Genomic DNA, 144,179 nt, shown 5'->3' on the forward strand with positions numbered 1-144,179 from the left:
ATTTACTAGGGAAACCAATAGGCACCATTCAGAGGTATTTTGAAAGAACCATTTGCAAGCATGCAATTTTGCATCCATCAAAAACCTGCTGTGTTAAATGAGAAAATTGTCTTTCTTGGTTCATGCAAAATTGGCCTTTTCTATAAATAAAGGCCATTTGCTGTGGCTAAACTGATACATTTTGATTTTTTTCCAGTGTTCTGCAATTTAAAAGCTGGTGACTGTGGAAAAGCATTTCTCTTTGCTGTTGTGTTTCACGCTGATTAATAAAGTTATTTAGATTACAGAATTAAAACACTACAGTTACAGCTTAGGTAGCTGTGTGTACTATATGGGTTGGCACAGAACAGACATGTTAGGAACATAATATGAGGCTATAATTGTTTACCTTTAAAAGAGTAGTTTTGAGCAGCTAAAAGTTAGTTACACATCTAACAATATTAATATAAGCATTCTCTTATTCCATACTGTATTTCTGCAAGTTTTATTAGCAAGGCCAGGAGTCAGCATTAGTGATTTACAGCCTGTAAAAAGGATGATGTCATTGAAATGTGAAGAAGGTCAGAATCCCCAAAGAGAAATTATCTTAACAACAGAGTGAGATCATTCCATACACTTATCTGCTCCAAGGGGCAATAATCAAACAGACCTACATGTAAAGTCTAAGCTGAGCATTAGATAAAAGCTACAGAGGCATTACTTTCCCAACATAATACAGCAGAGTGCTGTAGATTTTGCTCTGAGCTTCACTCATGAAAAAGCTTACTCTGCAAGGGTCCCAATCCCATTTTTTTTTGCTAAAACATTACATAGAAAATGTTATAAGCACATATGAATAGAAGATCTGGTTCTGTTTCAAATAGCAGTACTGATACATATGTGGAACTAAATAATGGGGCTCATTAAAAGAGGAGAGTTTGCCTTTGACCTTTCACATAAGGTTTAATATACAGCTCCTTCCCTGCACTAAAATTCTACAGGCTGGTTAAGATCCCAATCTGCACCAAGAATAAAATCCCCCATAGGCCCTCAACCAGAATAAATCAGTTTAACTTCACTGATCTAAAAGAGCCACAACAATAGCTAACTAATATTAGCTACCAAGACAAGAAAATTACACAAGTTTATATCATCTGAGAAAACATCTACATTTTCGCTGTTCTATCTTCTGAAACATTTTCCTGTGGATATGGGGGGTGAAGGTTGCAGTGTTATGGTAAAAAGAAAATCTGCTTCTACAGAACAGGGAGTGGTACTAATCATCTGCAATAAGAATGAGTAATTCAACAAAAATTAAGTAAGTTTTTAAAAATTATGAATTCGTAACCTAGGTCTCTTCTTATTTAGAAGTGGTAAGTGTTGAGTTGTTAGTTTGCCTCTTTCATCTCAAATAAATATAAATTGCCAAAGTTCAGTGTTTCTGAAGTGAAAAAGATGTCCCATCTAGTAAGTTTAATGAAGAATTGCAACCGTGCTCCCACATGAGCTCACCAGCTTCCTGGATGTGGGTGTTTCATTTAAACTTCTAAGAGGACATCAACACACATTTACATGAATATAGATCACTGCTTCCTGCTGGGTGGTTTAAATGCATCTTACAGCTGTGGAAAAGGATTTTTTTCAGTTTCAAAACATCCTTCTTAAATAAAGGAAATATTAACTTATTCCTTTTTACACAGATCAATAAAAACCAGACCCACCTCTGAACCTCCATATTCTGTTAGCAGTAACACTCATCCTCCTTCTTCGCCCTGTACCAGAGCTCTAATACTTCTGCCAGACAAACACTTCATGGCACATTCTGAGTTTACAGTGAATATTCAGTGACTTCACACCTATGCCCACCTGATGCCATCACATATCAGCACAGACTACTGAGTTTGTAAAATCAGGTCTTTTCATTACTGATTAATACAAGTGTGCTGGAAGAATGACCATCATGAGGAAAAGGACTCTTCTAAGACACCTGCTGACTCTGGGTGTTCCTTCTAGAAGGATAATTTTTATTTTTTTTTTCAAAACAAGCCAACAAAACCCAAGGCTGTTTCTTTAGCAGGAATGTGAGCTTGGAAACTCAGTTTCAGACTTCTTTCCTGGGGTAGTTAAATGTTCACTCACTTTGCAGATCATCTGTGTGAGTGAAGGGCAATGATGCAGCCCTATCAGCTGATCTCAGGAATGTGATCCATTAAAGAACCATCCTGCCCTGAGGGACCCAGCAGAGTGTATGTATGGAAGGCTGTCTGATTTAATGCTGCATAAACCGGTAATGACTTCTGATTAGATAATATAATACATCCCTGAGCAATCAGCATAGAAAAAACACCCCAGACCTTGCCACCAGTTCCTCCACAGCTACACAATCCACAAATCATTCATTTCACTTCCCGCAAGCGTGTATTTCGGTTTTTAAACAACACTGCACAGCAAAATATGTAGTGTTCAAAAACACATTTGCCAGGGCACAATGAAAAGATAAAATAAATTTTCTGATAACTTGATGAGCTCTTGGAATGTTCCCCCCAAGCTTTGCAACTCAAAAGAAAAGCAGGGTGCTCCTCAGGAGTGTCATTATAAGTCAGTGATGAATATTATCACCAAGAAGTTTGATATAGCAGCATCAGAAAAGGAAATACAGCATAACAGGGGAAGACTCCATCTTTGTCTTGATTTATACCTATAATTCCTAGTATTTGTTTACATCCACAGAGTAAAAGTGACAGAAAATAAACAAACTCCCCTTGCTCTGCTATAATTCCAAAAAGCAGCTTTTTAGAGTATAACAACATAAAACCAACATAGCTCAAAGTCATGGAAAATATCTTTTGATTTCGAAATTATCAACTGTTGCAAAATTTTCATGTCTAAGTATCAGGAAATAATTATTTCTGCTAACCTCCTCTGTAACAACTCCATCAAACATTCCAAAATAATATTTGTTGTAGCAAAAAGGCCTTTGACCCTACCAAATTCTTATTTTCTCTTCTATAATCTTACCTCTTGTTGCACAACTCTCCAAAGTGAAGTTAGCCCATTTATCCAGTAATCATCTTTCTCTCTTCAGCCCTGATAACTTCTTCATCTACAGCAGCATTTATTGTCAACAAAAGCATTATGAAAAGCTTACTCTGGCTTTTTTTGCCCTTTCGTTACTTATTCAGGATGATTAAAGCTGATCTGGAATAATTTCAAATTGATTTTTACATCTGAAATATCAATCACAACAAATTACCATTTCTCTCCCTTTTACTGGAGCGCTGGATAATTATGTTGTGCAAGACTTGAAACATTTAATCTCTCTCTCTGAGAAAGGAATGGTCAATTCATGGGAAGCAGTGAGAGAAGCTCCAGTTCAGTTTGCAGTCCCACCTGGTATCCCTTGCCCAGACCCACAAAGATTTATCCTAAACACTTTGATTCGTGGAAGTGATGATTTGAGAATTCTCTAGTAAAAGCACAGCACAACACACTGGTTTGCTCTGAGACAAGCTGGGGCTACGAGCTGGGGGCTGAAGGAGGGCTGTACCTTGAGGGAATCTTTATAAAGTGAAATCCAAGGTCTAAATATCAAAACAGAACGAACTATTCCTTAAACATTTACCCTGATAAAAAGCAGGGGTAACTCAGCATGCATTGAGCAAGGAGGGAAGAATCAAGACTAGCATTTTCCCCCACAGCAGCCCGATATTTTGTCAGATTTATTGTCAGCCTCCAGCCCTTCTGCTTTGGATCACGCAGACTCAAATCAAGAATTAGATCTAGAGAAAAAGGCATCTGTTCAGGGACTATTAACAGCTCTTTGTTTTATAAAGTGACCAATGTTTCCAGAGGATGCAACATCTTTTCTTTTTCAATAAGGATTTTGCAAGAAGCTTATCTGCAATGAAAAAAACACCACCACTTCATAAAAAGTATTACAAAAGTCATTTTTACAGTTACAGTAAAAGACCACAACACAGACATTAAGAGTCTGTCCCTCAAAACCACAGGTCTTTCATTTAGTTGGTGGTTTGGGATTTTTTGTTTGTTGTTTTTAAAGTAAAATACTATATTTAGGGGTTCTTGTATGCATTTGGTTTTTTCTGCCATCATGGTGAAGTTGCAAACATTTTCATGTTTTTCTCTAATTTGATGCCAACATCAAGCTGGAAACTTTTTTTTAAAAAATGAAAACCAAGATTCTGATGAAATACAAGACCTGAGGTTTTTAGGAAAAACAAAGTATCACAAGATTTGTCATAAAAACACACAGTTGGCAACAGTAACAGTCTTATGTACCGTAGCTTGCTATTTATAGGTGTGCTCACAAGTCTGCAGACATATTTCTGCTCTCCAGTAATAAACCTATGAAGAAAAAAGGCTCAGCAACAATTATCAGAGATACCTGTCACTTTGTAAGTCAAGAACAAAATCAAAGTGGCAAAAAACCCAGATCCTCATCTGGCAGAAATCAAATAGAACTCAACTGAAGTCACATAAACAACAAATGACACAAAATGAGATTCTGGTCCTGAAGCTCTGTATGTCCTAGAAATGGAGGCTCAGGCTGTGTTATACCACACCTGCATGGAATGAACTGCAAAGGAAATGCACATCCCCAAGGGAGGCTGGACAAGGGAGCCCATTTCCAAACCAATTCCAGTCCCATGGCTGCACCGAGAGGTGTCCCTGGCAAAGCATGTAAGATTTTCATACTGTTCAGTGGTTCTTTCAACTGCTCAGTAACTTTCTTCACTGAACAATTCCTTCCAAGCTGATGTTTGAGTTGATATCCAGCTTTAACTCTTTTGGCCTCTGTCTTCCTGTCACAGGACACATTCTCTGGGTTAGCACGGCCAATACCAAGGATTGGGGAATGTGGCTCTTTTTTTGATTGTCTAAGAGTGAATCACACATAATATGACATTGCTCAAGTCCAAACTGCTAATATCAATACTAAATCTGTTTGTACACAGAAGCAAGGGAACCTTAGTTACCTCACCTTTCAGACATATTTAGAAGATGCAGCTGTTAGCTATTTTTTTAGTTACCAATGAAGAAATACAGAGTTTCATTCTTTCTGACCAGAGAAATATGTTCCCTGCAAGCTCCCTGCAAGCAAAAGCAGAGGCTCAGCTTGTCAGCCACCAACTCTTCTTTACACAGTTAGGTAACAGTGACACTGTGATGTTAATCACAGTTTTAGTATTTTCTCTTTGGGTTGGAAAATTACACTGATAAGCTCAAGCACAAGTGACAGCTATCAGAAAGCAGGATGGTTACTGTACTTCCCTTTTCTTTTACAAGCCCTTCCAGCTCAGGATAGCAGAGGTTTCTTCAGAATAATTACAGAATTTTCCTACAGCATTCTCTTACTTGAGGAAGAGTAAGCTCTCTAATTTCATGATGCTGGGCCTGCCACCTTCATGAAGCCTGTTGGTCTCAGAACAACATCCCTGCAAAACATACTTCCATTCACTTCCTCAGGCTCCACCTGTCACAGCAGAAGGATGCAACAGAAGCCATAATTCACTGGTAGGTCCTGGCAGAAAGAGATTAAAAAGGTTACTCAGAGCTGCTTTCTGTACAGTCAATGAACTGGTACCCAGGGAATGGCTGCTGCTGGGAATGCACAGCTCCCTTCCACCTGGCTCTGAAATGATGAGTCTGCCACAGTCAAGGGGTTTTTACTGAAACCTACAGGACAGGGACAGAGAGGCTTGTTCCTTCACCCTGTCCTTTGCAGAGGCAAAGCTACACAGAAGGGATGTTCTGTGTAATTACACTCTGCCTGTCAAGGCAGCACATCTTTCATGCAGCACACTTGCACACTATTTATTATTGAACACTTCCAGAGCACAAAGCAATCTCATTATGCAATGAAAGCAGTTCCTATAAAGGCATCTATGCAAGTGTGATGATGTTGGTTTTTTCCACAACATTTTTACATTTCTCTTTCCAGCCTTCCCCTTTCACACCAGCTGCAGTCAAACTGCTCGCTGGCCTTGATGCTTATTATGTTGGATGTGATAGGAACAGACTAGACATTGTTTTAACACAGGAAGGTTAATTTAAAATAACCTTCCTAAGCTGTTCACACTGCAAGACAGCAACATTACAAGGAGAAGACATGGATTCATAAATAGGATCAGCTTTCAGTGCTCAGACCAGTGGCAGCAGCACTTGTCATGAACATTCTGTGCCGAGTCTCCAGGGGAAGAGCAGCTTCAGCTGCCGCTTACACAGCTCCTTCTGTCACTCACTCCATGAAGCAATGCCAGCTTTTTCTACTAAAGAGCCTTTCTCTTGATCTCCTAAAGGTAAATGCTGCCATGACAAGAGATGAAAGACAGAAAATGCTCCATAGCATGCCTGCTACTATATTTCAGCGCCAGCGTGCTCTGGATATATCTTTATCACTGAATAAATAAATCAGACTTTGAAACTAGGTTGATTGCTATAAAATCATCATTTAAAGGAGTTTTAGAAAGTCCTTACAGTCCTTTTTAATTAGTCCTATATATTAGAGGCAATCAGAAACCACTGCTTAATGGTTGTATCACTCCTGCCATGAAAATTTTTGAGGGATTTTTGTTGTCTCAGTCCTTCCTCCTACATGACTGACCTTGACTTTGCATCCTCCCCTTTGAACCAAGCAGGAGTAATATCTCAGAGTATTCAGGCAGTAAGTCTAGCCAAAAAGTTACACTGCCTTCAGATGCAGCAAAGGATTAGGATTCCTGAAGCTGTAATGGACTTTGCCAAGGGCTCCTTAAGCATGATTAAATCTGTCTCTTCATCAAGATCAACCTTCTTACAGGAAGGACAGCATTTAGGCTTGCCTTGCATGGTGGCCATTCCGAACTATTTTTTTGAACCCTATAATGAAAAGACTGCTCAGTGTTCCCTTTTTCAAATGCCATAAAAATATTACACTGAGTCAGAAGGCCAGGGATCATTTTGTACTAACCCCTCTGAAAATCTCATTGCTTACTCCACAGCCAACCTTTAAGATTTAACACTGTGGGCTTTTTCTTCCATTTTAGGCAATTTAAAATCCAGAATTACTGTTTTCATGAGAATATGGCAGAGGGGACAATAAAACACATAACTGTCATGGAGTCATCACTAAAGCCCAAAAGTTTCTTAAGGCTTGTCTCTAACTCTGAGGCCTCTGCTACAGCAAAACAAATGACAAAATACGACAGGGTAGCAGTTTACACTGGCATAAATCATTCAGAAAGCAATTTAATGAGTGATTTATTCATTACCTGGCAATTTATTACAGTATAAAAGAACCATATGAAAAAATTCTGGAAAGAGGTCTCCACAGATGGGGAAAAAAGACAGTACTGAATTGGTGATGATGATCAATCTGCCTCCCATTTGTAATTCCACCTGACAAGACGCAGGTTTTAGCTGTGCTCTGTGGCCACTTCACAAAAAAGGTATTGTAACAGTACTGAATTCCACTCCTTCTCAAGGGGTAGCAAACGTGTGTGAGCATGTTAGAAATGCAGAGCTTAAAAAGACTACAGCTTCTTCTGACAAAAATTTTATTTTTGCTGTCTGGGTAAATTATTATTTATTGTTACCCTTTTATACTAATAGCTTTTCTGGGGGAAAAAATGCATCTAGATATCTCACTGGAGGACACTGAGACATGTCACTTTGTAAAGGTGAAGGACAAGGCTTTTACACAGCTATGAAAAATGGTAACAGGAAAATACTACTAAATTTTGCCTTTTTTTTTTTTTTTTGTTTAAATTCCAGAATCAGCAAGTCTTTACAAAGATAAGCAGTTTCAGTAAAAAGAAGTAAGACGATAATAAAAATATTCCTCTGAAGAATCAGTGGGGTGTTATGGAGTTGCATCCTTGGTAAAATAGGAAATGAAGGAGGAGGGATGAGTAGAGGAGATCAAAGGATAAATTAACAATAAATAAATAAATAAATAAATCTTCTGTAGGAAAACAGCATCTGTTGAAACAGAAAAGTCTCTGCCAAGCAGCCCAAACCACACTACTTCATGGTATCTATTTTTTCCTCCTGTTAGTCATGGTTTGCAGGAGTTTTATAATCATGGAATGATACAGCTGTAAAAAACAATGCCCCCCCAAGCTTTTCAGTTTATTAATGAATATTACAAAAATAAATATTAATTTTTATCTTATCTAATTTTGAGTAGATCCAAACTAGCACAAAACAAGTCAAAAAGCACACACTCACAACAGAGGATATGACTAAGCCACATCAAGTAGATAAGAGACCAAAATTCAGACATACTGCTAAATCAAATTAGTATTTACATGTAAATATTTTATCTAGCATGTAAACTATTAGTCTCAACACTAGTAAGATCAGCTGGGACTACACAGGCAACTCATGTTAACACTGTATTTTCCTCCTCAGGGCTGTACTGAAGCAGCACATCAGAGATACTGCAAATTTAAGGATTAAAACTGCAAACTGGCGAAGAACAGCACAATAAGAAAAGTAAACACTTTTTATCATTTTACTGACATATCTATGCAGGGTTTAAAATAAGAGATTCTCTTCAAGGAACAACTTCAGAACATTTTACGAATACCAAAGGGCTACATGCCAACATTATAACAGGTACTAAAAGACCTTATCCCTATAAGGGGACATGTGTAGGGTATCCTCTACTTGATGCAATGAAGAAAATTATACTCCCTTGCCTAGCTTCAACTCTTAGGTTTTCACAGGCAGTCTGGTATGAACAAGAATCAAAATGAATCATAAGCTATGTGAGAATTCAAACTATGTATTAAAAAAAATGGTGCTGACAAAATAATCCAGCTCATTCACATCCTCTCCTCCACATGCTCTTCTATTTCTGCTTCCAAAGGAAACTAGGAAGAAGCACAGAAAAGTTCACACAGCATTCTGAACCAAACTGGAGTTAGAAAAGAGAAACCCTAAGAGAAGAAGCAAAACCTTCACATACCTTGTCTAAAGAATTTAGGTTGATATGATCTGGGCCAGGAGAAAACTCACCTGAGTTTCCAATTCGAGTTCTGCTGCCAAGTCACGGTGTGGGAGGTTTTAAGCTTCTAGTCCCATCTGTAAATGGTACTTGTCTGGCACTAGGTTTATTTAAATGAAAAAACGTTTCAGACAGATATATTTGAGGAAGCCCTCTCTAATCAAGAGTGCTGTTTTGCTCCCAGAATTTTCAAGTAAAGCGTATTTACTTCCTGTGTGAATTATGACAAGAAAATTGACATCCAGTTTCTCATTTATACTGGAGACACTCCCCTGCCCCAGTATGTAGAAACAAAGAACAAGCAAACACTTAGCAAAGCTGAGGTTCTTTCATCCTTTTGGATCTCAGTTAGTTGCACAACCAGGTGACTCCTTGCACACACAAAACAGTTTTTCTCAGGCTTGACAGTAAATCAGGCCAGGTCTGGCTGTACCAAACTCATTAGTTTACGGTTCCCTTTTAATAAGGCTGCCTGAAAGATCAACCAAAGATCCCTTAAGCAGGACTACAGAATTTTCCCGCCCACAGCTTTTAGTGAGAGGAATCCTGTTGCTTAGCTGCCATCTACTGAAAAGCCTGTCTTGACTCACCTCTTCCTCTTATGCTTTTGGAAGGACTGCTCAGAAGTTGCCTGGTACTTGAACTGTGCTGCTCACAACCTTCCTACAGACTTATTATTACAGCTTTCTGCACAGATTTATAGCCAAACATCACACACAGAAAAGCAGAGGGTTCAACCACGCACTCTGAGGAATGCAAAGGACAGTTATAATTGTGATTGCTTAACCAACTCCAAATTGTTAAAGACAAGTTTCAACTCAAAACAATGCCCATGTGGAGGTGAAGAATTTTGCCAGGACCCCTCTGGTATCAAAGCAAGTATTCAATCTAATTAAGCATTCCAGAATCACAGACAAAGCTACTCTTCCATGCTCTACGTTTATCAGAAGAACAGTGCACAGTTCCAAGGTTGCATGTTTCTCTGGTTTTGTTAGCGTGGCAGGTGACTTTATGAGCAAGTGACACATTTTATTTCCCACAGAATAAGCTTCCAAATGGGTGTCTCAAACAAGAAGAGTTAGTTCTTAAGGTTAGTAGGGAGTCAAGAGATTGTATTCAGACCTAACATGTTTTAGCCCATTTAGTACATGTTTAGTATATTTGTTTGCTTGAGTATTTCATAAATATAATCTTAAAAGGAAACATTTCCACAAGGAAAGCAAACAAGCTGGAAAAGAAAAGCCTATTATTTAAAATAAAAGTTAACCATTCAAAATCATTCTGCTTGTGAAACAAGTAACACTTTTCTTTCCCATAAGAAGCAAAACCGATGTGAGTAAATTCTCCCTGCTGCATTAACTGACACACAGAGAATAATTATTCAGGAAGACCAGGCAGGTGCTAAAGGAGTACAAGGCAATCACAAATTAAAGGAATGGTTATATTCTGGAAAGAAAAGAACAACCTATTTGCATGGTTATCTGAAACAGAACTTTTTGCAATTAGCAAAGACAAGAGGTAGCATAAAAGACAAGAGTTGGCACAAAATTTAAGGACTTATTTCCAATTCATTTAGCTAATATCTGAACCTCTTGAAGGACACCTATCTATTCAGCCTTAACTTGCTAGAAATCTTGTTCTTTCCTTTTACAAATCTAAGCAGCCAAATGAGAAGATAATCCATGCATCATATTTATCTATCAGGAGTTGGACTTCGATGACCCTTGTGGGTCCTTCCAACTCAGGATATTCCATGATTCTGTGATCTCCTATCCAAGGTTTCCACTTTTCTTAACTAAAACTTACCCCCTGTGGGGACTTTTTTTCCTGTTAGTCTTGGTCTGAATCATTTTGGAGCCTTCTGCATCTTAGACACCTGCTAACAGCAAGATATTTTATACATTTTTGCAAGTGTCCCTTTTCACTGAATTCAAAACAACAGAGTGAATGGGCAGAATTTCTCAAAGAGTCTAAACACACACACAGGACTGGCAGAAGTAGCTGCGTGTCTAGTTCAGAGACAGCAGCTCCCACTTTAGGATAATCCTATGAAATTTTAATAAGATGAGTTTGAAGGAAGGAAAAAAGAAAAATCTTGCTTGGTTTTTTACAGGGCTTAAGTCTTCCACATGTGCTATTTTTGACCTTTGAATTAAAGAAGGTATGTTACTGCTTTAGGTTAACTGCTTACATGAGGAACAGAGTAAAACAAACAGTTTAGAAACTCCTAATAGGCTTAGAACTATTTGCATACAGGTAGCTATGGGAAGTATTGGTGAGAGACAAATACATTACAGAAATCAATTTAAAAAAGAGTCAAAACCATTAAATTCAGTGCATAGTTTATTTGCAACAAGCTAACTAACCAGCTCTAACTATAACTACACATGATAAATCAGAAAGAAACAAATTAAATTTGGAGTTCCTAATCCTTGTGACAAGAGGTTCAATTGGGCAGCAAATTTTAAAAATTTATACCAACTGCCTATATTTTATTTTAATAAATAAACTATTTTCTCTGTATAAAAGTTGGAAAGGCTTAAGTTTATTAAAACATAAGCCACAGATATAGCATGTAAGAAAAATGGTGTCAAAGAACGAAGTCCAGATGAAATTTTGAATCTGCTGCATAGAAAATAATCCAGCTGAGTCAGGAGAGAAAGGAGGCAGACACAGCTACTTATTTCTGCTGAGAGTTCTTTGCTTTTCAGCATGCTCCACAATTTTTTCTTCTACATACAGTCCCTTTCTCTTTCTTACTGCATTCATGTACTTGCGGGCCTGGTTCTCCGAGTCTGCCTTTTCCCCAAAGTGCAAATATTCTTCCTCGGTCGTTGGTACCCAGAATGGGTCACTTGAAATGATCTATAAAAAGAAACAAACAAAAAAAATAAAACAGTACAAAAGTTTATTAGTATAATGTCAGGTAATCAATTGCTAAAGTAGAGAAATATGAAAGTAGAGCAGATAAAGTTTTCTGGAAAGTCTGCAATCAGCTATTTAAGCAGAAAAGAGTTAAGACACACTATGTAGCACTTGTCCTAAGAAGCCCACGATAACTTTTCAAATTCAGTCACAATTACCTGCATAGAATTTTTTTCTAAAAGCAATTTTAATTGTCAGTCAGCAAACAGCGCCAAATAACATTCAGAAAAGCCTCAATTTTCATTAAGGAACTTCGAATATTATCTCATGATGGTTTTATTAGAATTTAGGAGAACTGAAGGTTTCTGCTCATTTCTGTGCCCTATGTTCTTCAATCCCAATCCTGAGCTGGACAGATGGTTTAAAAATCACTGTTTCTGGTTCTAACATATTTAGCAGAGTTGTTCTTACAGCTTATTAGCCCTCATCTAGAAGAGATTTTAGATCTAATATGATCACAGAATGATTGCACACAATAATTGGATCATTACCCCAGTTCATCTTATATATCCCACACTTCTCCGACTACCACAGAGAGTATTTGCAAAGATCTAATTATCTTACAAGTCTTTAAAGTTTTTTCTCATTTCATTCTACATAACAAGGCTACAAAATTTTTAATTCCCCAAGTCAGAAGAGATATTTACCCTCTACCTTTGGACTATGTAAATTTCACAAAATTTCTAGGCTTATGGTAACTAGCTAACCAAAGGTAACAATTTAATCTCTTACTGTTAGTGACTCTCATATTACTTTCAGAAGTTTTAGTTTTACAAGCAAGTATTTTAAGACCTAAAGAAGTAAGGGCTCTCCCTCCCACCCCAAATCTAAGCTCCTAAGAATCCACCTCAGTTCTACCCATATGTATAATTGCTGCAGGCACCAGAAATTATTCCTAAGTCATTAAGAGTGATCATCAAGTCTTAAGCACATAGAACATGCACGTATAATCAAATCTGGAAAATGCTCCCTAGAAACTGATGTCTGGGTGTCCAACCAAAATTACACAGCCTTACAGTCCTGAGATTTAACTTTTCTTCCCATCAGAGGACAAATAACAACAGAGCAGAGTAAAAAATCACTGTAGTTAATGAGCACTAAGGAAATCAGAGAGAAATAACAAGATCACTTTCCAAGAACCCTAAAAATGAACACCAGGGAGGGATGGAATTAACCATATTTTGTTATACAGGTTCTACTGTAAATTTCAAAAATACTTATTTTACTTCACTGTAAATTTCCTCAAAAGATACAGTTACAAGTAACACATTTTTACTACAAAAAATAAAGATAATACTCTATCCATTTCTTAAACAAAATCCTCATGGAAAAAAGAGTGCAGACAAGTATTAGTTACTGCAAGAATTATGATAGTTACAACAATAATTCAGTATATTACTCTATAATAATTTCCAAAAATTAGCACTAGCACTAATAACTAGAGAACAAATAACAAGTAGAGAACAAATTTCCCTAAACTACCAATTTTAGCTGAATGTTATATATCTTTTCTACTACTACAACCTTTCTCTTCTGACAAATCCTTTCCATTGCCATATGATATTTCAACCCAAGCAAAATTTCCTAAAGCTTAACTTACACAAACTAACAAGAAGAGAAATTAAAAACTGATGACTTAAGATGGCCATTTTTCCCAAGAAACATCAACAATTTTGAGTCCTAATTTAACACCTCATCTTAAATAACACCTAACACAACCAAACCAATTACATTTTCAGGGGAGTTAAGAGAATGACTATGGCAGATGTCTAGTTTGTATTAGGTAACACTGAAGGTTCAATCCTGCAAAAATAGTATGTAAAGCTAAACCAAAAAAAAAACAGTTCTAGTTTGTCACAGCTAAGCACATACATAGTCCTGTTAAATTAAGTGGGTATTACTTGTGCTGAAAGTGACAGCCAATCTCAATTATTTATGTGGGAAATAACTATGCACTGGGTTGTCTGGCTGAAAACCAAAAGCAAGTAGAGCTCAGAAATAAACAGTACGAAACTTAGCTTTCCAAATTTTTCTATGTTTATTTTTAACATAAACGTAGAGACTGTCTAACCACAGAAGAATCTGCCTGAGTCATACCCATTCTGGAATCTTGCACAGGGCCTTATAACCAATGCTTAGAAACTTAAAGGTGATTCTTTGACAGCTTACACCAATAAAAAAAGAATGCTCCCCACTTTCTGAGACTTTGAAAGTTTTACCATTATTTTATGCCTTAGAAACAGAGAAAAAGGGCAGTGAGGATTGCCTGTTGACTGAATGAAGTTGTGGTGATGCTCATCCTGAACATCTTAATAATGTAAAGCTACCAGGGACTTCACTGTTCATGATCTGCTTAAACAGCTGAACAAACAAAAATTTCAAAGTCCGAGAACACATGAAAAAGAAAAGATAACTCATGCTCAATGGATTTTTTCCAGACTGTACTACTGAGAGCGGTCATACAGCTAAAACTATGATAACTTAAAGGGTTGTTACTATCCCCTTTGATGAATTTTTTTTTACATTAGCAAGAAATGTAACACCCAGAAATCATGCCCAGAGAGAAACAGTGAAACAGCAGTTCTTGAAGAATGAATACAACAGAGGAGTCCAAAAGTATACAAAATTCAACTTACAGATCTCATCTACCTGTAAATATTTAGATACTGCAGTGATGGATGCTTAAGAAAATCCCCAGGTTTGACAGACTGGCTCTTTCAATAATTGATGAAAGACTTGCTCTACTGAAGTTTTGCCCTGAATACTTCTTTCACTGATAATAATTCTTTATCCTTCAACAGGCCTCAGGAAAGTCAGCATAACAGGAGGCTCAAATTTATGTACTGGCTACTAATAAGTAGCCAGCAAGGGTAAACCTGCAAACTTACTGCAGCACAGGGCTACGGAATCCTGAGTGAACCCTGTACTGCTACATGATGCACAGCTGCTCTGGGAAGAGGTTAATTAGGTTCCAAAAACTACCTCAGGAGCTAGTTTTGCTTCTCAACCTGTTTAAATAATTCAGCCACTACACACTGCTCCTAGAGCAACATCTGGTGGCATCAGAAATTTCTGTTAGAGGACCATGGCTACCTAAATGGTGCAGACACACTGCAAAAGGTGAGTTATTCAGCACATGTGTTACCACACCCTGGTAAGTAATGAGAAAGAGGAAGCCAGATCAGCTGAGTCAGCTGGAATCTGGGGCACCAGCTGTGCATCTCCTTTAAGAAGTCACTGTAACCCTAAATTGAGTACACAGAGGTGCTACTGCCACAGAGACACAAAAATAAGTAGGAAGTTTTCTTTTTTAAAAGTTCTGATTCTCTAAGTGAAGGTGAGGACACAAACTAGACTGTTCCCCTTTATTCACATCATATTAATGTATCAAAGCAAATGCTCATAGCAGGTGGCATCCATCAGTCCCCATGCTCTGTTAATACAGTGCAAGCAAGCAAAAGGAAGAAAACGTTTCCCTATAACGCTCCCAAAGCATTGCCATCAACTTCCTTACAACAGGGACTGTCACAATGGTGGATCTGGGCTTCCTGGAATCAGAGCTGAGAACCTTTTTAGGCCCTGAGCTATTGTTTGTATTCATGGGAACCACACAGGGATGGCTCTGGAATTTGTGACAGAAATTGAGTTTTTGCCTGGATAAAGTCCTAAATGATTAATTAGATTCTAAATGGATCAATCCTTCTGGAATATGATGTAGTTATTTCACAGACAGCATTTACTCTGGATCCCAAAAGATCCACAGGATCAAAGCAGAAAAGATGTTCAGAAACACTATGTTGTATGTCACTTTAAATTTATTTAGATTTTTCCATACACTAATTTTTCAGATACAATTTGTTCAAACTGTGACTTAAAATCAAAAAAACCCAGTCAAATGCATTCTGAAGTGTGTCCCATCACTTAGTCAGAACTATGAGCCCATTCTAGGTATAAATGAAACAGTTTATAATGTAGTCAGCTGGGATTAGGTATTCCAACAGAAGTGAATGCATTACTTAAAACACTGTAAGTGAAGGGTATTCTTGAGAAAAAGAAATCATTCTAAAGCAAGATGTTTCATTAAATATCACTATTCAAACCAACACACCCAAACAATGAAGTCTCATAAGACTTGTTCAGTAACAGCATGCAGAGCAGCTCAGGCAAAACAGATGTCACTTTTTTTCAGCCTAACAGCTACACATTAATTATTCAAGCAATAAATGCTTGTATCTTTGTCAGAGACATAATCTGAATACCTGTAATAACCAATCAATAAAAATAGAAATACTACGAGCATACTATGTTAATACTGAAAGATGACAGTGTGTACTAATCCTGCAAATGATTATGTAAGCTAATCAAGCTTGTCAATAAGACATGAGTTAGAGCAGATCACTTGCACTTCAAGAGGACTTGGAATTTTAAGCCTTAACTTGAGGATGATTTATTATTTGCATTTCAGTGTCACCCAGATGGCTCCAATACTGATCCTGGTCCCATTGTCTAGTGCATTTCACAAAATGATGGTATGAAACAGTCTCTGCCTAAGGCAGCCTAATTATGCAAAACAAGGTTGAGAGAAGCATCAAAAGCAAACAGAAGGGATCTGCCTAGTTCATCCAAAAGGTCAGGCAGATCTGGGAACACGGCCATGTTCCTAGTAGCATTTCCCCTACTGGTCCTTACTGCCTGATGAAGACAGAAAATTTCTTCGGAGCCAAATATCATCAATGTGCAAAATGCTTTAGTTGGACGATGAATAGAAAGAGCAGAGCAACACTGTCTGATGGAGATTTTAAGATCAGCAAGCAACATTATGGCCTTTGTGAACTACTTAATAAGAAATCCCAAGAAACACTAGAGTCAGTACCACCAGCAGCCCTCAGCACACCAGGATAAACCTTATGCCAGAAATTCCTTTAAAAAAAATAATTCAAAACTATTATGCACAATTTCAAAGATGATACAGGTGTCAGTGTATCAGAATCCCTTCCACCTTTGAAAACTTGATGTAAGAATGATACTTCAAGAGCATTTGCAGCTCCAGTGGTGTCCATCACCTACTAACGACACAGACTCTGCAACTTTAAAAGGTACAGATGATATAAATGTATGGAATGCCTGAAGCAGCCCGGAAAACAAAAATGTTCATGTAAACTTACTTTCAGGTAGAATAGCAGAGGTTTATGTGAATAGCAGAACTTTGCAGAGGTTTATGTGAATAGTTACCTGCTGTTTTTCCAAAACAGCATATGTAATGTGCTGGGTAATGCTGTACAAGTGCTTCTGCACTGAGCACAGACAAATGCAAGGCCATTTGGATACAGGCAGTGTGCTTCCAGAACAGAGAATACCCTCCATGTATGTGTTAGGAGTGTAGATTCCCTACAGGGAAAATGAGCCTCTGAAAGTATCACATAATTTGGAGCTACCATTCACAATATATAAGGGGGACTGCCAAGGCCTTAAAATGCCCTGCCAGACACAAGAACTTCTCTTACAAGAAATAATATAATAATGAACACTTACACAGTTATAAAATAAACTCATACAAGTTTATTTTGGCTCAAGAGCATCATCCTTGTTTGTGTCTCAATGAGCTAAGTTTTAGCCTTGACTTCAGTCAGTAGCTGCAAACAGGAATTTGGTAACTGGAAATAAAAAAAGGAGACGTGGCTCTACTGCTGCATTTTTTCCTATTACTTAAGAAACATGTATTGAGAAAGAGAATTAAAGCCACACCGCTAGCACTTTTATTTACTGCTTCAATTAGCTTCAAATGTCCTTGCCAATACAATGAGCTTCTCATATTTGAAAGGTTCCAGGTTACTCCTAGAATTCATTTATGTGCCTGAACTGTCACTGGCACAATAATGCATGCAAAGTTACAGTTCAAAGCTAGAGTAGACTCACAGATTCTTCGAGTCTCTCTCATTACTTTAGCCTGCTTCCTGTTCAATTCAAGCCTAACAATCTCATCCAGCAACTTCTATATTAAGCCTCATCTTCCAAGTTGTAAAATGACGTATAATTTGAAAAGAAAGAATTCAAATTCAGAATATAAGACTTCCAGATTCAGAATGCCTCCTCACATTCTTAGCAATTACTACATGCAGTCCTTCTCTTTCTGTTTCTCCAGACTCCTGATAGACACTATTCTTCTTAGAAGGGATAACGAAAAAGAATTCTGATTAAACACGTTTGCACGAAGCTCACTCATGCCCCCCCAAGAATAAAAGTGTGTCTAACAGCTAATCATTATGTAATTTAAGAGATATGAATTAACAGAAATACTGTACATTTCACAACCTTACAACTAGTAGAAAATTCAATCAGCATCTGTATAGAGCCACATGCACTATATTTTTACTTATAACACAGATTTCCCAAATGGGATTAGAGTTCCATTATTCTAAGCATTGTGCAACCATAAATATCTTCTTGTTTAGAGAACCTTATGATTAAGGTAAAATGACATGACTAAAAGATTGAACTGCAAAGAACAGAGACAACAAAGGAAACAGGCTCAAACAAAAACATATACTAACTGAAGGTGTATTACTAATTCAAGGATTACAAAAAAAAAAAAGTAGTTCATAATTATCCTGAAGTTAAACATTTTAAACTAACAATTCAGAAGAAAGCTGATATTGAAATCTATGAAAATACTGCCAAGTAAACCCAACACACCTAACATTTGCCTAGGCTTATTATAGAGGAAAATGCCTAACTTTAAAAATTAATTTGTGTAAGCTGGGACCAAACTGAAAGCTCCCACTAATGGTTACTTGGTGCTGTCCTCTACTAGCAGGAATAAATTATATAAGCATGCCAGAAGAAACTAATAAAGAAGGAGTATGTGACAAGATAGACCTCGATACATGTATTGCTCTGTCCCCTGGGGCTGGAGCCATCTGAACTATACAAAATACGTTCATTAACTGAAGGGAAAAAAAAGGTAATATCATTTCCACAGAGACCAAAATGGCTTCATTTAAATGTAGGCTCTGTCATTGACCTTCCTGTGTTTAGAGTCTACAAATCATGTTAATGAAATATAATAAAAGAGTCAATTTAAGCCTTAATTCTTTAAATGTACTCTATGTATGGGATGTCCATGAGATTAAGTGTTTAAAAGTTCAAAAATCCAAAAAAGCATCTACTTCACTAAGTGTAAAATGGGGTTAAACAACATGTTAGAAGGAATCTGTGTAGACAAATGCATGTCCCAGGTACTCAGCTAATGAGGTGAGCACACTGAGAAAACACCACTAACACAGAATTAATTCCAAATGTCATGGAAAGGTTTGGATATCATGCAATTAAAGCAGCAGCTATACCCTGGCAGAACACAATGCAGAACAAAACCAAGCAGCTACTGCATTTTCTTCCCATTTTTAACACTAAGGAAAAAATACTTTAAGATTACACAGTTCACATCATATCTCACACAGTGATAAATTAAGTAACAGGGATTCAAATAAAATGCTGGTGTTTATCATTTATATACATATACCATTATAATTCATCACTAAGGTGGCAATGTCAAAGTCATGCCTAACATCTGATGACACTTGACAGAGTTTTTTATTTGAGGGTTTTCTTTTGTGCAGAATAGAGAGAGAAAAATAAACAGGATCTGAGACACAAACCATTTCTCATGGCTTCCCTGTCATGCCACCACTAGAGATTCTGAAAATTGTATTTATTTAGCAATTCTGCTGATCATGGGAGAGTAACATCCACTCCTTCTGCCACCACTGCACAGAGCCAACATTACTAGCAGCTTAGTAAAAGGCTTATTTTGTCACAAAAATATGTTAGCATGGCCTTCAGTGAGACAAAAAATCCCAACACTCCTGACTGGTAGATTTGCCAGGTGGAGAGGTGACTGGCTTACACAATAATTTTTCCTACTACATTTTAACATACGAGCTGCAATTATAATCTCTCCTCAGGGTCAATTCTAGAAAATGTTGCTAGTTGTTCAAATCTCCCTTTCCCATGCATATCTATAATTACATGTGAACATTCTCTTATGTGAAGTTCATAACATCTGAGAGTGAACACACAGGGTTTGTGGTGGAAGGGAAGGCCAAGAGACACGGGGTTTGCATTTTACCTTAGTGTTGGAGCACAGCAGCTACAACCCTAAAGAAGCTGGCACAGAACAGTGGTTAGCTGGAATTATCATCCTTCTGACTGATATTTCTTTAGGGCACTGATGTCAGGGGCCACTCAGACAAAAGACCAGTTAAGCCACAAAACCTCACCAGTTGCACTTCAGATGAGAACATCCAAACTGACAAGACTGCCGTATGCAATACTGCCAACACTCACTGGTTAAGGTATCTGACCTGTAACTGCCTTACACCGAGATCCCTATATTCAAAAGCTGTAGTTTGGCAATTTTTTATGTGTATACCATCTATGGAGGGTTGTCCTTTTTTTTTCCTTTTTGCATTCTGTGTAGCTGGTTTTCTCCTCTGTGGTTCTCTGTGAAGTCAAACTTAATTACAAATGAAATTAATCAGCACTGAGGGAGGAGAGGCAAGTCCCTGGTCCCTGCATCTTTTAACACCAGGAAGGTACCACTGCTAAAGAAGATACTTTTCCAAGTGTACTGTTTCAAGGATTCCCAAATCTTTTGTTAGCCCATGGCTGGTTTGCAGAGGTCCTCCTTTTTCACTGGTATCCACATAAAATTCCTGAGGGAGTTACAACAATTACTAACAAAGAAGTACTGTTAGTGGAGCATTTAATTGATACTACCTACCAAGACAATTTAGCTACAGAAACTGAGGAAGAACCCACACCATGTGAAAAACCAGCACATATTTCAGAAAGAAACAGTGGTGAGCAGTCCATAGCTGGCAACTTCATGAAGTATTACTGACCTTAAAAATCTGTGGTTGGTTGTACTCAGAGACTTGACATTTGAGGTAACAAAATAAATCAGAAGATGAAACAAACAAAGAGAAAGACTTCTTATCCATTTACAAAAGTTCCTACTGGCTTCTAACATCAAATAAAGGAACACCTGACTAAAACAAACAAACGAAAAAACCCCCAGGCAAACCCAGGAAAATCTAGACTTAATAGTTAATTTAAAAAATTTAATGTGAAAAGTTTATACTGACTCTTGCCCTTGAACCCATTTTTAGCTCCTTCAGTGGAGTCTTTTGAGGAGCCCTACAATGCATGTGGTTTGTCTTAAAGAAGGAACTCAGACTTACAGCTTCTTCTATTTCTCCTTGAAGACCTACTGTCCACATCATAGGAACAAACTACAGTGCACTTTCAGCTGTTGACACTCCTCATCTGCTTTCCCACTTGCATGTTAAAATCCTTTAAACCTTCACATTTACCTCTTCATTTAAGTTACAAAGATGACCAAAGGGAATGATTCTGAGGACACTTCCACTTACTATCGGCACACTTAATTTTAAGAGAATGAAATCTATCCCCTTTGCCTTTAAGTATGAAAATATATGTTGATTTGGAATATATAAGGACAAAAAAAATATCTAAGTGCCTGCTAACCCCTAAAAGGTTAACTTTCATGTGCATTATATTTATTGATACATTTTCTGTTAGTGGTAGGTTGGGGTTGTTTTGTGGCTTTGGGATTTTTCCCACTCCCAAAGAAGTTCACCAGAGAACTCATGAAAAAAGGCACATAAAATTCAGTAAAACACACTTATGAAGAATCAGTTTCAATTATGAAGGACTTACTTTCAACTGAAATAAAAAAAGCATTCCGTCTAAACAAAATGTAAATACAGTTGTGAACAGTATATCCTTAAAAAGAAGGAAGACTAACATAAGGATACATTTTTCCTCTTCATTTCAAAAAAGAATTAATCAAATGCCTTGACCAAAACTTAACCTTTTCCGCTTATTATTCCAGTCTGCCACATCTACAGGAAATAGATCACCAAAACAGATGGAGTGAATAGATATTTTTACCTCCCAGTGGCTGAACACCAGCTGTGGACTCGCCAGGCCACTGGTTCTCTTCCTGATTTCATCAGCAAAACCAAAGCTTTCTGCTACTGGCAGGACAGCCTTAATAATAAACACATCCGTCCCCTCTTTCATCTCCTCTTGTAACACTCTGCCTTCTCTCTTGGACAGGACAGCATACACACGACCTGCAAAGACAGAATTCTGATGAGCTTACCAGCGCATTTATATTCTGCATCGTGAAGTACATAAATACTTGTTCAGGAAGCTTCAGCATTAAGTAAAATTAAGCACAACTTCTTTGGCTAAAATTCTTCCTTGTAAGTGGATCAATTAAGCAGATCCATTAAATTCAAACAACTGACATAATCTGCCAGAACAATGTAAAGAACCATATGAGTAACGTTTAATACATTATGATTAATGTATAAATCCACAGAGGTACATTTTACACAATCATATGACTGATTTTAAAAGGCACTTTGTCAGATTACGTGCCTAACTTGCTTTATTTCTCACAACCAAAATATTTGAGAGTCATTACGACGAAATATTACTCTCTTTCAGGAATTGTATCTTAGCTACCTTTAGAAATTTGTTTGGATTACCATATCACTGAAAACTACCTTATCTGAAATACTATATATTTATTATGTTTAATGTGTTCAATTAGTTTTTTAATTAATGCAGTCTTAAGTTAGTAATGGATAATTTCAATCCTCTTTCCCAAATTAATACTCAATCCATTGAAATACAGTGTATATATCATGAAAGTAGTTGTGAAAATGTCCATGCTTGACAAAAAAGTAGGCAATAAATTTTTAAATCAGTTATGCTAACTTATGATTAAGTATTCTACAGACAAAAACTAACAAATACATTTGTGTTGATCAAGATAAAAAGATCAAGGTAAAAAGATCAAGAAAACCTACACACTGAAAAAATGGTTTAGGAATGCCCACATTTATGGACGTGAACAGTTAATAAGTATTAGATCTACAAATTAACTTTAAGAGTACCTTGCTGTGAAGAACAAGTTAATAACAATTTCTAAGAGGTTCAAATATATTATATTGCACTGAAAAAACATGAATACATACTGCTACCTTTTGAATAGTTGGGCAAAACTGACTCTTACTGGAAATAATTAGAAATATACATTACTTTGTAATAACTGCCACCTATTCTGATTTGACAGAAAGGTATCATTAAATACTACAGCCACATGCACTGATTTGCATATATATTGAGGAAATGTTGGAGTGGGTTTATTGCCCTTATTTTTAAAATACAGAATCTGGTCCTTTTTCAGGAAATTCAGCACAGGCACACAGTACAATTAAATCTTTCTGTCAGATGCAAGGAATGAAGCATCAATTCAGCAGCAAACATTTCAGAGTTTTCAGTTCTCTAATAAAATGTGGATTGAAGTGCTCTTCCTATTATCACTGATAATTTTATCTGCTCATGCCCTTACCAGGACCTCCTCACTGTCCCTCTGACTGAACTTCACCTTTACTGTGCACAATTGTCTTCTTAATGTTCATGAGAAAATTGAGGAAATACTTAAGAGTCTACATTTAAAATCACAAAAAGATTAATGCATTCTGAAGATAAGGCACTGACCTTGCCAGGCATGGTACAGCCTTGGTTAACATAATTAAGCAATTTCAAGTCTATGGAAATTTCAGAGAGTCCAAAATATTCTCAGATATGAAAGGGTCAGTTCTCAGCACAGCTCACAATTCAGTAACTGCTTTAAAATGCAAGTTTAAACGATTCAAAAGAGTATCATATCACGGTCACTGTACATATACTGTGTATGTAACACACAGTATATATTAAAGGCAATTTGCTAAAGCAAGTAAGTTCAAAACCAGTTTATAGGTTATTTTACTGTTTTTAGTAGGACGTAGCAAACTTTCCACACATATTTAATAAGCAAAGCACACATTCTGGCCATAATTCACTGAAGATTATTCCTTGATGCCAGAAGACAATTTATAGCTTTAGTAAATGTTTTTCAGCTATATGTATTTGATCCCAGTGGTCTGGAGTGTTGGCTCAATCAATGGTGTCACAAAGAACCTATATAAGGGCTTCAGTTTTACCACTACGGGCAGACTGCATTATACTGAAGAAATATTGGTTCTACTCCAATTAGTTTAATGGATTTAGAAGCATCAGTCACCAAGGAATACTGTAAGGTCTTATTCAAAACAGTTCAAACAGTTTTTTTGAAACCACAACAGTGCTTCAAAAACAGCTTCATGGTCCTGCAACATACAGAAGTCTGTGCATAATGGACTCACTTCCATTATGTGTTAAGTCCAGCTCCTTGAAATATCCAGTTCCTGTTCACTGCTTTACTGAAGGATACTTTAAGTAAGTGAAAAAAATAAAGCTTCCTACTGGACAGAAAGACTTGGAAGGAAACAGTATCACTATGTGCAAGAGCCAGGGGTCACCATAAACTTTGCAAACAGGGAAGAAGGAGCTGCTCTTCTGTTTTGGATCTGCATGTCTTCATTCACACAACTCAGTCAGAGATAATACTATGAATTGATCTAAAATTTTAATAACTTAATTTAAAAAAAAAATCACATTAAGGAATACTATCAAAATCCAAAAACTAAAGCTGCAACAGAGACCGGTCAAGTCCTGTCCCAACTATGTTTCACTGACACTTTTAAAATGAAAAGGCTGTCTACCTTTCAGTATCCAGAACACAAGAAAGAAAGAAGAGTTCAAAAGGTAGGAATATCAGCAGGCAAAAGCTAATAACAATAATTAAATGTGATACCAGTTCAGAACATTCTTCAGCTTTTGAGACTTTACACAGAACTTCCGTAAAGCAGGACTGTGCATAAAAATGGATTTTTCTAGTGAAATAACTGTAGGAATGAGATGTTCAAAGTATATCAAACAGCAGGTGTATGCAGGGCCCAAATCTAAACCCAAGGTCCATTATACTGGACATGTATAAGCTTTTAACACATCCCTGTGTTCCGCTCTCCTTGTTCCTCTCCTCAGTTCCAGTTCAGAAAAGTCTGATGGAAAAAGCTTTATATACTGAAAACTCTCCCAGAAGCATCTTAGAAACAAGCAGATCAATATGAAGACATATTAAACTTCACTGGGTATCAGTGTATGGAATGCCAAGGGGAAGAATAAAGTTACAAAAGCCAGTGGTTTCTCACATGTCAACTGCCAAGCCTGACTGGACAGCAGGCATGCTTTTCACTTCCCCTAATGAGGATGCAATTTATTAGCTTAAATTTCCATAATAATAATTAAACTCATGAATTTGTAATGAACCAAGTGCATGTCCATGGCTATTACCCCACAACTCACATTCATTAGATTGGACTAATTTGCTTGCATGTCTGAGTCCTAAATTACACTCATTAAAAATATATATATATGCATTATAAAGCCATGCTTCCATTTGGGTTTATGGCACAATTGATGAGCCAATGCATCTTAACTCCCTGACTGCAAATAATCATGCTTTTTGGGCAGTGTGTATTTTGGAAAACAGCAATTTATATATACAGGGTTTTTGTGGTTTCAAAATCGATATCTTCCTTATAGCCTGATGTAGAGATAACATGTAACACTACAAAGTCTAGTTTTGACAGGCATTCTTACATGCTAGAAAAGATAGTTTAAAATGCCAAAGTTCTATGTCACAGTAAGTTGCGTTTAAGGGAATGTGTTAATAAGCTCACCACAGGATGAGCATCACCACAGGATGGCCAGTACTGCCAGAAAAGAACAGGATCATGTATCTGTACAAAACAATTGCTCACTCAAAGGCATTTGTTTTCATTACGTACAATTTTAAATTTTGCTCTCTGGACTGCTATCATTATGCTTGAGTTATGCTAAGATTTTTTACAACAAGTAATCAAATATTTTATTATTGTATATGGGATATGCTATAATTTCTGTCATGATTAGTACCATCAAAGTAAATTTGCCAATAGCTTAAATGCAATGGAGGTTAGTTTTTAAAAAAATCTTTGTGCATTGGATTGGATTCAGCGTGCAAGCAACTCCCATGGAACACTCCAAGAACAACTGTTAGGGTAAGTTAAGTGGTGTTGTAAGTAGGTCATAAAAACAAGTTTAAGTAGGTGTAAGTGGTAAGGTAATATAAGTGACACAATTTGGTATGCACTGGGTTTGCGAAGTGATCTACTTGCATACCAGAAGGATACAGATGCTACTTAAGAAAAACCAAAATTACCAACTGGACTGTAACAATAATTTAATGTCCCTTTTCCTGATTTTATATTATTTATTATATTAACTCAACACATGTTGACATGGCATAAGATTCTGCACTCACTTTACAAACAGGACAGATTTCCCATCTCTTCATGGAGTTAATGATTAAACATATGGGCAATATTTATATTCATGGTTACTGAAGTTGATATTATGAAAACTCCATAAAAAGGCAACATTTGTATCTTACACTTCCAAAAAGGTATAGCATTGCTATTCATGCATATGTTTCAGACAAGCAAGAATGCTAAATTTTCATTCAGAACAGTATAAATACTACAGGCTTTAGAAAGTCACTGAAGAACTGTAAAAAACTTTTGACAAAGCTTTTAATCAAGTTATACTTTCTGATTTGGTCTCATTGATAAAACCTCAGCTTGGAACTCAGAAAGCAAATCCTTGACAAAGGTTTAATTTCTCGGTCTTACCCAACACTTCTGCAGTAGCCATGATTTCACACGTGTACATTGCTGCCATAAGTCTCTGGGGTTTCGCCTGCAACGCGTAACGACAGGCTTCCTTCATGGTGGCAATCAGCTGTCCAGAGAAGGGACCATAACAATCTGCAAGTGACAACTCTCCCTTGGGTTTACTAATTTTCTCAGGTGATTCTGTACCACTTTGATTCCTGTCCTGGTGTTCATTTGCACCATGACCTTCATCAGTGCTTCCTAGAGTATTATCTTCATTTTGTTGATGTTCTGTGGCATCATTTTCCCCTGAATCCTGCCTACTAGTTGACAGCATATCTCCAACTTTATTTATTTCCCATTTTTCCACTATAAAACAAACACCCATGAGGGGTTCTTCACACATGGGACCTGAAAGTGTAGCCAGCTGAAATCCACTTACTATGCTGTTGTCAAAGTCTCTGTATTTACTTACTTCTTTCACAGTGTTCCCAAGGCACTGCCACACAGACCTTTTATAGCCCTCAAAATTATATAACAAAATATTAGGCCCACACTTCCGTGGTCCAAATGACCAGATCTGATCAACAGCATTTCTCCACTTTCTTCCCTGCAGATTTTTCTCCAACTTTTGTTTAAATTCTGTGATTCTATCGAGAGTCTTCTGACTTATCTCATGGGTTTTTTTATCTTCATTCAGAGATGTGTTGAGTTGCTCCATAGTTCGAATTAAGTCACTGTTTTCTTCAAGAAGTCGAGTTACCTCCTCAGGAAGTGGCATTGCTCTTACACTGAGAGTAGCTTGTTTATTTGGAGTAGATATCGTAACAAGCCCATCTGAATCAACCTGAACTCCTTCAGGAATTTTATTTTGGTCCTCTTTTGTTTGGTGTATGACAGCAACTTTCTGCTGTTTTCCTATCTCCTCATTCACCATGTCGACTTTTGGAGGTCTTGTGATTGTCTCTCGGAACGGTATAATAGGTGCTGATACACTGATCTGTACCTTTGCAAACCTGTAAAACAAAGTTTAAAAATTAGTTTTCAAATTCTGAAAATATTTGTAAACCTGCGGGAGGTAGGGCAATGGCCTTAACATGGAACAGATGTTCATGAATAAATGTGATTGCAACACAGACTACCAGATAATGCATTTCAAACTCAAATTTTATGTACTTCAAAAAAGAAGCATTGCCTCTTACGTCTTCAAAAATATTTGGAAAGGAACTGAAGAAAATAAAAGCAAAAGCATTGCTCTGCCTCTTCGTAAATCACAGCTTCACCCACGTCTTGGAAACTATGTGCTGCTGTTCTCTGCCCTCAAAAGAAATACAACAGAACTAGAAAAACATTGAGAATAAAGATAATCAAAGGGACACGAGCACCAGCAGCCTTCAGATGCTTAAAGAGTACAACAGAGGGTGCAAAATTACCAGGGGCACAGGGAAGGCTCATTAGGATTAACTGACAGCCAAAATACGAAAGACCCTCAACTGCAATCGACAGAGGCCCAGGAAAGCATCACAGTTACTCTGATTTTACTCCTCCCAAACTGTGGTGGGCCACACTGCTGCAGACATGCTACTGAGCAACATGGACACTTGATTTCAACCAGTACATCTCCTCATGCAGTTGAGATGCCCCAAGAAGATGAAGGACTGGGTAAGCTGAACAGAGGTAACCCAGATCTGTCAACCCAGTAAAAGTACTCTATCTTCAGCCAGGAGCACTTGGAGAGCTGATACTCCCATTTTTTCAGTACTCCTGGCACAGCAACAAGCACAAAGTTAACAGAAATATTTTTGTCTTTTTGGTCTGATAACCACTGTTACAAAAGTTTCATGATAAAAAGTGATGCTTTAAAGTGAGGTGAAACATTTTAGGCATGTCAAATGTTATGAGTGATGGCAAGAAGAAAAGGAAGAATTATTTATTACATTTATCTGACAGACTCAAAGTTCAGAGTTGTGTATCCTTCTAAACCACTCAATTTCTGAGCAGATTCATTAAATGACAACAAAAGGACTAAGAAAAATTTTTTATGTCCTGGTAAATCTTGACAGAGCGATAAAAAAAGTTGCAGAGAAAAAGCAAATACAATTGTAAGGTTTATTTCCATGGGAATCAAAACCAGGAGAACTGTCCTTTTTGCAGTTCTTCCAGGCACTTGCATTATACCAAAAACACAAACAGAAGACCCTCACATGCAACCACTACCTTAATTCTCTCTGTTTCTCATTCTGAACAGAGTAATTTAATCCCCTTGTGCTTAGTATTTGCAGTGCTCTCTAAAAATTTCTATTGTAAAAAGTAAAAAATAAATGTTCAAAGTTACAAGGTCTAATTTCTTACTAATTGGGAAGACGAGCTAATTGGGAAGAAAAAAGAAAAACAAATTTAGCAAAATTAAGCAGAACACACATATTTAATCATTTAGATAAACACAGATGACTGATCTTTTAGTTGTTTCCATGTCTCTCCACATCTTTGACAATAAGTATCACTTGAACATAATTTTTTAAATACACACTGGGAAAGCTAAAATTAAGTATGTACTTTTGAACAAGTCTGATTAAAATCTTGACAAAGACAATACAATGTAGTTTGAATTCAGCAGAACCCTCAGCTGTAATTAGTCGAAAAACATCAACTCTGCAAAACCCAGTTGATGCAATTATGGTAGATGATAACATCAGAATTCTGCACCACTACTTCAGGTGTGACTTAAACTATTTTGAATAACCTTCCCCGATATTTTGGGCAAAAAACTTGTGGATCACATTTTAAGGTCATCTTATGCTGCCTCAATCCCTAGTTCACAATTTGCTATTCCAAATTATGCAAGCTTAGAAGAATTTAAACATAAGTACAGACACACAGAGAGCTAATACAGTTCACACTTCAGAGCACAATTTTTCCTCTTCGTGCTTTAATAGTTAACTAGTACAAGTTTACCACTGTCAGAATTTACATGGAATCCATGAGGAATGGAGCAAGACAGGGATCCCATTGTGGGCTTTTCCTTTTAGAAAATGGGGAGAGAAGGAAGGGACAACTCTCGTCCCACAAGCCAGTACGTGAGGGATGGCAGCTGAGAGATGCCAAATCCTCAGGGATGACTTGATAGAGCATGAGCCAGTAAACACACTTGTTCCCAGCTCCTTTTGGGAGATGGTGCCCAAGTGAGAAAAACAGGCATCAGTGTCAGGCAGGACAATGGTGGGAGCTCTGCTGGTTTGTGTTTGCAGGTGTTTCTTGGTTTTGCTGACAATCCCTCAAGCACAGAGTGTTTTTAGGCTTCGATAGTTTAGAACACTGACAACATTTTCTTGAGGAATACAGCTAAAGGACACAAAGTGGTCACTTCTGACAGTTTATCATTCTCTTAAAAGCCAAATTAGATGACAACTCATAAAAACCCCAAAGTTATGCACATAAAACCAAAGGTTAGGAATGTAAATATAGGGACTGCTACTAGCTCCTCACTACAGTCCTATTTCCCTGTCATGTAGCTACTATTTTAGGATTTTTTTCCAAATTTAGACCGTTGCCAAGAAGAAAGGCATTTATACAGTCTTGCTATGCAAACTGCAGCTTAAGACAGGCACAATCAGTTTTGCTTTAACACATTACGTTTAAGTAGGGTGTATTAATAAATAATACTATGTTTTTAGAAGTGGTAAAAATGTGTTGCACTAAGTTGTAATGAGGATAAACATTAACACATACTTCCAATTTTACAACTTCCATAGGAAATTACTATTCTCTGATATTAACCTGAAATGAGTATGAGTACAGTAACATCAACACTCAACAATACATCATCAGGTTTGCTTCTTGGTTTAGAACGAAAATGACAGTGGCAGAAACACCAGGAATGTTTTATGAAATGAACTTATAGGAAAAGATTGTTTCAGACAACTGTTCTTCTATCATTTGAAGAAACAGAGTATACTAAATATATGCACATATGCTTGCAAAAAATATTGCTCATGAATGAGAACAGATTAACATTTGAAAAAAATAATAAATGAGAAGAGAAAACGAATGGGATAGAATGTGCACATAAAATTTTAATCTTGGTGATTTCTAATTTTTGAGAGGTCATTTACAAGACATGATGCCTCTCAGTTTTTATTTTGTACAAACACCACATTACATTCTTAACTGGACTCCTAAAACTACTGCAATTTATAATTCTAGAAAGTGCCCAAAAGATAAGATGTATAGAAGTGATAAGCTGGTGGCTTCTACCTCACTGTAGATAATTTTACAGCTACACAAAGGTACATTTATGACCCAATGGTAAAAACTGCTGGTGGTAAAGCTCTATTTTGCCAGAATATAAATCAAGATATTCATCTGACAGAGAAATACAACAGCCATCTACTGAACCAAAAATATTTCTTCCTACTTGCCCCTCTAACCTTTCTCTCAGGTCATCCAAGCAACGCTGAAGATGAACTTCTCCTGCTGTCACCAGCACATGTTCTCCTGTCTCCTGGATTAAAACCTGCACACAAGGATCAGCTTGGTTTAAAAGCTTCATCCCTCTGACCAGCTGAGGCATCTCACCTGGCAAAATAAGATACTATTAACAAAGTAATACTGGATAAGGAATACTTGAAATAGGATAGACTTACAACGAGAAATAGTAAAACTCATTTCTGTGGAAGTCTAAACACACACACTTATTTTAGGAATATTCAAAAACCTTCAGAGAGGCAAATTTCTGCTTATGAGTCACAGAGTGGTAGGGTTTAAGAGCAGTAACTGAAAACATAAGCTGTACTCAGAATTTGTCACCAACAATTTAGATACTGATGATGCAATCCACACTTAAATGGGTTGCACATTTTTTGTTTGTGCAGCTTTACAACACGTTCAGTATAACAAGCCAGCTATTGACTGTAACTGTGCTATGTTGCTTCCTATATACAATTAATTTCAGATACAGCTCATAAACAGTTCACAACCAATAAAGCCCCCTGAATTTTATTGATATGAAGTGATTAAAAAATTCAAGACTTCACTCATCATTTTCACAAATTATCAAATTATAACCTTTCTTATTTATTACAGCTGTTTAATGTCATCTTTCAGTAAATTATTGTATTTCCTTACAATCTTTCACGACCAAGTGTAGCAACCTCTAAATTGCTAATGCTGAAAATGCTTCAAATACATAAATAATGGCATATTAACTTTACTAAAATAAAACTGAAAAGCATTCCATATGGATTACTTATAAGGCATAAGAGCAAATGAAGCACAGGAAGGATTTTAAATTAGCTGGAAGCCACTGAAAAGCCTTAAAGCAATTAAAACCTGAAAAGGGGAAAAATCAGGAATGTGAGAGCTTTTCAGTGAAACAAATCACAGCTGTCCCTAAAATGAAGGTGTTTAAAAAGAGTTGCTTTAAAGTTAATGGAGAATGAACAGCCACAGCTGAGTCAAATTTGGCTAGATTACATCAAAGCTATGCATAAACACCTCAAGTCAGCAGCCTTTCATAATGAATACAATTTAAAAAAATTAATTATGAATCCTTTTTTTATTTTACATGCATGTTAAAGAATACCCAAAGGCTTTCTAGGAATGCATATTCATATTCAGAAGGAAAAGTGACATTAAACTTGTCATTCACTTGGAGACTATTAAAAGAAAATGATATTGGATATTTACTGCTAAGCTAAGGGTGTAATAAAAAAGTATCCTTGAAAAACAAACATAAGAATAAACAAAAAGGGGAAAAAACCCCAGTGTTAGTTCACATGGTCAACAGAGCTGAACAAAGACTTCAAACTTTGCCTTCTGCATTTAAGCTCACAGAGTGATGAACACTTTCTATTTTTTTCTTTTAGAGTTTATGGTAACCATACAGAGAGATTTTGACATGAATGTGAAGATATGCAGTAATTTTGTAAAACGTACCCAGGGAAATAATTTATATTTATTTGAGTCATTCTTCCAAAAAGCAGACGCAGTTTTAAAGCAAGTTTGATGTGGCAATCCAATGCACCCACATGTGACAATGTGCTAGGGCCACCTCAAGATTATATACAGCTCACTGGGCAATTGATTGCTTTCAAGCTGAGCCTGCAATCCAAATTTTGTCTTCCTGTTGTTGCTGCAAGCAGCAGTGCATTTTCAGGAAACTTTCCTAAGTATAGCTACCCTTCAGACTTCTGTCCCCCTAAGAAATTTCATTCAAATCACAGAGTCAGAAGTTACCAAGGAGGGGAAACTAAGTAACGGTGTAAAAATTCTGTAACTTATTTTTAAGGAAAAAAAATACCCCCAAACTGGTCGTAAGTTCTAGAATTAATTTCCTTTAACATTTAACCTAACATTTTAACATTTACCTTAATATTGCACTCAGCGGAACCAGTAATTTCCAATACTTTCAAAACTGCTTTAACAAATGCAGGATGTACAATATATCATTATCTGTTACTCAAACACATGAAACAAATAACTGCTAAACTGTCCAATCATTTTCTAAAAAAACATATAATCTTAGTGTTAGAGTATTTTGCAACCGAACATAAAGCCAGTTATTTTGGTTCTACTAACACCACAACAACAAATGGAAATTGGGTTGAAATTCAAAAAAAGCCAGAGATATACCACTCCCTGGTTTGGAGGAAGGGATCAGTGGGAGGCAGTACTGCAGATCTGTACCACGAGCTTAATGATGTAGCATATAAGAATGTCAGCAGAAAGGGAAAACCCACAGATCTACTTACCTTCACAGTAAAGGAATACTGAACTTTTAGCACCATGTGGTGTCTTACTTGTGGAACAGCTAAGTCTGACCACAAAAGGGCACAACAAGGTCTCCTGTTTCTCCTCACCTACTGAGACATGAGCGAGCCAGCTGGAACAACTCACACACAGCCCTCTAGACAACATATATATTCAATTTATATTGGGCTAGTCTCTGATTCAGTGGCTAAATCATAAACTAGACAAATCACTAAGGGTGGGTAGCTGCATTACTACCACACTGAATTTGTGTTACTATCCCTGTTCTCTGTTAAACCTACTTGGATGCTTTGGTTCCACAGCCACCCTCACAATCGGTGTCGCTTCAAAGTTGAGAGGAGTAAATGGTGGACAAGCAGGTGATGTTGACAGTGTTGCAGACTTTAGCACAAAATCTTGCAGGCCTCCTATTCCTAATGGTAAGTGGAAAAAAAAAAAGGCAAAACAACAACAAAAAATTAACCACGTTCATTAAATGAGACTAAATCCACAATCATCGTGTTAAAAAAAAAGCTAAAATTATTCTAACTACAAAAATAAGATTCAAAAACTTCTCACCATTCATATAAAGTATCTGTTAAAATATTTGTGCATAAACTGGGTTCTCAAGTCTCTGGTGTGACATTTGATATTTAGTCTCTCAGTTCCCACTGCAGTCCCTCAGTATTTTAAAAAGGCGTGTTTATAGCTCTGAAGAACAGAAAGGACATGAGGACTTTTTTCCCTTCTAGTATGTCCAAGCCTTTGTACAGGACTTTTTCCCTTTCTAGTATGTCCAAGTCTTTGTACAGCTCAGAGATAATTTTGGTGTTTTAAGTTTAGAAAAATTTACACTGCAAGAGCCCTGCAATGGTCATCTAGTCCAACTTCCAGTCCAAAGAAGAGCTAACTTCACAGTTGCTCAGACACTTATCAAAAGTTCTAAAAACTTTTAATGATGGAGACTGAACAGTCTCTGTTGCCAAGCTCTTTCAGTGCTTAATTATTACTATTGTGAAGAATGGGGTTTTTTTCCCTTCCCACCCCCTCATGCCCATTTGGGATTCCCTTTTTTTCCAACATGATTCTTGTAAAATTTAATTTATCACATATTAAGCTATTAATTCTCATCCTAATATATTTTTATAATGCTGGCAAGTGGAAGAAAAGTGAGCTAAAATTGTAGTGATAAGAAAAAAATATAGAAAAATATTAGCTATAAATCTGCAAAATAGCTGCTGTAAATGCATATTTAGTCTTGGCTGGCTGGCACATTTAAGAGAATTTGAAATTATTGCCTTCAAATTCCTAACCAATAGGATATCATTCATTATTTAGTCAAAGCTATAAAAACACAACTAGAAGTGTTTGAGTAATAAAGACAACAAATAAAGACAAAGCTGATAGTGATATATACAGTCACTATTCCTGATGCTCCTTCAATCACAATCAGAGTTATAGTACTTCCAAAAGAGTATAAATTAAATGTAACTTACAATATTATGAGAAAATTGAAACCTTTAGCTCATCATCTATACCTGCTTAAAACTTAAATTCACATTGTAGACTGCAGTACATTTGTGTTCCTTCCTTCTCATTCTCTCCCACAAGCCTAAGGAGAAGTTCTTAACCCCAGCTCCCCATTATCACCCTAATACTCTTCCACGTTCTTCTTTTTGGCTTAGCTTTCTTTATTTCATGCCAGAAACAAAGAGGGTCAGCTTCCACCCTATGAGATCATGAGGGAGTTTGAGCTGTGAAGAGCCAGTTGCTGCAGAGTTCTCATCTGTGGGATCAGGCTGTTTCTCCAGCTCTGGAGGCTGGATGCCTGGCCAGCAGGGAATGCCAAAACCCAAAATGTCATTATATAAGAAAACCTGCCTCAAAATAACTGGATGCAGAACAACATCCAGCAGCTTTAAATGCAGGATTGCAGATGCTACAAAGAAAATAAATCTGTATAAACTCTGAGTTGCACCTGACCTATGACCAGCATGTATTTCCTCTTTTTCACTTATTCAACATGTGGTTTGAATGAAAAACAAATGCTGGATCATCATCACCACCAGGGACTGAGAAAAGGGATGGGTCCATTTTATTCTGATCTTCTCCAGCTGGTAAAAGGAAAATGATTTAGAATGGGAGGTGAACAGCTTCTTTTCAGTGTAATGGGAACCAGAGAAATAAAGTTACCAAATCTTACTTCAGATAGACTCCCTTTTTCCTTAACACATTACTGCACTTTTACTGCCATAAAGAAAACTTGAAGTTATTTGCTCTTTTGTTTCACATTTGAAGGTACAAATACATGAAATACACTGGTGTCTGGCACCAATACTACACTAAAAATAAAAAAAAATTGTCAGTTTTCATGAAAACCTGTTAGGCTTACAACTTCAGTGTTTTAATTGCTGAACAATGTGAGCTAGCACAGAGTAGTGTCCATCCCTGATGAATCTACTTAATTTACAAATTCTTAGTAACAAATGTTGGAAAAAATCCATAAAGATTCTTGGACACTTTGTTGCATAATATGATTACTAAGTAACTGCTAATGTGTTTTCTGAATAATATTAGAGGAAGGTGTAACGAAACTAATTCTGAAGTACCACATGACATATCAGTGGAAGAATTCTACTAATTATGCTGATACATAAATTTTAAACTTACTTATTGTCCAGCCCACTGAAATTTACACATAACTACTCAAGATCACAGATCTCAAATGTGTATTAATATGTTACCTGAAAGGTCTTAGAAAAGTCACACCAAAATAATTCTTATAAATATGTCTCCCCTTTTAAGACTGTTTTTGTCCTGTTCAGCCACTGAAGAAAGCATCACTATAATACACACATTTGACTTCACATTTATTTTTGTAGTGCAATAATTTTCAAAAATAAAGGAACCAAAGGTAAAAAAAAAAACTGCTTAAGTAAGGAAGGTGAGACAAACTAATGCTTTTATTTTAGGTTAGCTTAAAGAATGAAATACTAAAAACCATTGCAAGTATTTTTGAATAGTCATTTCTCTAAGAAGAACCAAGTCTACAAAGTATGCAGTCTGTCACACAAATAAACATGCAGGCTGGTAGGCAGCAGTTTGCTGTACACTGCTTTTATTTATTTATTTTTAAGAAAAGCTGGAGTTAGAACTGTCAGTAGGAATTTTTAAATGTAAGTATGAACTTGATCAGCAAATTGCTTCTTTTTATTAACTCTACCTGTGGTGTGTCTCCTCATTTCTGTACAAAAGAAAATGTTGAATTCTGGGAAAGCGTGTAGGTTTCAAAGACAGAATAGTTCACTAAAACCCCCTTATTAGAAATATCACATGCTTTGCTGTATACTGTGTAACACCAATCCTAACACTGCTCTTGGTAGCAAAGACTTTTCTTTCCCATCAAGAGTCAAATCACCTCTGCCGATTTTATAATATAAGGCAAAGAGCCATAACTACTAAAGAGTTACTACTATATTTTTTCTTGTGCACAGTCCTGTTGCAATTAAGGAGATTATAGCATAGAAAACCACAAACCAAGCTACTCATGCTGAAAAGTCAAGCCTACCAAGGGGATACCATATGAGGTTTGATAGTAAGTATGAGACTAGATTACTTTTTCTTAAATTCGTCATCTAAATGCTTTGCTCCAACTGCAGAATAACATTTTTGTTTTAAAAAGCATTCCCACATACTGCTGGTCAGAGAAACACAGGGCCTGAACTCAACTGGACTTGAATAATAACAGGCACTGAAAAATCCCACACTCAAGGGTTCTGACTGTGCCCAGGCCTTCGCTGAAATAAAGGTAATTTTACAAAGCTTAACTGGCAAGACTTCAAATGGGGAGATATAATTTTAAAAAGATTACAAATTAACTCTTTTGTCCTAAAGAAGCTAACCCTACACATAACTGCTCATCAAACTGATTTTTGCTAGCATAAATTAAGAGTGCTGTCCACATTTACATAAATGTAACCAGTTGCTCACATTTTATATATACTGTATTAACATTTTACATAGACTATATTCAAATAACTCTGAAAAAATCATGCATAGTGACTTGCAATAAACATATTTCAAAGTATTAAAGTTATTATTTCAACAGGAATTGTTGATCTGTAGGTTGAAAAATAAGATTTCCTCTTAACAGACTAGGAACTTACTAAAAGCCTCTGAAACAATGTTATGTAAGACCTTCTGAGTTTGGTGGTTTGTACTTTAAAAGCAGACCAAAATAATGGTTCAGGGAGAATTATTACACAGGTGGTAAAATATGAGATTTACAAAGGTCCTTCTTTTGTTGAGTCCCTTCTCTTACTTGCCCTAGAAGATAAGAATACTAAATCAAGTATATACCTATTTGTATCACCAGATACTAAACGACAGAAACTAAATGGTAAAAGAGATAAGAACATCAGGACTGAAATTTTCAAAAGGAGTAGGAGTATTAAAACAAGTCTCAATTTACTTTTCACTTCTATGTCTTGCTACTAACCACTACACCTTAGACAATAATTTTGCTGCCTTTAAAGGTAAATATGCTTTTCCAGCTGAATGCAGTTACAAAGATCTGAACACATAACAGATCGATTTCAAGGTATGTGTAATTAGTTTCCCTTGATGTAGAAAGATTCAGCATTTAATGTTCTTTCAAGTTGCAAAAAAAATGAAGCAGACACCACCACCATGCTTAAGTTTTTCAATCAGATAAGGGAATAATTTAGTTTGCAGTGTGAAAAATCAAACAAAGAAGAATGAAAGCTGTTTAAATTTTAACTTCTGCCACATTGTTACTAGCCTCAGCACATTAGTTCAGTCGATCTTTATCTTCTCTCACTGATGATATCACCACTTAAGAATCCTTAGCTGCTTTGGAATGGAGACATGTCAAGCTTTGGACTAACACAGCAAGGAACTAAGTAAAGCAAAAAGCCAACGTTAATCTTCCCAGTAAGGCTCTGTCTCCACTGAAATCTATCATTTCTTATCAATGATATCTGTTTAGAAAGATTAAGACCTTACAGTACCTAAAGCCTCCTGGTTTAAATGCTCCATGCACTTCACTGTGTATCAGTGAAGACAGACCGTGCAAGCTCCTCCACAATTCATGGAAAAGGAGGTGTGATACAAACTTTTGTAAATCTACACAATCTGAAATCTCAAAGCAAGCATGAGCCTTTTGTTTCAAAGGGACTGTACAAACAGACTAAGATCTCTATAATTTTCTTTGAGCAGTAATACAAATACTTTTATTCCTCCCTAGTGAGAGACATTTTAAAAGAAATATTTTTTAAAGGTGCTTTAAAAAACATGAATGATAAAAAAAAAATTTCACAAATCCACCTTAAAAGTATGATTGGCTCTTAGATGTTTCCAGTTTCTCCTCAAAGTAAATAGGCTAAAAGCCAATTAAGACAAAGAGAAGGACAAAATATATTTGCCAAATAATATTAAAATAATAAAAAATTAAGAAAAATACCTCGGTGTCAATCATCATTCTCCTTCAAAACCATCCAAATAATTCTCCTTTCCCCAAAATGTAGACTAGGAACGATTATATCTTTAGCACACTGTTACCTATTAGGCTGACTAATACTGGTTCACTGTAGCCATGTACACTTTAAGCATCAGCCTCCCATCCTTTCATTACTATCCCTAATTTAAAAAAAAAAAAAAAAGAAAAAAGAGAAGAGATTTTGCAAGGGAAAACTGGCTTTTGGTAGGATTAAACTCAGTTACAACAGTATGCCTTTCATACTTGAGGAATCTTAAAATGTTTCACTAATCACTGGAATTAATGACAGTAACTGCAGGGACTTTGGACAAGTAGCTACTATGACTTAAGAATACCTTGTATTATATATTTATCACCTCAGATCTTGAGGATGTTTCTCTTGAGTCTCACGGGCACTGCAGAGAGACATCTGAGGGCAGAACTTGACCTTTCTATATTAGAAACTGTTTCTAGAAGGGAAGGGAATGTAAATCAAGACACAGACCACATTCTAGTGGAGATTTCATCAGCTTTTTCCATAATACACACCACATGTTAGCACAGATTGCCGGTGAGCCTCCTCATCTCTAATTGTGCACTTCCCCCTCAATTGTTCTTACTTGCTTCTGAGGCAAGTGAAATTGCTTGTGTGGAAAACAGAATATTGTAAGGCATGTACATGGTTTCAGCTGCTCTCAGTACTTTCCGGTCATTTTATAGAAAAAGTTATTTCAACTTTTCTTTCGTATTTCACTTCCTTTTTCCCCAATGTGCTTTTTTTTTTCCCAGTTGAATCTCTAAAAATCACCATTATCCATCAGATTGTACAACCCTCTGTCCCAGATTCTTCATGAGTTTCCAAGGAACAAGCTCTACCTGAGTACGTGCTAGAGATTAACATCAATTCGGTTCCTCAATACAAAGGTGCTAAATTGTAATTTAATTGCAATACTTTACTTTTACTTTACTTCACAGCAGCTTGAGGGGAAATTGAGCATAACTTTCTGATCAGATGAGAGTAAACTCAGCATATTATTAATGATGTTACTACACAATTCCCTCCCCCCGAGGGGCACCATCATGTGATAAGACACCAAGCGCAATAAGTGACTTCTGACACAAGAGGTGACTCAATTCTTTACTACTGAATGTTCCAGGAGTAAAAGACGAAAAAGTGCTAGAGCACCTCACTGAGTTCTTTAAGGAAAAAGAACAAAGCTGTCTGTTTTGAGAACTACAAGGAAAGCAATAACATGGTCTAATGGCACAGTGTTCCACTAAATGTCCTATCACTAGATTATAGCTTCAAAAAGGATTGCAAACATATATAAACAAGCATCATTTATCTTCTGCTGAGTCTCTGTGGGAAAAAATTCCATATATTTCATTAGGCAATTACTGTATGATAACACACATTTCCTAACTGTTGACTGAGCTGACAATTGTAATTATGAACATTCCTATATTTTTCTCAGATTAGACTATGAACAATTTCAAGGAAACTATAGCAAAAAACCCTTTACATTAAATAGTAACATCTTTAAAATGTTACAGTGAATGGCTAGAGATCTACCTGCACTCACTCTTCTGTGTGAAAAAGCTGACACCAAAGGTGAGTCAGAAATTTGCTTGCTAAAATACAAATTTACCTTAAAGTAAACGGAATGAAACCAAAATCAGTTAACATTCCAAATGACTACAACTGATTGTTGTAGTCAAGATGAAATATTGATTTCCTTAAGTTGCTTAATGAGACAAATAAATACAGAAGATGAAAGTATTTGAAATAATTATGTTCTTCTTACACTACAAAATTATTTCATTTGTCATGTCATACTAATTTTTGGAGCTCAAGACTAAAGAAAATGATCCTGATGTTTAAATATTTATGTTTAAGCTTCATTTTAGCACAGAAACTTAGAAATTTCATACTTAGATCTGTAACATGCCCCCATGTCTCTTTACATATGAAATCAATGCATTTGCAGCTCTACAGAAAAAAAAAAAAGGAAAAAAATTATTACTCCGATTAAAGTTCCTGTAATCTTTTAACTGTAAAGCATTCTTGGTAAAGGCACTAAACAGTACCTTCTGTGGTTTTATTAAACAGTAGCTGTCCTCAGCAGCGTACATGTAACATATTTTGCCTGAGCCCACATATAATATATAACTCCTTTCCACACACCAGCCTAACTTGACATCACTTGAAAGCAGCAATACTGAACAACAGAAAATATGTGGACAGATCTTTGTACAGTGTGACCACATAGGCACTGGAACTCACTTCAATTACCCTGTACATCAAATTAATGCTTCCATTACTGCATGTGGAAACCATTTAGCACCATACAAAACCCTTCAAGTGTTTCTGAAATACAAACCAAATTTTAAATTTATAATTAATTTGAATAAATTACTCTAATTTGACCTGACAGCAACACATCTGAATTTACTTAATTTTTTTTTTTCAAATTACTACCAGAACTTCAGAGGCAGTTCAGAACAGTTGTTGTCCCAAACAAATGGAATTTAGGTATAAATAGCTTTCAACATATTTACTTTGATAATCTACAAGTCTTTTGAAACACCGATTTGTTGTTGCTGCGTTGTTTTTTTTTAATTTAGTAATAGTAAATGTGCTTTATAAATAAATAAAATTGCATATTGTAGTGGAAAACAGATCAGATTACTTTCTATGGAGCATCCTATGAAAGGAAGAAAATTGCCCAGCAATCCTCCAAAGAAAAGGAAAGCGTTCTAGACAACAGAGCATTAACTACACTCTGAAGAGTATATATGTATTTTTTTGTGAAGATGGGAAATGTTTCACAGATGTAGCTCTAGAAGCCTCCCTCCATTGCTCCACAGATAAACACATGCTGGTCATCTACTGATGATTCCTCTTGGTAAAACAAGAAAAGTATTTAACAAAAAAAAGAAAAAAAAAGTTCTGTTGTTTGTAATTCCCATACTGAAATTCTCCCAGACTTCAGCTATGATGTTGCCACGTGACTTGTCAAAGACAGAAAAAGACAGGGCCACTGACCCTTCACAAAGCTGTTCTGCACATAATTATAAATTGATAATAAATCTCATCCTTCAAGAAAACTCGAGAAAATATTGAAGTGTTTGGTAGAATACTTGACAGTTAGGCTATTAATACATAACTAAGTTTGCAAAAGGAACATATACTAAAAGACCTACATTTCTTCATACTCAAGGTAGCAGAAGCAAAAAACAAATCTCCAGCAGTTTTCTGGCAAAGACACAGCTGATATTGTTTACATTTTGGACATAAAAAGGAGAAAAAAATTTATTTAAAACCAACCTCTCTAGCTCATTGATATATTACCAATATATTGTAATAGTTGCATTAGAAAAAAGTAGAGCAGTTGTAATTCCACACTTTTGTGGGACCACCATCAATAACATGAGCTGTGCACACATTCTCAGTTCTGGAAATCTATTAAAATAGGATCATTAACAGATTATATATCAGAAGTATTAATCAAAGCAATCACTTCTCACTTTATCTCAATGTTTTTTCGCCTACATTGAAATGTACAGAGATGTTCAGAAGGCAGAGGAGGGGGAGGCAGCAGCCTGAGGCTGAGAAGGGAAGCATGGAATCAGTTGTGCTCTATCAGATTGAGCATGAAAAGTGTTTAACATTAGAAGAAAGGAGATGGAGGCAAAGCCTTTCTATTTGAAGATGTAGTAAAGTTCAATGTTTATTTCTAAGTAGACATTGGGAAGATGTAAAACTCCATACAATATTTCAATATTTTTATGAGAGTATTGGAGGCAAGATGCAAATGAGCGAAGATCTAAAGTTCATTAGGGTTTTGAGCACAACAGAAAACTGAATTCTTCTAATTTCTTGACCAAATGCTTTTCACAACAGAGCAAAATAACTAATCTCAGCTAAAAAAATCAATAACATCAAATGATTTCTTCATATATCAGATTGGTTACAGCATAGTCTAACAACTAACTGAAGAGAAAATGCCATTTTAGGTTTTATTTAGTTTTAGTAACGTCTCCTGAAAATGGGCAGACTTCATGTATGTACTGTTTTCTTAAACTGAAGATTATAAAACATAAGTAACATCTGTTACTTCCCAGAATCAATTATAAGTGGTGTTAAAATTAATGAGGCCTTCAGGCACTGATCTCGGAAAGAATTAATTTTAATCTGTAGAACTCTTGGAGGTTTTGTCATGTTTGCCTAGAAAAAAACTACATGTACATATTGCTACAAGTTCTGCATTACACATCCCAGGTACAGGGAATTTAGAATCTACTATTAGAAGTGTCAATTACAAAAGACAACGGCAGTTAGTTTAAAAGCTCATTAAATTTTGTCCATCCTTCTGCTGATTTTAGAATTTAACTGTAGAATTCCAATACACCTCTTTTACATCACTTAAAAAAAGAATATGAGACCTTTATCATTATATACATCAGGTAAATGCAAATACAGACTGATCAGTTAAGAGGATATTTCGGACATCAAAGGAGAAGCTGCACACTCATTACCAAATGTGTACCATATCCTGTGGGAAATGCCCGAGTCATCGACCATTTATCCTGTTAACTTGTAAGACATGCAAGTAACTAATTAAAATTCAATTTTCCAAGGCCTGACCCAATGCCTAATGCTCTCTCTTAAAGGCAACCTCCCCACACCCCCAACACATCTGCCTCTAAGTGATTTATGCCTGCTGACTTTGTTGCCTTGGGAAATATGGCCCGGAGTGTTCCAAAGCACCATGAATAATGGACCGTTTCAATCTGCATTATGCACAAGTTGATGTTTATTTTAAATACAATAATTTTCAAGAGGGACAAAGAAGAATATAAAATTTGACTCCAAGCTAAAAGAAAGCTTTAAATAGCTCACTTGTAGTTATACAAGCAATAATATTTTGGGGGATAATTAAAGGATTCTAAGGAAACAAAGTACCTTTCCAATGCCTCTGATTAGGACTATTTGACATGATGGGTGTACAAACAGATGGCATGAGAGGGAACAGGGGATGTCTTAAACACACTTGTTATTATCAGCAGCCTAGGAAGTAACTGATAATTAGTTATTTATCACACACTCCAGTTTAACAGCAAAATTAATTCAAAAATAAACAGAAAGTGCACTCAAATTAAAAAAAAACAACAAAGAAGTTGCTGCCAGATGAAAACCTATGAATGGGCCATTAATATTTATCTCAGATTGAAAGATGCTCTAAACACATAAAAAAAAATCTAGCTAGAATAGAAGCAAGTTTTTAGTGAAAAGTAAAGATGGAATTCTAGAAAGTTATTTCAAAACACACAAATTAATTGTTGATAAAACTATCTAAGAAATGTAAAATAATAAAATTCTAGAGAAAACCATTCTGCTAGCCCTTCGTTATTCTTGCTAAACCAGGCCTTTGTTACAGCAATAAAAAAATTAGTATTTTTCCCCAAAATTAAAACTATATTTAAATCACACATTTTACAAGTCAGCTTCATATTAAGTATTTTTGCTTCTGTGTAAACTAAGCATACCAAATTCAGGTATATTTAAAATTAAAAAAATTTGAAAGTTAGGACTGCTACTTATCCTCATCACCTGAAATCTTCTTCCCCAAGGCAAAAAAGACTGTCATTTCCCCCCTAATTTCTGATTACTTCAGTTAATGTATCATTGAGAGTTATTACTGTAATTTGCAGTCCATATTACTCTGACTTTCTAAAATATTGCAACATATTAACTTTCATTAGCTCTAGGTCAAGAAAAAAATGGGAAAAAATATACAGATCATTCCTAAGATAGCAGAATTCTTAAGACTAGTGCAGAAAGCCACATAATTGAATGGGGTCTTAAAATACTACTCTATTTCAAAATGAAGAAATTAAATAGAACTAATCTTGATTTTTAATGCCCCATTGCAAAAAAAGTAACATTATAATCAGATTTAATTTTATTTACACCAAATGACTCTACATGCATTGAGAACATCCCTAACACTGCTCTCATCTGCTACAAACTGGTATGAGCCTCACACTGGCAAAAGATATCAGGGAGGGAACTTGGAGCTTTAACATCTCCACATTTGGAAAACGCTTAGTGTTTAATTCCCTTTTGGACACGAATAACACCAGTCACTGAGTGCTTCATTTGCATTAGAGCATAAAAGGAAAAGAGACCCCACCCCAAAGGCAGTCTGAGAACCATCTCAAACACAGCTGGGATGATCCAGCAGCCAGTTGCCCTCAAGAAGAGCTCATCCACTCTTCTGGTTTCCCAGCACCAGCATTAGCATTTGTCAGACTCTGGGTGAGACAATTCAGGATACTAAATAAACAGAGCAAAACTGATCTAATACAAAGCAATTTTCCCTCTCACCCAATTTTCACTCCCTCAACTAACAAAGCACTAAGAGACACTGCTTCTGACGTGTTGTCCAAAACCACATAAATCAACATATTACTCCTGGTGAAGCCCCTATAGCATGATGACCAACCAGAAGCACAGGTTTAACAATGAGCATCTTATAACGCTTAAGTTAAGAGTCCTTTTCACCCTGTCCCACTCATGTAGAGTGTGCAGCTAACACCTCTAGGTCCTGAAACAAGTTAATTTGTCTCCATTCCCCACCTCTGTGCCCTCTCAAATCAGACCAAGCTGGCTGAAGTTGTGCTGCCTAAGCAGAAAAGCCCACAGAGGTATCATGTATCACCCACAAGCAACAGCAGTGGCTCCGCTGCTGCTTCAAGACAAAGCAAAACCTTAAAACACGCACACAAAAAAAGTCAGCTGCTTTTCTGAACAGAAGAAATGTGGCCATTTGCCACTTTCTGGTATGAGCTTTAAACTCCTTGGAAGAGTTCCAGGTAGATTCTTTTTTCCAGGTAGTACCTTTTCTACTAAAAATGAAAAGCATTTCTGCTAAAAACGCCTGAGCACTGGAAATACTCTTTTTGGTTGAGAGGCAAGGCTTTCAACACAATATGTCATACTTCCTGATGGGATTGCGGACACAAAAGAATCTGTTAAAAATGGAGTATGTTTTTAGTCCCATTTCCAAAGTAAACGCAGCTCCTGTAATCACACAGGCTCCCCTCAACAACTTTTAAACATGTTGTCAACTTCCACTAACTCTACGAGCGAGAGAGAGGGGAGGGTTCAGGTGTAATTAAGTTTCCACAAGTTATGTAAAATCAACGGCTGAGCACTGAAGGGAGACCAAAATTGGTGAGCTCACTGAGAAAAAGGGCAGGCAAAACATGGTCATTATATATCGTGCTTGGAAGCAGCTCCCTGGAAGCAGCTCCCTAGCGACCGGCATGCGCATCCCGGCTGGCCAACTGGGACTCCAACAACTCCAGGAGAGGCGTAGCTTTGGAGGGAAGCTGAGGATTTTAAGGACACCAGTCCACAGGAATCCAGGCTTTGTTAGTAACGCTGCTCAGAGAACTTTCCTTTTGAACATCACAAAACAATTAGTCTCTTGTGGAAAAGCTCCGAAAAATGTAACCATCAGGATTCCAAACATTTTATATCCCTTTCTGAAAGCTTCTCAACACACACCTTTGCATCAATGAACTGTGGGGGCTTTCCTCACAACTCATCACCTGTGCTTTCAACTTCCTTGCCCTTGCCAGCTCCAACAGAATAAAGAGGGGGGAATGGGTGTGAATAACTTTGCTGATGTGAGTGCAGTAACTGATGGAACCAGAACTACCAGTAGGTTGCATTTTCATTTATTAATGGGTTCACAGTCATGCACCTCACACTGGTTGACCCAATATTTCAATATTGCATAAAGCATGACTTGTACAAATCTTAACATATGACACTTGGAGAACATCAAGTCTTTAGATGAGTATTTGTTGCTCAATATTATGTTTCAGAAATGCAATTAAGTCACTGAAACAGACTTGTATCAAAGCTGGCAGTGATGATACTTTAGCCAATGAAGCTTAAAATGACAGTAACAGATAAACTGACTTATGCCCCATACATTAACTTAAACAACTGTGTAATTTATACAGAATTTTTCTCTTCCCCACCAGTACATTCTCTTGGTGCACGTCTGCCTACATTCAAAACAATAACAGTGTGCTTAAACCAACACCAAGGGCCTGAGAAAAAACTGGTCACTTCAAATTCATTTGGATGACTGAAATTACCTCCACTCTGTAAGGAAAAGCTTTGACTCACACCTCACCTGGGGTCCTTAAACTCACTGCAGTTCCCCTACTGCAATCTCACTGCTTTCACACAGACAGGACCAGAAGCAAAGATGGCAATATAAAATTCTCACTACAAAATTTGGTGAATTATCTACCAAAATATGCATGCATAAAGGAAGGTTATCAAATGCAAAACCCCACAAAAAAACCACTAGATACAGTCCATGACAGTCATGAGGAGCAACTTTGGAAAATGGAGCTTTTCATTTTTAAAAATCACTGTCTTGAATTTTGCCCATATACATAACAGACCTCACTGGAGAGAATTAGATAGTAGGAAGAAATAAATGTTAGAAAATAACCATACTTCTTTTAGTCTTAATTGGATGCAAAAAGGTATCTGAATTTAGTTCTGGGCTTTAAAGCCAAAATTTCAAAGTACAATCAAGTAAAGTCAGCAGCTGTTCTACACCTTAAGACCAAAACTCAATGGCAACAGCCCCTCAAACATTCCCCTTAGATACCTATGACTGGAATTAAACACTTCTTTATAAATAACATTCTTAACAATTTGTATTCTTAAACGTGAAGTGAAAGTAGAAGTTTTATCTAGGTTTGCTATTTTCCAGTCATACTGTTTTGACAGTTAAATTACAATAGTTTTATTACCAGATAAGTACAAACGGAGTTGAGACACACACTGCTTGGCTTGCAAACTCTACAAAATATTTCCAGTAAATATAAACTTTTCCAATTATTTACTAAATGGAAAACCACTACAAACAATCTAAACTTTGAGCCTAAACTATGCAGTGCTGCCCCTTTAACACTGTTGTTTAGCAGTGCTCCACAGTTTGACATCAGTTGATACTCCTAAATATAGCTCTGCCTTAACTCCCCCCTACAGTTCACAACCCAGACAAAGCCAGCTTCATGACTCACAGCCTGATACAGGCCAAACAACCCTCACAACACTTTGGCAATTTAATGTGAAACATGAAACAACATCAAAATTTCGGGAAAATATTTAGAAAATAAGTCACTAAAACATAGCCTTTATTCACAGTCTCTTGACTTTGTAACCTCTCCGTTTGTTACAGAGGATTGTGATTCTCTGTGACCCTGTTCGTTGTATTCCTTCAGGGGGAATTGATTCCAAACTGGTCTTCCTCACTCAGACTCCCATGCCCTCACTGCAACCCCCTCCCTGCTTTTTCAGAACTCCTTGAAGAAATTTTGATAACAACACACAATGGAAGCACAGCAGAAACATCAAAAGTAATAAATAAAGGCTTTTGTGGCTGGTTCAAATGTAGAGACATTTCACAGCCACACCGGTATTTACTGCAAGGATCTGTACATTACAGGCACTAGGTCTACTATACAAAAAGACAAACATTTCTTCACATGCAGGTGTGAAAACATGTATCCTGCTCCTCTCCCCCTTACTGGAGGCCTGGCTAAGATTAGGAAGTGCTCCAGCAGGAATTTAGAACACATTCAAATAAATTGCCCTCACAGACTGGTGGTTTATATTGTATAAACAGCGACAGTTACAAGAAGAGCTTTTGCGTTTGTTTGGTTTCTAGTTAACTGAAATATTCTGGTATAGTCTATTGACATGAGATAACTAATGTAATCAAAATAAAAAGCAGAGGTAGAATACCTGATGGAAAGACAGAGAGGAAGGTGGAATACAAAGAGAAAACAAGAGGTTAACACTAAGATTTGGGTTGGGGAGCTTAGGGGACAAAGGGTCGATTTCAGAGCCCTGTTAACACTCCAAAGACAGCTGAGGGAGGTCCAGCCTAATTTCTACAGTCTGGCTATTATTCTGGGCAGAAGGCAATTAGTGTAGCCATGAAAGTTAAAGAAACATTCCAAGAGGAGCTCTTTTTCAAATAAAACAGTAGCTTTTCTCAGGACAAAGTGTCAAAGAAAAAAAAAGAAGCTAAACAAGATGTTTTCATGGCAGTGGCTTTACTTAACACTACGCTGCCTCTGAAACCTGCAAATTTCCAAGCTGAGCTAATAACTAGGAACCATGCTGATTGCAGATTTTTGGCTTTCAGACTACTCCGTGAGATTAATTTAATTTAGAGTCAAAACATTTGTAGATTTTCTGCATGAAGAAATGCACATTAAAAACCATAGTTTTCACTACACTGACGGTGCTGTGAATCCATGTGAGACCTTCACCCAAAGTTGAAAATAGCTACACATTTCTGTATTGTATGAAAAACAGTGCCCTCTGGCTTCACATAAAATGGGAATAAGAAAACAGTTTAAAGGATAAAACTGGTTCCTATAGCCAGTTCTTGTAAAGAAACATACGGAAAATTACATGACAATTCTCTGACTACCCTAATTTATCAAGGAATCATCATCATAATTCAGATGCTCTGAATATTGAGATAATTTGATATTGAACTTAAAATATAACCCTTATCAGAGAGTTGTGCATATATCATGAGAAACTGAAACTCAGTGAAAAACAAAGAAAACCACTAAATTTGTTCTTTAGAACTGCTTTGTTCTCAGGATATTTGTTTAAAGTATAAAGCCTTATTCAATCAAAGCCATGTAAAGGGGTTTCAATTTTGCAGAACTATAGAAAAGAGATTATACAGAAACAGAGAAGATTATAAAATAAAGAGAATTATAACATTTTTACTGCTAAAACCCACATATACAGAGAACAACTTCCTGGTGTACTAAAGCTGAAAAAGGAAAGATTTAAAAGAAAATTCTCAGAAGCTGAGAACTATGCAAAAGTAGTGACAAACTAGATTTAACTAACAAAGCCTACACTGCCTAGAAAAACCATGTTTATCCCTCACTCATTCATTGCCTCTGTCAGGGCATGGAGAGGATGACATTTTGAGACAACTAAACTAATTTCTAGATCCAAGTTTCTTCTCCCACCCCAAGTTACACGTGGTGTATTTCAGCGCTGATAAACATCAGAACCGAAAATATTTTGTACCATGAATACAATTATTTGTGTTATTGAAGGCTGTGTTGGGAAAAGAACACTGTCCTGTTTGAGACTGCAGAAGGATAAAGAAGCAGCACTCTCTACGAGGCCTGGCAAGTGAAGCTACCTTAGGAATGGTGCTGCACACACAAGAAAAATATGTCTCTATGATACACAAAGCAATCATTATCCAAATGGATAATTTCATGACCTAATGTAATTTTTTACACCCTTTAGTGTCTTTGCAATTCCACACTTGAGTAAAAGTCTAGCCTATGAGATATATTCAAGTTACATTTTTATTTAGGTACCTGCCCCAAAATATATAGTGACTTGATTCTCTAAAAAATATCAACATTTCACAAATACCTTTAAGTATGTGAATTGACAACCTTTGCAATGGAGCTGCAACTTAATTCATCTGATAGCAATTGAACTTTATCTGACAAAAGCAGCTAAAGGAATAGCCAGCTGATTATAAGTACAGACATCTTTTCATAGATGTCACTAGTTGATTCATGTACACCATCACAGTAGCAAGAGAGATGTATTGTCCATAAATAACATTGCAAAACTCCAAATCCTTTTAGACTAGAATTTCCTTCTGTATTGGTAATTGCACACATTCCTAAACAGATCTGATTTATGATGTCTTTTTTATGTCTGAATTGTTATACATGAATTTACATGTAGTAAGGCATATATTTACAAAGTCATTTGTGCTTAAAGCAATTATTTTGCACCCATTTCTGAAATGACACTGCATGTTCTCAGTTTGAATTTTAGAAAACCCAAGGTCACATTAAACAAAGGAAATGTTCCTTTAAAACAGGTTTCTGAAAGTTTGAATTTTACAACAAATACTTCTGCAAAGGGAATTCTCTAGCATGTTCAATTCAGAAGCAAGAAAATAAGCCTAATGTCATTTTGTACAGAGTGATAAAAGGTTTAATTATATAATCTAAATACAGATCCTTGTCACATCAAATAATCTACACCTCTGTTGAAAACTGAACCTGAAACACTAATTCCTCAAATGAAGCCTGTTTGCTGAATCTCTCAGACATTTACTCCAGTGCCCTGGTGCATCAAGTTCATCCCTGGATTGATGTTTCCCACTTCTCCACACAGCATTTCACAGCTGCACTAACAGGTAGGTTTTTCTTAGAAATGGAATTCTAATAACTTTGAGTACAAAACGGAAGTCACTTTGGTTAATTTATTATAGATTCTCATTTAGTAATGGATATCTAAGTCTGTTTACAGATTTTCCACCAAACAAGACAAGTTAGAGGTTTCCCTTAGACCCACATCATGAGAAAGGAGTGGGCACATGGCTATACTACAGACACCTACTAAACAATGCTCACATTCTAGTTTTAAAGAGGATACTGGTCTTAAAAAAATACAACACACCAAAGACAAAAGAATGCTCCATGTAATTTTTGTAAGCAGACTAAAGAAGGATATAGCATTCAGGCTCTTCAAATGAAAACATGAGGTAATTTCCTCAAATTATCAGAGATGTATCTCAGTATGCTGTACAAAATCCCAAATGCAACATTACAGATGTGAGCTCAGCCAATCATCTCAAAACTTCACCTTAAGATTCTCTTATCATTTTACATCAATGATATTACTACTTTAACTCATAGAGTATTGAAAAAAATAAGAAGTTCATTAGCCAAGTAATAAATATTACTATTTCTGTATAACTGTTCTCCCTTCATTTATATATGCACAGTCACTTCATAGAGGGAGAGACTAAAAATAATACATTGATGCTTGCTAAAGACAGTAAGTGTGAAATACTGGGGAAAATCCCCATCTTTTCATTTTAAAGAGACTTGTAAAATTACACCCAACCAACCACTCTCATAGAAGATTTGGAGATTCTGGAGATAAGCCAGGTAGTATCCCCAAACTAAACCCACAAACAGTTATCTGTTGAAAGGCTGAGTAACACCTGCCCAGGGGCAATGACTACAGAAGTCAATTCTCCACTCTGCCACAAGAAAAGGTCTCCTCAAACACTGGCCCTGAATTCTGATCAATGAGTAGTAGTGTAATAATAGGCATCAAATAAATTTGAAGTCTGAAGGCCAAGAACCACTTCTCTCTAAAGTAAACACTGGGGTAATAAACAGAGATGACTGCCTGCACCTCAGACCCTCTTCCCAGTCTATTTCTAGGTGGTTTATATTAAGTAGCTGCAGAGCACGTGCCTGCTGCTGTGCTGTGAGTTCCTTCAAGCAGCAATGGTATGAAATTGTCTTGATTCTTGTTAGTCCCACTGCTGCCCACAGGCACATAAGTAGCAGCAATGAACACCAACAAGTCTGGGCAGTTTTCCTTCTGGTACTATTTGGAAAACCTCAGGCATCAGCAAGTAGCTGTCTGCATACAAACCCCATGGAATCAGGAGTGCTTGCCTCACATTTGCAAGATTATTTAGAAATCTAATTTCCATTTACACGAAAGCTCAGTTTTTACAGATTATAATAACTAAAAGTTACTTTAAAACTGACACAGAATGTTTCATTGCACTCTCTCCTTTCCTCAAAAACTTAATCATTTGAGTTTTTTGACATTATAATCCAACAGAGGTCAAGAGCAAACTTACATTTATGGGTAAACGAATGTATTAAGACTTAGGCTTTAACAGTCTTATATAGTTCAGTTTTTCAAATATGATTAAAAAAACCCCTTGTATTCCAGTGGCAAAACTAAACACATTTTTAGGCCTTGTAATCAACTCCTGAAAATTAAAGCAGAGAACATTCCAGAAGCACTACAGAATTTAGAAGTGGTTTTCTTCAGAAAGAATTACTACACTTCTGATTTCCTTTTATAGTCTTAATAAGCTACAGTCAGAAAAACAGAAAAAAACCCAAGCTACTCAAAATGCAATTTAAATTCTCCAATTAAAAAAAAAACAACAAAAAGACTCCAAACAAAAAAGGCTTTATAAGGAAACTAGTAAACATTCAAAGTATCCTTCCCCCCAAAAATTAGCTGAGTTAATAAAGACACATCAGTGTCGTAACTCTGACCTAAGACAGGACATATTTTTTTCTCTCCAGTGATATGTCAATACTGATTTGAAAACAAGGTCGTGAATCACTTATTTCTTTTGCAATAAAGTTTGTCGAGTCAAATGCCCTGAAATAAACCACATGAAATGAGTAAGGCAAACAGGGCAAAGGAAACACATCAGATGATCATCAAAACATGCTTCTAATTTCAGTCGATACTATTTCATTAACTGTGCAGCATGTTACATTATGTTGGCCACTAAGCAACACAAATTACTCAGCCTGCTCCTTAGAAGCACACACAGCAAAGAGCAGGAACTGCAAAGGGACTAAATCCACTATGGTAAATACAGAGTTAAAGAAAATGGTTTCAGTTTTCAGCACTGAAAGAGGCCAAACAACAAATTAACTATTATGTCTTTTGCTTAAAGAAACAACTTGAACATATTTAATTTTTTCAACAATTTAACTATAAAACATTAATTGGGCAGGAAATTAATAGAGATGTCAGGTAAATGCAACAGCCCACAGAGAGAAAATGTCATTCAACAACAAAATCCATTCAATTATACACCTCTTCCTCAACAGCGCTGGATTACTAAAAACTAGTTAAAAAGGCATGGCTATTTTACTGGTGTTATAAGATGGCAGTTGGAGATAAAAATTGTAAGTATTCCAAAAGTGAAGACAAAGGTCTGAGTTTTCTTTGTTTCATTCACTATTTTCAGCCCATTTCAGTAACATCCTGGGGGAAGACTGCCCTCCTGCGTTCACCCGCCATAGCACGGGAGGAGACAGGCCATGCAGCTGGAATCACTTCAAGCTGGCTATTTTATTTTTTTTTTTTTTTTTTTTTTTAAATAATCACATTAGTGATTCAGAGAGTGAAATTAGCCCACCAAATGTTTGCACAGGAATACAAGGCTGGTGAGCAGCAGGCCTGCCCCTGGTGCTCTCACAGAAGGTGGTAATGCTCGCTGGTTGGCACCAGGCCTAGAAAGCCATTCTGGGCCTTTAAAATGGCATCGCTGCTCACAGCTGCTCTTTGTTCTTAACAGAGGCTGCTTATTAAAAGCTCCTAAATTGCTCGATGAATTCCTGAAGGAATAAAATGCTTGTCAGACACCTTGTAATGAGGTTAGCTATACTCCTTCACACCAGCTCTTCATGCAGCTCTATGGCAATCTGTCTTCAGAGAGGTACCAAAAAATTCAGAAGTATGAATCCATAATCACCCACATCTCCTGTGTTGTATTACTCCCATGTCAAGAACCTATAAGTTGCATATAGGGTTGCATATGTACTTGTTTATAACAAGTTGTTATAAATAACTGAAAGAACACCTGAAAACAAGCATCTTAGAAATGGAAAAACAAAGGTACACAACAGTCTGTCGTGTAGGAAGTCAGACAGTGAGCTGGCAACAGGAGTGACTTCTGGATTCCTGCTTTTAAGAATGTAATTTGGTAAGTTAAAAAAACCCAAATGCTCTTAATTTGCTAGAACACTTGATACTCACATAGCTAACTGCATTTGAAAACATTTAGGAAATCATCTAGCCTCCTATAAGCATTACACTAAAGCACTACAAATCTAGCGGTAAGGAAAAAGCTTTGTTTTTAACAATATTTCACAAAACACAAAAAAGCACTTAAATAGTCAAATAGGAAGCCGTAAGAAAAATCTAGGTTTGTACACTAGCAAACATAAGTCTATTGTTATGGTACTTGTGAATAAAAAGCAGTAAACAAAATAATAATTTTAAGATGCATGTCATTCTGAACTCATGGGTGTGCACATGCATGAGTGTGTGCACAACATGCCTTGAGATAAATTTTATTCCAATTAACAAAAACGTACCACTGAATGATCCTTCAGTTTCTTCAAAGGAAAAACATGACTCAAGCAACTTAAAAAAACATCCCACAACACTATTCACTTATACAAGTACCTAAACCAGTATTTTCAAAAACACATGCCTTGGTTTTTACATCAGTATTTGCTTAAATTGCTTAGAAATAAGAAACAGTACCCAGTATGGGAATCCTAAGCCTTTCATCTGTGCATATTATCACCAAAAAACTACTACCTTTTCTTCCCCTTTTTAAAATACGTTTTTACACTACCTTTAACAACTGTTTTCATTACTCAAACCCCCCTTCATTGCATAGAACAAAAAAGACATTTTGCCTTCGATTATAGGACAGCACCAAATAAAACAACAAAAAGGGACAGAGAAAAGAAAGGAAGATATTCTGTGCATCTGGAGAGCATGCACTTGTTCAGTCTTTACTTATGAGCCCAGATTACATTTTCCTCACATATTGTCTTATGATTTTTCCTTTGTTACTTTGGGGATCACCCACTTAGTTCTTTTTATAGTCTTTAACCACAAAAATTTCACAATTGTTACAAAGTGATGCTTTTCCTGTAATTGTATTTTTCTTTGACTGGTTCAAGTAAACAAACAAATGTATTTATATATACACACAAATGGAGAGAGATTCTTGCATGGGAATAAGCAAATCAACCATCCCCACTTTCTCTTGAATTCCCCATAACACAGACCTACTATCACTTCAAAACTGTCTCTGTGTGAGAGATAGTCTTAATTTAACCTAAAAAATCTGAACATAGAAACACAATGGAAATAATTTAAAACTTGAATGTAATAATCTCCTTGGTGGAACTTTCAAAACTGTTTCAATTGAAGTTATTGTTTTCCCTTCAGTTAAAGAAATAACATTTTTTTTATTCATCAAAAGACATAGTAAATGCTGCTTTCCCACAACTTTCACTAACAAAAAAATATTAAATATTAAATATAAATGTTAGTGTTAATTTTTCTGTTTGTGTAGCTACATTATCAGTCTCCACTGCTTGTTAAATAATGCTTAACACTGCTTGGCAAACAGAAGAACTTACACAAGTCATCCAAATTAAATAAATTAACATGTTGTGACTGGACCATTTATTGTTTTCCTTTATAAGAGAAACTAAGCATTAGTAAGAGGAGCTATGATAATTAAACTGGAGACCAATGGATTTTATGCTACAGCCAGGGTTCACCTGTCAAATACACCTCTGGAGAAGATGCCTGCACGGCAGCTCCAGTGCCACAGACATTCCCTGTAGCACAAGGGGAGTGTCCCAGCAAGAACCCAAGCTTCTCTAATACTCAGTAAACTAAAGAAGCTAAACATGTCTGGATAGCCAGATGATCGTCTATACAAAGCTCCTTTCTCTACTATATTTTTGCCATAGGAAAGAAGAACAAGCCTTTAATGAGAGTTTCAGTAGCTTTCTATTTGCATAGACTTGATTATGCAAACACAGGTCTGTTAATTACAGTGTCACAAAGAACATGCAACAATATATCAGTCAAGCAGTTTTTTGGAATTTAATATTTAAGTACCTTTTCTCTCCTTAAAGTCACAGAAGGACAATATTGTCAAAACAGCACACAGACTTGTGTCCAAGGTCTAGCATAAAGGACCTTCTTTCCAATGAGTATTCAGGCAGTTTTCAAAAGGGGAGCACAAACTATGCCCTGGATGTCTTGGTACCAAAAATCAACTGACTTTGAGATAGGGATTTAGATGGCATACCTACTTGTCACATTAAATGTCTGCAAGTACAGAGCACTTCTGCATTTGGAATGTAAGCATGATTTTGGTATACCTAGTTAGAATTTGCTGTTTCTGTTAAGGCAATAAGGCCTCAGCCCAAGTGAAGGCATTACAGAAGCTGACAGGGCCCTTAGGACAGAGTGACACAAAGGCAGCCAGCACTGCAACCAGGACAAGCAGGAGGACCATTTGCAAGACCAGGCTCTCACTCCCAGAGCTCTCAGAGCTCATGGCCACAGGGAGGTTCAAATTCAGCAGCTGCACACCTTGGAAAGGCCTTGGACACGACAGAGGAAACATAAGCTGGTCCTGAAACAGTGCGAGACACATGATTTAGTTTTGGATCAGCACTTCAACATTTTTCCAAATTAAACCTCAAGATACATCCATGGCCTATTCCAGTGACTATCATGTTTTCATTCAGCAGTTTCAACTCAATATGTGGCATTTGGAATCTGAGGGCACATACCTAATCTCATACAACGGTATCTGCTGCTTCACTAACTAGATTCGCCTCCTGCAAGGTCTCTGCTCACTCAAAAGACTACAAAATGACCATAACAGTGCCAGTTAATAAGTATAATATCCTGTCTGCTGGCACAGGACCTCGGACAGAAGTGCAGGGGAAAAAAAAAGGTGAAAAATGAGAGAGTACTTTCTCCTCAGACAGCACTTCGTTCACATAGTCCTTCTTAGTTCTCAGAAAAATCAATAGTCCTTCTAAATTACAAATTCTACAAACCAAGTGGGTTTTGTCTGACACAAGAATTTTACTCTTTTCAAAGAATATTCTGACAAATAACTTTTAAAAGAAGTTTTATTACATTATCTTTGGTCCCCAAGAACTTTTCCATTTGCTTTAAATAATATTTCACCTCCTACTCAAGGCTTACAAAAAATGCACAGTAGTCAAAAGATTGTAAAGAAAAATTCTGAAGTACAAACAGCTGTGTGGAAGGAGGCACTATTTTGTATTTGCCATACTACTTGAAAATGACACACTGCTTAAAGCTTCTTGACAAATACTTTTGACAAAACAGTTGTGCTGCAAACTTGCAATACAAATTAACTAATGCAAAGCAATTTGTCTCTCCTTACTTCCAGGAACTCAGAGTAATACCAGAAAATAAGTTCCCAAAGCTTTCCAGAATGGTTACATGTTAGACAAGAACACAGTGGCACTTTTCAGCTGGGTATTTTTGAATTCTGTTTGTGTCACAGCTTTGCAGTTCAAACACAGTTTGTTTTATTACCTTTACCTCTTAAAATATTTTGCAATCTCATATTTTTATCAATTACAAGGAGAGTAGTGTTTTAAGGAAATACTAATTGAACAGAAGGAACAGGGAATGAAATCTTTCCATCTTCAGTAAAACAACCATGTGTTTGATCATTAAACCTTTGCATAAGCCAGTATAAAGGATAAAAAGGCTGCTCACTAGGACCAAGCAGATTCCTCCTTGTAAGAAACAACCTAAAAATAATAGCAAAAAACCCCCAAACCCTGAAGAAAAAAAAAACCTGAAAGAAACTTTATACCACAAGTCTTAAAGCAGAAATAGGTAGTCATGACTAACTGTGTATTCCTTATGGCAATAATTTAATTATACCGAGTAAAACCACAGAGCTTTCAGCAAAGTTTCCTTAATTTTCTAGATAATCCACAAGCAATTTCCTTATATGGTTGGAGAGAAATCACTGCTGTATGCTTTAAAGCTGGAAGATAAATGGCCTTTGAAACAGAAATCATTGTTACTAACTGGACTAATAAAAGTCTTGCATCACCATTGTTACATATTCATATAAATGTCTTGCATTTTCTCCTGAGTGTGATAAATCATCATCAAATCAGTAAAAGCGTTTATTCAATTTATGTAAATTAACAATGCAGCTTTACAGGGAAATGGGAGAAACAAAGGAAAGGTATTTAGGATTTTTAGTTTTAAAAAAAACCCTTAGCAATCAGACTTAAAAAAATCCAACATATATACTTGAACTTGCATGTTTCAGGTAAAAATGAAGACCTGTTTTGTGTGATCACTTTACAGTGATCTGATGAAAAAAGATGAAATACCAAACACAGTCTGGCTAAGAGCTCTGACTGAATTCTGATCTTAAAATTCTAATGAATTCTTCTAAATATGACTCCTATCACTCAAGTAATTATTTTAATGGAAAAGTTAGATCCCACTGAAGAGCAACCTTCAGCACTAAAGACTATTCACAACTTTTTGGCAGAATCAGATGGGTACAAAACAGAAATCTGATCCAACTCTTCACACTAAAGACATAATAAAATTCTCACAATATATTTTTCTCTGCAGGAGGCAGCTCCAGGAGTATTTATTGTTTGGTAAACACGACAACCATATCCTTTCACTTGTACTGCAGAGTGTTTTGAGGTGGGATACTTTTCTTAATAATTTCTTGAAGTAAAGAGACAATGTACTTAATACATTTTGATACTGCAAATGGTCAACTACAATCAGACAACAGTAAGGTGTCATTCAAAATTTTAAAATACCAAGCTTCCAAATAAAACTAATTCCCCAGTTGCTTATGTTCTGAATGCTGAGCCCATGATACAGGTGAGCCTAAACTAACAAAATCCAATCCTGACAGAGTAGACCTATTTTTCATTTACTATATGTTTGCCATAAATTTCTAAAAATCATACAACAGACATGAAAATAATCGTATATTTTGCTGTAGTTAAAAAATTTTCATTCATACAATGAAAAAAAAAAATTTTAGAGTTTGCACTTCCTAAATTCTAAACAGTAGTTTTGATATTAAAAAAGATAAATGAAGGACAAAACCAGCAAAGAATGCTATTCATACTCTACAGCAAAGAAGCTCAGAATCTGGCACAAAAGAGCATAACTCAGTCATTATGATGACATCACTGGAACCTTGTTCACGGAGAAAGTGAAAAATTTGCCACAGTCGTTAAGGAAGAAATTTTTAGCACCATAGTTCAAGTAGACCCATAAAGAAAACTCACAATCAGCCACATCATTCGAAAAGTCACATTACAGAATTTCCACTATTAGGAAAACAGAAATAATCCTTGAGATTTAGAAAATATGAGAACTTACTACTGCCTTCGGCAATTCCTGGCAGCAATGCTTACCTGGCAACAATCCAATCTGAAGATAACACACTAACGTAATCCCTAATTTTCTCCTATTCAAAGTTCACAGAAATCCCCATTTAATTAAAGTGCCTTCCTTTTTCTGCACGCATGACATCCCTAAAAATATTCATAAGATACAGGTTTTCTTATTTATTAATCACATTTAACCAATTTCAGTGTATATTGGCTGATACAAGGATTCAAGCTCTAGGAAATTAAATACAAGTCACATCTTACCCAGAACATTTCCTGCTGGTACTTCTTCAAGGTCTTCAAGTTCTCTTCCCATAAGTAAGTAGAGATTCTCCAGTGTACAGCAAGTCATATGAGGTACTACTGGCAGATCACTGGTAGGAGAACACTGGGCTGACAGCTACACAGAGTAGAACAACCAGAGATCAGATATTTGTCACTTACTACTTACAAAAGCTTCTTCCACAAAATCACCTTGCATTCCAAAGCTAAAAAAGCACACTCTAAAGAATTTTCATTTCAAAAGTTTAATATTAAAAATCAACATATACCTCCAAAAATCCAGTTCGTGGTAAATGAGCAAATGTCACAATGAAGATTAAAAAAATAATGCTTTCTTTGGTGAATTTTAGGCGTGTACTACCCCATCCCAGTTTTCATTATCTCTGATAAAACAAATGTTTTGAATTAAATTCAAAAGCAATGAACTTCTTCGATCACAATCTCAAAACATTTAACACTATTTTTTTCAATACTATTATGCATCTTCTATTCCCTAAAAGCATTGCTTTATCCTTCACTTCTTTTTTTTTTTAAATCAAAATATATACATACTGGATTTATGGTAAGCTAATACAACACTACTAAAAAGTATTTCGGAAATGTTAAGGTTTATAATGAGCTTACACTCACTATCAGTTATTAGCACAATTACCTAAATTACTTCCATACTTTTTGGAACTTTTTACTTGAACTTTTTTTTTTTATTTTTTGAGTGAGCAACATGTAAGAAGTTCAGCCATCAATGCTTCAGAAGAATCCCAAGCTATTGTAACAGTTCACTGTCATCTCTTACCTTATGCAAGGATTCAGCAGGATCATATTTTGGTCCTAAAACAAAGATTTTTTGCCCTCTTTTCGCCACACCACTGAACACTCTGGCAAATGCAATGAAAGATTCCTTGTTTTCTGTTTCCTCTTTCACTGCCTTCGAGGTCATGCCGTCTCCTTGACCAGTGAGCTGTTGCTCTTCACCTAACCAAAGTTAGAAAAAATATATTAAATGTAAAAACAGTTTCTGCTTCATCATCTGAAGAGAAAAAAATCAGCTACATATTATATTATCACATCTGGCAAATCATAGAATCGTTTAGGTTAAAACAGACCTTTAAGATCATGAAATCCAACCCTTAACCCAGCTCTGCCCAGTCCACCACTAAACTATGCCCCTAAAGTGCCACATCTTTTAAATATCCCCATGGATGGTGTCTCAACCACTTCCCTGGGCATCCTGTTCAAATGTTTTACACCACTTTTGGTCAAGAAATTTTTCCTCTAAACCTTCCCTGGCACAATCTGAGGCCATTTTCTCTTGTCCTATTCCTAACATTCCCTGTTACTTGGGAAAAAAGACCAACCTCCACCACTGTAACTCATAATCCACTCCTGTGGCTCATACACTGCTTTTGTACCATTTATTATTAGGCTGCTTGTTTGGGGCTCAAAATTATTTAACTTTCAGCAGAGCATCTCCTTCAAGCATCATCTCTCTTCACTGACTCAAAGTACCAAGACCCAGCACATTTTTAGGCTATAGGAACACGCATCCATGGCACTATTATACCATTTATGAACTATCAGCTTTTCTACAAATCCTTCCTCACTCTTTGTTCAGTTCCATGTAGTTAACTCTGGAGTGGCATGTGCATGATTCACAGTGTGGATGTACACAGCCCCTTGGCAACACCAAGACACTACTACTAAACACCCTCCAGGAAAAATAGGTAGCAGGGCACCATCCACCTTTTTTATCACCGGTGTTCCCAGCTACTTCAGATGAATTTTCACTTGGGGGCTCTTCTGGCAGCTCCTTCCCTTGACTTGCTGCCAGTTTCTCTGCGTGCCTTCGTTTCGCAAGTTCACGCCGATGAGCGATTTCTTCTTGAGTTAATGGCCTACATTGTATTTTAAAACATCAGTATTTGGAAAAGTAATTTATTCTAAAACAAATAACAATAATGAGAATACTATATTTGGCAAAAGTAAAAACTCACACAGAATGCCTCTTGCCCCCATGACAGTATAGATTTTAAGTCAGCTAAAATTAGCAAAACTCTTCCTCTGCCATATTTAGAAAGAGGCCACTATGTTATTTTGCTAAAATAAATCAAGTTTCCTTCACCATGTGAATTCTCAATTTTTCAGACAAAAATCCAAGACAATTTTCAAAACTGCTTTTTACACCATGTCCTGCTCTATGTTACCCTGAACTAGAATGACTGCTCACACTACAAATACAGCAAACTAATCTCAGCTTATCTCTATCGAGGTAGTTAGAAAAAAACCCAGACTTTTCTTCCAGAGAGATCAAATACTGCCCTTTTTAATTACTTGTAGTATCTTTATTATTTTCAGGCAATCTTTACAGCAAGTGCTCAAATGCAGGGAAAAGTCTGCTTGGTAAACCTACCTTCTATAAAGTGAGTAACTTCATTAAGGACAAAACACTTAAACCAGACAAAAACAAAAAATAATTTTAACATTCTGATGCATCTATCTACTCACTGGTGCACCCTGCTTTAAAGTAAAGAGCTTTAAAGTAAGATTTAGAGCAATAAATAATAAAAGATAAAGAATTATATTATCATTCTTACATAAGGCAATATAAAGAGACTTGTTATTAAATAAAAGCATTTTAAACAGCAAGGTGATATTCATAACACACATTTGAAATCTAACAGTACTGCCTGAAATTGTCCCTTAATTTTTGTATTTGGCCCTAAATAAAAATCTGTGATATAAGGTTATCTTCCAATTTAATGAACTCCAGAGCAAGAAACTGATTTCAAGTACCAGTTATCTTTTCTTTCCAGTTATTTATCTGTTTTTACTAATTTCCCATGCAAAAGAGGTGAACCTGTGCTCCTGCTATCATCATTATAGATGCTCTTAAGAATAATCTACCCTGCTTACTAATTTCAGTATCAACTGTTTCTCAAGTAACATGCTGTTATGTGCCTACCTCAAAAAGCAATCTTTAGCTGTGGTTTAAAAGAGGGAAAAATAATTAATTTTTAATAATTAATTTACTAATGGAACTAGAATGACTTCAATGTTAGTTTGGGGTTTTTTGCATTGGGAGTAATTGACATATATATTGCTTTCAAGCATTAATAAAGAATTCTTTCCAAAATAATAACCAATATACTTTTTCATATTAAATGAATATTCTTAATTAAATTCTAACTTGAGAGGAAACAGAAGTCTTTCTATCATAAAACATGCATTTCTACAACACAATCGGACAAACAAATCACCAAGTCTTAGATCTCGACTTCAACTCAAGAAGGTGACCATAATCCCCCAGCAAAACCCTACTTACACAATGTGTCCTGCATTTGCTCACATGATGGAGGTAAGAACAACAGTTCTTAGTGTTTAGATGGTTTAGGATTTTCCTATTAGTAGTTTTAGCTTGTTTAGTAGCCTTGGACAAGGTACTTCCCCTCTTTAATTTCCACACTTACAAAAACAGGTCAAGATTTCCTGAATAGCAATGGTAGTAATGAATGACAAGAGGAAGAAAACCACAGGAAGCTGTTTACAGAAGAGCCACGTAAATATGATCTCCAGTAAAAAAAGCACAAAAACATTGACTCACTTTGCCATATCAACTATTATACACTCCTAAATAGGGAAACAACCCATTATTGACAGGTCAAAGTTTTTATGTGTAGTCAGTAGAAGTAGTTACAGGACACTTACTCTGCTCTTAAGTGGATTAATTAGGGGCAGGAAGCCTTGAACAGATTATGTGGCTGAGATCAACTCACTGTCAGTAAGATTCTTTTTTAATATTACAATCTGGATGCTTTACTGCATATAACACATTTTGCAAGAGACTTCATTTAAAAAACTAAATCCTTCATTTTATCAAAATTTCTCTTAGAACTTGGGGAAATCACTGAACAGTTATCAGGCTTATCTTGAATCCAAATGTCCAATTCAAAAGAATAAGAAAATTATACATACGTTAAAAATCTCTCTAAAAATTACCTAAGAGAGGCCACCAGAATAAAATATAAGAATTTGAAGCACAGACTTTCAGAAATCAACCTGGTTCTGAGTTCTGACATCACATGTCATAGAAAAGGAGAAAGCAAGACAAAATCAGCACTTCAAACTTCTTAGCAACTTGGGGGTTTTTCTTTTTTTTTTTTTTTTAATTGTTTCTTAAGTAATCATTGTGACAAAATTAAGAATATGTAACTCTGACATTTCACATACTGTGATATTACTGTTTGGCCTGTTTACTTTATTGCAAAAGAGAGCAAGGCTTAACAATACAAAACGCAAAGCAGATGGTGGACATGAAAACTTTTTCATTATTTTTTTTTTCCTGAAGGCAGCTGTTCAAAGTTATTTAAGGGTTTGGAATGTCAGAAAAATTCCCAGAGGAGAGAGATTGATAGGGAAAGTACAGATGAGACAGCCAAGGGTGTCATAAATGCAGTCTATATATGATGGCATAGTATACACATGAGGACATACATACACATTCCAACACATTTGATTGTCCAAAAATACTTTTCATTTGTGTAAATAATACTGAGAGTAAAAAAAAAAGAAGTCTGCATTTTCCCCTTTACACAGTATTCTTAAAAATATCAGTATATTTAGGTATCAGGTAGCCCTAACAACAAATATTAAAGGTACCTTAAAATTTAGAATGCACTGGTTTAAGTTACAGTACATATAATCACAATTAATTATATTCTCAATTTGATGAAAAAGCAGATTGAGTGTAGGTGGGACTTTAGCTAGTAGGTACAACCTAAACTTCCATCCTGGTTTCTGTCAGCATCAATTTCTATAAAATTAGTCACTCCCAGTAGTATCATTAGAAACTAAAAAAAGATAATGTTGTCAAATAAATCCTTATATAGAGTTGTAACACACTCAGGCAGAACACAGAACAAGATTAATGCACATAAGGCACTGGATCTGCAACAAAACCAGTTTTAAATTATACCCTGATTTATTCAATTTCTCCAGTTGACAAAACCAATCAGAGACAAAATCAATTTTCAACAAATGCTGCCCAAACCAAAAGAAAGACTGTCTCTTCTTTTTCTTCCCTTCCCCTTTTTCACTCCACAAGAAAGGATCTATAGCCTCCAAACACTGGCAGGAAAAAAAGGGACCATGCAGTCCCACAAAAAACAGCAAATGAAAATTCAGGAGCAGAAAGAAAAAGAAGAGATTCCCTGCCTCCAGACATGGGAAGCTGGCACAAGTAATGGAGCTGACATAGATGGCTGACCACATATTACTAACTCATCTTAACCTCAAACACATGGTACAGAAAAACTATGGAAATAATAATGTGGGAAAGAGTATAATATACATACTACTGACATTCAGTAGATTGTTGATCAAATCCATCAGTTTCCAGGTAATGTAAGCAAGCTACTGCCAGCTACTTCTGTGATTCCCTCATTCCCCCAGGATAAAGTATTTACTTCAAACTGAATGACAACTAAACTTCATGCAATCAATCCTCTGAAAATGATAGCTTTTCTACTCCTTCACATTATCAAAGAGAGATTTCAATCCAAAACAGTTCAAAAATTCAGAGTGAATCATCAAAACAAACCCCCCAAAGGTAAATTTGCCTCTGATTATTGAAGTGTTATGTTTTTTAACCTTCAGACCATTTTAAAAAGGAACCACCACAGTCAGAACATCAACTGATTTCCAAAGGATTAATAGTACTGCCAATGGACAATGTTTCTGAAGTGCTGAGAATACTCTCTCTCCACGCAGTTTTACCAGTTTAAATTCCATGAGCTCATGGACAGGTGACTTGACTTCACGAGGTGTGAAGGGAGTAACTTCTGATAACATCTTTAAATCCAAGTAATTTAAAGAGAATCCTCCAGATTACTCTTCATGGCTCTGCTCTTCAGAATTAAGTTCTAGTGAAATCATGGGCTGCTGTTCCACTCATCTGGCACTCAAAGAATTCTGTCAACAGCATCCCTAAGGACAGCTCTGTCAAGTGCAGTTTATTTGCACAGCCTGTGTCCAGTGGTCTTGCTAATCCTTCTGAAGTTTTTTACTTTCTGTATTAAACTACTTAATGTCTGTGGAACTATTTCCATTCACAAACTAATGTCAATCTACCAAGATCATTTACTATTGTTTCTGTTGCAACTTGAAGTGCTATGCAATTCACAGTAGAAATAAATGTGCAAACAAGTGAAAGTTATCCAAATCAGAATTTACATAAAATTTCATACAACAATCTTCCAGAGCTCCTGCAACAGGGAACACTCAATAACTCTTTTGTATTATATTACATAGCAGCTTTCATTCATTCTGAGATATGTAATGGAATAAGATATCAATACCAAGCTGTCATATACTGCCTTGAAAAACACTCTAGAATGATATATGGACCTTTGATTTATTTCACATGCTAAATGTGCAATAAAAAAAAAGAATAAAGTTGAAGCAAAACTCTTCCACAATGTTACAAGCTTTTCTCTCTTAATCTTACCATTACACAAACCAAATTATGTCCAGAGATCCACATTTCAACCATTACTACATATTTCTTCCTTGGATCAATTCCAGAGGTCTTAGTCGGATTCAGCTGTATACTGTCACACTGAAATCTTTTTCATGATAACAGTAATAGGGGGTTTAATTTTTGAAAAGCATATATTAGTCTATTAATTACATAACTGTGTGCCAAATTCAGATGTTAACCTGCAAATCTGACAGCCTATTCAGATGACTCATTTCTAATGCACAAACTACTATTTAGAACAAATTATTACTGAAAACAGAAGCTGATGGGTTCAGGTCACACTGAAGTCACTGCAATCATATTGCCTTTAAACATATAAGTTAATTTACTTGCAAGAAGACAGTAATTCCTTACACAGCTTGGAGCTTTATAAATGTTCTCATTAGGATTAAGACAATGTAATGACATTTCAGCTGAAGGTTTGGTGAAAAATTACAGGATTTTTTTTTTTCCAATACAGTTTTTAGGAAACATTAGAAAGCAAAGCAAAGAAATACACTACAATCTTGGTTTAAGACATTCAATTAAGCTGAAGCATAAAACAGAGAAACAACTATCATCATAATTTCATGCAGAATTGTACGGGAAAGTGTCTCTTTCCTGGTGACACCTAAGAAAAAAAAACAGTCCTGATTTCAAGCTGACTGAGAAAGAACCTTTCATATTATCTGGAGGAAAATGGTACAGGTATTATAGGTTTTATATCCCCCACTGCAGTAATGAAATATAATTTTAGTACACCAGCTTATCTGTTCAATTGACTTTTCTTTATTACCACTGGAAAGCAGAAATGGAATTTCTTCAGTGTACTCTATTTATTTACATTATTCAGCAGGATTGTAAGATGGCCTTGAAGTAACATAAAAGATTTGCCTCCTATTGCTGACATGGCATCACATCACTGTGACATTTATACATAAAGCTTTATGAAGTTAGTAGATTTCATCATAACATCTGATATTCAATTTATATTTTCTTAGCATTTTACATTTAATACACCTAGCAACACTCTAAAGCAATCGCAACTAACTACTAAATATTTCTCTTTTACACTGGTTTAGATAAAGACAGAATTCTGAACCTCAGGAAAACTGGAACATTTAGACCCTGTACCTAAATGCCAAGTTCACCTTTTATTTATACACCTACACTCAACCATTCTGTGTCAGACTGCAGTTCAACGTAAAACACTAGTGGGAATGAAAGAAAGAGACAGCATATGATGAATGAACACCTCATTCTACACACAGCAATACTCAAGAATAAGTAACACAAACAACCATGGCCTCCTAACACAAAGCCAGCAGCTCCAAGAGAAGCCAATATGGTCCTATTTCCTACTGGTTTGGGTTTTAGATATTTTAACATCTAAAGTGAAGGAGGAGTCCTCATTTGTTTACTCTGCTCAACCATCAGTTTACATCTTTGATTTGGTTGGAATTAGGGAGTAATTTCAGAAGTTCAGAAAGAAGAAACTGGAAGACAAAACATATTTGCACAATTCTCGTTTCTTCAGAAAACCTGATAAAAACTCAGGACATACTGGTACCATACAAAAAGTCAATTTTCAGTCCTTTCCAAAGAAAGATAAATCTAAGCTTTCAACTTGACAACAAATTATTTTCCCATGTATTCTAGTGTAGTAACAGCTGATAAACTTTGCTATTTTACCAGTAAAAGCAAAATCATAGCAGTTTTAATGTAGAATCTATTAATTTTAAGGTCACCTTCTAGGAGATATTAGTTGCCAACAGCAGTCTCAAAGGAGGTTGTTTTAATTAAAAATCCATCCTTTGTTATCATTTACTGTACACCCTGGACTTAGAAGAGCTTTTTCTTTTTCCCAGCTTATTACAAGCAGATGGTAGAAATAAGGTAAACCATAAAAAACTGCTGCAAAGTCAACTTGCATCTAAGAAAGTTACAAACACCTTAGAAAAGTACAAGTCTTGTAAAAAACAAAAACTCTCAGATTTTTTACATGCTTTCACATGCTTAAATTAATCCCTCCCCCACCCCCAAGGCATGCAAATAACCCTAGCAGATCAGTCCAGCAGTCAAACATCAAGATACACAAGAATAGTTATGTCTCCTCAAAATTAACAGTAAATAAAACATACAACATTTATTCACGTTCTTTAATAGGTAAACATGAAACCACTGGTAACAAATATAGTGGAGATATTCTTTGTTCCTCCCTTCTTATGGAGCACCCTCATGGAATGTCAGTTTAAATAAATACTGGATCTCTCTTGCTCCACTCAACCATCACTCAATTCTGTTAAGTACAATCAATCTTCACTGTGTAATTGTGAATAGCACACAGTGTGCTCAGGAACCACATCTACACAGTGCTGTGCTTTTAAAACACAGATTTTGCTTCATGGAGATACCTCTGACTCTTTAGAATTAACCCCCTTTTCAGATTTCTTCAAGAACTACTGATCTGTAGAATCTTAACACATAAAATATCAAGAAATACAGATTTAGCTATACTACTGTTTTTTCAAATAATGGAATCCTACTGTCACCTCAAAACAAAATCATTAATAGTACCTAATCCACAAAATCACACGGTACGGCCCATGACTGGTTATCTCAAAGGAAAACACTCAGGTGATTTCATTTTCACATTAGCCAACTAGTAACTGCTAGAGTAACTTAATACGAAGCCCAGCAAGAAATACTTTTCAAAATAACTACACAGCAAGACACTTCAATTTTCAACATACTGAATAAACAGGGGGAAGGGAAAGTAACTAAAATCTTGAAAAATTCAGTGTATGGTGCATGTAAAAGCCAACTTTGCCCCTATGTCACATTCTCATGACCTCAAAAGACTCTCAATCTTCCCAACAAATAAAAAACCAAGTCATTATTAGTGATAGAACAGCCAGAAAGTGATGGCCTCAGTGTACTCTTCTCTGATAACTAGAGTACGTATCCAGGAGAGGAGACAAAGCAGGAATGGCGCTGCTGTGCCACACCAGGACTCGAGAAGAACTCATGTTTCAGATACTCAGCAAAACTGCACCATCTAGTGTCTGCTCAATCCAGAAGTGCAATGCATCTTTTCCCTGAACTCAGTGCAAGAAAGATTTTTGGTGGAACGTTTGTAGACAAGCTCAGCAAGAAAAAACTAAAATAAATCTAGGAAGCGTGTGAAAAACCTAGGATAGTAGTAAAGCTTTCAAATATTACTATTGTAGCAGTACCATTTTTTTTGCACAATGATTTAACAGTCACAATCAGTCCAATTCAGCAGAAAAACTTATATTTTCTGTATTACTTCACTGTACAGTAACAATCCCGGAAAAACACAACATGGCCAATTAATACAAAAGCTGCCTACTGAAAATGCTCCAGAGGCTTAGAAAGATGAAAGGTTAAGATGAATATTCTTATAAACTCCTCAGAAAAGTACATTTCTTCTGAAAAAAAACCCAGATGACTTCAGCTAAAAGTAGTACACTTAAGTGTGCCAGGGAAATGAAATCAAGAAGGATCTACTCCTCAGAGAAAATAATATGGTTATTAAGCAATAAAAAGCTGTAACAAAACAGTCTCCCAAACCTCCCAGAAGAAAACCTTTTGAAGTGCATTAGTGCCTTTCAGGGCATTGAATAGAGTTAGTCAAGGTTTGGACTACTTTAATTAACCCATTTTATTTTGCACTTGCAATGAACTGGATGATCACTGAGATATTATGCCCAATTTGATGGGAAGTGTTTCTTGGTACAACACAAGCTGTTATGGTCATGCCAACACAACCTCACTGAAAAACTAAAGAAGTATTACAATTCAATCATTTCCACCAAACATCCTGAAACAGCACACAGTGCATGCAGTAAGATGATATATTTGGACAACAGTACTATTCTCCAACAGATTTGCTGTACCTTCTAAAATTAATATGATTTAAAAAAATATCTTTTAAAGTCATTCAGAAAATCTTTACTTGAGGAAAAAACTTTATTGAATCTCAAGAATCCATTAATTATTTTCTCAGGTCTAAAACAACTTACCCACACTTTCAACATGATTTTTTTTCCTAGAAGTATCTAATGTAGGTCAGAAAGTTAAATGCTACATTTTCTTACCTTGGTTTATTCTGTGGTAATGCTTTTGAATCAACAGGAAACATTTTGGAAACAAAGACAATAACTGGGGCTGTCCCTTCACTACTGCATTTCATAAAAGCTGAAGAAACACAAAAAAAGTTATTTTCACTTTTTTTCCCCAAAAGTATGAACAGATCATGGTTTTACCTTAATTTTACAGGCATTACTGTTCATTTTCTATTGCAATGGGTAATATGCTACAGACAAATTAACAGGAAAAAGTAGAAAATTACTCTGCCTAATCATTTGATAACACTGCCTGTATCTTCAAGTGTGTTTCACAATAAAATGAGCACAACTGCAAAAATGCAATGCTTGATAACAAACTACATATACTCCAACTAAAGGTATTGCTCTGATATTTAAACCTGAGTTTACCAGCTGATTTAGATTAGAATGAAAACCAGAGAGCAGCTTTAAGTTAAGACTGAACTGTCTATTCAGTACCTCAAAGTACTCTCCCTCCTTTCAAACAAAAGGAGGAAGTCCTGCAAATGCCCACGTACTCATGAAATCCTTCCAACATCCCTGCAAGCACAGATATTCCTCAAAGGATGAAAGATCTGCACAAAACTTAGCAAATACTTAGGAAATTCCCATAAATTATTTTTTTCATCCAACTTGGAGCACATTATGAAATTCAAACCAGACACAATACAAAATTTCTAACGTAGAAACTGAATCATCTTCTCCTACACTCTCCCTTTCATCTGTTATGTGAAAAGACTGAACAGCAAAGTCCTTAAGCAAACAAAAGTACAAAACTACTACTACAAATTAGCAAGATGCTCACCAAATGTGGAAGTACACTACTTTTTCATAACCAAGTTTACAATTAACTTACATTGATACAGTATTGAATACTGTTTGGAGAACACTATGTTTTTAAATGTTCAATAAAGGATGAAAAGCCCATTTCCTCACCATAGGAAAACAACTCCTAACAGTCTGTCAACCTGACATTCACACCTCACCTTTAATTAACATCTCATCCTCTTAGATTTCTTGATGCTCTCCTCAAAATATTGTTCTACAACTAATATCCAATTACCAGAAACTGATCAGTACACTTGCAAAAATTAAAACCAAATTCAAATCACTACTGGCTAAAAATTAATGATTTTAATATTGAAGTTAGTAAAATATTCAATTCTCAATTATATTTTCAATTCTACTATTAGAACCAAAACCAAATATTAACCTCATACCCTTGTAAAACCCTAGCTTTAAAGTCTTAGACTTCACATCACCTGCAGCTTGAGTTGTTGAAAAACCATGAATATATGGGATTGAAGAAAAATACGTAAATATAATCTTATCAAATTAGACTATGACATGTCACCGACAAACATTGAAGAAGACATTACAAGTAAAATAATCATAAATTTAAGTAGAGATTACTACACATCTTAAGATCCAAAGGCAAAACCACCAAGATGGAAGTGACCTTCCTCTTAATGGGAGAACACCTACTCACCACTTTTCAGTTCCTGAGTTTCTGGTGGCAAAGAATCAAATGTTCTAGCTCCAACACACATCAGCTTTTCCACTCTCTCTGCCGTGATGTCAAGAGGACTGGGAACTTTATTGCACACCATGGCTAAAACACATCGCTAAGGATACATATTTATATTTCCTTACTGAATGCAAATAACAGCAAAATAAATGCTTTCAATGCTTCTTTAATTCAGCCTCATGCACTAACTGCCAGCAACAACAGATTCAAAATCCAGCTCTGTCTGTCACAGTGCATACAGGTTCCTCTCAAATCAGCAACAATTTTTTGCCATTTATCAAGGGCAGAATGGAGAGTTAAGGAGTGGCCCACCCTATGTGCAACTGGGACACTAAGAACAGCACAACTGGGGCACGATTTATAGAACTAATTAGTATTTATACATCAATAATTTGTGCACATCTACTATAATATAATACCTATTATATTATAAATGATGAGCACAGCAGACAAACAACAAAGGCTGATTTTGGATTAAGAAATTGCCTAAAACATAACACCAGACATTTACAGAACCTCACAGACAGAAGACCTATGACACTGCTATAAACAGGAGATCGGTTCCTCCTTCAGGAAAACCACTGAAATTTGTATAAAAAACTATATAATGAGAGTATATTGTTTTATTACCTCCAGATTAATAATTTAGCTTCCTAAAGACAGCATGCATGCAAAAGCAAGTTGGTAGAAATATAAGAATAACTGCAGATATGTAAGTTGCAATGTTAGAAGCGAGAAAATAGGTGCAGATACCATAATCACAGACATAAAAAAAGGGAACACATCATACCAAATCACACACTGAAATATGTGAGCGCACTTTGAAGTCTGAGAACTGCCAATAAAGCCAAAAATAGTATCTTTCCTAAGGATACAGAGGACTGCATCAGATACTGGCAGCCACTGGCTACAAATAGCATTAAGCTGAACTTTAGGGTCCGCGTGCCGTGACTCCCGTGGACCAATTTTCAGTCCTAAAGAGCTGACTATCTTTTCTATTTTTTCTTTGTCCCTGAAAGGAAAATAATAAAGAGATATAAAACAGAGTAGCAATATGTAACAAATATCTATAATCTGTGACTATTTAAAAAAAATAATCACCACAGCACATGGAAAGAGACGTCATGAAAACTTTATAAAATCCTCTCACCTTTTCATAACAGCTTCATACAGACTCCATATGTTGTCCAGCACCAACTGCACAAACAAAGGTTTCTTTCCTTTTGACTGGTAGAAGACAAACATACAGCTCATTACCAGCAACTCCTCACTTTTACAATAGGCTTAAGACTGCACTTTTCCTAAGGAGCATGTAAAACCTTTATTCAAAATCAGGACAGTTATCTGTTTCCACAAAAGATCACTACTTCAACAGTCTGTCTTACAAAAACACTATAAGGCACAAAATCACAAAATTTAGAAGTAGAGGACAAGGGCTCTAATTTTAGAAAAAGTACCTGATAAATATGGCACATAACTACCTTGAGGCTGGTTATCCCTCTTTTCATGACTATTTATACATTTATAACTATTTATAACTATTAATCCTCACTTAGGTAAACACCAAAAAAAATCATGATTAAATGACAATAAGGAAGCTCCCTGAGAGATGAGATTTCCTCCATGTAGCATCTGAATAGTCAGTTTTGGAATGTTCTCTGCTCCAAGGGTTGATGCAAGGCTATCCTAGTGACTTCATACCTCCAGTGACACTGAGTGAACAGGTACTGAGGTCAATTTTCACAACACACTATAAGGAATAGAATGAAAAAATAAAAACAAGCTCCAAAATAAAAATCAGGTAATATTTTTGACAACCTCCTTACCTGATCACCTTTCATTATCTTCTTTGCTTTTGTATTTAGATAATAATCTCCCCATAAAGTCTTCAGAAGTACTGCAGGCTTGATTCCAATCTTTTGGCTGTACAGTTTGGCAAAATGCTCAATGCTGAAAGGAAACAAAATATACCTTGACAGAAGTGCAATGCTGTTTACATGTTCTTATCAGCCCAAACAACAGACAGCTTGCATGAAAATCACACAAAAATCTCAAATCCTTCTTTTACTCCCACTTCTCCAATTGTTCTCACTTTAGTTTGCATTGTTTAACAGTTACACCTGCAAAAATATTTAGTCCTAACAGGTCAAAAACATGAGCAGTATTTGAATGGCTTTGTTTTGGTTCAAGTCAGCTTCAAGGCTGCACTTGTTTATTTGAAATAAACATTTGTGTACTATTCCCTCAGCAAAAACTCAAAAGCATAATACAAAAGTTACAAATACTTATGTGGTGACTCTCAAACTTATTCTATGACAGATGTCCCACAACACATTTAAATATAGTCTGTGACCACAATATTTGCTCCCTGTGCACACAGGAGAAAGAAAAATACATGTTTATAATTGCAACAATCCTATTTACAGAATAATGCTATTTGATAATCTTTCCTTTGAAATCCAGAATTCTTAAGTTTCTACACACCTAAAAAAAGACCTGCCCATGTCAGCAAGACATGAGCTGTGAGTTCTCAACTAAGCCCAAAGAGATTTTTTTTTCCAAAGATTACCCTAAACTCTCAATACAGGGAGAACATTCAAGATTCATGCACCAGCAGCTCCTGCATAGACATTTACAGCATTTCGAAGCACCTGAGGATTATGAGAAAAACACATGCACTTACTACATTGGATGAGGCTGGCACTGCCCAATAATCTAATTTTTTTTTCTATGACAAGTCATAATACCTTCAGGAAAAGAACCCACAACCATATAACAGCAGTCAAGGCTTTCCACAATTAAGAAAATGCTCCACTGATCCATATTTCACCACACAGTACTGCTGCCAGTCCACAAGTACCTCTTGAAACTAATTAAGAAAAGTGGGGGGTTTTTTGCCCCCTCCATTATATAATTTATAAGAGCCAGGGTCTGCCAGTTCATTGTAAGAAACACAACAGTGTAAGAAAACCAACAATCTTCATTCACCTTCAAAAAATACATTAAAAACACTTCAGGATGTGAGGGAGAAATCAAGAATTAGGACTGCTACGAATAAGAAATCTGGCAGATTGGAGTCCTGTCATTTGTCTAAGATGTAGGAACGTTTAATTGGATGGAAACTAGATTAACATAATCTTCTAATGTGTAATCTGGGAACAGCTGGACCCAGACCCAGCAGCAGAACAGTAACACCACCTACCTAAGTTAGATGCACAAATATTTTTGGCTGAGATATAATTTTGTACATGAATAGTTCAATTAATGCAATCTTAAAAGTGTTTTAAGATATATAAAGGAGAAGAGGGTTTAAATTTGGAGAATCTTAACAAACACTTTTTTTGTTCCATATTTAATAAAAAGCGTTGTAAGTTTTTTAAGTTCATCCTGAATCAGTTTAATTGGCAAAGAATAAACAGAAGGCCCACCAACCCTCTTTAGTACATCAATGTACCAATCACAAAAAGAAGACAAGTCATATCTAGCCCATTTCTTTCTCCCATCTGAAGCTAAATGACAACAAATATTTAGATTTCAGCCTTATAGAAACTCTGCAAGTAAGGTTCAAGGCACTTGACAAACATTTCAAGTGGCAGGGACATAGCAAATACAAAGAAACAACTAAAGCTTGACCAGTCATCATTCCACTTCAGATTACCCTTGCATGGAACATTAATCATCTATCACACATTCCACTCTGCAGAAATATCAGTACCAACATACACCAAGAGCTTCTGCTGAAATTCTGAGCTAGAGAAATAACTCAATTTTCAGACACATCTGTATGAAATTTAATTCTATATGCAGAGAAATTATCGGGAAAAAGGAAACAATGAAAGGAAAATAGCTATCTAAACCTCACTTTTACAAAAATAACCATTATTTTCACCTACCATTTAAGAACAACATACGTGCTTTCTCATTACAAAGGCGATCACAGGGTGTTTATGACCACGTGATTATATCAGAATGTAGTTCTGTAACCCATAAAATCTTAATAGTTGATCATTTACTTGCAAATATCGACTAGCTTGATCCAAAAAAATAGTTTCTAAATTGTTTTTGAGCTTATATTTCTACTTATTGTAACAATGTACTCCACTGTACCATTTCCTTGAGGAATCATTTTTCTTAATGTTTAACATTCCCTTGTGGCACACTTAGAATACTAAACGCAAAACACAGGCCAAATTTGAACTTCTCAAAACAAAAACTTAGCTTTTTGCTTTCATGTATGCCCTTGCACAGTCTTTATCAGTAAACAAAACAAGAATAAGCTGCAAATTGTCCATTCTTTATCCATCCAGGAGAAAAACAGCAGAGTACTCTACTAAAACAAATGCTTGACAATTTCAGCCTGAATACTCTGTGTAAGAATACTTTGTTATCATAATCCATTTTCTCCATGAAATTTCAATGAAAAGTTACCAGTCAGGAAAGTTAAAGCCTACAGGTACCAAAATAGTGTTTCCCTGCACATCATAAACAGGAAAGTAACTGTGAGAACCATATGGGAATGGAGAACTTACCATGAGATGTGTTAATGTGTAAAACACAGGTATCAGAAAACTCCCTCTAGCCTTCAGAAATGGAAAGGCCTCCCCTCACATATATCCTCTATGAAAGATCTCTTTCAGACTTAAAAACATGTCAGAACTGGAAAATTTGTTTTCAACTTCTTTACACACTTCTCTGATTTTTCTTTTTATAAATTGTTATTACTCGTGACAGATAACTAAGCTAAAACAGCTGATTTTATTTTCCCTTTCCTCTGAAGTGACAAGAAATGTTTGTGTTAAACAACAAGCTACGCATGGCACCTTATTTAAGAGTTTGACTTTGACTTAAAAATCCTGGAGAAGATTTTTCTAAAGGTTCTGCAATATTCAAGACATTCACTGTACTACTGAGCGGAGCTCTCTAATTACATTTTCATGATGTAGACAACGACTCCACCTCGTGGCAACCAGAACATGTGCAACCTTCACACACCTGCTGCCCTCCCAAACTAATCTGCTTGTGCAATAGCTCCTGCACTGCTGCAGTTTTTGGCCTTGTCTATCACAGTCTATCAAATGCCAGCAACTGACAAAATACTGAGTTTACCAGGCTAGGCTGGACATCACAGTGGGCCCAGCAACTGCTGTCTAAAACAGAGGTCCCTGTCACAGAGACAATGTTGGTAGCACTTTCAGCTGTTCAGTGTTAATCTATTAGAATTGATTCATATACAGTTGCATGTCACAGAAAAATCTAAAAAACATCTTTACAAATATGGAGCAACTGCAGTAATCAAGTGAAAAAAAAAAAGAAAAAAAAAGAAGTCCCAGACTTACCCAAAACCCCAGCCATCAATTGCACTGGCAAACACCACATTTCCATGTTCTGGTGAAAAATACAGATGTGAATCATCAGTATCTTCCAATCCAGTGCTCCAGTCATAAATTTGATCTCCTGGTGCAGTGTATGAAACACTTTCACTTTCTGTTTCTTTCTCAGCTCTTTCTTCTAACACTTTGGAGGTAAAGAGTGCTCCAGTGACTGCATTGATCTACAGAAGATTACGTAAAAACATCTTCAGATTCATTCACTCTTTCACAACCCTTGCAACTCAAATGCAATTCCCCCACCCTCCAAAACATAAAAAGAGAGGTTTTGTTAACAAGATAGCATTGCCTATGATTCATCTGGCAATTTAAAACACAGACATTGTGTATCTAATTCTGCACATTTGAAGACAACAGAAATTTATGAGACTAACACCATATGAGACACAGACACCACGTAGTTTTCAAGTCAAAGTTTGCCACACCAGGACTGAATCAGACAAAGAGGATCATGTGTAACACACTTGGCCTCTCAGAACAAGGAATGGTGAAACAGAAACTTGTTACTGGCAACAAACAAAAAACAGAGGGCAAAGGGAAGCCAGGCAGAAAAGTGGTTAAAAGTAAACTCTGGGGAAAAAAAAAGTTTGAGGGCAACTTAACTTAAAACTCAAAAGATGAATCAACTTTATTCCTACGTAAACCCATCCATATTAGGAGCAGTCCAAAGAGATAATTCGTCTACCTCCAAAGAAACTTAAGCAATTTAACAGGAAAAACAAAACATTCAGCATATTATTTCTAAAAAAGAAGACTCTTCCTGATGACCTGTCAAGAGGCATTTAACACTCTTTTCTCTGCCACAGGCTTTCTGAACGAACCTCGAAACCTATTAGAAATAAGATGCATCCCAATGTTTAAAATTAGACTAAACGTTACAGTGCAATAAAATCTGCTGTGTGAACATGGCACTATGGCCTGAATACCTGTTCTAAGATATTCTTAAGGTGCAAGTATGCCTCCTGAGGGGTGAGCTTCAGCTCCACAATCAAGCGATCGATTTTGTTAATCACCAGCACTGGGCGTATATTTTCCAGCCATGCTTGTCGCAGGACTGCTTGAGTCTAAGAAGGAAATAGTTTTAAAACACATCCATTACAGAAAGCTTGATATCACAAAAAAAGACAGAATATTAAAAAATAAAATATAATCCTAATATTTAATAAACAGATAGCAAAGGAAAGGTTGACACACAAACCAGAAATCTGACTCCCATGGTGTATAGTGTTAGTTACTGAAGAATTCTGCAGAATGGCAGAATTTCATGGCAACAACCCCCACAATAACAAAAGAAAACCCATTTAGAAAAGTATGCTTTTTTTTTTCATGGCTATCTCAGTTTTATTTTGCGTATTTTTTCACTTTCAAAACCCTAGAAGTCCATGTAAATATATGAAATTACTTCTTTAAAGAATTCCCTATACAAATATTCCATCACCTGAAAAACTGCACTCACTGTTTCAACCCCACATCATTACACCCACTCACCAGTATTGTTCAGTTTCTCAGTGTAACTACTTTCATACCTCAAGTGCACTGCCATTTATTAAAAGTTTTACAAAACTTCCTTAAACAGCTCATCTTTCATTTCTATATAACACACTTCACTTATTCTGTCTTCCCTACCCTCTTTCTCTGTTTAATACACTTTATTTCACCTGTGGACAGACTCCTTCAACAGCATCCACCACTATGATGCAACCATCACAGAGTCGGACAGCAGTAGATACTTCTGAAGAAAAATCCACGTGCCCTGGGGAGTCTATTAAATTAATGAGGTACTCCTGATCACCTAGGATCAAACAATAAATTAACATTTCAGAACAGTTTTCAAAAACTATTTCTTTCAGCCACCAAGTTATACTGCTTCAGCTATTATCTGTAACTGTCATGACATTAATTACAAAAAAACCTTTACAGCACAGTGTAACAGGCGACTTGACATAGCAGTAAAGACCGTACTAGAACTTGTTTTTTTGAAAGAAGTTCTTGCCTTTAAGTGCCATTAATTCAAGATTAAAATTTAAGTATTTAGATCTAAAATAAAAAGATAAAGACAACTATTCTTATAGCCTCCACTCGGAGATAGGATTGAAGATGGTTTTCCTAACGCTGAGATGAAACTCAATTATCTTGGCCGGCTGTTGAATGCATGATTAAGTCTCTGCAGAATCCACAAATTCCTAAATGGCCTAAACACAAAAAGCCCACAAAAGACAAAAATACAAAAGTAAAAGCTGCACACAAAAAGTTCACAACGGCAACAACAAGGAGACAGGGAAAACTAACAAAAGTATGTATTATAAATCACATTTGTCAGCATAAAAAACTTACCTTTCACAAAGTGCAGTGAAATTGCACTAGATTTCATTGTTATTCCTCGGATCTGCTCATCTTCTCTACTGTCTAGGTATCTCAGCTGAGTACAAAACCAAAAGAACAGGTGATGAGTCTGTAGAATTATCTCCACAATTTCTTATCAACTGTCAAAGACTATGAGCGCAAGAAAACAAGGTTTAGCAAGTCTAGAATTGGAATTTTCTTAATCATCACAGATTTACAATCCCAGCATGCATACACCAGAATTTCGTTAAAAAAGACAGTATAACTCTACCTTTCCTGCCAAGCGGCTGGAGATTATTCCATTGCTAGATATAAGACAATCAGCCAGAGTAGTTTTGCCTGAAAAGAAAAATAAATTACTTCGATTAAATGAACACAAACAACGGCAAAAGATGCAACAATATTATGAATGCCGGCAACGCGGTGTTCTAAAACATCAACACTAATAATGGCTTTTAAGCACCACAAAAGTATAAATTAACTTTCAAAAAACCAAATCCGATTCTTCAGCTTCACCTGTTAGGTACACATGAATTTGTTTTTGAAGAGTGGATGCAAACTTACCTGTCATGACCGGAAAAGCAGTTGAAATAACAAACAGTACATCAAAACCTCAGTATAGCAGGCAATTAGAAAAAAATTTGTGTTATAAAAGAAGTGTTTATTATTTCTACCTATATAACAAACTTGTTGGAGTAAGTAAACATAGAAAAAAAACAGCCTACCTTACAAGCATATATTTCATGCTAACATTCACCATCACAGAAGTAGAAAACATTCAGTTTCAACCATTCCAAACTATTACAGTATAATGCTCTCTTAAGTTCTTAAAGATAAGCTGGTAGGTGCATAAAGCAAATTTACATCAGGTTTAAGACAGTTTAAAACTAAACCCATGAAAACCTACTGCTTTCAAACAGTGACCAAAACATCTCACCACCGTTCCAACGCACACAAGTTTCCTCTGGGGGTCTCGGCCAGCCACAAACACCTCCCTTACCATGATCCACGTGGGCTAATATACAGATATTCCTGATGCCGGACGTCTTCTTCTGGAGGCCAACCATCTTTTCCACGCTGGTGAGCACCATGGTCGGCTAATTCTGTGAGCGGAGGAGAGTATTTTATTTAGGAGTCAACTTGAGAAAACGCTTTGGACTTTTTTTAATTACATCAACTGTGATTAGCGCTGCTCATCGCGGAAACCCCGTGGAGCGCGTCACGTCCCTGCGCCACCACCTGCACCGCACCTCGGACACCCGAAACTCGGAGAGCACGGGCCTGTTGGGACTTTAACCCGGAGCAGGAGGCTGGGCTGGGTCAGCTTTGGTTGGGGACAAACACTGAGCCGCCCGGACAGGCACAAACCTCACGGGTCACCCTCCGGCCGCGGTTCGCGCTCCCCTGCCGCCCCTTCCAGCGGGCACCGCCGCGCTGCCCCCGGGGCTTCCCCGGCCCCGCAACGCCCCGGGAGGGGGGCACAGACCGCCCTGGGGCGAGGGCTGCGCCGGGGCCGGGGCGGGGGAAGCGACGAGCCAGCCCTGCTGCCCCCGCGCCCCTCCGGGAGCGGGGAACACTCACCTGCGCTCGCTCCGGCGCCGCTCCCGGAAACCCGTCCCGGCGCCGCTCCCGATCCCGCCCCGTGACGCCGGACGGAAGCCGGGCCGGGGCCGCTCCCCGCGGTGCCGCCGTTGCCATGGGACGCGGCGTCCTTGGTTACCGGCCGGGGCGGCCGCAGCGGGGATGGGGCCACCGCGCTGCCTGTGTGAGATCTGCTCCTGCGGGTGAGTAGGTTCCGCTCCCAGCAGATTCGCGGACGGCACCACGATCTGCTGGAGGGCAGGAAGGCTCTGCGGAGGGACCTGGACGGGCTGGAGCGATGGGTCGAGACCGACGGTGCCGGGTCCTGTCCTTGAGTCACAACAACCCCATGGAGCGCTGCAAGCTCGCGGCAGAGCGGCTGGAAAGTGGCCCAGCAGAATAGGACCTGGGGGTGCTGTTTGACAGCGTCTGATCACGAGCCAGAGTGTGCCCAGGTGGTCAAGAAGGCCAGTGGCACCTGTCCTGTGTCAGGAATAGTGTGGCCAGCAGGACCAGGGACTCGGCACTGGTGAGGCCACACATCAAGTGCTGTGTCCAGTTCTGGGCCCCTGAATTCAGGAAGGACATTGAGGTGCTGGAAGGGAGTCCAGAGAAGGGCAATGAGGCTGATAAAGGGTCTGGAGCACAAGTCCCATGAGGAGCAGCTGAGGGAGCTGGGGTTGTTTATCCTGGAGAAAGGGAGGCTCAAGGTGACCTTATCACTCCGTACAACTCCCTGAAAGGAGACTGTAGCCAGGTGGGGACATTCTCTTCTCCCAGGCAACAAGTGACAGGATAAGAGGGCACAGCCCTAAGCTGTGCCAGGGGAGGTTTAGGTTGGACATTAGGAGGAATTTCTTCACAGAAGGGATGACTAGACATTGGAATGAACTGCCCAGGGAGGCAGTGGAGTCACTGTCCCCAGAGGTGTTTAAGGAAAGGCTGGAGGTGGCAGTTGGTGCCACAGTCTAGTTTACATGGTGATGTTTGGTCACAGGTTGGACTTGATGATCTCAGAGGTCTTTTCCAACCTGGCTAATTCTGTGAGCAGTGTCCTAGGCCACCAGGGAGTGGGGAGGGTGTTGGGGCCTCAAGGTCCCAGCAGGGTGGGGGTCCTCCCCCAGGAGGTGGCAGCGGGGCTACTCAGCACTCCAGGCCCACCCCACAAAGTCACCCTTGGTCTCACCTCCCCTCACACACCCTGGGTTACATGGGGGTCCCTTGCCTGGTCACAGCTAATATTTTTAGCAGTGGGAAGGTGGGAAATGAGTAACAGCCCCATTTCAACAGTTTCTGGCTTCCCTCTTTCCTAGAAAAGGATCTTCTCAGTAAATATGAAGCAGTATGTTTACATTTAAATCAGGTTGGGGTAAAAGAAGACCTTAAATGCACTAAAATGGAACACAATGGAGACAGTCTTTGAAAGCCACCCAAACTAAATGTCAAGATCAGGCTTTTCCATAAAGCCAGCTCTCACTGAAGGACTGCACAAAAGGAACCCTTGGATGAGTTCTCGCAACCTTGTAAGAAACCTGTGCAAGCACTGCAGCCTTTAAGAGAGGTTTATTAGATCTCCCTTTCTGCACTCATATCCAGTAGCACTCGCCACTGTAAAGTGAAACACCACTATTTCTTCACATTCAACGGTCCCACATAGAGAAAAACAGTTCATCATTGTCCTATAGCCTCTTTGGCCCAGGGAGGCTGGCACAAGAGGGTACAGTAGACAGTTTTTTTGTTTAAAATGACTATTTCAGGTCTATAAGCAATATTATTTATGCCATAGGGAAAAAAATTCACAAGTCAGGTTTCCCAAAATAATAAGAGATTTAAACCTCACAAAATTCAGCTATATGTTTATAGGTTTCAGTCATAACTGTTAATATTTTCAATTTCTTCTCCTAATTTCTTCTTAAAAAAAAGCCCAAACAACCAAACCAAAACCAGAAAAATAATCATCATAGGATTCAAAGATTCAGTCTTCAGTATTAAAAAAAGATCTAACAACTACATACAAGAAGAATCATAGTAAGATCCCAAGAGTGTGCTCAATTTTTTCTGGAGTACTGGGCCAACCCTATGGCTGCAAAGGGTACCATGAACTACAGGTTTCATATCAAGGTCTGTATAGCAGACACACTCCTAATATGTTTCTGTGGGGGAAGTCTGTCTATCTGTTCAAGAGCCACCTTTTTTCTAATCTGTACACAGAGATCAGAGGCAGGCAGTGAGCAAAGCTCCTCACATTATTTTTGGCTGAGACTCTGGCGAATTTTGCCCCATAAAATTGTTTCAAAAGTCCTAGATTAATGAAGAGTTGGAAAGCATTGTTTTCATGATGAGATAACAAATCTGGCTTAGGCTCAAGTATAAAGATGGTGAGATAACACAATGAGAGAGCACAAAATAAGGTTCAACTCAACTGAAAATTCTCAATCCAAAAACCTAGTTTAATAATACAAATAATTGAATTAAACATGCAGAAAGATTGTGGTTTAAAACAAACATCACTGAAGTTTTTACAGTCAATAGAATCTTAAGCCATTATTAGTTTAGGCAGCACATTGTGTTTGCTTCAGTGTATAGTGTTTCTGTTTTTAGGGGAAGGCTGGTCACTTGGCAGTGTTACCTGGATAGTGGAATGCATAAACATCCTAGAAGAGATTTCAAAGCAAATATAAAGATCTAATGTTTTGTACAAGTTATCATTTAGCTATTTGCAGAAAATTTTGTGGACATAAAATTACTGCTTAATTCTAAATAATAAAATAACAGGAAACAATCTTTCCTAGCTTTTCCCAGAAGAAAAAAAAAACCCACTAAAAAAATTTATAAATACAGGGAGAAAAGCCAGTACAACAGAACTTTATTCTGCTTTCTCTAATACAGGATGTAAAATCTGGCTTCCAAAGAAGAAAAAAGCCTCTGTGGGAGATGACCTCTCTGCACTCAAGAATAGTATTTGTCTGCTATAAAAGATACATAAGATGTATACAAAGATGCATACAAAAGCATAAAAGATACATGAAAGGTGCTTACAAAAGCATAAAAGTTTAGTTTTGAGGTACAAAAATAAACTACTGCTTTATCCTCTCAATCTGTCAGCTACCCCTCACTTACTGCGCTTTTGTTATCATTATCATAAAGATCTAGATTCTGGAATAAATGTAAGTTAGAAGGAAAGAGGAAGATCTCTCTAAAATATCTCTAAAATAAGCCATCCTACTGACATGGAAATAACACAAAACCCCAATAAAACCGACCAGATCTCCTGTCAACATTAGGAAAGTAGATGACTCCCAAAAATAGTGTCCATCCATCATTTCTGTCTTTCAGACCACAGCATGTGTACTGGCAGTTAAAAAATAAAAGCTTTGAGTTGGAAGGGGGGGGGTTAATAAGTTTTTTATGATAAACATTACACTTTTCTCATTATTAGTCTAGTTCTCTGGGAGGAAAAGGATTTGTGGGAAAATTTCAAGGGTCTGTCTAGCATTGCATAAAAACAAACGTATGTATGGCAGGCCCTAAATAAGTGAAATGCACCAGCATTCTATTAAAATAACCAGAACAACAGTATTTGGCACTAGAGAGCTCATATACTGTCACTTCTAGTTAGCTGAGATTCTATTCAGACTTTATGCAAGCCACAAGTTAGTTGGTCTCCCTCAAAGAAGAGAAAGAATAATAATCCATCAAAGCAGGCACCAGTCAGTCATGGGAAAAGGCACATTCTCACCAAATTAGTTTGAATTATCAGTAACTCTGGGGTGGAAATTAAGATGAATACAAGGAACAACAAGTTAAAAAAAAATCAGTGTTTCAAGGAGTTCTGGCCAAACATATTTCAGTTATCAGAGCTGCAATCTGTCTTCTCTGAGGATTTGTAGCATTATGATGGCCTATATAAAGTTATTATCTAAATGAAAACTTTTACTTTAGCTGCTGGACAACATCCTTAAGTAGATTTATCGGTTTACCAAAAATAACCTGATCTCTTCTCCAAGTCAAATTCACATTGATATTAAGGTAATTTTATGTTGCCATTTAGGACCACTGAAAGTACTTTCACAACAGAGAGTAGGATGGAGGATCTTCCTGAGCAGTCTCATTGATTCAAAGTAATTCTGTACATAGAGTCTGCTCAGAATTATTTCAAGTACTAGAAATGACTGGGGTGAAGGACATTTTTAAATCAGCAATGAATTCTAATAAAATAGCAAAATTCTCTTTTCTTGGAGAGATAGATAACTTCCACCTCTGGGTTAAATCTACCAAGAACTACAGGCTCACTCTGCAAGTAATTATTTTTCTGGTGTCTGTTTCTGTTTGTAGCATGTCCATTTAGCAATACTAACAACCTTGCTTCACAAATATTCAGAGCAGAGGAGGCGTTTTTGTTTGATGATTGGTCTGGATCAGCATATGGCAAACTGAAGATTGTCATAGTGAAGTTTTTGCAGTGTTTGTTTCAAACTCCTTTGAATTTTATGCCAAAAAATACATGAAGAACATTATAATCTGATAACCTATATTTCAACTAGCTTTCAAAGCATCCAATGTTTTTTGTTTCTGCATAGCTGTTACTTTTAGAAGCTCTGTGACACAGCATATGCTGTTTATACTTTCTGAAAAAAACATTACAAAGGTGAAAACTGAGTTTCATGACAAATGTAATGACAAGCAAACACTGTGCTGAGAAATAGCACACACTTACCTCCTTGTTTTCCTACCTTTCCTGTTCTTGCCCTCTTCTTCCTTTTTCCTTTTCCTTCTGTGTTCTGAAAAGGTCTCTCAATTGTTACTTGACTTGATTGAAAAGGAGTAAGGACCATGGGTTTTGAAAGGATCTGGATTCTTAGACAGGGCTACTTCATTTCTCAGTTTTTGAACTACTGAGCTGGCAAATTCAGGCAGCACAAACTAATCCCAGCTTTAGGATCTCCAGTCTCAGGTAACTTCTTGTAGTGGTTCTTCCATTTTCATTTTTCCATTTTCCCAACAGGAGTCCTTCGTGTCTGTTTCTGTATTCCATTTTACCTTGCTTTAATTTATTGTTTTTCTTTTTGGTAGTGAGTGCTAGCTAAATTTCTCCACATACCTTTGAGCTATTCCTTGGATATCTACCTGAGACTTGAATTTATTTGTACTCAGTCAGAACTGTACACTTTTACCCTTCTGGGTTTTTAGATATTTTTGCTTTTCACGTACAGAATTTTACAATACTTTTTATTTGAAAAATTATTTATTATTTTTTCCCTTTGCTATTATCTGAACCAGTATTGCAAGTTGTCAGCCAGAAGGAGGAAGATCTTTTGTTACATATTTCCTTGAGGGAGAGCTCAAACAACAATCACTTCAACCAGAGAGATGGGTTTTACGCAAATTAGAATGAATATAACAAGATTTTCAAAACAATAATAACATGTAAATTTTAATTTTATGAGTCATTTATGCAAAACAACAAGGTGTAAGTAAAGAATTGTCATGGTATATCTTTGAGCACAACGGTGTCATTGATTTAGGCATCAATGACAAGCAGGTGTAATTAAAATAAAACCTATTAAGAAAAAGAGATGTTTACTTCTAAATAAACATGGATTTTGGATAGAATTCAGTCAGTCCTTGGAGAAAAAAAGGGTCAAAAGTCAGAAATGGTCTGCAGAACACCAGAGATTCCATACCACTAAAATTTTAGTCAGAAAGTATTAACAATAGTGGTGAAAATAGGTGAGATGTACAGAAATAAAAAGACAAGTGATAAGGGAATACAGTAAAAAATAAGCAATATGAGACAAGAAATGTAGTTAGTGATCTTTACAAGTAAAACTAATAATATTGATAAAGATTAAAGAAAAGAGAGGAAAGCCATCCTGGTGGTAGCATCATTGAGAGGGCTGAGTTCAACTCTGTCCATCCCTTGTACTCTGTACCAAGGACTAACTCACATCTGATCCTGTTTTTATTGATGTATTAGTGTACTGTGCTCTGGCACCTGGGCCATCAGCCATCAACGTTTTGCGGTTTTCTCACTCAGAACTAAGATTTTAAACCAAACCTACTGACGCTGTTCGATCTCCCCCATTTGTTGTTCACTCCCAGTAGATGGTGTGTGGGTTTTCCCCTGAAATGAAACTATTCAGAATGATCTCACCCGGTGTGTTTTGCCCAGGCGCCATCGCTGCTGCCATAAACGCACGAAGATTTACGACGATGGGCTGCCACCGAGCCACAGAACCGAGTATGTGGACAACTACCCCGGCTATGGCAACATCTGCCCGCCCAGCAGCTGTAAGCCGAAACCTGAGTTCCAACAGCACCGCGGCAAAATGGATGGAATCTCCATATTTAAGTAAATATTTTGAAGCAATGTGTTTTACCACTACTCCATGAAGTTTTTCATTCTTTCTTTTTTTAAGGGGGGAACTGAACATTGCATTGCTGTCTTCTCAAAATGCAACCGTTGCATCCTTTACGCTTTTTGCATATATAAGGTATAGATTTTGAGTACAGAAGTACAGCTGCCACAGAAAGGTTGTAAAAAATAGCAAAGCACACGTACAGAAAGATTTGTGTTATTTACAGCATCCTTTAGCCTGTGAAGATAATGTAAAATTTTTGTATTTGTTTTCAGCCTGTTTATGAAATCTAGGTTTTGTGGAGCCTGAAAAGCTGACAAGCTGGGGAACTTCCTGTAATACACATGTGAAATCTGAGATAGTGGGAAAATGAAATCTTAAGAAAAAGGATTTTTTTTTTTATTCATAGTTCAAAATTATTAGTTTCAAGAAAGCAAGCTGTAAAGGGGTTTAGGAGTTCTGTCAGTGCACAGACTCTGATGTTAAGCTTACAGAATTAAAGAACATCTTTCAAAGAGAAAAAGACATCACTTATTCATTGTTAGTGATGTGACAGGCACACCAACCTTTACTTTTTCCGTTATTATTTTTCTTTTAAGCTATGAGGGCAACGGGTGAAACTTCTTTGTTTATTAAAAAAGAGTCATAAATAAAAAACCCAAATGCCATTCTGTCAGATTGGTCATGTACTGTATGAACTGTTTAGACACCCGTATATGTAATATACACCCTTTTAATGTAATCTGTCCATATGAAAACAGTGGAATTATATTTCTGATTATATTCCATTCTCCTCATGGCATTAGTAAATGCTACCCCTCATAGTAGTTTGAGCTTTGCTCTGCTTCTGCTTTCTGGATCATTTCTTTGCAAAATTACAGCAACTTTTAAAGTCTCCTTTCAGATATTTTAAATAATATTTTTAAACTGTGTATGAGATTCAGAGTGTTGAAAAAGTTGCTTCACCATCTACCTTTGAATAAAGGCTTTATCATGCATCAGAGCCTCTTGAATTTATGTAATATAGTTTGCTTCCCTCTGTGCTACCCCTTCTGTGCTACATCCTGACATCAGGATGATTTTTCAGAGTAAACATCTTAAGCTGTCATTTTTCCATACAGTGGAAAAAACCTGACTTCTTCAGGAAAAAAAAGTAGGTTTTTTAACCAGTCTTTCCTTTTTCCCCACTTCAGAACTGATTATTTACCATATGATGTTGTGAAGAGACCTTTTCGGGCACCAGCAGAATATAGACCAAAGTCGGGAAAGATTGACCTGGGGACCATATACCAGAGAGATTATAATCCTCATAAAGTAGGACCAGTGACATTGGCAAGACCTCGAGAGAGAAAACACACTACAGATGCAAAATTGGATACCATACCAACCTATCGAGGTAATAAGATATGCCACCTACAGAAAGAGAAATAACCAGGATGAAGGGAGTATTCTGAATAATCTACATTAGAAACTGGATTTGTTAGTTTGGGACAGAGTAAGACATAACAGAAAGCAGGTCATAAGGCCTTAAAATGCTGAGCACTCCAGTTGTTCAGGGGTGACGTTCGTTGGTTCTAAACAAAAAGCCCTCTCTGAGGTTTTCTTGGCTAGAAGGAAATTCTAACATACACTTGATTAGGCTATCAGGCAAAAGTGGATTGTAATTAGAGTGCAATATATCTTTCAGGTAGTTTTAGTTCATGTGACATATTTTGCCACAGAGCAGGTCAAAAGTGGATTTTGGATTTCTGCTTGTGTATGTTATAGCTTGTATATATATCATCCTGGTAAGGATCTGTCTTGACACAAACTATTCTATTACAACAGTCAGCAGAAAGGAGCTAAATCTCCTTTTATGTCATTCTGGGAAGTGACCTTGATATACATTACACCACTAGAGAATTTTATACATGTGTTACTGAATTTGTTACATGTACTGCATTTTAGCCAGCTAAAAGTAAGTAGAAATAAATTACAAGATACAATCTACTGAAAATCAAGATGTTCCATGTTACGATACCATTGGTATCGAAGAGATAGTTGAAATAACAAGGATCAGATATGGGTATTAAAACAGGAAATTAGAATTCTTGGTGTGAAATGAGCAGAGGAGAGAGTGCAGTGACAGAAGAGCTGGAAGGATAAAATGTGGGAAAACAGTCTCTTTAAAATCAGTTATACTGCACTAGCTTCTTCAAGCTTAGGCCTCTGCTAGACAGAAATGCATTTATGTAAATACATTCTATTTATATTTATTAATTGTAAATAGTTACAAGGAAATGTAAATATTTCTATTTAGCATGCACATAAGTAGTAAGTTAGCAAATAATGAATAAATTAGCCTTGTCCCAGCACACAACTTAGACAGCATGCAATTGTTTTTTAAAATTTAAAATGCATGCTAGCAACATGAAACAAGGAGTAAGGACAAAGGAGTGAAAAAACACTGAAATTAAGTACAGGAATTGCAACCCAAAAAACTGATTTCAAATGCCTGTGAAGAAGTTTAGACTGGGCAGTAACTTTGGTAAGTTTTGTAATTATAGCAGAACAGTCTGGCAAAGAAAACAAAAATCCCAAGAAGCTTTAAAAGGATGTAATGTTGATATGGAAATTAAGAGATGATTCTATCAAGCAGTAGTGAACATGACCCATTGACCTATAAGGTTCTTTTCACTCTTGTATACTTGCATAAACTTCTAAGTAAAATGGAAGATCTTGTACATAAAACCTGTATAGGGCTATTTTCTGTATAAAGCACACACTAAATAAGCACATGCAACATTTTTTTTTCCTTGAGAAAATAGTCAAAACAAGGCATCGTGTACAATTCTGTTTTAATCACACACTATAATAGAAGACAGTTTTGCCATAACATAAACATGCAGATAAAATTATCATTCTCACTTACATCCATTTTCTTTGTTTTGCAAGATTTAATACCAGAAGAATTTTTCTTAATTTTAAAGGAATAGTCTTAAGAACACCCGTATGGTGGAATTTCGGTTTTGCCTTACAGATGACTATAGGTTATGGGAAGCTCAAAGAACGGAATCTTGTAAGGTGGAGCAGACGTACCAGCCACCTACAGAGAGGTTTGGAAATCCTTCCACGTTTCAAGATGACTACATTCCTAGAGAACCGAATCCCCCTGAAAGTTTTAAACCTTCTGCAGCCAAGCTGCCAGATGGGCCTTTCGATGGGAACACCATCCATCGCACTGCTTATGTTGTTCATGAGATGGAACCACGATTCGTAAGACCAAAGGAAGAGTACAAGCCATGCGACCAACCCTTTGAAGATCTCACAACCCACCAGAGAGACTTCAAAGGGATACCTGGGCAACAGGCAAAAAGCTGCAAGCCCGAACATAGAAAAGTTGGATCTGATGCTCCTTTTAATGGAACCACTGAATTCCAGGATCGTTATCAGCCAGTGCTGGTTTCCTTGCCTGAGTTCCGCAAACCCAGAGAGTACGTTCCACCCACAGACAAGATGGACCTTAACTCCACGAACCGTCTTGATTACATTTCACATAAGATTTCTCCTGCTGCCCCCATAAGACCACCTCATGGAAGAAGAATCAGCGCCCCTTTTCAAGGGAACACTACTACAAGAGAAGACTTTAAACCTTGGAGCATCTGCCCGCGAGGGCTTATTAAGAAAGAACAAGAAATTCCAAGACCCACGGGAAAATTTGCTGATTTAACAACATTCAGATCTCACTACATACCACATCAGGGCACTCCAGCTCAAAGTTGCAAACCTGTACATGCTGTAGGTCTTAATGCAGTTCCTTTTCAAGATGAAACTATGTATCGCATAGATTATACTCCAAAGAAAACAGAGATCTGCCCTGCACATCATCCCTCTAACCTGGGTTATGTCTATGTAAACACAGATTCTCAGGGTCACCAATTCTTCCGCCGGTTGAGTCCAGAACCCTCTGAGCCAAATTGTAATCCTATTCCAAATGAAGTAGCTGTGACATAATACTGAAATGCAATATTTCAAACACCCTGGTGAAAAAATTGGAATCCAACTTGTTCATTTTTTCTTTAAATAACACTGAAAGCAAATTAAATAACGCAAATTTTGCTTTTAGAAGTTTGAAGAAAACCAAAGCAAAACCAGAAGTTTATTACAAGACCAATAAAGGTTTGCCAAATGCTCCAGGAATACTACATCTTACATAGTATCTGTCCTTTTTTTGATTGTACATTCTGATTTCCTTGAATTCTCAGATATCATTATGCTCCATCTCAAGCATATGTATTGCACATTTAATTCTTCCAGATTTTCTGCAACCAAATGATTGTATTTGTGAAATAGCAAGTGTCTTTTGATGGTAATGTCCTTTACAGAGTAAGCAAATAATGCTATCTATAATAATTTAAGTAATCAGTAATAATCTCAGTAATCCAGTAAAGTCTTTTTCTTTATATTTTGCTGCCCAAATCACAAGATAGAATGCCATGACACCTAGGCATTTCTAAAAACCTGGGTTTAGCTTTAGTCATAGTTACTTTTCCTTCATTCCATTCTAAAGTGAGTATAAAGGTCACACTGTAATTTCCAATTGCAATCAATTTTTCTGTACGTGTAGTTGAGACCATTCAAACGCCAAAAGCAGATCATTAGACTCTGTTTTCTTATTTCCCTGATCATGCTCTTTCAGCCTTACTTCCTAAAGTAACAAAACTGATGCAAAGCTCTGGCCACACTGAAACCCTCAGTGCATGTGTCCTGAGCAGTTAAGTAATTTTTAAACCCAGTGTACAAATTCAATCAAATTTCACAATGAGATTGCAAAGGTTTTGTTTTTTGGTTTTTTTTTTTGTTTGTTTTGTTTTTGTTTTTTTTTGTTTTGTTTTGTTTTTTTTTGTTTTTTGGTTTTTTTTTTTTAATTTCTAATGTAGATGGTGGGAAAGCAGAGAGAATCAGGCTCAAAAGGTTAACATCTGCCGTAGTTTGATCCTGCTCTCTGATTTTTAAAGCTAAACAGCCGGTTATCACTGCCAGAGTTCACTGCAGAGGCAGTCTGAAGGAAAAAATGGCAGAAAACTGTACAGGTGTAAGTAGAGATAACAGAAAATAGTGTAAACTCAGTTAAAAAAAAAAATATCAGCCAAGATGCAAAAATCTGTAGACAGCCTGGCTTCAGTCTGTCTGCTCTTCAAAGAATTGCTTGTTCCAAATACACAGAAACCAAATTTTTTACAGACATTTTATATGACTATGCTTCTGTATGAGATATTCAGTATTTTCTCTATATATCCTTAGCTGATTTTGGGGAATCTAAATGAATGAATTAATTGTTCTATGATTAAGTGTATTATCATGCTCTATCACAGTACTCCAGTATGATTTTTTTCTCAGTATTGCATATCTTACACCTATTGGTGTAGAACAGAGTTCCGCAGAATTATGTGCCTGTACTTCATAAACATAATCAGTCATAAAAGGGCTAAGAGCAACGATAGAAACATTTTTAAAGCAGGAACTTGGTCATATGAAAGCAAGAAAGCTGAACTGAACATATCAGCTGTGCACAAAAGCATTGCATGAGAGAGATCCAGACATCATTAGAGCATCAGTCACTTTCAGACAATTCTTTTTTCATAGTGTGTTTTGTAATATGACTTATTCTGTTAATGAAACAGCAACTGTTATACTTTTCTCTCTGAAGATTATTCACATCCCTCAGATTGTGAATGAACAAGGACAATGTAAAACTGTGAGATCCTAAAAGTAGGAAAGGAAAAAGTCCAGCTCGGTGTCATCTTCCTTTACCACAGAAGAAAAACTTACAAACACTGCTTTTAGTCAATCTCTGGCCACAACTGAGGAAACAACAAAGTCAAACCTTTGCACAGTTACATCTACTCAGGTCTATATCCTACACACAACCTTGGTACCTCTTGAGCAGTTTACAGAAGCTCCTAACGCCTTCCAGTTCTCTTTTCTAGGGAGGGAGAAATGCAATCTGAATCCATGAAGTTACGTGTGCCTGCATGTTCTGATCCAAGTGGCTCTTCCTCTGAGTCTGTGAGTGAGGCCAGATGCTTTTTTTAATTTACACAGCTGTTTTTTCAGTTCTGAAGTCACTTCCCTCCCCTAAGTTACGGAAAGTAATTTGCTGCCACCTACCAGCACGGTACAAAAAATTTGAGAGGAAGTGGAGGGTATATTCAGATACATTCAAGAGTTCCTCTGCAGATGTGTTTAAAGACTTTTAGGGTGGAGGGGCATATTGCCTTTCATTTTGTCCTTAATGTTTTCTCCTAAGTTTAATAGTGAAAGAGAGAAGTCCTTATTACTTTACAGTTGAAAGAGCCACAACATATTGATGGTGCTTCCAGAAAAAGCATCAAATGATACTATAAACCTTCAGACAGTATTCAATACTTGACATCAACTTTTTCATAAGCAACATATTATTGCAATGCAGATCAAATGAAGAGCAGGCTGGAAAACTAATATTTTTCCAAAATAACAGCTGTTAAAAAAGCATTTTATGATGTCATGCTAAACCAAAATGTAAAAGCAAAGTTATTCATGGATTCAGTTGCTATTCTAGAAGAGCTTTCCATGCACTCTGCCATACAGCAGCAGGCTGCACAGAATCTTGACTTTGTTTTCAAGACTGCAAAAAGGGAATGCACTGCTGAACCAAAGGAAAATTAAACAGACCTGTGCACTTTTGCCAATATTACCATCTAGGATAACTCTGGAACACCACCATCCACTGCTAGACATTTATTTTCTATTTAATAAAATTTTTTTAATGCTTTTATTGTTCATACTGTTTATGAGACTCTTCTTTCTAACGACTATTACCTATATTGGATATTCTGAAACAACTTCTTTTTCATGTAGCTGTTCTCACCACTCACTAAATATAAAACATGGAGCTGTTCTGTAGGATCTAAATGAACTCTGCTTGGTGAAGGCCCAGCAGAGAAATGTAACTTTATTCCACCTTTTACAGAATCCTGATTCTAGATTTCAGTGAATCAGAGCTGACTTGTTTGAATTTTGGCAAATTCTCTTCCTTCTTTTTCACTATCTTATCTCTTAATAGTAGTGCAAACCAGACTGTAGTGAAGCTGAGAATCTGTCTGATAAGCTGTTAAAAATACGAACTGAGGCTCTGAAAAAATCCCAGAATTATGGACATAGTAAGTTGATAAAATAACAAAGAATGAAAGCATGGCTACCATGAAAATCATAGTAATAAACAATCTCTGGGTAATCACAGTGTTGAATAATCAAACTATACTTTATTTCAGAGATATCAAAACTACGTTCAAGAAAGCTAAAATCTTCAGTTACTGGAGAAGCAATAAAATAATCTACAGAGGAATGTCATGCCAACTGCAATAAGAAACATTTACAGCACTGCTTCTGTATAGCATGCATACTTAATCAGAGTTAACGCAACAAAAACGCTATGTGTTAACATTTGAAAACTTTAAATATAAAGGGAAAACAGGAATAAGAAATTTTGGTAATAAGAAAAAATATACGTCCAAAAAATCTTTATTAAACACTGTACAAAACAAAATATTGCACTTTTAAATCAGACAATAAATATCTACAAAAGTATCTTACAAATGTTTTATTTTAATTTAAAGAAACGGCTTAAACAATCAAGACCCATTGCTGATTTTAAAGGCAATGATCAGGAATATCCTCTCCTTGCAGTCAGCCCTGGACTCAACAGTCCACCTTAAACATTTTCTATACAGTAGTGCTAACCTAATTTTCAGTGATGCAAACCCTGTGCAGGAATGCTGGGTAGGAACTGCTCTAACAGCACACCTGCTCACCAGCCTGGAACAGCTCAGGAGTGTAACACAAGAGCCAAGTCAATGCAAGCACTCAGGCCTCCAATATGAGCAGTAGTTTGGAAACTACAAAAGAAAAATAAACATTTATTTTCTGCCTCCTGTGGGGTTCCCTCTGCTTACAGCCCAAATCAGACAATCTGCAATATGGAAAATAATTTAGCCAGGAATATCATAATAAGAATTTATCAACTTGCAAAAGACTCAGATGGTTAATGGTCATGATGAAAAGTCATCTTGATGGAAAACTGCTCAAAATAGACTTCTTTCACTTGTTTATCTTCATAATTAATAATTCCTCCTTGGATATTTTTCCCCATTAATGGAGAAAAATAAAATGATTATTCAAGACAGGAAATCTGACAGCTGTGTTTGGCCAGTTATTGGCTCCCCATTTGACTTGATGTGCAAGAGAACAGTGATCACAGTTTCCTTCACAGCTCTGACAAGGAAGTCTTCTGTCTAATTTATTATCAGTACTGAAGTGTAATCGTGCCAGAACTTCAATCGTACTTCAGAGACTGGAATTAGAATAGAAATGATAAAAAATGACACCTCATTTATTCAAAACAGCTTTGAAAATTGTACTAGCATCTATAGTGTCTTTTACTGCATACACATAAGTACAAGCATGAAAAATTGAATGTACTTCTGTGTATCCATCTCACAGCTAATATCAGTAAAACGTATCCTGTGAGATCAACCCTTCAGCTCAAGTTGTTTATGAAAATGAGGTTGCTGCCAAAAATTTTACAACTACAAGCCACAGCTTCTATAAATTTAAAAATTGTGTTAAATATAATAAAAAAATTGAAAACCTAGGGGTCAATAGTTGCTGCAAAATTTCTCAAAGTATTTTTGTGACATTTTCTCTTAAGTTAAGGACAGTAAGCCCTATCTGGTGTTTTTAGGTAATGCTTTTTTCCCCCTGATAAAATTGTAATGTGATGGCCTGTAAAATTTTACAGATGATATGCTATGATATTATCTTGCTAATCCAGAAACGAAAATGTTTAAAACATTAAAAGTTCCATTGCAAAGAGTGAATAATAAAAGTTCCCAGAAAAAATATCCTGTCCAGCACATCAATCTGTAATACTGTTTTTTTCATTAGCCCCACGTTTCCATTTAATTGTTACAACTAATGTCTCTTTTACAAGTATATACTTCGAGCATGTTAGATTAATGGACCTCTCTTCTCATCTCTTCACTGCAGCATCATGAACTTGCCATAGAGGACTTACATTTCTTGACATGATTGACAACATCTTTGTTTGTAGGTGTCTATCAAGCATAACTTTAGTTGCTTTACAAATGTACAGTAGTGAGTTGTATCCTTGCATTCGCCTTCTGAAAAATATATTTAGACATTACAAGGCTTTATAATGAACAAAAGAGAAACAGCAGAACTTGTCACTGTAATTGTAAACAACTGATGGATTCCTAGTAGGTTTGTAATTATTTCACTGTGCATTCCTGGCAACAGTGAATTCAAAACTAAACAAGGTCACAAGAGGTGTGATCTCACTGCATTCATTTACTTATTGTCTGCTTCAGAACACTACCCCATCTTGGAGGAATTAACAGCTTGCTCAGAGACCTGTGAGTCACAACTGGCACAGTCATGTAGGGAAGTTTGCAAAAAAACAACTTCCTAAATATCCTGTTTCTAAAAGTGCTTTTGAGGCTTTAATATCAAACTGGCCTACTTAGAGAAAAGTAACCCCAGGATTATGAAGTGCTCCTTGGAGAGGATAGTTTTACCTTTGATGTACAATCAAATGCTTGCAGAATCATTAGTGTACAACTGTGAGTCACTTTCTAATATAACTGCTACAAACTATTACTATGCTTATATTTAAATAAACATTTACATACTGCCACAGGATGTGACATTGCAGTGTTGCCAGGTCACTGGTCTCTTCCTCCATCCACAATGCTGATCAGCCACAGGTTTATTACTCTGTCTGTGTAGGCAGTACACTCGTCTTGACTGAAATCCTCTCCCACAGTCCACACTGCAAGGCCTCCAAGGGCCTGTCCTCCAATAGACATCACACGCCTCTGAAGAACAGTTTCTTCTGACAGGAGGCCTGTGGAGGGAAATAAGTGGTAGTTAAATCTTTGCTTTTTTGCTAAACCCTTATTCACAAAATTATATACCCGATGCTGGAAGGGGTGACTGGAACTGATTAGCCCACACCTCCTGCTCATAGCACAGCCTACTAGACCAGGATGCTCAAGATCATCTCTGTGTTTTGAGTATCTCCAAGAATAGAGGCTCCACAACTTTTCTGGGTACCTGTTCCAGTTTTTTCTTATATTTAAGGTGAATTCCCTGGATTTCATTTTGTGCCCATTCATCACGCCTTCTCATTCATAATGGAACAAAGGATAAGGCCCTGTTTCTTTAAACCAGTTTCTCAATCCTGGAATAGAAAAAGTGTTTTACCTTTAGGAAAATTTAACTGACCCTGAAAGACTGCATACTGGATGCTCCAAGTTCTTAGTGCATAACCTCTGCACTCAGGAGTTCCTGAATTCATCCAGTATCTACAGAGGGATAACTGTTACTACCTCCCTTCCTTGTATTTGGTACGAAAGAATTTGCATATTTATACTGCACTGACAATCCTGTACTTTTAATTTGATTGTCTAAAGAATCTAACTTGTAACTCTGTCAAACTGTTTACCTCTTTCTTTCATCACAAAAAGAGTTTGGCACCAAAGATCCATTACGAAGTTGACATATAAAATGACGATGCTGTAAACCTACAGGGCGGCCTACACAGCGACCAGAACACTGAAAATGGAGAGAGAGAAAAGGGTGAGGGGAGAGAAAAAGAAACAACCAAATTAATAACAACAGAATTACCCTTCTAGGCAGCTACCCAACTGCAGCTACACAGTCCAGCTGTAATTCTTGCTCTGTGTTTCTCCTTCTTCAGCCCTATCACACCTCAGTTCAGATTAAGCCTAGATGTTTTGGATTCTCTGCGTAGAATTTCACCAGGACACTGACTTTCCTGCTTATTTCTAAAGCTAAATCCATTGTCTGCTCTCATAAGGTCATAACCCTACTGTTACAACATTCTTTTTGTACCTCTGACAATCACAAACTTGCTTTGCTGAAACCTGTATCGGGAAAGTAATTCTAAGTCATTACTTTTCACATAAAATAGTAAATAGTATTGCCATTTAATGTTAATAATTATAAAAATTGTATCAATATGGACACAAATTTACTGCATAAAGGAAGAAACAGAAAATACAGGAAAAATGTTCTATGCACTAAATATTGTGGCAACTGCTGTTGAAGCACATTTATACGTCTTTTTCAGGGACTTCACAAGTACAGCTATGCAAGCTGTGTTCTTATAAGACTGCAATAAAAGCAATATGCTAGCTTGGAAAATGAAATATATCATAATGGCTTAGCTTGTAAAATATACTGAAGCTGATACTCTGGTTTTGGGTCAAGTCTTCAACAAATAAAAGTTGCTCAGATATCACAAAATGAAAAAAAAAACCAAACATACACAAAACCAAAAAACCAACCAATCAACCAAAAACCAAAACCCCCAAACAAACAAAAAACCCAAACCAGGATTTCTAATTGACTGGTCTGAAAGGTAATTACAGCTACTGCCACAGAACTCCTCCCTTGTGCAAGAGGACAGATGTTCAGCCGATGGCATTATGACACTGACACACCTTTACAACATATGGAGTTTCAAGACAGACGCTGTAAATTACCTGTCCCTTTGTCTGTATTGGCCCCACTGAACACGAGTGGCCCGTGCAGGGTTTCCTTCCCACAGGCCGATCCCTGTGTGTACAAGCTCCTGGCAGCAATGCCAGCACGCTGCCGTTGGCTTTTAGCTGTTGACACGTGAGTTGTCGATGGCGGAATCCATTGCCACAAGATGCAGAGCACTCAGACCATGGACCAGTCACCCACCTACAGGAGGCACAGACAAATTTATAGCAATTAGTGCAAACTTGCTGGTAGCTCACAGCAATTGTTGGCAAATAAAAATCAAAAGAATCTGTCATTGCAAGTTTTGGATGTGAGAACACTTAGAATCAGCTTATTCAGTTAAGCAAGATCTTATAAATGTGGTTAATTGATGACTTAGCATATATGCTAACAGAAATTACACTGCCTGTTACCATGCTAGGTAAGCTCTACAGACCCTGCTGGATGTGACATTTCAGAAGGAAGGACAACGTGCTTTTCCATAACTTATAAAACGAATGGTACCAATTTATTTACTACTAAGGTGACAGGTGTCATAACTCATCCGAATTTATTGCATGGAGATCTCGCTAGATGATGGCTCAAGCAGAACATGTTACTTATTGATCAGAAGTTGCAAAGATTTAGTCTGTCTTGGCAGCTGGGAACAACACTGGGTAGGCAGAAGGTGGTAATACAATGTCTTTACTTGATCTTTTCATAGATCTAGGCTAGAAATACAGAATGGGACTTTACGCGTAGCACAACTGTGATAACAGGAAAAATGTTCTATTCTCTTCAGCAATTACTTAATTTTCTTACAGTCAAGCAGCCTATATCCCTTCATGGAAGATTAATCTTTTACAGGTTGCACCCTTGCATTTCTCTCTCTTTTAAAGTGCAAGTATTTTTGCAAACATTTGGTGCAGCACATGCACAGCAAACACAAGTTAAGTACACACTCAAACCCTTATATTTGCTTAACTGTACTTCTCTGCTGTGACAGAAAGTCATTAAACACATAAAACCCACTTTGAATAAAAAGGGTCCATGGCACTGACTGTATGTTTAAAGTCTTAATAATTCTATGGGTACTTTCTAAAGAGCTGCCTTGGGATGAGAAGGTTGTGCAGAAATCAGTAAGTGTGGAAATGGGAAGGGAAGTCTGGACATTTTGCACTTCCCTCCCAGGCCGGTAATCACAGGGAGAGGAGAAGTTATAGGCACCAAGAACCAGACACATGGCTATTTTCTGTACTTTTCAGGCATCTGGGATGCTCCTGTATAGAAAGCATGGAATGCTTCATAAAAGAGAAGCAATGTATATGAGCTAATTATGTTACTATACACACAATTCCCTTCCACTGGTGAATACATAAAGCCAAAATAAAAAAAGTAGAAAAAATCAAAGTATTTTAAAAGACGATTCAGTGCCCATTCTGTTTAGCCATATGAAACAACTGATTTGTTTTTGTTGTGAATACTCTGGGTCCAGTGATTAAGTCACACCCTGCAATTCACTGAAAGGCATGACCTTGCTCAGGGGAGCACCAGGCCCTGTTGTATCCTCCTGTCATCTGCTCCAAAAGGCTGGAGTTTGAGAGGGAAACCTGCAACTTAATCTGTGTTTCAAACTATTGGTTCCATTTCAGTATCTTTCCACTGGCAAAATGTTTGCTTTCTACGGGCTGGCTGGAGTTCAGTCTCACTATTTAAGATGATCTGGTTTTTGGCTGCTAATAATGAAATATAAACAAATTTCTTCTGATATAAATCTGTTGCTATGTTTTCTCTATTTAGAACAGAGTTAGAACATACTGGCAAGATTCACTCCCACAATGTCAGTTAAGGTTTTAACACTTCCCTCCCAACAATTTTCAGTGAGGGACAACTCCAAAGTGTGTGCATCCCTCACAGATTTTTACTTTGCTGACAGTGATGGCCAATTCCTTAAAGCAACAGAAAGCACTTGTTTTGAGGACTCCTGTAGGGTTTCCTGCTAATGACCTAGAGCAACATCTTGTTGGGCCGGAATGCTCGGTGCAACTCAAGTAGTCTCAAGGTAAGGTTTTGGCCTTTGGTTGCTGAGGTGTACTTGTCTGCGATATAAATATTTTCAGCCCCATGATCACAAGGTACCCCAGCTGATCTGGTGAGAAAACTGGCAGGGAAGGGCATGCAAGGAGCACTGTGCTGATGGGTATTAGAGACAAATGAAGCATTCCACAGCAAATATCCTGCTCAGAGCTCTGCTGGCACAACTGAGAGCAGGTGAACACAAGGTATCCTCGCTGCTCTAAACACCAAGAGTTTTCTCTCCGTAGGGTGGCACAGATTCCACAGAAGTAACACATCACAGTGTCTCAGAAAGATCTCCAGCTTAGCTTTTGAGATGTGATAGCAGCAAGACTTGCTGCAGCAGCATGTAAGACACACTCTGATCTTATTCAGCTGAATCAAATGTTTCCCTTCTTGCTAGTGGATCCATTTTCACATCTCTCATGCTTCAATGTTCATGAAATAAACCCCAAACTTCAGACTTGGAGCACGAACACAGAAATTTCACAGAAAAACACAGTTTCAGGAGGTTGTGAGTGCATTTTAATACACATAGAGCACATGGAAATAGAGTACAAAGGAGGTTACCTGGCAGGGCAGTCCTCTGTGTTGCATGACTGGTGAATAATTACTGGCTTTTGCAGCTCTCTGCACCAGGATTCGTTTACTTTCTGTTTCTCTGCGTTCATGCACTGTAGCCCTCTGGAGCGGGTTCCTGAATGCCCACAGCTCGCAGAGCAAGGACTCCACTCAGCATACTCCCATGCATAATCTAAGAAATGCAATTGGAAGCAGTGTGAGAGAGGCACTGTACCTTGTAGCTGTGTCACATTTTGATTAATTTGGCAGAACACTGTAGGCTGGACAGATACTGCATCCTCTGTAGACAAGCAAATATTTCAGCATTATGAAAAGGGATCGTGAGCCAAAGTAGAATTTAGTCCTACTCAGCTTCCCCTCAAGTTCAGCCCTTACCTATGAGCATGAAGCTCTCTAAAAAGCAAATGGGATCAGCATATGTGCATATGAAGGGCAGAACCTGGCTCACAGTAGGAACTGAGGAGCTTCTTTTAAAACTTTCATAACATTTTTATAAAATGAGCATTAAAAAGAGGAAACTATAAATCAGGCTCTCTAGATTTCCTGCTGTTCTACAATAAGTTTATTCTGAAGAAAACTCATCTTACTCCAGACACCTCACATAATTTCAGGACTTAAGAAAATCCTGTACTAAACTACAGAGAAGTACTTAATGCAAAAGTAATTTGCTACTGAGGCATCTGGCAAGATGAAAAAAGGAATTTGTTTTAAAGAGCGTTTTATATTAAAAACCGATCACTTCTGACAATTACTACCTTTATATTTAGTCACAATTCCACACTTACCCCTTCCTCCAAAATTTTTTTTTGACACTTGGTAAAAGATGAAGTACTATGCAATATTGACAGATCTTTATGTGATCACAGAAGGAGTCAGGTTTTTCTATAATAACCAAGAATAATTGATAGCTACCAGCTGTGTCCACAGGCTCACTCTTCCAGCACATAATGAATTCTTTAACTTATTGTTTTTCAATGTTTCCTTATTACTTCTGGGTTTCTTAAAATAATACAGAAGGGCCTTTTTCAAAGTAGAAATAGTTAAATTTACTGACTGCAGCTATGATGGAGAGACTGTATTGTTTGTTTAACTAGGATGATACTGCTCAGAAGTGCCCTCAATATGCCTACTGTGCAAAAACCACCAAAGGAGATTATGCAGTCTCACAAATGCATTGGTATTGTCATGATGAAACATTTACGTAAGTGTCAATCAGAGTTAAAGCTCACAACTACAAAATGGAATCACCTCAAAATACTGAGCAACCTGGCTGGGAAAGGGGATTGGACAACACTTAGCCAGGTGGAGAGTTCAGGACCTGGCTAGACCTGTTCAGAAATTCTAACTGCAGTGAGCTCTAGATTAGGATCAAGGAGGACTGGACTTATTTTTTGATAAATTCTACTAGAATATTTTCTGACTCAGTTAATTAATATTTTTACTTAATTTTTATTTTTAAAATAAATTTTTTGATCATAGATACGTTTAAGTGAAATTACTTTGCAAATGTAACTGACTCTCTAACCCCAGACATACCAGAACCATCCTCACCCGTGAAACAGTCACTGAGAATGCCCTCATACACAGTGTAGGGGATCTGATCCTACTGCCTGAGTCCTTTGCACCATAAGCCAAACCATATTGATAGTTTAAGAGAAAAAACAGATACAGAACCTTTGAATTTCAACAGACACTTGTTTTTAAATCTGATTTGCATTCCCTGGGAATTGACTGGTCAGAATTTTATTTTTTTTTAATGTCAAAGGGAGATCGATGCTTTGCTGCCAGACTATTAGGAGGATCTAAGTTCCTAACTATAACTGGGCTTTTAAAAAGACAATGTAATTAATTTCTAAAGTATTTTAAATGTTTAAAGCTTTATAACATGTTTGCAGATACAGACGAGTGTCTTGCTGGTGCATACATAAGATTCTTCTCAACTTCATCTATAATCCTCAGTTGTACATTTTATAACCTACTAATGTGGTTTTGTGCAAGTGCATTACACTGGAGAACATTACAAGATATTCTTGAAAACTTAACATGGAAATCAGTGAGTGTGCAGTGTGCCCTGGTACACTGATGTGTTTAAGGGTGACTGCAGTAAGATCACTACCATATTGATTGTAATGATGCTGGATTATGGCAATTATATTAAAATTATTTTGATCATAATGAAGGTATTTCCAAAGATAACCTCAAAGTCAGTTTTGTTTCAGTTTGGTGGGCTATCACAGCAGCAATTTGTATCATTTGTTGAAGGAGAAATGCCTGCCTGATTTAAATGTTTAAGCAGAAAGACCCATTCTCTCAGCTTCTCAGATACACAAGTAAGAAATCAGAACCCCCATGTGATATTTGGATACACATTAATTCCCATATCCAACTCTGAGTACAGGCATTGTCTATTGACTAAATGGGACTATCCACATATGTGAAGTTAAACATGTATTTGTGAATTACTTTCAATGCACAAAAGCAAGTTAGTTTTCAGGAAAGTCTCTACAGAGTGAAAGAATATATTTTAAAATTCAAGAATTTGTCATATAATTTTCAACAAACCTTCCTTCTTGACATTTACCCAAACTGACATTAGTTTTGCACTAGCTGAAGTCCAACATTGGAATTGTCCAGCAAATTGACCAGAGTTGGTGTTCACCTCTAGGATACGACCCCCAACCAGGGTTCGGTATTCCAAGGTCTTTACTTCCTCAACTGGACTATCTCCAAAAAGCCAGTGGACTGTGTGTCTGTAGCTGGGCAGCACCGGGCAACCTAAAAATCAACAGGATTTTAGCAGGTTTTTCTAGACACACTGAAACGTTTGTGAACAAGGATGTATGACTGTGTGATTCTTCATAAAAGACATTACCATTCTAATTAAAAACAAGCATATGCATAAATTCACTGAAGTCCAAACTATAGCCCAAAATCCTGACTGCTCCTGGAGGGATATCAGGTCTGTGGTAACACTTATCACACTTTATATTTTCCCTTTCAGTAGGTTCTTATAAACTTAACTTATATACAAATAAAGTGGATGGAGGGAGGGATTATTTAAATAGAGTAAAGATTTAATCTCAGACTCTACAATATGCAAATAAGTCTGTAATTAAAGAGTTTTTATCTGTTTGGTGAAAGGAATCATAAACACATTGAAGGAAATTGCTGCATTTTTACTCCATGGGCACAAGCAGGAATGCAAACAGAGGCCTTCATTTAGACAGGGAAAAAAAAAACCCCAAACATTTCTAGAGCCCAGTTGAATCCCCTCCCATGTTGTTCAAGTGAAGCTCAAAGAGTAATTATGCAGATTTAGTGTCACAATGAGTCACCTCAAGATGCCTAAAAGGTCACCCTTGTAAAATATTTTTTGGAAAGCTGAATAAAAAAATTACCGTGTGTCTTACTCTAAGGCTTCCTCTATGATAACAGAAAGCTGAGGCAGAGCTAGGAAATCCAGGTGGTCACCAAACCTGGACTCTTGGGAATTACACTCACTTTTTCCATGGGGCCCCCTCCAACTTAATGAGATAAATAAATAAATAATATAAATGACAAAGCAGAAAAGACAACACACCTATTCTTAGTGGATCTCCAGGTACCACAGTGACATTTGTACCAATTCCAGATGCCATTATGATACGCCTTCTTCTGCTTCCCTTTGATAACTGAGTGCTACTCTCTGTAAATCTTTGTTCTGTAACACAATGCATAAGATCTCTTCTTACCAAGAATTAAATCATGATGCTAAAAAAAAATTATCAAAATATCCAGCATGCTAGTTATGAAGCAGGATAGTAGCACTTTGCAATTCTTTAGGATCAACTTCATTTATGTCCATATAGCAAATAAACTTCAGATATGTAAGCAGGGAAACACAGAAATTACTTGTTTATGCAAGTTTCTACATTAATCAAATTTATTGAATTTATCAGAAAAATAGACCTGTAACACTTAGCGTAAAAACAAGATTTACAGGATGCATTTCCTGGTTTTCATGCCAATGTTATTTACTGTTTCATTACAAGCCACTAACATACAGAAATTGTAAGAAAAATAATTCTCTCAGAGGAATTCTCTCAGGGCAGTTCCTCTGTTCTATTAGATGGAATTCAGACAAAGTGCTACAACAGAAAAAAAGAAGAAAATCTTTTAAAATCTCATTATGCACACAGATAGCATAATGTATGCAGAACCAAATGCCTATCACTATAGCAACTCCTCCTTTCTATCATATGCTGGCAGAATAACTGCCAAAAATGTGGGCAATCTGTCAGTAACACACAGTTCTTACCACTTAGTCAACAATTCTCTTCTAATGAATGTACATAATATCCATGACTCTTCCTCCAGAAGAGTTTAAATCTTCTGCTACATTCTAACTTCTGTGGGTTATTTCACACGGGTTAAACCCTTTTCCTCAGTGTGTAATGTCTGTACGAAGCCTCCTGCTTGTCTGTAAACACTGGGACAAAATGAGTGTTCACAAAACCAGAGTGATGCCAGTCCGACAGGCAAAAAACTGGTTGCCATGTCAGACCTTAGGAACTTTTATTGGAAGGGCTGCACAGACTTTGTGCTACTGCTGGACTGCCCTCGGTCAGGCAGTAAATGCTGCAGCCAAGACCAAAACCTGATGTGATGTTGTTTTAGACAACACTGAGCCGGTGCAATCTGCAAATCCTGACAGCAGAAGTCCTCCCATTTCACCGCAGTCCTGCACAGCCAAAAACTTGCAGAATTTGGCCCTCTCCTACCTGCTCCAGATTTATTTAAACTAATGTCACGTGACCAGGAATAGAAACAAAGTTCAGACTCCTGTGAGCAATCTTCCGGTCACGTCACTGTAATAATATTCCTCTCTGGAACATCCCAAATTTTCATGTACTCCAGGAAAACTGAAACCAGGAAGGCAGCTTCAGCCTACACTCATCCTCACACAGAGACTCATATTACGCCCCTGGAACGTCTTCCTCTGCCAACAGACCCAAATGTGTCCAACCTGCCCTCTGTGTGTGCCCAAGAAAGAGAGTTTTGTAGCAGAATTGGCCATGGGGAGCTGTGCTGCTCTTTGTACAGCAAAACAGTGAGAAAGCTCATCTCTAGAGCCAAATGATCCATTTACTGGAGTGATTTACAAGGCAAGATTTTATTATACAGTATTACATTATTAATCTACTTACAATAGGGTATTATATATGGAGTTTTTCTTTACATTTTCTATCCTGAGAGTCAGCAGTTCATGTTTAGATTTTTTATTTCCATGTCTCTACGTTTTATTGGCCTCTATAATTAAAACCCCCAACACAGCAAACAAAACAAAAAACCAAATCCCAAAACCAGTCTTTGCTTTCATTTTCCTGCATTTCCCTGCAGATTTTCTTAATACTCAAGCCTGCCCTGTTTCCCTAGATAAAAGCACGAGGAACAATGTAAGATGACAGTGGATTTAATTTCTAATGTGTCAGCTGGTTTAAGGGCTGATATTTGTTGCCTGGAAGCAAGAAGATGAAATAACCTTGAAGTGAAGAGTCAAACTGTCTGTACATAGATCCATATTACAGGAAACACAAAATAAAGAACGGATCCCAGGGAGTCAGATGCAATCAAAAATTCCAAATTCCTAATAAAGTGCTAAGTATCCCCCCAACTATTTTATTGTTAAATTTTGATTATAAACTGTCTCCCTGTTGTTATCAGTAAGGAATTCTCATTTAGCACTTACCAGTCATTTGGAGAACAGATGCAGCTTCAGCTTTTCCGAGAGCATTAGTTGCTCTGCAGGTGTATATTCCTGCATCTTCATAGGAAACATTCCTCAGAAATAAAGAGCCATTCAAAACCAAGAAAGAATTGACTTGTAGAACGTCTTTCTTCTTCAACCATGTTATGTTTGGTTGTGGAACACCTTTAAAATGCAAGTAATTAAAGCATTTATTGTGAGAGATAAACGGTAGGGCTTATATTGCTAACTGATACCCTAACATCCAAGAATCCTGGGTTTCCATTGTCATTTCACAGGGGGGAAAAACCAAAATAAAAACATTGCAGCAAAACAAGCACTTTTTGCACTCACAAGAAAACTTCTCAGTTGTGAGCCTTCCTAGTAATTCAGCATCCCACTAAGATTAAGGTTAAAATTAAAGTACTGTAAAGCCAAGTTCACAGACAACTCTAAAAACTGCTACCAGTTCTACAAAAGCAATGTGCTCACGTGTCTTGCTGCTGAACAAGATGTGAGACCATTAAACCCAGTCAGGGCCAGTTGATGCAAAGATCTGCACAGACCCTTTACATTCAACTTGTCTCTCAAAAGACATGAAGGAACAAATGAATATTCAATTTCTGATCAAAAAGAAAGAAAAATAAATGGGGAAAAATATTTCTACTAAAGAAAAAAAAAAAGGATGTATTTATCAATTAGATTAGAAAATACATGTGGCCAATTTATGCCAAAAAACTCCTGAAAACCTCTCCAAGTTGCAGATGTGATCTATACATCAAGTAACAACAGTGAAAAGAGAAGAGAAAGAGGGGCTCAGCTGTTAAGCAATCTCAGTTATCACGGCATAGAAAACCAAAGGTCTATCATCATGCCTGCTGTAACTCTTGAGCTGTGAGAACCTCAGCATTTGCAGATAACTTGTCATTTTAAATTTTAATCAACAAAGTACTCTGGACATTTATTTTTAATGAGATGATTTTTCCACTGGCACAGTACCAGTGGGAGGACTTCTACTGTTTTACGTTCCTCAAACGTTTGACTTTAAAAAGATATTTTGCTAGTTGGCAAATCAGACACCTCATTGCTTGTGCTCTGGTTGAGCTGCTGCAGCAGAAATGCTCTTTCCATGTTCCGAAATCCTCGGGAAGTCACTGGGTAGGCTGATGTACGTGGCACAGTGAGCAGTTGCAGAGGTGCACAAAGGTGCAGGCAAGAGGCAAGTCAGAGCAGATAAACTGTCTTTCATTTGAACTCTTTTTTTTGCTAAATACAATGGTCAGTGCTCACTGAAGACTACCAAAACAGGTTCTGCTACAGAAGCCGACCCAAATTTTGGACATTTGGCAGTTCCAGCCACATCCAGTGCTAATTCAGACTCCTCTCTTCACAGATCATTGTGCAGTATTACTTTACAGATGATGTCTTCATGATGTGGAATGGCCTTTAGGAACAACTTTAGCATTTCAATCACTGGCTTAGCACTTCCAATGCACACCTCAAGTTTTTCCTTTGCTGTAATAGGAACCAGACATATTTTTTGGAATCTGCTATTTCACAGAAGGAAAAAGCTCCCCTCGCCATTTTGTCTAGAAAGGTAGCAGAGAGAAACACTCTTCTGCACAATCACAGATTTTATTCTAGACAATTTAGCAGCTGTTCAGTGCTTTTAAACCCATGTAGATTTGTATTTAACTGAAGGAAGCTGCATAAAACAAAGTACAGATCTGCAGAGTGCACAGGGGTCCAAAACCCAGGTTATTTTTCAAGTTTCCAGAAAAAGCTTTATGCCACTTTGAAAAATCTTTTTGGAATTAGGACAAGGTCTTGTTTTAAGGGTCTTTTTTCCATTTTACCCCAGCTTTCTGGCTAAAGTGTATCATTCTCAGACATATTTTTCCTTTACAGTGTACTTTCCATGGCCATTCAGGAGTATATAGTTACTATGCAGATGGGCTGAGGAGTTGGTATGAGGATGCTGAGCTGTTTAAATCTAAGGCCTAGAGGTTTGCAGCCAGACCAACCTCACCGGCACCAAAACCCAGCAGAGCAATCAGAGCCAAAAAGAAGCCAGGAGCAGCACAGTTGAGATGGAACTAAAGTAAAAAGGTTTAAAGTCAAATTCCACAAAACACAAAAACGTTTGGAATGGTTCAAATTTAAACTTTTAACCTGAGCGTCTATCAAACATCAGCCCAGTATAACCCCGGGATACAGTCCTTCCCCTGCTCTCACAACAGCATTTAGAAATGGAGCTCATTCCAGGGATTTAACTAAAGTAAGATATTTGTCTTCCAAACATGGTTTGTATCCTAGAGTTTATCCCAGAAAAATAGCCATGTCTCTATTCTTCTAGCCATGTCCCATTCAGAGATATGTAGAGCCTTTTAAAACCTGGAGTTCAGTTTGCAGAAATCTGCAGAATAGCTTTGCCACTCATTTTAAGTTCAAAATTGCCTATCTGTCACATACCTCACACTCAAGTTATAGCAAATGATTCCTCTTTGTTTCTCCAAAGAGCTGTATATGTTTCTCTTTAGGGGAAACAAGCGAGTAATACCACACACACACGAGTAAATCAGGCCCTTACTCAAGTGAGTAATGTGAGCACATAAACATAAACTCAAGGTCTGAGGAGCAGAAGTGCAGCCAGAGCCCTGCACAACAGCCCAGCAGCCAGTCCATCTGTCATGCACAGTGAATCCACCCAAGCGATCTTTGGGGTGCTGGCACTTACAGGGAAAGAGCCTGTGTGTGGGGAACCCATGGAAAATGATCAGTTAAATCACAGAAAAAACCAACACTAATGCATTATACACAGTTATCACATGCTGTCATTTTGAAGTGGAGTTGATGTTACCTGGATACCTCCAGTGTACATCCATAAAGGTGAGCTGCTTGAGCTGTAAATAGTAGTGGGGATAATTACAACACTCCTCCATGGTATTTTAGCCAAAATTATCGTGAAGTTTTTTATCCAGGAGCTAATAATTGTTATGTGAACTGTGTGCTGAGCCCCTCTGAGCTGGCCTCTTCACAATAATTTTGAGGACCCTGCAAGATTTTGCACTTCATGGTTCTATTTTTTTCCCAAAACCTTTTTATTACATGGATAAGAAAAACAGTATCACTATCTGAAAGTGAGACTGAGAGATGTTGGATTATCTTCTTAAAAACAACTGGTATTTGCAATTAAGCTCCTTCTGTGACCTTTTCATGGGCTTTTGGTTAGGTTGTCATTAAGAGTATTAAAGCAAATCCTCAGCTTGAGCCCTGAGCTAAGGAATAACAGGAAGATTCCTTTCAGAGAAGAGTTTGGGGACTGATTACAGGCTGGAGTAGAGCATGAAGGCATGAGAGGGGGACAAGACTCTGCACACTCTGCAGTTAGGACACAGCTGTACATCAGAAATCAGGGGCCTCTAACTTTTCAGGGGAACCCAAAACTACAGGGCACAAACACAACATGAATCTTTCAGAGTTGTGCATCCAGAGAGAAATCAGTCAGAAAAAAGGCTGATGGTACAGTGCTATCACATCTCCTAAGAGACACCCTAAAAATGGATTAAAGAGAGAAAGCTGGAGAAGAGAGACCCCTGTAGTCCAACTCCTTTGCACTCCTCGGCAAAGTAGCACATGCATTTCAAGGTCTCTGGATGCTTCTAGAATTCCTATCAGGAGAAACCCTTACTGTTGGAGGACACTTACAAAAAATATTTTTAGGTTTGCATTTACCTTTCAGTTTAAGGGTGTTTTGCATCAAACTCCATCTCATAACCCACCACAGAGCACAGCCCCAGTCACCATTAGCACACTTCAGGTGGAAAAAACTTCCATCGTGCAGATTTTCAGTGCTTCTCTTTTAGAAATTAGACTCCATATTTACTGCTCCCGAGATAAGATTTTTCCTTCCTACTGGAATGCACACTGCACTGCACACTGAGTTAAGTGTCATCTATCAGCTCTTGTGAGAAAGCAGGCAAAGTACACAATTCCCACATTCCTCTTGTGACAAGACTCTTACAGTAGCACTGTGAAAAACACCAATTTTCCTACACAGAAACTACAGGACAGAGTTCAAGCATACCATCAAAACACTAAAAAACCTCTTTTTTTCTCTAGGTAAGTAGTTAAGGTCTAAAACCTCTTCTTTACCCTTTAGTACTCATGTAAATAAAACCTTAAGAGTTTTAAGTACTGTTTTCTTATCCAAGTAGAAACTAAACTAAGCAAAAATAAGCCAAACCCAAGTTTTTGTTTTCTTTTATTTTCTTAAAGGACCTGAAATTATATTTAAGCTTTGGGACATATTTTTAGGACTTTACAGAGGAGTTTGTCTTGTGCACAAGGTTGAATTCTACTGTGGATGGTTAACTCTCCCTTACACACAGGTTGATTTACACAGGGACTTTAAATGAACAAAAATAACTTTCACCCTGTCTTTGAGAGCCTTTTCCATCACATAATTGTAGCAAGAAGACTTTTAAGCTGAAGAATTCGTGGTTTAATGCCCAGACAGAATGGAAAGGGGAAGAGGTAGGAAATAGCCTGTAGCCGCCTTTGTTTCCTTTCTACTCCATCTCCACACAGATGCAGCTGAGGATGATCCCAAAGGTACCAACTCCCCAAAATGCCAAAGGTTCAGAGTCCCTGAGTGCAATATAGATCTCAGTGATTCAAATGGGAGATCTATCACTGGATTCAGATAATAACAGAATCAAACAATCATATTCTACAGCTCCAAGCCAGGAAAGCACTTAGGCATAAGACTAAATCCATTCCTATCAGGGAATGCAATTAAACACATACTCAAAATTAAAGATGGCTGTTATTGTCCTTCATTGACAAAGATGCATTCCTGAAATCAGGCCTTCTTAGTCTTAGAAAAACCTTAAAAATGCAAATCTTACCGTTGCGACGGATCTAAATCCTCTTAAAAATTTCTACTATAGACCTAAGTGGCTATAAAACTTTAAAATTAGCTTAATCTATTTTTCTGACCTCAAACACAGGTTATTTTCCACTAGCACTGGAGCAGATCTACGATACTCAATGTTCCATGAAAAAAGCCATGAGTGGCCCTGGGACAGCAAATGTTATGGAAAAAAAGTCCAGCTCCGGATAGGACTGCAAAACACGTGTTTAAAAGAAGGGGAAAAAAAAGGAATCTGCACCATAGGGTGCCCTTAAAATATTCAGTGTTCAAAAACAAATTTCCTCCAACCTTGAAAGCCCTGTGAAATATTACACACCATAAAAATCTTGGCCTACTAACTAGTTGCTCTAAAACATTGGATATGTCTTCAAAAATTTTTCCCCCAGCTATGTAGAATCTCATAAAGTATTCTGTATTTCCCATTCAAGAGCAAGGCAGAACTGTGCTGGCACAAAGCACATTTCGCTGCACTTCACTAAAAGTTTACCTAATTTCAGAGGCTAAATTTGCATGTCAACTTTCAGAGGAAACACTTCTGCGTCAGCAATACACACAACGAATGTCATCTGACTATTATTTATCCTACACTCACTAACACCTCCAGTGCACTTACAAAGCAATTGCTTTGACTGATACATCTTCATATTTTCTCTCATAAACTGCCTTCATATTCACCTGAATTATGGTCGGACAATCAACTTCTAATGAACCCTAAAAAGCCTAAACCCTGCTGCTACTGAAATTACCAGTATGAATCTTGCCCACTTCACCAGGAATAACAGCCTTGGATAGAGCACCAGCGTGAGACATTCCGGCACTCGGTGTGATCCCCCAACCTGCCCTCTCTCTCACAATCTTTCAAAGCTATTACCTCTCCTGCTTCCTACCAGCCCCTCTTCCTAGGTGGTAGCAGCATCTGGCAGGATTTAGATATTCTTACCGACATCTGGTGACCTCCTTAGAGGGGTTCCCCAACAAGACCCCTTCTTGTCCCACTCTTACTACAGCTCTGTCGGGTTCTGTTTAGTTCTCTGGCTGTCATCTCAAAGAGAACTTGATCTTTTTTCCAGCTGCAGAAGTTTAAGGCTAATATTTTTCAAAATCAGGCACTTAAAGCAAGGCAACTAATGATTGCTAGACTGAATTCTGCAGTCGACCCCCAACAACGACTTGGTTGGTGTTCATTAGGGCAGTTCCACAATTCAGCACTGTTAGCAGAGACTGTTCTGCCCAACTGTGGAAATTATACTTTCACTTTACTGAATAACAGTGCTGTATCACCAAGGACTCAGACATTTATCATCATAAAGTACATACACATGCGGGGACTTGGAAAATATAATTTCATCAGAAATTAAAGAACAACAGAGGAATTGCTACCCTTAGTTAGACCTGAAGTCCAATTAAAAGCACTTATTGTCCATTGATGGGCACCTGGGGATGTGTAGGCAGAGTACAAAAGTCATGGCACTTATGGAATGACTCCTCCTCAATATACTTTCCTATGTTCCAGGACCAGAAGCAGCCCTCAGACCATCAAGCCTATTTCCTCCAATAGTGCTCTCCTCTCTACCTCGTCCAGCACTAATATATAGTTTTTGAGATGAGATTAACAAGCTGCAAACAGAATTCACCAGAGCTTTAAGCAATGGCCAGTTTATATTTTCTATTCTTCCATCCATTCCTCTGTCATTAGCTTTGAATTGCCTTTATGACCAGAACCCATCAAGTGTGCTGGTGTTCCCATGGAACTACCCACCATGACTCCACAGATCTTTCTCTGAGTGACAGTCTTCAGGTACAGACACGTCTGTATGTCTGTCTTTAGAATTACTTGCTCTATGTGTACATTTATTCTACAATATCAATTCAGAACACCCTTTGCCCTCATTAAACATGACTTGTGTGATCCTGCCGCAACTCTTTGCAGAGCTTTAGATCCAATTAGCCTGTATAAATCTTCATTCTTTAAAGCTGTAGTCAACTAACTGCTTGCATTCTTTTTGAGAACTTCTACAAAAATGCTGAGAATCACAAATACTAGAACAGTCTTTGGGGTACCCTACCCTCTCTCCACAGTAAATTTGACCACTTGTTCCTCTCAGTCATTCAATCAGCTGCTAACCAGCGAGCCTCTTCCTTTACACTATTAGATTATGTTAAACTTTGCCTAGGGAACTTCTTGACAGTTTTTTTGCAAATTGAAGTAGGAAGCATTTGAAATTTTACTCTGACGCAACCCATCTTAACCCCCCATGAATTAGGAATTTAAAGGAAATTCCCCCAATTAGCAAAGCTGTGAGAGAAAAAAAGCAATGCTATAAACCATTTCAATTTTTGTTTTCCCCCCTCCTCCCTGAAGTCTGTAGGCTACATCTACATCAGAAAGTAGTGAAGGACCTTAGGAATGTGCTTTTAAAGAGACACAGTAGGTACCGAGGTCCCAAAGCACTCTTGATGAGTGCTGGGATGAGGATTGCTTTGGACCACTTGGTGAATCTTGCCTGGACCCTTGGACATACTGTCCATTAATACTGGGAAAATGATAGGCATAGTCCCCAGGCACATCCAAAGGGTGTGAGTTTAGGTATATCCAAAGGGATTGAGTTTTCAGGTTCTCAGACTGTTAAAAAACACATAGCAAAGCACAATTAAGCTTCTGAAGTACATCTGTGAGTCCTTCCCTATTATGTCTGATCCAAACAAAAACTCTAAAGTAGATGCACTTACTGTAAAAAGCCTAAGAGGAAAATATATTCCTTATATTATAAATACTGCCATTCCTTCCTTGTAAAATAAATCTCTACTCACCCCTTCAAACTTTTGGAATCTATTATTAATATCTTTTAGAACACACAAAAAACCTAAAAGAAATGAAGAGCCAGAATCCTACGTATTAAACTGCTATATTTCTTCACTGGTGTCTTCTTAGGAGTTAAGCATAGAAGACAAAGAATAGCATCAAAGTTACATTTGGAATAGTGTGGGTAAATGAAGGAACAGATGGAAAATCAAAATCTTGATTTTTCTGGACCTGTTTCAAGTTCCAATACTGACACCAAGTAGTTAGTCCACCTTTGTGAAATTTCTGTGCAAAAAGATACAACAGGTTTTGTGTATTTCTCACAATTTTTTACCAGTATGTTATTATTAGAGTGCCAAAATGTATTCATAGGAATGCAGAATTTGGATGAAGACGGAGTTTCTGCTCTTCAAGGCCTCTGTGCCAAGATATTTCAGAGCTGCAATGTAAAGTATAAACAACCTCAGTTCAGTGTGTGTCACTTCCACTCTCTCACCAGCAAGTGGCAGACAATGCACATTTTATACGTAATTCCACTTTCTCCCCTATTTTACTTTCAACTTAGAACTTTCAAAGGTTTTACAATAAATGGAGTCTGACAGTTTTAGTTTATTTTCGCAATAATCACAAAGTGATCTTTTCTGCAAATACAATAAATGTTATCCAAGAGCAATTTGGAGCAATCAGTATTGATATTTATACCATGTGTGTTGATTGAAAAGCTCTTGGCTGTAAGAATGGAATATGAATCTATCCAGACTGCCATGAATATCTCCTAGTGTATGCTCGTGTGGGAGCTATAAAAGTGAGTTTATTATAATTAGTGGAAAAATAGTTTAGTTATAAATTGAAAAGAGAAAAGAAAGCGATACCATCAGCTTCAGCAGTTCAGCTAACTTTTCTTAGTCTGTTCTTTGATGCTCTTCTGTTTATTAGGATACACTGCTCTTCAGCATTTCAAAGGCTTTTTTCAATCTCAATGTGATTTTTGGAGTGTGCAAGAAAAGCTTTCAAAAGGACAAAAGAATCAAATCAGTAACAATGAAAAAGAGAAAAACCCTTTACTCAACAGGCCAACACCTCACAGAATATTAATCTTTACATCTTCAATGTGTAGATTTATTCCCAGAGGAAACTAGGGATTGAACAACTCTAAAAAGTACTTTAGGTTATTTATCCTACAGAAAAAAAAAAAACAACCAAAAACCTTCAGAAGTCATTGCGGCCAAGAAATTCAAAAGTAAGTTAAGAATTCTGCTACTGGCATGACACTAATACTCTTCACACACACAGACACCTTATTCATTAGATGGTTCATCTTGTGGAGAACTGTTTTGTGGGATAGCGAGAGGCCAAAAGATCAAATGTATCTGCATGACACCACAGAGAAATCTGCATGAGTAATGTCTGTGTAGAAGGATCCTGAACAAGCACGGAGCAGAACATGGAGAACACAAAGACTTGGGACAGGCAGAGAAGTCGTCATCCACAGAGAAAACACATCCCTGTCTCTGAGCAATCAGGAGGAAGGGCAGTGAGAAAGAACTGCTCCAGATCTAGTCAAGGTGTCCCTGACACTAAAAGAAAGGCTCTTTCAATTACTTTTACAGGTGACTCTAAGAGATCCTCAGATGACAAACAGTCACATTTGATCACTGTCCAATGGCACTTTTACTCCAGATATTACTTGCAAGGGTTTGCAGTGGGCTATTCCTCCAAGAATGCAAGAGATCATTCCTGTAAATCAACATGTATGACAATGATAAAAGGTTCTTGAACATTCACACTGCCTGTTTGTAGGAACTTTTGGAGTGCATAGAAACATCAGTATTCTTTTCTTATTCAAACTCTTGTTTGTCTGATCATTCACATGATGCTTTGTCAGCATTCACAACAAAGTTCTCATCCTCCTACTCTGCAAATGGACATATTTTTGGGTCCCATCTATCAGACAAACGTATTAGCATAAGGTGCTATTAAGTTCAATCTTCTGAAGTCAGTGGTTTATTACTTTTTATTAAAGGAAAGGAGAACAGGAAAAATCTTCTTACATCATTGCAAAAGTTTTTCTGCTTCTAGACTTAGTGACATTTTAAGACATGCAAGCTCTATTTTATTCACAAACAGCAATACTTACTTCCTTGGCAATGACAGGAAATAAAGCAATTAGATAAATCATTTTTTAAGTCAACACTGGTGTCTCAGCATAACTAAAGTTTGGCTCATGAATATACACAATTCTGAAGCATTTGGAAATCTAAAGTCCCATGTGAAAATATTAATTTATATTTAAATTGCTAACTGCTTACCCATCCTAACCATATTAATATTAACAGTGTGACATGAACTCTCTGCTGAATTTGAGATGTAGGTCAGTTATACATGGAGTTGCCAAACTATAGTTGGAAAATATTACTTCATCAAAGAATTAGCCTTGGTACAACGGTGAATAGCAGAGCCACATGTCCTAATATATGTCAGCCTGGCGCCACTATTGTGTGCAGAGTTATTTGCATACATATATTTCTATCACTACCCTGGTTCAGTATCAACACCCTTCTGATCTGCACCTCCCAGTAGCACAAATGTGAGCGGCATTCTGGCTGCTCTGAGGCTGCTCTTTGCACTCAGTTGCAGTGTTTGTGATTATCAGCACTTTCACACATCATCTTCACAAAAGGCTGAGCTCAGCTTATTAAATATTTGACAGAATATTGCCGCAGTGAGTTAAATCTTACCCTTTAAACTTAAAAGATAGCAATGATAAGATTAAAAGGAAAATATCTACCTTTCCAGCATAAAGGACTGGAAAATGAAATGAAGCAGTGAACTGCTTAATGCACATAAGTTCTGACCAACATAAATGCTCCTCCACAGATGCTGAGCTAGAAAAATATCTGTATGCTCTCACAGTTCGGCACTGTTCTTTGTTTTCTTGCTGCAGCTGCAGACTGATGGCTCTAAAAGGTAAGTTTACTTCACTGTCAGGTTTTAAGTTCTATTAAGCTACGGCTGGAGATTTCATTTTCAGTTTTAACAATAGTCTAGACATATGTGCATCTCAAACAGGGATAAGGAAAGTTCTCTGATGAGCAAGTCAGCTGGCCATGCTTGCTATTGCAGCAAGATAGTCCTGCACTCTGGTGGGCTTTTAAGCTCCACGGTGGAGGCCTAGACCAGTTCACGAAAAGAAAAGCAGTTTTAAAGGAAACTCTGAACATATGTGTGTAAATTGAAGTGACAGGCAGAAAAGAAATAGGTCTGGTGTGGGTGACATGCTTAATAAAAAAAGACTAATGATCAATGATTTTCTGCCTTCACTGGTAATTTATTTCAAGATATAAGGTAAACTTCCGATTCCAACATTACAAGGAATGTCAGTGCAGTTCTTTGCTTACCTTTCACTGGACACTCAATCATAATATTTGCTCCAATTCTTGGCATGATTGTATCTCCAACAACTGCTGAGAAACTTCTGGCTTCCAGATTTGTCACATTTAACACAGAGGACAAGATGACAGGAATCTCTTTGAAATTAAAGGGATAATAAATTTTAAAAGCTTTATTTGGCTTATAAATATAGATCCTGTATTTGAATTCATTATGTTTGGAACAGAATTCACTTTGCAGCAGCCAGAAAATACAGGTGGGATAGATATGGACAGACTGAACTCACACCTGTTGTGGTTTTAGAGCACTTAGAGCAACAAGACCATCTCATTGATGCCTGTTAAATCAGGCAGAGTTTCATGGATTGCCAATAAAATAAACTATTTCACATGGCAGTGGGGATGATTTCTTATATATTTATATTTATACACACACACACATATATATGCAAGTATATATATATATAAAAGCTCAGTTCTGCAGATGCTACAGTCTTACCTGCACGCAATAGCACTGATGTTTCTATATCAAACCCAAAGTCATTAACAACCAGACATCCATATGTGCCAAGTTCCCTTTGGGTAGGGTTCCGAATCTGCACTTTTCCAATGGTGTCCAGGATCACTCTGCAGAATAATCAAGGAAATACAGGGGTTATTACCCTGGGTCAAACCCCGCTGAATGTTCTTGCAAGACTTACAGATACAGCAGCAAAAGTCCTTTTTAGGAGTTTACTGTTCTAGAGCAGGACACACAGTAACAGATCTGCCTCCTCCTTGGTGACAGATGGAGATGCTCAGGGATAAACACATGGAAGATTCTTCACATCTCCTTCTTCTACAAAGCTGTGTCCTAGTTGCAGGCCTTGAAAGGACAGTGGGTTTACTACTACAAACCAGGGTCCCTTGGGAACAACAGCATGAATAAATCAGAATACCACAATTAAAAGTATTAGGCTTGGCAAGAATCGATCTCTCCACAGCAAGCTTGGTTTTCAGCAGGATTGGGACATTCAAAGGTATATGGTCCAACTTCAGATTACTGTGGGGTTGGGATTGTTGGGGCTTTTTTTAGTACCCTCATTGAAGCTAAAATATTTCACCAAAACCTCACAGGTGTCTTGAATACCTGGCCTGCCCTCTGAGGGGCAAAATATTAGAGAAAGCATCACAAGCTGGGGAAGAGTCTGAAAATAAAAATACTTCTCCCTTGTTCCCTTTCTCAGTGCTAAAGTTCATGACTTACCCTATACTCACTGAATCCAAAAAACCCTGCACACCTGGCATTTTCCCTCACTGAGTACACTTACAAAACAGATTCACAAAAAATAAAATTAAAAATACTTGCATCTCAGAAAAACAAACCCTCTCGTGCATGGCTCAAGTACATCACTCTTTACAAACCTGAAACATAAACAGCCATTTACCTCCTCGCACTCTTTTTCAGATGCAACACTATTGATGTCACTGGTTTTTGAGTCCACACACATATATGTGGATTTGTGTACAAGAAATCTTACTGGCAAAAAAATAGGAAATAAACCTACTTTGCTAATATACGCCTTAAGTGAAAGAATATCAGTCTGAGCTAAAATTAGGAAGCAAACACACTTGTGAATAAACAAAACACCATCATATCCAAAAAAATCAAAGGTTCACTTGCAATAAATTAATGGAAAATTATGCATATTTCATAAAATAAATAGAACTGGTGGGAGCTACATGGTTCCAAAAACATTTTCACTTTTTAAAATGGCTTGGTTTTGGTGTCTTTGCTTTAATTGATAGCTCTGCAGAAGTATATTTTTCTTGGCAGTGCATTTAATCAGTTAAGTATGTTGAGAAATATCCAAAAGCGCCTTTATCATTTCAGAATCGTTTTTTACATTACTCAAGAGCTAGCTGTAATTCCAAGAGGCTCACACACGAAGTCAATGTTAATATTATCAGGTGAGATTCTAATTTATCAGCAATGAAGTATAAGTATTTGCTCAGTCTTGAGCAAATATCTGACTATTACACACTCTTGATGTATTTGTTCTTCAGGTATAGCACTCAAACATGATGGTAATATAGGTTTTTTATTGTTGTGTATTTCACTGACCTCAACAGAAACATTTTAAACTATTGAAAAAAAAAAAATCCACAGAAGCTCATTTTATCTTTTTCAATTGAAGTTATGCAGCTCCAGTTATACCTAAACATTTACTGTGTTGAAGGATGGTGAGGATACCAGTGATATTTTTCTTTCTTAAAATGGTTAGGAGTTAAGACTTATTTTCATCTATATCGTGGCAGATGTTTTTAATGTGTTCCCACTGTATTTGGTATCTGAACAAATCCAATAGGCTTCCTAATTTGAGGATAAATCTGCCCTTTTTCTGACACAGATGAAATACTTAAGGCAGATCACAAAATCAGGACATCCAAAACACTTCACCTTGTAAAAAAAGTCTATCCTCCCACATAATATCAGGGAAAGCACAAACACCTGGATGTTAGTAAAGCCAAACAACATGACAGACACTTGAAAGAACAAAAATAAATTACTTTACTAAAAAGATGGAAGGCCCAGTGGTCATGTTTATTTCATTTTTATGAGATATGTTCTAATATTGCACAGCAGGGGGGATTTTCACAGTCAAAAGGAACATAAGTCCGTCAAAAGTAAAAGAGAAGCTATTTACTTACTTCTCAGAGGCTTTTAATGTCTCGCCATCTTTTGTCCAAGTATACTTCACTTCACTAGTACCAGCTGTTTCACACAGTAGATTGACAGTCCCAGTATTCTTGGTCAGAAAAACTGTATTTCCAATTCTTACAGTTACTGTTTTGTTGAGGGAAACTCGAGGAATTTCCTTTTGCCTCATAATAACTGGAACCTTCTGGTCAAACATTAACTTATCAACTGTTTTTGTGCCGAAACGCTCGGATTCGTTTGGCGATTTGCCTGCGAGTTTTGAGGCAAGTTTCTCATCCTGGGCCCCCTTCCACTTTTCGGTAGTTGGTTGTGGAGGCCTAGATAACTCAGCAATCAACTGGTAAATGATCTGGGATGCCAAGTCATCACTGACTTCTCCCGTTTCAATGAGCTGACTCATGTTCCTTATCAGCTCCTCAAACTGCACGGTGTCCATGCTGTAGGCGCCCTGCAGAACCGCCGCCTCCAGGCGCTTGTTCTTGAACTCATGGGAGCTGAAATCTTCTGCTGAATTACTCCCAAAGCTTTCGAGGGTTCGAAGGAACGGCTGATCGTTTACTTGCCTGTCACCCAGATAGAGCTCGTTCTTCTTACTCCACATTTGCCACATTTTGCTCATTTTATGCCATTTGGCCCCAAAGCTGTTGGCCTCGTTGTGATCTGCATTACCGGTCTCACTGGCATGTTTTCTAAGGGCTGGTGGTTCTATCAGTCTGTTGTCAGTACCAATGAGTTTGAGGACAAAAGTTTCATGCACAGAGCCTGCAATACACCTGTACACACCAATATCAGTAGCTTCCAGACAGTGTATTTTCAGCGAGCCTGACTTAGTGATGCCAAGTCTTTTGGAGTTTTGTAAGACTTGTCCATCTTTCTCCCAACGGATAAGTGATTTCTGGAACCTTCGTACAGGGCACTTAATTACAACAGATGTTTTGGGAAGTAAGTAGGCTCGGCTCCCTATGGTAAAATTAATGCGCTTCTCTTGTCTTGTTTGAATATAGACTCGATGAATACTGACAATCTGAGGTCCATGGGCAGAAAACTTTCCTGGAAGCTTAGGTTTAATCTCTGCAAGAAAACAAAGTGTTGAAAAGCATCTAATCATTGGCAGTCATGCTTATAAAATCTGCTTTTCACAGAATACTTCACAGAGCTTTTCCTGACTTTGTTCAGGTCAGACTGCAACATGCAGAGCTTTTATCTGAGCCTCAAAAATGCAAAAATATGAACAATACGAAACCATAACATTCCGCTGCTCCAGCCAAGAATTCTATTGCTTCTTTCCCAAATCTCTTAACAATGAAAGGATACAGGCAACATATACCTATATGAAGGATGTAGATGGTGCACACATATGTAAATGTATATATACGTGTATTATATATTATTCCATATATGATCCTATTATGGTTTTATTACCTATATACTTCCTATTGCTGCCTCAGAAAGGCTAGGCATGATGGGAATGAAAAAACTGAATCAAAAAAAAACATGAACATATTATCTGTTTCCCCACATTTGAGCACTGTTGAGTGCAGAATGACCTAAATGAAACAAAACCTATCCAGAAAGCAAGGTTCCCCTTGACTGTGATTCAAATTGCTGGCTGGCCCTGCTGGTTGTCTGAGTCAAGCCAAACTGATAGCGATGCAGGAGGTGACAGAAACAGTCAGTGAAGACACAGTACATGTAGAAGGCAAAGCCACCCTGTAATCACTGGCTGAGGGTAATTTCTTTGGGTTGAAAGATGAGTTGCTCACAGTGTTGTGCCAAGAAAGGAGGGGGGGAAGGGAGGAAATAGAGAAATAAGGCAAAAATTTGAGAGGCTGAATACAGTAATCAGATGGACTGACAAAAGCAGGCAATAACAGCACAAAGTTTCATGCAGGCTGGGTATGGAGACACTGGGTATTACAAAGCTCCTCCTCCACTGTACTGCAGGCACCGGGATGCTGGAAGGTTTCTAGGGAGCTGCCTGGACGAATACCACCAAAAAGGCTTTCCCAGCAGTGCCTGGGTAGGCACACTGGGGACTGCAATGTTTTGGATACCACTGTGCTGACTCACTGCTGGCAACCACTGTGCCCTGCTTTGATCAGCAGAACTAATCTGACTGAGAGCACTGGGCAGGTAGGGAACAAAGCACTGCAGGAGGAGGTGTGGAGCAAGGGCACGAACTTCTGAGCTCTTCCATGCAAGGTGACATTGGACAGATGGGAAGAGTCAGGAAACACTGATGTTGGTGCAAAAAAACAACCCAATTGTGTTTGGTGACCCAGCCTTTTGGTATGTGACAGAGAGAAAACTCAGAGCCTGCAGAATGAGCTGATGAGCCAGGAAATGGACACACAGATCAAAACACTTCTCAGCATGTCTGCGTCTGAAATCAGTACTACTATTCCATTTGGTAGGTACTTAAATATAAAGACAACTACCTTGATGGCACACAAATGATATTTGAAAAGCTGCATGCCTCTTACATATATATGTGCTTCAAATACATTGTGAAGAAATAGGTGAAAAGCTAAATGCTTCAAGCATTCAATAAGTGTGTACACTGTAGGAACTACACCCTAGAGTACATTCTCATGCTTATAAAACAAAATGGTTATTTTCAATGTTTTGGGTAATGAGTTCAGACCTGTGGGGATATCATGGTTTCAAAATTACACAGCTTTTAAATTGGGATTTGTTATCCAGATACATGGTTCCCTCAACCATTTCACATGGTACAACAAATAAATTGCTTTAGGCACTCAGTATACAAAAATTATTAAAGTAGCGTCCTGTTTTTAATAAGTTATTGGATCCCAAATATTTATTTTCAGGGAAGCATTCCAGTATTAGATCTTCCATTTCCAAAATCCAACTTGCAGACACAGTAAGTGTAACTTTAAACACACAAATTAAAATACTTCAGGCTGTGGTCTGTTTACACTAGTTATTCCAACATGGAATTAAACCCAGTGCATACTTATAAATATGTTAACAAGTCTCATCCATTTCATTTTTTAAAAAAAGACAGACCACTAACTCCCATTAGCAGTTCAATGCTAAAGGGTGTGTTTAGTTTTACTGGTGACTGGTGAGCAAGGCTCGGTGTGAAACAAAGTTCAGAGTTGTGGATGGCAGGCCATACAAATACATAAGGTCATATGAATGCATGAGGCTACATAAGTGTGCATTCTCTGGATCCTTAGTGTCATCCAATCTTGCAGCTGCTGAGGTAACAGAGGGCGAGAGTAAAGGTAAATCCTGCTTGCTGGAACCATTGGACCTCATTATCACCTGATACAAATCCATCTGCATCTGTGACCTCCAACAGTCCTGAACAGCTTCAGCTGGGTTTCAGGTCCTGGTGACCTCAGGGCTAGACTGCTGTTATTTCCTCTTTCTCAGAGCCCAGAGTCAGGAATGTTTCTACTTAATAAGCACTATTAAGTCAGAAAACAGCTACGATTACTAGTCTCAGGGTAAAAGTCTAAAATGACTCAGCACTGTCATGAGACAGTAAAAAAGAAGGCACTGATTAGAGCCACAGAAGCACCATCTCAAGGAGGCACATTCAGAAACCACTCACAAAGGCAAGAACACCCAAAAGCACACACCCCCACACCCCACCCCACACTGCTCCTCACTCAGCCCACATCACTCCATGTAGATCTCACTGAGCTCACTGCCTGCCCATCCTAAGGCCATCCTCTGTTCCTGCCTTCTACTCACTCCAACCTCAAGGCAACTTGAACCCACAGCTGCAGGAGGAGGAGATGCCCATCCTGTATGTTCCTGTGAATCCAAAGCCTGCTGCTGCTCCTGCCCTGGCTCCTTCTGCAAGAGCCAAACTGGAGCTATGGGTACAGACATGCCTCACACCTTCCCCTGCCCTCCTGACAGGAGTGTTGCCAGGCAAATCTGAGCTGAGAGGGCTCCTTCACTCCAAAGGGCTGTGGACGTGGAAGGAGATGGCAGTGATTCTCTTTGTGACTTCAATTTGCATCCATCCAGTTTGATGGCTTCCCTCTGCAGTCCACTGTCCTGCTCTCTTGTGCTGGAAGCTGACATTGTAACTTTTATATCAGTCTGAGCTAAGCAATTTGCAAATCAGCTACACTGCCATTCAACTATCCACAATTAATTAAATTCAGATAGATATGCAGCTCAAAATATTTTATTAAACCTTATGCCAAGGACATTCCTGAAAGTCCACAGGGCTTTATTTAAAGTGGAGTTTTGAACCTCAGGATTTTGGCATGTTAATCTGAAATGCAGGCCAGGAAAAGAAGTTTCATATTATGTATGAATCAGTAATTATTCTATTTCTTATTTTGTTTTGTGAATAATATTTAAAGCAAAGCTTCAAAATGTATAAAGTAGCTATTTCTTGACAGTACTATGAGTTGGGTCAAAACATATCTATCTGATCTGTGAGCAAAAATCAGGCCATTGATGAAGACTTTTGGTTTTCCCCCAACTCAAAAATAAAAGCTCTGCTTCCTTTCTTCTCAGCATCCTGCTCCCCAAACCTGCAAACCAATGCTCTCCTTTATAAAGGAAAAGGAGCACAGGTTCAGACACAAGGAACCTGCATTTAGAACTGTCTATTCAAAATTAGTGTCTGTAACTGAACATACTCTGTATCAGTGAGGTATTTCCACTGGTGTTACACACATGCAACTACCACCAGTATCGTAACCCAACTGTGCCCAATTGTACAATTTCTACTGACAATCTTTCTAAAAAGGTTTTATATAGACAGTAACAAAATATTGGATTATTTGAGAAGTTCCTGTACTGTCCTTACTTCCTGCAAAGCTCATGAGACTGGGATTCCAATTTCTTCAAGGAAAGATAGAAATTATACTGAAAATCACTGGCACAGAGTTTCAGGTTTTGAATTCCACCACGCTAAGCGAAATGTCCAGTGTAATACAAATGTACAGTGAAAAGACAAGGCAGAACTGGATTCTTATCTTTTCTAATGCCTTTTGTAATTTATAGTCAATTTATGGATTTTTTTTAGTTTGAATAGAGTAAATTATAAAGGAAAAATCAGATCAAATATGGGTAAATATGAAGGTGAGAGCTATGTACCTTAAAATGTATTCAAAAACTGCTTCTTGATACAATAACCTATGTTTCTAACTGGCAGGAAAAAAAAAAATCATGTTATTACTGGCCTAGCAATTATGACAGTTTGTGCCAGATTAGTAATGTTGTGTAAGTGTAGGCACATGAGTGAATTTACATGTATACAGATTTCTCTTTTTAAATAGGTCATTCCAAATCAGCAAGAAACTAGATAAAGTAACATACTTACTGTTGCAGGCATTCATCTGACAAGACCTTACAAGCAGTGAAGGAGACAGACCACTACACATTGATCCATTTAATGTGACATACTGGCCCTTTGCTGTTAGGTTTTGGCAGGTAGGTTTCCTTCTCTGGATTCCAACACCACAGCTTACTGAGCACTGTGAAAGGAAGGATACAGACAAGCTAAGCTTGGTGTCCCATACCACACATGCTAATTTTAAACTAGTTTGTTTTGTTGTGGTGTTTTTTAATTTTTAGTTCTGAGAGGGAGTGCACATGCTCTGCTTCATATGAATCCTTGTGTTATATAGTTATTAGACTACTTCCACTTTTCCAGACAATATGAATAAAAAGAGTTTTTCCAGTAAGCAACTCAAGAATTAAAATAACAGACCAGTATTTCTTTATGTCCAACCACGGGCAGAACAGAGCAATGAGATCTAGTATGAGAGAAACAATTCAGTAGGTTCTAAAACAGGTCTTGTCAAGTCTATCAGCCCTCTGTCTGATCTCATATTGCCTTGACCTGTAATTGCAGCTTCTAAATTCATTTTTCTAAATCTTCTTGAATGGGAAGTGGTAGCAAGCTTGCATTAAACATGAAAGGAGGACACATTCCAGAATAATGCAAAGATTTGCTTTTTGGAAGTTGTCTCACGAAATAATTGATAGGTAAACACGTCTGGTAGAATGAATGCTGTGCTTTACACTCTGTCCTTCAGCCACTGAAACACCACTCAGGGCAGCGGCTGTGATCAGTCTGATTTGTAGGCATGGATGAACAGCAACTGCATGAACAGTTTAGTGCAGGCACATGCCTTGTGAAACCTTCAGCTGCCCTGTCAATTTATTGCTCCAAACAGCTTATTCACCCAAGCAGAAATCTTTAGGTCTCACGTTGCCGTTGAGGGTTTTGGTTCACCATTGCTGAGGTTTGCTCACCTTGGACCATTCTCCAAAGACCAACTGAGGAGGACAATCAATTTTTGCACATGGTTTACTGGTCGGCAATTTAGGTTCCTGGCAGGTGTCATCAGAGTGTTTCAGGAAACTTCCATCTGTCAACAGCTGCTTACAGTACACTTTGCGGGTCTGAATCCCTCCTCCACAAGTACGTGAACACTGAGGAGAAGAACAAAACATAGCACGTACTCCTGCATGGACATCTGTGCTCACCATCACACTGCTGTGGTATTCAAACACTGCAAGTTTCACCCTCCCCCCTCGAAAAATAACATCTACTTTCAATTAAAAAATCGAGCAGCACAAAAAATTCTTCTGTTAAAATATTTAATATATTAGAGATGATGAGAACTTGAGCTCAAAAATCAAATCTACTACCTAGATGCAAGCAAGTAGTACAAATCTTGAAGAAAAACATGCATCTTACACAAAGATATGCCTATGTCCCTCACCAGTTAATATATCTGGTGGGAGCTTAGGAAACTGCCCTTGAGACACAAAAAGAAAAAAAAAAAAGAGAAAAGAGAAAAAAGAAAAAAGTTACAAGGAAAAAGAAGAAAAAAGCAGGTTATTGTGTTCGTAGAGCACAGAGAGAGAGATGATGCCTGGAGTAACTGATATCCTTCTGAAATCTTAAAAAGGACATCCTGTGACTACCCACTGGCACAACAGTCAAAAGCAGCACTTTTGACCCTGGGTTAGTTTGTTCTAAGGACATAAGCTGAAACACTTCCATACAGAAGGTGGGGAACTGCCTTCTGTACTATAGCGTTTCAAGTCCCTGTCCAGAGGAGCACATTTAAACTTCTTCCGTAACCCAGCCATACCTGCTGCCATTCCTCAACGTGCCAAACAGGAGGACAATCAATCTGGTTACAAGCTTGTAATGAATGAGGCTTTTGGTCTTTGCACTCTTCAGCAGCAACAGCAGATCCTCCGGGCTGCTGGCAGGACACGTCTCGTGTCTGTATCCCAACGCCACAGGTCGCCGAGCAGCGTCTCCAGGGGCCGCTTTGCCACCTATTCCAACAACACAGCCAAAGGATCACCTTTCAGCAACACACCTCAGACTGGGGAAGGAGCAATCCTGCCCAAACAGGGCCTAGCAAAAAACACGACTGCATGCACAGTTATTGATCGATGGCTAAAACACCCCTTCGGTTTGGCTGAAACACAGGATTATAAATTGGATTTAAAAACTTGCAGGTAACAAGCAAATGCAGAAGTTATTAACTAATAAAGAGTAATTTTCAGACAAATTCTGACATTTCCTTTCGGAGTGCTCCTCTAAAAAAGCAGCCTGTTGGCAACCTGCTGATGTTTACATTTATAAACATAAACATGTAAATAGATTTGCAAAACTTCCTTTAAATGTGTATATGTTTTCTACAAAACATCCTGTTCCTGTTAACTTCTTGCCTACATTTAGCAAGAGCAGGTTTCTGCAAACACATAGAACAATATGCAAAGGATCAGGGATGTCAGAGATCAAAAGTGGGTAAATACAGCAGTGCACGTCAAAATTTCACATATGGCCCTTTCAAGTGACCAAATGAACTAGAGGTTTTCTTGAATTTCGAATGGGTTTCTTCTTTCCCCAGAATCTCCAAATAAACATAAGAAGCCATAAGAACTTTGTGGGGCTACTAAAGAAGCATTAAATGAAGGTACATTTTAATCCTGAACTAATTTTTTCATCATTTGGTAAGGATAGAAAGTAAATATTCTGTTTCTTCATGAAATATCCTGAAAATTTTCTTTCTACCACTAGAAGAGTTAAGGCTCTTTCTCCAACTCTGGCAAATATTCAACACGGAAGAGATTTATTTCAGAAAATGTCCCCTATTTTATTAGTGGGATGTGAAGAGTGGAAAAGGAGTGAACAAGACCAAAAAAACACCCCAATCCCAAAACCTCGTTTAAAACAGAAGTAGTGAAATTTCATCCCAAAGCATGACCACAGTTCTGCAATCCAAACCTTTTCTGAGAAAGCCAATGTTTATGTAAGTCATATTAACCACTTCTTTGCCACGACATGGTTTCATTATTACAATGTACCTCGGAGGGCAAAGCTTCATGTTGCAAGTACGAGTCATTGGTGGTGGTCTCTTGGAATTGTCACACAAGGTTTCGTTGACACCTTGTTTTGTCTCTACGTGCAGACACATTGCAATGGCTTCCTGTGTTCCTGAATTCAAAAGGAAAATGCTCATGAAACAGTGAAGGTGGAAAAGATTGCTGTAAATCTCACTCTTGAATAATACTCAGTAAAAAAGCTCGGAACACTGAACTAGATAGAAGGCTTAAAAGTAACATCTCAAAAAGGAACACAGAGAGAAGGTTTACATATTTAATGCTCAAAAGATATTTGTGAATTATTTCTTGAACTTTACTTCTGTGATATTTAAAAGGCTTGATTTGACATTTTATCTCTCTGAAAAACAACAGAAAATAGGTTTGTCTGTCAAGACACTATCAGAGGCTACATCTGCTGGTTCTGTAATGATCCTAAGCCAACTACTACCTTCACTGCCAAAATTAGGGTAAAAGTGATTCCTTCTCACTTAACTTGCCTTTAAGCTAAAGATCTGCAAAACTGTTATTAAAAACTGCAGAAAACCTGCAAAACTCTAGTCAGGAGAAAGGTTCTGTGTTTAGTCAGCCATTCTCACAGTGGCCAAGAGATGCAACAGTTTTGCTGAAGGCAGCAAATCTGACCCAGCCTAGAGCTTTCCTCACTCGTGACCATTCTTGGCACCTTCTGATCTGCAGCTACCTGGATCTTATTACTGAAGCATGAAAGATTACTAATACTCAAATTTCTATGAGTCAAAATGAAATGTAATCTAAGTTTCCTTTAGAACAAGTCAGCTTAGTGAATACACATTTTGTGAACTACTTCTATTTTAAACCTGTGTAATTATCCAATTTTCTATATTGTATTTTTTAGTATGAAAACCTTGCTCAATTTCAAAGCTCACTCACATGCACATGAAATACAAGATGGTTGTGATGTGCCTGGGGGATTCTGTGTATCTAGGATGTTCTATATAAGCAATGCTAATGATCATAACCTTACAGAACAAAAAAAGCACTGAAATAATAAAATATGCCTATTTTGTGGTTTCCAGGTAAAAAGAGTTACAGTTTCAGAGAATTTAAATCCATTTCATTCTTATCTTTCACTTATCTCCAGTGATTTTGTAAGGAACTTACTTTCAGCAGCAGATTATACTTCTTTTCTTATGACCAGTTCCTAAGGTTTCAAAGAGAGCTGCACTTTTAACTGGAAACCTTCACAAACCACTTCGTAGTATCGCCTATGACATTACCTCAAAACAACACCACAAAAGCTGCTACAGCTATTCCTGATTCTGTGTCAAATATGCACAATGAGCAGTTTCTTGTCACTGCTGACCATCAGCCATCCTGATTCCAGTGGGCTCCATGAAATACCCCACACTCAAAGTTCTGCCTCCATGCCAATGGCCCATATTTCTTTCCTGTACACGAGCACTGTCATTCTTTTCATAAACCAAAGCTGTTCCTTCTGTCTATAAATAATTCTTAGTCCAGTGTATCAGCCAGCCCAGGCCACAATCCCTCCCTGCAACACTTGAGCCAGTCTCCAGCTACTTCAGACACTTCAGCAGGGGTAAACCAGCAGTGATTTTCAGAATAACATGGGTTCCAATTTCTTTCAGGCTCTCTGGTACACCGAGAGATCCCCTCTGGGACTCATTTTCAGTTCAGAAAGACCTTGCTATATAAATGTTTTGACTACATCTACAAAGTGATGAATTTTTATAGAACAAAAGACCTGACCTTAAATATGATTGACAACCCGTTCAGTTCTCTTGTATCAAAGTATTGATAATTACATTTAAGTAGAACACACAAACTGTGGAAAAACTATTTTACTAGCAAGACTGAGAATAAATACTTAACAACAAATACCATGACCATAATGCAGACATGAAAATGCCCAAAGATGACAAACCAATAAACATAATTTTTTTTTCTATTGCACATTGACAACGAGGAGAATCAAATATTTTCTGTCCAGTCAATCTCCATGTGTTTGTTTAAACAGGAGCAGCTTCCCTTTCCCCTTACACAGGAAATGCAAATTCAACTGCCTACAGGAGGGAAGTAAGAATTTAGAAACTGTGTTCCAGTAGTAGAAACAGAATGGAACTACCCAAAGAGCAATCAAGACCATGTCAAGCATCCATATAATCTCTATTTTAGGTCAAAATCTACCCTTTGTGACCAACCTTCAGCTTTGCTGACCTCACTGTGATCCTGTGGGAAAACTGCACTCTAAGGTGATGCTGCTGCTCTGGAACAGGTTGCAATAGGTAGTATCTTCTTAATATCTCACACAAAGGAGGGGAATGAAGCAAGATACCTTTCAGACCATCTAAATTGGCAATAATCCCGGGGGAACTTTTTATCTTGGTGTTATATAAGCTAAATTGGCCAGCCAAATGAACAAAAGGCACGTCATACCAGCTGATGGGCTTTCACTGCAAATTGCCACCTGGAGTTCATTAAGCCATTCCTGCCTTGTAGCACGACCTGCGCAGCTTTAATTGTATTACGAGAAGGAAATGTTGATATGTGGTGTGCTTTTCATTTGAGTCAAGCAGAGAGCACAAATTGCAGTAGCAATTCTTTCCCACAGCGGCCCAATTGAAAGAAAACTTACACCTTGTTTTGATGCTGGAAGTACAAAACAGACACTAAAGAGCTGTTAAATACCTACCGAACACTCCCTTCCTGTTGCTTAGTTCTCAGTTCGAGAGCTTTATTCAATAAATAGCTGCACTTATTTGATGTTACATTTGCTTGAATGTCTTCACAATTAATCAGATTTCTCACCCCAAACTATAATTTTCCATTAGTTGGGAACTTCAATCACTGATAAATTGCTTACTCTACATCAATTGGAAAGCAGAAAAATCTATTATTCAAACAAGCAAAGTTTTATATGTATGACTTTCTTGGCTTATAATATAAACACAGTAGATAATTTAACTAAAACATTATGTATGCAGCAGGGAGCATTAAGTATTTTTACAGTAATCTGATGCAGTATTGTAGTAATTACCCTACTATTCCGTGAAATAGAATATTTTCTATTTTAACCCAGTATTCAAACCACATACATTTACATTCTTTTACAATCTTTTCTGTGCACTGAAATACACAGTGCATGAAGCTGTGTTAAAAGATCAAAATGCCTGAAAAAAGCCCAGAATTTTTGTTTCTGCCTCTTTTAGAGTACAAAGAAAACAGGGGTTGAAAGTTGCTGCGCAAAAGGTAAGAGGGTGGATCTATTCTCTATACCCGAAAGAGGAAGGAGAGATAGTTTCAGTTTGGTGACTGCTTAATAATATGTACTAACAGCTGAAGAAATGTCAATCCCTGAGCCTCTCTGTAAATCTGTTTTAAACTTCTGTAAAAGAGTAAACAGGATCTGCCATTAATGAAACCAGTGATAGGAGTAACAGTTATCAAATTGACTACAACACAAGTTGAGAGCAAATGCTCTCAGTTTTATATGTGAGTCTCAGAAAGGTCACTGTTTTTCTTAGAGCCCTTAAATTTGGCTAGAATCCATTAATTTTCTAAGAATCTCAGGTTTCTCATAAATAAAATGGTAAACTTTTAGCCCTTATGGTCCAGACAAGAGCCCAAAAGCCCAACTTGACTGCACCCTAAAGTTTCCAAAGCCACAGACTATAGAGGAAATAATAGGAAGTGCCTATGTTATTTATTATTTAATCTCATTATTTTTAGGCCAGTGTAATTACTTAAGGGGGCTCAAATCATAATTTCTAAAGCATATGGAGTATAAATAATAATAATTGCTTTTAACAACCAAAATCCGCCTCTTGCAGAGGTATATTTAAACAAGAAAATATTCAGTGATTTTTTAAAATGTAAAACATCCCTTTAAAATACCATTGAGTAGTTAAATGATTCACAAAACTAAATAAATACTATACAATACAGCAAAAACATTTCAGGTGTACTCTTTATTCTGATAACAATTTTCTACTGAAGATATTATGAGAAATAAAACTTATGTTGGGGGATCTCACACTAGGGCCAAAGATATTCAGATTTAAAAGAAAACAAAAACAAAACTGAAGAACCTCCCAAAAACATTCTAGAAAAATAAAGGGAAATCCTGAGATCCCCAAGCACATAGTTGGCTTACTTTCAGTTTGGGATTTCTTCAGGCACTGAAGGAAAAACAGGTCTTTAGCTTTCAGGATGGTTACAGAGCTTCCTATGAATATTAAAGGTGATATCTGCCTTATGACAAACAGGATCCAGCAACTTTCATTTGCACTCATGAAAAGTGATGAAAGAAGCATTAATTATGCTAACAGCCATAACACAACAGCTGTTCTGGAAAGCTGCAAGTTGTATGGCACTCCAAGTGCTGTGCACACACGTTCGGTGAAGAAAGCACAAAAATGACCCAAGACTCCTGTTACTACTGCTCTGGAACTGGAAAGATGATGTTTGATATTGCCTTGCAGATTGCTCTGTAACTCTAATACCTGAAAAACCCCAGTGTTTCCATCTGCAGTTTTTCGTCTGCTTTGCAGAGACCAGAGAAGACTTTGAATTACAAGTCTAGTCTGTATGAGGATTAAAAAAAAGGTGCAAGTGACAAGCTCTGAAACAGAGATTCAGACCTTGCTCAAATAGTGGCTATAAAGCTTCCAGCCTACACAGACCCTGCAGACTTTTCCCTCATTCAGAGAGAGTTAAGCACCAAGAAATGGGGGTAGGGAGTTCTGAGGATACAGAAATCCACAGGAATTTATTTTAATAGTCACTGCTAGATATGTACATACTAGAGAAAAAGTACTTAATATAATTTACATTACACTGGGATATTCCAAACTCAGACAACATTTATTTCTTGTAACGAAAGAGTTCATCTAATTGAAATGAAATCTGAACATAAAACTTAGCAGAAATGGATCAGCTCCTCTGAACTACACAATGGAAAAATAGTAGACAGTGAGATCATTAGTTAGTACATTGCAATAAGTTGGAAACAGAAGAGATGTCTGGTTCCCCTAAAACTATTTATCGGCAGGTAATTTTGGTCTGTTTGAAAGCCTTTGCCAAGGCAGCCAGAAGACCAGAACTGATAGAAGGAAAAAAATCACTGGTACCTAACTAGCATAGCAGCACAGGGGCTGCTGAAGCTGTTCATTGATAAAAAATCCTGACAACTTCCCACATTTCCCCAGAGCATCACATAAGGAAAATGTCTAGACACAGTACCAATGACACCACAGAAGCCTTAAGAACACAAACAGATATTGTCTTTCAAACTTCTTCAAGTGGGAAATTTCTACTGCATATCAAACAAATGGTTTAGATTACTATGAACACCTACAGGACAATTCTAGGTCAGAGAACCTACCAAATTCATGAAAGGGTCAGAAGTCAACATGAGATTCTGCTCATCAGTAATTTTGAAGTTCCCTCAGATGAAACTACTGTATTCAGTACAGGCTCCTTAAATTACTATCAGGTTGCACATCGAGGGCAAGTGGATGCTTTATGCATGGACAAACACCCATGAAGATGCAGGTACTGTAAACATGCACATGTGCAACAGCAGGAAAAGACTAGAGATTATTTCAACCTAGCTATCTGATGATGTCCTCAAAGTTGAAAAACTTTGGAGTTTTAGAACACCTCCTTATTTCTTTATTTCTAAAAACATTTCTCTCTTTAAAAAAAGAAACAGAGACAGTCACAATAGCTGTCGCTTCCATCTCCTGTTTATATTTACTTAATTGGACTACAATCTCTCCTCCCTTGCCAGTCATAATGCCCACCGCAGGTAGTGCAGGGGATGGGATGTTTCAGCTTTTATGATCACATGTCCTGTTACTCCTATGGATCAACCCCCTCAGTAAACAGCAGTAGTAACTGATAAAGGAGGCACTATCCATCACTTACCATCCTGCTGATCCCATTCTGGGGCATCCCTCCCAGCTTCTGTCTTCCAGGTTTTAACTGGTGAATAGCACAAAAGAGGCTGCTGTCTGTGAGCTCTATCTAGCTCTCTGCTTCCAATTGTTTCTGTTCTCCCCTTTTCTACATTTTTTATTTCTTCTATGGGTACAACTGTCTTCACTTCCCACTGATGTCAGCAGTCCTGTCATATATAGGTGTGTTCACAATTCCACTGCCTCCACTTAACACTTCATAACTCACTTGTGTTTGGTCCCAAAGTACAGTATGTAGTAGCAACCTTGTCTAGTAACATGTACTTAGGACGACAAGGAGATTCGATTACATCCAAAAAGGAATGTGCCTAACTACTTGCAGACAGATGTATGGCACAGAGTTCCTGTGGAGGGATAGAGAGCACCAAGACCAAAACTAACTCCTGTTTGATCTTTGCGCTCATAAGGCTGAAAGCAAGTCTCCCTAATTAAAACTTTGTATTCCTACTTAACTGCAGAAAATGACAGCATTTCAGAAGATGAAGAATAAACGTGGGAATTTTAGCTCTGTAATCATATACTTTCAGTTCCTAGGAAAAGATAGATCATCTAAAATATTCCCAGCACTGATGCATCAAACATGCTGGTATCACTGACTGCCTGGCAGAGGTTCCTGCAGCAGCAAGACTAAAACAAGTCACTTAACCAAATAAAGTCAGTGTTTGATAAATGAAACAAAATAGTTTGAAATACTCTATGGATAGCCAAGAAATATGTTAAAGCTTGTAGCTGCATGTTTTCCTACAGATCAACGTAGCTACTTTAGAGTAACCCTAACAGAAGACCCAACAATATCAAACAATGCCAAATTCTTACAACTCAGGATAAATAAATAAATAAAGGTACCTCCAAGGCACGTGGCTGAACAAGGAGTAAACCCAATGTATTCCCAGTCGTAAATCACATTGCCATCTTCAGCATGTGAAAATTCTGGTGTGTAGGGGACAGGATCACTGTCACAGGACACCTGGTGACAGACTCGTTCTGTTGGTGGCTTCTCATCTTCACACTCCTCCTCAGGCAGTTCAACCTCGGTCTGAGTGAACGCGAGAAGAATTCGGCACTTCACGTCCCGCACCTGTACACCACTGCCACATGTGGCACTGCACGGGGACCAGGGCTCAGGAATAAACCTGCAAATAATCACAGTGCAGCAGAAACACTGTCATTTTATTCCATGTAATTGTGTCTGTGTGTGCACAGTGTATTTATACACAGAGCAGACAATACATTATATTATTTGATGCTTAAACAGAATGCAGAGTCAAGTGTCTGCAGTCTTTCACTTGCCTCCCATTCCAAGCCATTTACCAAAATTCACAGAAAATCTAGGAAAGAATCACGAGGAACAGGGAAAAGCTGTACCCTTTTTTGAGGAAAAAAGGATATCACCTAAGTCTCCTTCTCAGTCTCCTTCAGTGCTAAAAAAGGGAAACTCGTGAAGATATTTCTATACAACATAAAACAGCTCCCCAGGTACACAGACTCGGGCATATGCCAAAAGTATATTTGCAGTCTGCTTAAATCTGAGAGGCCCTCACCTTATGTTGTACTAATAATTAGCAATGAGAGAGAAGAGGAGCACTTTTCAAATCCAGCTATCTCCAATGCCCAAGACCACAGGCTGCTCTTCAGATTCAATCTTGGAAGCAGCCTCTCATCTTCAATAAAGAAGTCTGACCAGAACAGTCTATAATCCATCATTTTTATTAGAAAGCATTTATGCTCCTGATGAACTACAGTAAAATCTTATTTTACAGATTGTGATTTTGTTATAATATTCCCTGACTTTGAGGGCCACTGACAGTAATTTTCAAAATGGCACAAGAGTCAAGGGGTTGAGTTTCATTAATAAAGTCATGCTGGGTGGCTCTGGGGTATATTTTGTAAGAAATCAAATACAGAGTTGACATTTTGTTTCAAAAGGCTGTAGTTGCTCTTTATTATGTGTCCAAATGCAGCTGATGATTAAAACACCAGCAGGAGATATAGGAGGATATATTTGACGAATGTTAAAAATGCATTTGGGAGGAAAGATTCAAATTAGTATTCAAAGATTTTCCCCTTATCTTGGATTAAGAATTATCTTTACTGCAGGAAAGCTGCCCTTACAAATATAAGAACAGTTGTGTAAGACAAAAATCAGTATTTATGCTCTGCATACACAGCAAGCACAGAAAAATGTCAACAGTGTGGTTGATTCTGTGGACAGTTTATCATCTTGCGCCAATAACTTCTTGCCAGTGTACACAGAGGAAGAATCAAACAGCAGAAAGGAGAACAGATGGGTGGATAGCCTGTAAGGATACTCCAACTCAGTCCTTGGGATAGTCACCCAGGCTGTGACTGGGACAGACCCCAAGACAGACTTTCTCTGGGGGAAAAGACTATTCCCATTTCCAATAGAGGTTACAAGGTTAACTGGTTATTCTTTAAGGAGATGTTAAAGAAATACATATACAACTCTACTACAAAGATAAATATATAAAAGCCCATCAATGTTTCTTTGAACAGTCTCAGGATTTTTGATAGAGCTAAATAGTCCTCAACAGACCTCAGTAAAGGGCACACTATCCCCAGCTCCTCTTCACACCGAGGAGAACTGCAGGTGCTCATCCTTCACAGATCTGACTACCTTCCAAGTAGATGACCATACTGATTTTTATTGGAAGAGTACTATCAAAATGATGGATGGCTGTGTCATACAGTGCTCAAATCGGAGCAAATGCCCTACTGGCACAACCCAACAGCTCACTGAGTCCGAGGGCACAGCTGCTGGGGGTCAATGTCCAGATGCTCCTGATAGCAAGTTCTAATGGGAAACGCTGCAAAGGAAGGCTTTCTCTCACTCCAGCAGATAGAATCAGCTTAACCCTGAAACAGCAGACTTCACAGTCTTTTCAAAGACAGCCATGCAAACTACCTAAGGTGTGCGTGGCAAAAGCACCCTCATCCAATGAAACACTTAAGCATGTGCCTAACTTTAGGCATATTAGCTGTGCTTTGAAGTCAATGGGACGATAATGTGTTCAGAGGGAAACTTGTGCTTAAGTGCTTTATTGGATCAAGGCCAGTGTGCACAGGCTTCACAGAATGATTACTTTCTTCTCCTTCTGTGTAAAAAAAAAACAAAAATTGAAGTCCATTTGTAGCTATGTACCTAATTGAAAAAATAAAACTGATGGACATTTATAGTTGAAAAGAGTTGGTTGGTGTTCTAACCACACCTAGGAGTCTGCAGTCTGAAAGCATAAGTTGTTTTGGTAAAAGCATGACAGCAGCATACCAGAAATAAGTGTTAGTTTTGTGTACTGCTGGTTGAGTGCATTAAAACATTCCACAATAATGTACAATACGTTCTTTTGAAATCCTGTAAAAATTAAAAGAAGTTTTGAACCTTAGCAATCACTTCATTCAGCAACCAATTGATTCATAAAGAAACTCAGAAAATTCTAAGCATTTTTTTCTTTTATTTCTAGCAAGGCTATATTATAATTGAGCTTTTCCTGTTGAATATTAGCATCTGATACTTTTTCAGTGAAGTGCAAGATAAAAATGCAACGCACAAAACACTTTCTATTCTACCTTGGCATTTGCTAAACCAGTCACATGACTATTGAAATCCTAAATTATAGAACTGCTCTAAGTACCTTCAATAGAAGCCAATGAAGACTGCCAATAAAAAATTAGAGCAAGGAACTGACTGGACAATGAGAGAACTGAATTTTATCTGAATTTCTAGTTTAGGTATATGATTTTTTTAATTTTTACTTCATATTTAACATGCAAAAGCAAAGTCTGTGACAGTTCATTAAAGCCAACGCCACCGGCCTCAGAAGTGATGTATTTTTCACTCAGTGGCATTCACAGCATACACGTGGCAATGCTTTGGGCACAATACTTCCCTGAAGTAAACTCAGTCTGCCTGCAGTGGGCACACACTCAGAGTTATCTCAGGTACGGATTAAGAAGCATCAGAGTACTTGTACTGCAATGCCTTGCAGATCATTGGGAATTTATAATGAGTAGGACAGTGGTAAATGAAAATTTTCTGAGATCTTTAAGTTTGCAGATAAGACACCTGATTAAAAGAAAAAAGGAAAAGCATGGAAAAATGCAAATTTTAGCAGGTTCAATTTTCACAAACCAGCCTTTTTGTACAGTCATTTTTCCCAGTGCAATACAGAACTAAAATACTTCTGTTTGTGCGGGTATAAATAATGAACACAGTACAGATGCAGTGGAGGGCATGTCAGGCTGCAGTGTTACCAGCCTAAGGCTAATGGGAATGTGCATTCACCTGGTGCTCGCTGTAAAAAGCCCAAGTAGGATGACCTGGGAAATGAAGCAGTGACCTAAACTACTGATGATAAAACTGGGACAGAGCAGCCCAACACAACCAAACCAAATCTGAACTGAAAACTGAACTCAGTGCAGCCCTCTGCAGTTTTCAAAAGACTTCGAAAACACAGTGTTTCTTTTCCCCCCCCCCCCTCATGCCTGTAGCTCTTGCTTTCAGTAAAGACAGGAAATGCCTAAATCCTGAAAAAAAAAAAAAAAAAAAAGGGCTGCTCTTATTTCCAGTTCTAGTGCACCAAGGGGCCTGGATAAAAGTTTGAATTATCTGAAACGCTGGCTGTTACTGGGGCAGAACTTCCACAACGCTGACAACCTGCCCCTCCCTACAGCACCACCACTGCTCTAAACAGTCACACTGCTGGTTTTATCAACATTTAGTCTAATGTGTTTCACAAAATCACCAGCCCATTTTCAGAGAAGGAGCTGTGAAAAATGGGTAATTCTCTTATCGCCAAAGGCACAGTGAGGACATTTCTGTGAAAATGACTCCAATACAATGAGCATGAACCATTGTGAGAGACACTGCATTTCACATCCAGGGAGTACAACTCCACAAGCATAGTGATCACTTTTTAGCTCATATTACTGAAAAAAAGTATCAGTTTTTGAACCATTTCAGCTTTGTCCTAAGTCATGACATTGAAAAGCAGTTGAGGTGTTTGTTTCTATAACTTAGGACTAATAAAAAGGATGCAAGGACTTGCTTGATCTTCTCTGTGAATCCCACTGTAACTAAGAAGGCTCAAGGGAAGAACATTTAAAATAATGATTGGTATCAACTGTCATCACATTCCACAACTAAAAACTAAAAAGGTCAGACCTACATTTTTCTTGGCCTCACTTTAAGGACAGTCATTTTTTATTTTGCTAATAATAAAAAAAAAGAAGCTTTTGAACGTTCCCCCTCTATGTAAATTCAGGACACCAGCCGTGGTAGACCACAGCGGCAGAAATATTTATCTTCCACAAGCTACTTTTGGTGTATCCATCACTTGTGGGTTCTAAAACACAGCTGCATTTATTCTCTTATTCATTATCAACTAAAATATCAAACAAAAGCAGAGAATGACGGTTGTAAGAAAAGGATGTATTAGAAGTTGAGACTTCATATTGTGGTTTAAGTTTGCACGACAAGAGAATAACTAAAATTAAAAGTGATGGCATTTTACCAAGGAAATGATAAGTGTCCTGCTAGGCAGAGGTGGGCTATGAGTTATCACTGTGTCATGTGTAAATTACAGAAAACAAAATTCAACAGATCCAAACCAGAGGAAAATCTTGTTATAATTTATTCTGAGAAAAGTAACTTACTGCTACAGTTTCTTTCTAAAGAAGAAACTGTAAACCTAATCCATGACCCAAAAATCTGTCTCTAACTGGAAAAGACCAGAGCAGTTAGGGTACAAGGTTTAAGTCATTGACAGAGAAACTCTCTGGTTGCAAACCATTGTCCACATGGCCAACAGAAAATCTGCAAAAAGGAATGAAGTCAGGGACCAGTTATTTCTCATTTCCCCTTACCTGCCAGCTTCCTTAGAAGACTAAAGTAAGAGCAGTTGGCAGCAGAATACAGGCAAAATTAAACTAATGGGGAATCTGGCTGCAGTGTTAGAGCTGGGTCCCAGGAGAGCCCAGAATGCCCAGACTAGGAAAGCACAGCACCTCAGCAACACCTCAGGAAAGAGGGGATGGCCGAGAGGAGTCATCGGCAAGAAGTGGTTCGAGGAACCTTTTAGACTTAGATGAAGATGCTTCTGGAAAATGTGAAGGAAGGTCTCAGGACAGGATGAGGATCATTAATGGAAGATGAAAAACATCTCAGTCTCCAGAATAAGTGAAGAAGAAAAAAGATTCAGGAAACTGCAAAACTGCACAGGTGTGACAACACTCTGGGAACTTGAACACGTGGATCCATCCACATGGTGAGGCTGCAGTGGAATACACCTGTCATAACTAGGAAGGATGAATTACTGCTTCCTTTGTCAGGACAAGGTACAAGGGAACCCATGACAAAGTTTCCAGCTCGTTTCTGTTATATTCTATATACACTCTAAACCAGATGCTGTGGCCCTGCCAGTCCTCCTTGCTTGTTCTATCAGACTGATGCTGAAGGACCCTAAAAACCTAGAAACTGCATTAGCTCACAGTTGCCACAGCAGGATTTCGTAATGCTAGAGATAATTTTCTTTATAGCTTCATGCTGAACACTCTTTAGAAGTGGCCTCATACACCTCTATTCTGCTATGCTGACATTCAACAGGTACATTTGGTTGCATCACCCCTTTCGACAATCACACTTTATTTTTATGTCTTTGCTACTACTCTGCCTGCATTCAGGGCCACCAATTTGGAGAGTGAAATAACTGCTCACAGTAGGCTGACACTTGACTTGAGAGGCTAGTGCAGTGAAAAGTTTAAAGTACAGTCACCATAACTATATAAACACCTGTTTGGCAAGAGGTTGTTCTGTGAGTCAGTGCAGGTGTAAAGATTTTATTACTCATGATCACACCTGTTGCTACATGCATGCCAAAAACCAGGAATAGCTAGATGGAAGAAGAAAAATAAGCATAGGGCACATTCTGCTCTCAGAGAAATATAAATCCAAAGGAACTTCAGTAAGATCACCTAAACTATTTCAAACTGACATTATTACAAAAGAGTGTAGAATTCTGCAGAGCACAACAAAATACTGTTCAAAATCTCTCATGAAAACCTTATAGAAAATTAAATACTATATATTAATATATTACATATACATATATATGTATGTATGTATGAAATGTACACAGGGGATATAAGCAACTGTATGGATGCCCTAACATAAGAGAATCAGGAACAAGTGTAGCTGGATTTAAGTTATGCTTTCATCCTTAGAACTTGCAAGGTTCACGCTCATCAGTTTTTAAGGGGACTCACAAAATCCAGATGTCATTTCACACATATACACATGTAAAATAGCACAACTTACCCCCACAGATTAGCTAAGCTCAGAGATCAGCAGGTTTTTCTCACTTTCTTTATGCATTGGTCTCACCCCCCAAGGAAATCCTGGCAAGCCTACAAAGTACCTCTTAAGTTTTAATACAACCACTACATTCTTGAGGTAACAGCTACGACCGGGATAGAACAACTGAATTTATTTAATTTATATGTGCTGAAATGTTTCCACGTGCATTAATTAAGGCTTAATTAGGCTCAGTTAGGATCCCTTTGAATCGCTCGAATGATATCAGGACACTGTAATAGTGTAGCTCCGCGTCATCCAGAACAGGAGCTCCAGAAGCAACTGAGATGGAAAATTAGGAACAGCTCACAACACAACTCATCTCCCAAAGAGGGTCAATGGTCAAAGCAAACTGCACAGCAACAGTCATTCCAGATATCTGCAAAACACACTGGGAATGTTCCTTCACCGTAAAAGACAATGTACTTACGTTGGCTCTTCTGAGACTGTTACGGTCTCTTCCATTTCATGGGCCTGTTTAAACCATGGCAATTTTGCTTCCACAGGACTTTTTTCTGGTAGAGGAAAAACCCCCCCAAAACATTCAGTAATTCCTCCAATATCAAAGCAAAATGTAGATGTTAGCATTATTCACCTTTATATTGCCTGTTGATCTAATGCTTTTGAATAAATATAAAACTGGATAATAGAACAACATTTACTAGATAATTTCTTCATGATGTTTGATCTCCATTCTTTATTTTAAATATGCAGAAATGGAGAAGGGAGAAGGAAACCAGTTTGATTACAACTTAATGAGCTGCTGAGGCCCACTGAGCAAACAAACAAGATCCCAG

The 144,179-nt window shown here is 37.4% G+C and overlaps 3 protein-coding genes across 9 annotated transcripts in view; 1 reads left to right on the top strand and 2 right to left on the bottom strand.

Moving 5' to 3' along the window:
* Positions 1 to 11,314: 11,314 nt before the first annotated feature.
* EFL1 (elongation factor like GTPase 1) lies at positions 11,315 to 81,624 on the bottom strand. Of its 2 annotated transcripts, none has more exons than XM_027644158.1 (20): positions 81,524 to 81,624; positions 80,943 to 81,045; positions 80,214 to 80,281; positions 79,934 to 80,018; positions 79,258 to 79,391; positions 78,526 to 78,663; positions 77,549 to 77,763; positions 74,039 to 74,162; positions 73,363 to 73,439; positions 73,088 to 73,224; positions 72,174 to 72,296; positions 70,676 to 70,775; positions 61,784 to 61,935; positions 60,837 to 61,015; positions 60,026 to 60,161; positions 33,636 to 33,767; positions 31,014 to 31,161; positions 26,605 to 27,602; positions 21,887 to 22,071; positions 11,315 to 11,854 (listed from the first exon to the last, which is right to left on the bottom strand). In XM_027644158.1, exons 2-20 carry the CDS (start codon positions 81,031 to 81,033, stop codon positions 11,666 to 11,668), a joined length of 3,411 nt encoding a protein of 1,136 aa, XP_027499959.1. In that variant the 5' UTR covers positions 81,034 to 81,045; positions 81,524 to 81,624; the 3' UTR covers positions 11,315 to 11,665. The 2 variants fall into 2 exon arrangements, with proteins under 2 accessions (XP_027499959.1, XP_027499960.1); XM_027644159.1 differs by lacking the exon at positions 81,524 to 81,624 and adding an exon at positions 81,193 to 81,308.
* Positions 81,600 to 92,073, top strand: SAXO2 (stabilizer of axonemal microtubules 2). Its single transcript, XM_027644160.1, has 4 exons — positions 81,600 to 81,726; positions 87,696 to 87,875; positions 89,076 to 89,278; positions 90,902 to 92,073. Exons 1-4 carry the CDS (start codon positions 81,686 to 81,688, stop codon positions 91,873 to 91,875), a joined length of 1,398 nt encoding a protein of 465 aa, XP_027499961.1. The 5' UTR covers positions 81,600 to 81,685; the 3' UTR covers positions 91,876 to 92,073.
* Positions 92,074 to 95,143: 3,070 nt separating this feature from the next.
* The window catches only part of ADAMTSL3 (ADAMTS like 3), a 173,475-nt gene continuing 124,439 nt past the window's right edge, over positions 95,144 to 144,179 (bottom strand). For all 6 annotated transcript variants that reach the window (XM_027644164.1, XM_027644165.1, XM_027644163.1 and 3 more), the window contains 17 exons: positions 143,813 to 143,897; positions 136,863 to 137,149; positions 130,021 to 130,150; positions 128,790 to 128,982; positions 127,942 to 128,121; positions 127,004 to 127,157; positions 121,674 to 122,754; positions 119,482 to 119,609; positions 118,992 to 119,120; positions 107,858 to 108,040; positions 105,710 to 105,829; positions 104,692 to 104,904; positions 102,118 to 102,301; positions 99,489 to 99,693; positions 98,426 to 98,535; positions 97,611 to 97,825; positions 95,144 to 97,082 (listed from right to left, as the gene is read on the bottom strand). In XM_027644164.1, coding sequence (XP_027499965.1) covers positions 96,973 to 97,082; positions 97,611 to 97,825; positions 98,426 to 98,535; positions 99,489 to 99,693; positions 102,118 to 102,301; positions 104,692 to 104,904; positions 105,710 to 105,829; positions 107,858 to 108,040; positions 118,992 to 119,120; positions 119,482 to 119,609; positions 121,674 to 122,754; positions 127,004 to 127,157; positions 127,942 to 128,121; positions 128,790 to 128,982; positions 130,021 to 130,150; positions 136,863 to 137,149; positions 143,813 to 143,897 — 3,707 coding nt within the window. In that variant the 3' untranslated portion in view covers positions 95,144 to 96,972. The remainder of the gene's footprint in view (positions 97,083 to 97,610; positions 97,826 to 98,425; positions 98,536 to 99,488; positions 99,694 to 102,117; positions 102,302 to 104,691; positions 104,905 to 105,709; positions 105,830 to 107,857; positions 108,041 to 118,991; positions 119,121 to 119,481; positions 119,610 to 121,673; positions 122,755 to 127,003; positions 127,158 to 127,941; positions 128,122 to 128,789; positions 128,983 to 130,020; positions 130,151 to 136,862; positions 137,150 to 143,812; positions 143,898 to 144,179) is intronic.

The sequence above is a fragment of the Corapipo altera genome, unplaced genomic scaffold, assembly GCF_003945725.1.
Source record: "Corapipo altera isolate COAL_440 unplaced genomic scaffold, ASM394572v1 50, whole genome shotgun sequence".
NCBI lineage: Eukaryota > Metazoa > Chordata > Aves > Passeriformes > Pipridae > Corapipo > Corapipo altera.

Excerpts from the sequence above, each read along its gene's own strand:
- EFL1 (XM_027644158.1), bottom strand. The coding sequence starts at position 81,033 with ATGGTGCTCACCAGCGTGGAAAAGATGGTTGGCCTCCAGAAGAAGACG. Across the intron at positions 80,282-80,942 it reads ATTAGCCCACGTGGATCATG|GCAAAACTACTCTGGCTGAT; the intron begins GTAAGGGAGGTG and ends TTTTCTTTTCAG. Across the intron at positions 61,936-70,675 it reads TTACCACAGAATAAACCAAG|GCCATTAACTCAAGAAGAAA; the intron begins GTAAGAAAATGT and ends AATACAATGTAG.
- SAXO2 (XM_027644160.1), top strand. The coding sequence starts at position 81,686 with ATGGGGCCACCGCGCTGCCTGTGTGAGATCTGCTCCTGCGG. Across the intron at positions 87,876-89,075 it reads GATGGAATCTCCATATTTAA|AACTGATTATTTACCATATG; the intron begins GTAAATATTTTG and ends TCCCCACTTCAG. Across the intron at positions 89,279-90,901 it reads TACCATACCAACCTATCGAG|ATGACTATAGGTTATGGGAA; the intron begins GTAATAAGATAT and ends TTTGCCTTACAG.